Source organism: Oryza sativa, chromosome 3 (assembly GCF_034140825.1).
Source record: "Oryza sativa Japonica Group chromosome 3, ASM3414082v1".
Classification (NCBI taxonomy): Eukaryota; Viridiplantae; Streptophyta; class Magnoliopsida; order Poales; family Poaceae; genus Oryza; species Oryza sativa.
The window spans coordinates 36068873-36174977 of NC_089037.1; the positions used below are offsets into that span (position 1 = coordinate 36068873).

At 42.6% G+C, this 106105-nt stretch overlaps 17 protein-coding genes, 1 long non-coding RNA gene, 1 other non-coding gene and 1 pseudogene across 29 annotated transcripts; 11 read left to right on the forward strand and 9 right to left on the reverse strand.

The window, feature by feature from the left end:
* Nucleotides 1-1926: 1926 nt before the first annotated feature.
* On the reverse strand, nt 1927-2065 carry LOC112938388 (small nucleolar RNA Z247). The gene has a single exon (XR_003241587.1). It is a non-coding gene; the product is annotated as a small nucleolar RNA Z247 (small nucleolar RNA).
* Nucleotides 2066-4011: 1946 nt separating this feature from the next.
* LOC4334698 (electron transfer flavoprotein subunit alpha, mitochondrial-like) lies at nt 4012-7542 on the forward strand. The gene is made up of 8 exons (NM_001402319.1): nt 4012-4574; nt 4747-4932; nt 5089-5300; nt 5918-6075; nt 6372-6530; nt 6678-6730; nt 7022-7162; nt 7270-7542. The coding sequence occupies exons 1-8, from the start codon at nt 4485-4487 to the stop codon at nt 7345-7347; spliced, it is 1077 nt and encodes a 358-aa protein (NP_001389248.1). The 5' UTR covers nt 4012-4484; the 3' UTR covers nt 7348-7542.
* Nucleotides 7543-7607: 65 nt separating this feature from the next.
* LOC107280355 (uncharacterized) lies at nt 7608-8777 on the reverse strand. Its single transcript, XR_001544341.3, has 2 exons — nt 8269-8777; nt 7608-7998 (listed from the first exon to the last, which is right to left on the reverse strand). It is a non-coding gene; the product is annotated as an uncharacterized lncRNA (long non-coding RNA).
* Nucleotides 8778-9085: 308 nt separating this feature from the next.
* Nucleotides 9086-16476, reverse strand: LOC4334699 (acyl-CoA-binding domain-containing protein 6-like). Its single transcript, NM_001418983.1, has 18 exons — nt 16085-16476; nt 15841-15911; nt 15387-15450; nt 15249-15320; nt 14831-15031; nt 14625-14702; nt 13942-14052; nt 13799-13865; nt 13625-13686; nt 12837-12976; nt 12533-12656; nt 12332-12446; nt 11664-11752; nt 11502-11585; nt 11259-11414; nt 10891-11037; nt 10164-10223; nt 9086-9552 (listed from the first exon to the last, which is right to left on the reverse strand). Exons 1-18 carry the CDS (start codon nt 16229-16231, stop codon nt 9370-9372), a joined length of 1971 nt encoding a protein of 656 aa, NP_001405912.1. The 5' UTR covers nt 16232-16476; the 3' UTR covers nt 9086-9369.
* Nucleotides 16477-17476: 1000 nt separating this feature from the next.
* LOC107280347 (26.7 kDa heat shock protein, chloroplastic-like) lies at nt 17477-18243 on the reverse strand (annotated as a pseudogene).
* Nucleotides 18244-19211: 968 nt separating this feature from the next.
* Nucleotides 19212-25312, forward strand: LOC4334700 (serine/threonine-protein phosphatase BSL1). Of its 3 annotated transcripts, none has more exons than NM_001418988.1 (17): nt 19212-19478; nt 19562-19659; nt 19786-19924; nt 20019-20047; nt 20163-20259; nt 20350-20405; nt 20516-20623; nt 20745-20801; nt 21301-21392; nt 22031-22115; nt 23050-23202; nt 23342-23436; nt 23579-23755; nt 23843-23946; nt 24352-24421; nt 24531-24626; nt 24780-25312. In NM_001418988.1, the coding sequence occupies exons 1-16, from the start codon at nt 19393-19395 to the stop codon at nt 24588-24590; spliced, it is 1506 nt and encodes a 501-aa protein (NP_001405917.1). In that variant the 5' UTR covers nt 19212-19392; the 3' UTR covers nt 24591-24626; nt 24780-25312. The 3 variants fall into 3 exon arrangements, 2 of the variants coding, with proteins under 2 accessions (NP_001405917.1, XP_015629759.1); XM_015774273.3 differs by having other exon boundaries at nt 19258-19478; nt 24731-25272; NR_184999.1 differs by having other exon boundaries at nt 23843-24421.
* A 1070-nt stretch (nt 25313-26382) lies between these two features.
* On the forward strand, nt 26383-28288 carry LOC4334701 (ferredoxin-3, chloroplastic). Its single transcript, NM_001418994.1, has 2 exons — nt 26383-26536; nt 27549-28288. The coding sequence occupies exon 2, from the start codon at nt 27557-27559 to the stop codon at nt 28016-28018; it is 462 nt and encodes a 153-aa protein (NP_001405923.1). The 5' UTR covers nt 26383-26536; nt 27549-27556; the 3' UTR covers nt 28019-28288.
* A 1225-nt stretch (nt 28289-29513) lies between these two features.
* LOC4334702 (actin-3-like) lies at nt 29514-33305 on the reverse strand. Its single transcript, NM_001418989.1, has 5 exons — nt 33133-33305; nt 31581-31644; nt 31098-31491; nt 30391-31004; nt 29514-29981 (listed from the first exon to the last, which is right to left on the reverse strand). The coding sequence occupies exons 2-5, from the start codon at nt 31638-31640 to the stop codon at nt 29916-29918; spliced, it is 1134 nt and encodes a 377-aa protein (NP_001405918.1). The 5' UTR covers nt 31641-31644; nt 33133-33305; the 3' UTR covers nt 29514-29915.
* Nucleotides 33306-35505: 2200 nt separating this feature from the next.
* LOC9267503 (abscisic acid 8'-hydroxylase 1-like) lies at nt 35506-39460 on the forward strand. Its single transcript, XM_015774274.3, has 9 exons — nt 35506-35795; nt 35912-36230; nt 36317-36469; nt 36568-36864; nt 37089-37175; nt 37255-37333; nt 37444-37550; nt 37618-37736; nt 37815-39460. Exons 1-9 carry the CDS (start codon nt 35593-35595, stop codon nt 37903-37905), a joined length of 1455 nt encoding a protein of 484 aa, XP_015629760.1. The 5' UTR covers nt 35506-35592; the 3' UTR covers nt 37906-39460.
* Nucleotides 39061-41209, reverse strand: LOC4334703 (glycine-rich RNA-binding protein RZ1A). Of its 2 annotated transcripts, XM_015774278.3 has the most exons (4): nt 41134-41209; nt 40336-40448; nt 39255-39798; nt 39061-39098 (listed from the first exon to the last, which is right to left on the reverse strand). In XM_015774278.3, exons 2-3 carry the CDS (start codon nt 40444-40446, stop codon nt 39292-39294), a joined length of 618 nt encoding a protein of 205 aa, XP_015629764.1. In that variant the 5' UTR covers nt 40447-40448; nt 41134-41209; the 3' UTR covers nt 39061-39098; nt 39255-39291. The 2 variants fall into 2 exon arrangements, with proteins under 2 accessions (XP_015629764.1, XP_015629763.1); XM_015774277.3 differs by having other exon boundaries at nt 39061-39798.
* Nucleotides 41210-44126: 2917 nt separating this feature from the next.
* On the forward strand, nt 44127-45160 carry LOC4334704 (NDR1/HIN1-like protein 3). Its single transcript, XM_015773394.3, has one exon. The coding sequence runs from the start codon at nt 44317-44319 to the stop codon at nt 44953-44955; it is 639 nt and encodes a 212-aa protein (XP_015628880.1). The 5' UTR covers nt 44127-44316; the 3' UTR covers nt 44956-45160.
* A 4422-nt stretch (nt 45161-49582) lies between these two features.
* LOC9272221 (NDR1/HIN1-like protein 3) lies at nt 49583-50706 on the forward strand. Its single transcript, XM_015774712.3, has one exon. The coding sequence runs from the start codon at nt 49770-49772 to the stop codon at nt 50397-50399; it is 630 nt and encodes a 209-aa protein (XP_015630198.1). The 5' UTR covers nt 49583-49769; the 3' UTR covers nt 50400-50706.
* A 495-nt stretch (nt 50707-51201) lies between these two features.
* Nucleotides 51202-53603, reverse strand: LOC4334705 (uncharacterized). Of its 6 annotated transcripts, none has more exons than XM_015772535.3 (4): nt 53462-53603; nt 53082-53104; nt 52650-52832; nt 51202-51689 (listed from the first exon to the last, which is right to left on the reverse strand). In XM_015772535.3, exons 3-4 carry the CDS (start codon nt 52806-52808, stop codon nt 51525-51527), a joined length of 324 nt encoding a protein of 107 aa, XP_015628021.1. In that variant the 5' UTR covers nt 52809-52832; nt 53082-53104; nt 53462-53603; the 3' UTR covers nt 51202-51524. The 6 variants fall into 6 exon arrangements, with proteins under 6 accessions (XP_015628021.1, XP_066164915.1, XP_066164916.1 ...); XM_066308818.1 differs by having other exon boundaries at nt 53017-53104; XM_066308819.1 differs by having other exon boundaries at nt 53445-53603.
* Nucleotides 53604-54280: 677 nt separating this feature from the next.
* Nucleotides 54281-57171, forward strand: LOC9269646 (uncharacterized). Its single transcript, XM_015772983.3, has 3 exons — nt 54281-55589; nt 55669-55822; nt 56007-57171. Exon 3 carries the CDS (start codon nt 56218-56220, stop codon nt 56860-56862), a length of 645 nt encoding a protein of 214 aa, XP_015628469.1. The 5' UTR covers nt 54281-55589; nt 55669-55822; nt 56007-56217; the 3' UTR covers nt 56863-57171.
* Nucleotides 57172-64327: 7156 nt separating this feature from the next.
* Nucleotides 64328-67160, forward strand: LOC4334707 (IAA-amino acid hydrolase ILR1-like 3). The gene is made up of 5 exons (NM_001418995.1): nt 64328-64710; nt 65022-65147; nt 65242-65556; nt 66004-66132; nt 66532-67160. The coding sequence occupies exons 1-5, from the start codon at nt 64423-64425 to the stop codon at nt 66925-66927; spliced, it is 1254 nt and encodes a 417-aa protein (NP_001405924.1). The 5' UTR covers nt 64328-64422; the 3' UTR covers nt 66928-67160.
* Nucleotides 67161-68524: 1364 nt separating this feature from the next.
* On the forward strand, nt 68525-72612 carry LOC4334708 (IAA-amino acid hydrolase ILR1-like 4). Its single transcript, XM_026023625.2, has 5 exons — nt 68525-68925; nt 69999-70124; nt 70465-70776; nt 71763-71891; nt 72017-72612. Exons 1-5 carry the CDS (start codon nt 68650-68652, stop codon nt 72416-72418), a joined length of 1245 nt encoding a protein of 414 aa, XP_025879410.1. The 5' UTR covers nt 68525-68649; the 3' UTR covers nt 72419-72612.
* On the reverse strand, nt 72540-78038 carry LOC4334709 (mRNA-decapping enzyme-like protein). 3 transcript variants are annotated; one of them, XM_026023623.2, is made up of 8 exons: nt 77713-78038; nt 77574-77614; nt 76618-76667; nt 75980-76046; nt 74869-74925; nt 74142-74265; nt 73253-74014; nt 72540-72967 (listed from the first exon to the last, which is right to left on the reverse strand). In XM_026023623.2, the coding sequence occupies exons 1-8, from the start codon at nt 77902-77904 to the stop codon at nt 72911-72913; spliced, it is 1350 nt and encodes a 449-aa protein (XP_025879408.1). In that variant the 5' UTR covers nt 77905-78038; the 3' UTR covers nt 72540-72910. The 3 variants fall into 3 exon arrangements, with proteins under 3 accessions (XP_025879408.1, XP_015629174.1, XP_015629175.1); XM_015773688.3 differs by having other exon boundaries at nt 75980-76124; XM_015773689.3 differs by lacking the exon at nt 77574-77614 and having other exon boundaries at nt 75980-76124.
* Nucleotides 78039-81514: 3476 nt separating this feature from the next.
* LOC4334710 (probable cellulose synthase A catalytic subunit 5 [UDP-forming]) lies at nt 81515-87364 on the forward strand. Its single transcript, NM_001418996.1, has 14 exons — nt 81515-81947; nt 82044-82239; nt 82325-82533; nt 82626-82728; nt 82811-82985; nt 83375-83641; nt 83724-84069; nt 84154-84291; nt 84403-84528; nt 84624-84836; nt 84929-85220; nt 85317-85513; nt 85602-85952; nt 86048-87364. The coding sequence occupies exons 1-14, from the start codon at nt 81867-81869 to the stop codon at nt 86630-86632; spliced, it is 3279 nt and encodes a 1092-aa protein (NP_001405925.1). The 5' UTR covers nt 81515-81866; the 3' UTR covers nt 86633-87364.
* Nucleotides 87365-93365: 6001 nt separating this feature from the next.
* Nucleotides 93366-94490, reverse strand: LOC107276546 (transcription factor MYBS1). Its single transcript, XM_015774191.1, has 2 exons — nt 94081-94490; nt 93366-93594 (listed from the first exon to the last, which is right to left on the reverse strand). The coding sequence occupies exons 1-2, from the start codon at nt 94488-94490 to the stop codon at nt 93366-93368; spliced, it is 639 nt and encodes a 212-aa protein (XP_015629677.1).
* A 277-nt stretch (nt 94491-94767) lies between these two features.
* LOC4334711 (nicotinate phosphoribosyltransferase 1) lies at nt 94768-101386 on the forward strand. The gene is made up of 15 exons (XM_015777423.3): nt 94768-94978; nt 95715-95859; nt 96120-96239; nt 96398-96532; nt 96616-96677; nt 96896-96971; nt 97352-97453; nt 97606-97722; nt 97928-97986; nt 98568-98742; nt 99386-99520; nt 99613-99711; nt 99901-100009; nt 100739-100851; nt 100964-101386. The coding sequence occupies exons 1-15, from the start codon at nt 94821-94823 to the stop codon at nt 101039-101041; spliced, it is 1683 nt and encodes a 560-aa protein (XP_015632909.1). The 5' UTR covers nt 94768-94820; the 3' UTR covers nt 101042-101386.
* The last annotated feature ends 4719 nt before the right edge of the window (nt 101387-106105 follow it).

Consider the following 106105-nt stretch of genomic DNA (forward strand, 5'->3'; position numbering starts at 1 on the left):
TGTGGGGACGCCTGCACCAGGTGCTCCTCCTGGATTGGATTGCCATGCTGCTCAGCTGCCGACGCCATCGCATCATCTGTCACAGGCGAAGAGTGCTCCGGCGACGCATCATATGCCACACCATGCACGTCGTCCTGTGCACCACCATTTGCTGCTGCTGCTGCATTTTCATCTGCTGCTGCTGCTGCATTTTCTTCACCGTTTGCTACAATTTCTTCACCGATTTCTGCATTTTCTTCACCAAACTGATCAGTAACATTAGGCGGATAATTAAGCACATGGTTATTCTGTTCTCCCCCTAATGAAGAAAGATGCGGAACCAAGGATGGTGGAAGGAGAGATATTTCCGCTCTAAGGCGTGCGCCGGCATTTGAGTGGAGTTCGGAGAAAGGAAAAATGCTTTCATCAAAGGTTACATCCCTGGAGACATAGACTCTGCCTGTGGCAATTTCTAGACACTTGAACCCTTTATGTAGGTTACTATAGCCTAGAAAAACACATCTCTTGGAACGGAAAGCTAATTTGTGTTTATTGTAAGGCCGAAGGTTGGGCCAAACAGCACACCCGAATATTCTCAATGCTGTATAGTTTGGTTTTTCCTTGAACAATTGTTCTAAAGGACATGCAAAGTTGATAACCTTGCTAGGAGTGCGGTTAATAAGGTATGCCGCAGCAAGAACGGCTTCGTCCCAAAATTTAATTGGCATAGATGCATGTGCTAGTAATGTGAGTGCAACCTCAATGAGATGTCTATGTTTTCGTTCAGCTGAACCGTTCTGTTGGTGAGCATAAGGACAGGAAACATGATGAGAGATACCTATCTTAGCAAAGAAGGTGTTGAGTTTTTGATACTCTCCCCCCCAATCTGTTTGAACAGCAAGAATTTTGTGACCAAAAAATCTCTCAACAAGAGTTTGAAACTCCTGAAACTTTTGGAATACTTCCGACTTATGCTTAAGAAGGTAAACCCAAGTAAATTTACTATAATCATCAATAAAACTGACATAAAACTTCTTTCCACCAACAGAAATAGGAGCAGGGCCCCAGACATTAGAAAAAATAAGTTCTAGAGGTTGACTTGACACACTTGAAGACTTAGGATAGGGAAGCTGATGACTCTTGCCCTTTTGACAGGCATCACAAATTGAGTCTTTATTTGCTACGGTAGAACAAGGTAAATTATTCTTGCTAAGAACTCTAGTGACTATGGGCACGGCTGGGTGTCCCAAACGACTATGCCATCGGGAGAAGGAAGGAGTTGTGGCGGCATGGACTTGCTTGGCAGGTGATGTAGGAAGGGAGTAGAGGCGACGGCGGCATCTCCCCTTAAGAATCGTGTTCCTCGTGGCTCGATCCTTTATCAAAAAATAATTGGAATGAACCTCAAGGAAAGCAAAATTATCCATAGCTAAACGATGAGCAGAGATAAGGTTCTTTTTCGCTTGAGGAACATGTAAAATATTTTTGAGATGTAATTCACGAGTAGGGGTATGAATGACAGAATCACCAATGTGCTTAATTTCCATACCTGCACCGCTTGCGGTGTGAATCTTGTCTCCTCCCTTGTACTTCTCCCGAACATCTAACTTGTCGAGTTCGTTGGTGATGTGGTCGGTTGCCCCTGTGTCGAGGTACCAATTGGTGTCGATGCCATATGCAGCTGCTGCAGCCGCACTCCTTTCATCAGGGACATAGGTCTCATCGTACCTATGCCAACACTCTGCAGCGACGTGCCCCCTCTTCAGGCACACTTGGCAGATGGGGCGGTCATTACCACCCCGAGTCTGATTTCCTCCAGTGCCGCGCCCACGTCCTGGAGCAGCAGGATTGCTGCGCCCACGTGTGCCACGGCCGCCGCTGCGACCACGCTGAAAACCACCACGGCCGCGTTCGCCGAAGCATGAGCTTGCCGAAGAGCTTGCCTGTTCTCAAAGTTAAGAAGCTGAGAGTACACTTCCGCCATTGTGGTCGACTCATTGCGTGCCACAATAGCAGATACAACAGGTTCAAAATCATCATCTAGCCCATTCAGAACATAAGCGACTAAATCTTCCTCATCAAGGGGTTTCCCTGAACTAGCGATTTCATCTGCTAGTGCTTTCATCTTGCCACAATACTCAGATATACTCATGTTACCTTTCTGGGTATTGGTGAGAGTAAGCCGGACGTTGAGCGACCGGGCTTTGGTTTGTGCAGTGAACATGGCGCACACCTGCTGCCATGCCTGCGCCGCCGTGGATGCCGTCGCCACTTGGGTGAGAATGTCTCTTGACAGCGTGGAGAGAAGGAAGCCTAGGACCTGTTGGTCCGAGGCAAACCACTCCTGGTAGGCGGGGTTGACGATCTTCTCCGTCGTCTTGTCGCTCGCCGTCTTCTCGATCTCCATGGATGGAGCGGCGGTGGCGCCGGTGATGTGGCCATCAAGACGGGCGCCGCGTATCGCGGCCAGGACTTGCGCCGACCAGAGCGCATAGTTTCCTTTGGTCAGTTTCTCTGAAACTTGAACGCCAAAGAGAGGATTGGTGGAGGCAGTGCTTGACGAGGAACCTGCCATCACGCCGGACTTTGAGGCTCTGATACCATATAAAACTCAGGTGTATGCAGGAAAGCGTCACGGTGGACGCAGGGTTTCGTGTTGATTCACTATATGCAAAAACGCGCTGAGTTTACAGATATATATGCGTGCAGATGTGTTGGTTCGGTGATCCTAATTACAAGGGATTAGAGTCCTATCCTCTATCTATCCGAACCAACATGCATCCGTGCATATCCATACAGAGAATGATAAGATATGATAAGATCTAACACTAACCTGGAAATAGTCTAGAGAAAAACGAGGCAATCCATTAGAGAGCTATACATACCCATGTAGACATACTATTGAGATGGTTTACTATTAATCTAGTATATTGCTGAGATGTACATGTTTTATAGAGAGCACTTTACTTTACCATTGTGGGTGCTCTAATGGGTGGCCATCGTTCTCGTGGGCCCCACGGCTGACTAGGATTCCTATTCTTTTTCTCCCCCGTGTGGGCCCCACCCATCACTCTCACTAGCTCAGGTCATCGTCTGTTTCTGCCTGCCTCGTCGTGAGTGTGAGTGTGAGTGTGAGTGCGAGGTCTCACTCTGTCTCTCTGTGTGTGGCCATGTTTTTGTGTTTGGAGGCGTGTAGCCTTCACTGATGATGACGACGATACAAAGCATTCAAACTGTATATTGTGACTTCTGTAAACAAATCGGTCCTGTTTACTAGAGGCTAAGATCAACCACACAGGAAATCATTATAGTCTGATACTCTAATGATCAAGTGATAACATGATTTAGTTTGCAAACTGGCGTAGCTCTAGTTAGATTCTAGTGGAACCCAAGTTCAAGTACCAGACTTAAACATATGCTCATATTTACGGCTAATTATTTTTTAAATAGTAGGCAACTACCCGTCAATAATGAAACACATGTGATAATCTATGTGTCGTCGACTTAATCTCTCAGACATGATTATAGAGATAAAGCATTAAAGCGTGCACATGTATATATAAACATTATTGTTCGCACTATGTTTTATGTTTTAATAAAAAAAAACATGATTTAATTTGGGCATGGGTGGCCGAGTAGATCATTTTGAAATTGGAAACAACAAATCAACAGTTTTGAAATTGGCCAATCTATTGCTATGGCATAGAATATTGGGCCTATTCATATTGAAAGCCCAGCCCAATTATTACAAGTTTCATTTACTGCAACACTTATTAAATCACTATATTTGCTAAATTTATTTTTAAAATATACCCCATCCGTCCAAAAAAAACCCAATCCTAACTATAAACCTGGACATATGCGTATCCAGGTTCGTAGCTAGGGTTTGTCTTTGTTTAGGACGGAGTAGTATTTTTTTTATCCCTAATTTATTAATATTGTTACCTCTGCACGCAATCCGGCCCATTTGTTGAATTGAATACTAGTGTGGCAGAAATATAACATTGAATACATTTTTGATACATTCTCAGTTTTTGTTTTGTATTAGAAATATTATTATATTTTAGTAATAAATTTGACTAACAAAAAATTACACCGATTTTAATAATTTTGGGGGTCAAGATATCTGTATTGTGGTTAAGGGATACAAATCAGACTTGGCCACTAGTTAAGGGAGTCAAAGTGACTTACTCCACTGAAGCTCCTCTGCAACAATCCGGCCCATTTGTATGGCAGAAAAGCTAGGCCCACTTGAATCTGGTAGATTCCTCCTGGTTGGTTGCTGGGCTCGCCGCCGTCTTCCTCTCCCTCGCCGGAGTATAGTAGTACAAGGCCGATGCAACACTGACGTGGCCATCAATTTGATCCCGTCACGTCTCCGCCCTCTTCTCCTCGCTTCTTCTCGCCGCCGCGCCCGCGCGCTGCTGCTCTTCGCTTCTTCTCGGCTTCCCTCCGATCTGAGAGAGCAAGCATAGCAGGAGATCGGGAGACCTGTGTTGCGCGCCATGGCGGCGATGGTGGTGGGAGCGTTGAGGAGGGGAACGGCCACCGCCGGGGGGAGCTCGCGGTCCTTCGCCCGATCGCTCCCTAGACCTGTAAGCTTCTTCTTCCCCTTGTGCATTCGATTCGATTAATAAGCGGTTGGTGGAGGAATGTTTCGAGACGATTTCTCCTTTCGATTTCATCGGATTCGTCGCTTTTGCGCTCCCACGATTGGCTCCGACTGTGCCTAACCGCGTACTTGCTCTCATGCCCTGATGATGCTAGGTGAGCACGCTGGTCGTAGCGGAGCACGAAGGTGGGTTCGTGAAGCCCTCATCTCTGAGCGCATTGGCGGCCGCAGAAGCAATCGGCAAGGATGATAATAGGGTTTCTCTTCTGTTGGGCGGATCCGGGCCGGGGCTTCACAAGGCTGCCGAGCATGCTGCGTCCAGCCATCCATTGGTATCCGAGGTATGGTCATGTGCTACATCTTGTTCCTATGTGTTGTTGTGCTTGAGCGATTGAATTCTAGAAGCCTATTATTGATTCATTTCAGGGATGGAGATGATAATTGATAACCTCTGCTCTTCGATATTGTGCTTATCAGTTGGCTTGCTTTCGCTGCAGGTTCTTGTTGCTGATTCAGATGTCTTTGCGCATCCATTGGCTGAGCCTTGGGCCGAGCTACTTCGTTCTGTTCAGCACAAAGGTGGATACTCACATGTTATAGCGTCATCAACCTCGTTCGGGAAGAATTTGCTTCCACGTGCTGCTGCCCTTCTTGATGTGTCCCCTGTTACGGATGTCACTTCAATATCTGAGCCACGAGTCTTTGTGAGGTTTGTCGTCATACATTCATACTCCTTTCCATGAAGCTTAGCATTTCAAGGAGAATTGCCCGTCTGCCATTCTGTGTAGTGCACACCTTTCGCAGATACCCAAGGTTATAGCACGAGGTTTTGCAACACACGATGCATACATGTTGTGTAGTACATGAAGCATTTTCTATGCATTTCACATGTTTTGCAACTTAGCTACATGCAATCTCCAGACAATCTAACCACTATTTGATACTGAATCTGCTAAATATTATTACACCACTGTTTTTCCCTTTTCTAATGCTGATTAATAGTGGTTTTTCCATTTTCCCTTTTCTTTGGACACTGATCTTATTAATTTATGGTATCCTATGGGCTAAAGATTAATCTTATGAGCCCATTTCCCATGAGTGCATAATGGCATTCTACATTTCTTTCTGCTTGCAACCATGTGTTTCTTTTGTGGGGATCATTTTATCCGTATGAAGAACAATGGTATGCAGGGAACCTTGGGTGGATGAACCATTAGCCTTGTGCGCGCAGCATTGCAATTTGCACCCCCAAGAGTTGTTCTCTCTTCTAATCCATATGTATTGTATACCTTTATGGTATAATAATATTTATGCTTCTGAATTCAGGCCCATTTATGCTGGAAATGCGCTTTGTACTGTGCGATATACTGGAGAGGATCCATGTATGATGAGCATTAGGTCAACATCATTTTCCCCAACTGAGGCTATGTCAGAAGCAAAAGTTGCACCTATCACCCAGGTTGATCTCTCTTTCCTCAGTGAAGGTTTGTTTGGTTTCTTCACTATATTCTTCTATTAAGAAAACAACGTTCTTATCCATTATGTTTTGCTCTTTTTGGATATTGATATTGAACATACTGTTGAGTGTTGAGTTCTGCACTGAACTCTGGAAATCAACAGATAATACTAGATCGATTTTGTTGTCTATGTCCTTATTGTGTTTCTGATGAAGTTGAACCTTGCTGCAGGGAAAATAAACTGTTTTGATCCTTAATATGGACACTTTTCTGACATCAAATATAGGTGTATACATGCTTACTTTTTTCTTGTCAATGTACAGGAAGCTCTGGGAAATCTGCATGGGTGAATCTGAAATCCCAAGATACAGAACGGCCCGATCTTGCAAATGCACCCGTAGTAGTAACTGGAGGCAGAGGTTTAAAAAGTGCTGAGAATTTCAAAGTATTGGAGCAGCTTGCTGAGAAACTTGGAGCAGCAGGTTTGAGCCTTTTTTTTTCCCTTTGTCCATCTATACCTACTAGGTAGCACCCATATTCTTTGCGGTTGGTATTTGAACCTATCAAGGCTCGTGAAATTCATTTCGCTGTGCATTCGTTTTCTGACGGATTATGTTTCTCCTCTGTAGTGGGTGCGACCAGAGCTGCCGTAGATGCAGGATTTGTTCCCAATGAACTTCAGGTAAGCTCTACAAACTGAGCTCTATGCCACGTCAGGAGATAATTAAATAGATATGATTGGATACATGCCATGTCAGAAGATAATTGAATGGATTCAGCTGATATGAAACTGTAGGTTCCAGCATGTGCTACTACAAGCGTAGTGAAGCTTACTGCATTAGCGCCCTAAAAAAAAGGCTTACTGCATCAGTGCATTGCCATCATGATAGCTGCAAATTTACGCGCACTTTTATCTCTTTCCCTTGGTGCTTAATTTATTACTTATGTTGCAATGTGTTCTATCTCCCCTCAGGTTGGTCAGACTGGGAAAATAGTTGCGCCTGAGCTCTATATGGCATTTGGAGTATCCGGAGCAATACAACACTTGGCAGGAATGAGAGATTCCAAGGTTATCGTGGCTGTCAACAAAGATGCAGATGCTCCCATATTTCAGGTAAATCTTGGGTCTACAGAGCTTCATCAAAGATTTTGTTCTTCATGTCCTTTGCCAGTAGGCTTTCAACCTTAGGATTTTAAGATTCTTATAATCATGTTGGCCAGGTTGCGGACTATGGCATTGTTGCTGATCTATTCGAAGTTCTTGACGAACTGTTAAAGAAGCTACCTGACAAGAAATGAGCGTGCTAACATGATGATCCGTGTCCATGTCATATTTGTTCTAGTGTTCTTAATAATATGAAGCGCCCTTGTAATGTGATTCTGCAAAAATAAGTGTCATTTCATATGATCACACAAGCACAAACAATAGACGTGATGTCGCTTCCTGTGCAAATACACTTGGACTAGCAATTAACAATCATCATTTTCACTAGCAGGTGTCGCTGAAAGTACAGTACAGGACAGCGAAACAGGTACAGATAAATCACAGGCTAACAACATACCATGAACATTTCACATGGAATTTGCCAAAAGTTCATAGTTACAGTGGCGGGCCCAGCTTTTTAAACTTGGGTATTCGAAATGGGAAGGGGTAAAAAAATGTCCATACACCAAAAAGCCAAAAAATAGGCTTGTATATTATGATACACTAATAATTATAATTTAGAGCGTATAGAATAAAATTGATCATTAGTTCACACAGTGATAGAATTGATCATCACTAGAAATTGTTTAACTTATAGAAATACTAATACCAAACATATCAAAGTGTCAAAATATGGAATACAAAAATGATAGAGAATAATAAGTTAGGAAGAAAACTTACAATTTAGATATTAACTTTTCGACGCTTGATATTTTGGAAATAATTGATGATGTCCTTGTCCTTAGCTTGCAAAAAGAATTCTCTTTCAATGAATGTAACCAAACAATCATTCAAATACTACAAATTTGCTAATATGGTATGAACTATGAACTACTGTCCAGTGTCCAATATACTCAATTACTCAAATACTCAAATAGGCAACTAGTCAACTACAATCCTACAAACTAAATGTCTAAATCAAGCAAGCAAGCAAGCAAGCAACTACACTAAAATACTAAATGTCTAAATCAATGAATTTTTGTGCTTGTCCCGTTGTCCGGAGTTTAGTCACTCACTGTGCTAATGTGCTTATCCGGAATTTGCAGGTCAGGCAGTCGCCGGCGAGCAGGATGCCGCACGGCCGCAGCGGCAGCGCGCAGCCGCCGGCTGCCTCGGGCCTCGGCGCGGAACGGCGGACGCCGACTTGCAGGCTGCAGCTGTGCAGCGCCTGCTCCTGCTCGGCTGACGGCCTGGAGCAGCCTCCTGCCTGGCTGCCTCCTGGGCCCCTGCAGGCTGCCGCGCCGGCTGCCGCACGCGGCACGCCGTCGCCCGTCGGTCACGGTGCGCCTGCCGGTCACGGGCTTGGCGCCTTGGCCTTGGCGGCTCACCGCCTCACCGGTCGCCGTCGCCGCCGCCGCGCCCGCGCCGTTGCACGCCGCGGCCGCGCCACACGCCGCCACGGCTCCCGCCGCCGGCCGCCGCACGCTGCACGCAGCCCCCGCCGGCCGCCGCACGTCACGCCGCCGCACGCCTCCTCCCGTCGCCGTGCTGTACTGCTGTGTTGTGGTCTAGGGTTTGCAGGTTTGGGTGGCCAAGGCGCCAGGCGGGTGGGGAATTGGGGGAAAATTGCAAATGGGCTGAGATGTGGCCCAATTAGACCACAGGTAGAGAGGAAAGAGGGAGGGGAGTGGAAAATTTTGGCCCAATAGAGAAGAAATGGGGAAACAAGGCCCAATATAAGCAGTTTAAGTTTTCTTTTTATTTTTTTAATACCTATATGAACTATATAGTATATATACCTTTTTTTTTTCCAAAAATCTTGGGTATACATCTGAATACCCATGAATACATAGTGGGCCCGCCCCTGCATAGTTAGATTTGACACGCAAACATAATGTCCAAAGAATGCCCACAAAAAGGTGTATACAAGCTTTTTTACGACCTAATAAGAATTGAATGCGATACAAGGATGAGCTAACAATTTTCTATGAGAATATCAGATAACGCTTGCCAAAACGCCTTATTGTTTTGTCGCCAAATGAACACGAATGCCAGAAAACGATAAAAAGAAAAAGGAAAAGGAAAAGTGTAGAAGACATTCAAAAAGTTTATACATGTTACACGTATATGAATCTGCGCGATCCGTATGAGATTGTCGGGTAAAGATAGATAGGTGATCAAGACTCGGACTTATCAGGTGGGGTTCCCACCAGCCAGCCCCACATGCCACTGGAACTTTGCCTTTGCTTTGCCTCCAACGCTGCTTGCTCAGAGGCAGCCTTCTGTCTTCGAAGCAGCTCAACCTCCCTTTCCAATGCATCCATACTCTGGAGCTTCTGCCGTAGCTCCGCAACATCCACCTAGAAAAGCATTTTGGGGAAACCAAAGTGTGATCAGGATATACTCATCACATGTGCTACACAATAACCAAATTGTTTACTACTACTTGTTGAACTCATTTGTCTGCCACAAAACACACACACAGTGCAATTTCGGAAAGAAAGGACTAGGACCCTGTTTAGATAAGTTTTAGTTCCTATCACATCGGATGTTTGAACACTAATTATAAATATTAAACGTAGACTATTAATAAAATCCATCTATAATCTTGGACTAATTCGCGAGACGAATCTATTGAGCCTAATTAATCAATGATTACCCTATATGTGATGCTACAGTAAACATTCTCTAATTATGGATTAATTAGGCTTAAAAAATTTGTCTCGCGAATTAGCTTTCATTTATGTAATTAGTTTTATAAGTAGTCTATATTTAATACTCTAAATTAGTGTCTAAATACAGAGACTAAAGTGAAGTCCCTGGATACAAACACCACCTAGGTTTATCATGTTCTCCCTTGGGAAGGTCGTTCAGGAGGTTATTTCTTATGCGGGTTAATCCGAGCTATTACTGCTGGCAACGTAGTAAAAATAGCAAATTTTGTTAATTTGTACAATGTAAGACTCCATACCTCAAGTTTGAAACATCTTGACTGTTCAGCAGCAAGTTGGCCACGGACAGTTTGAAGTTCCTACAAAATCCAAACCAACAAAATTGAGGATATATCGTTCCAAAGAAGTGATTCAGATCTCCACATACACCAAAACTCGTGAGGTGTGCATAGCACTATGCACACCATGTAATCCAAATGTACCTTTGCAAGGTCAGGTCACCTACACGGTTCATCTTACGTTCCTTTGTGGACATGTATGCTAGGCAAAATATGTAGTGCAAACCACATCTGTAGTGGAAACCTGAAAACTATTATTGGATCTAAAATGGACAACGGAGATTTGTCCACGTTACCAAGAATAAAAATTTTACTCCTAGATTCAACCATGACTCATGACATGGAGAAATCTCATGCGTCCATTTTTTTATCCAACGGTAGTCTACAGGTTTCCACTACCTATGTGGTTTGCACTTCATATTTTTCCTATATGTCAGGACCAAGACATGTTAGAAACAGCGATAATACATACTGCTAGCAATGAACATCACACACTATTCAGTACAGGGTAAGCTCAATCCTAGTGCATGTGTTAAATAGTGCCATAGGGTGTTGTGTGTAGTACTCAGACTACAGGTTACAAAGCAGATTATAAAACAAATGAAAATGTAATAATAATAAGTTACATGCAGAAGAATTTGTAAAAATAGGTTCATTGCATAATTGAAAGATTATGCAGGAGGCTCACCTTCGTCAGCTCTGCATTTCTAGCCTCTGCTTCAGCAATCTCTTCTTTAAGCTGTATAGTTTGCACTTGCTCCCTGTTAAGTGCTGCTTCTAGTTCCTCTTTCTCAGCTTTAAGAGCTACTAAAAGTTCGTTTGCGTCATCCTTCTTCTGAAAAACAACACAGCATCACCAGACAGAACAGCTGAGTGTCTTAAAGCATCATTCCTCATGGGTAAGACATAATCAGCATGGTAGCAACAAACAATACTGGAATGATTATTCACAGAATTTTATTTTCACAGACACTAATTTTCTACAAAAAACCCATATTTGCAAAAAAGAGTCAACACACTTTCTGTTCAATCGAAGTGTACTGCACAAGAGATTACCAGGTCTGAATCAGCACTGTCCATGGCAATCTCACGGATCTTCCCATCATGAGAAAGTTCAACCTCGGGTTCCAGAACGCTGGATGTACCATCTGATGCATGCTCTTTTGTTTTTGACTGCAAATCTGATTTGAGGGTAAGTTTAAGAGCAAAGACCTGTCCATCAGGAAAAACCTTGTTACAAATTACCTCCACACATAGATACTAAAAATAAATCTAAAATCCTAAAGAAAAGCCAGTTACCTCATTGCTGTATCGTCCATTGTATCCTCCAAAAGAAATGAGATAATCATCTCCATTGTAATTGCTATGCACTAAAGTCATGCCCTAAAAGAATAACAGATCAAAACATTACCAACTGAAACAAAACCATTCTAAGCACTGCGTAATACTCAAGAGTCGTACCTCACTGGCAAGGGGAACACGACCTTCTACAGAGCTAACAACTGACCATGTTAAAGTTGACATATTAAGCACAAGTGTTTCAGAGACACCTGCAAAGAATAAAGTATAAGCTAAATACATTCTAACTGTAAATAAAGTATATATATAATTTAAAATTGATGAACCTACAGCAAGTGTACAAAAAATACAATCAATTTGTTACTATTTAAGAACTCCATGTGGCATTAGAATGAAAGTAACCTTAATCTTCCTAGTTTCAAGGTACAATTTGCATATCAAGATGGCAAGGATAGTTGTACTGGCTTTGTGGGTTTTACTGGATATAGTTTCTAGGTTAAGTGATGCAGATTGTACCAGACAGTGAACATTGATCTAAAAAAGCTTCCTGCATATAAGGCACCAAGTTGACAAGTTGCATAGACAAATAATAAATTCTACCACTATCTAAGTGTTGGATCAGGGCTGAGGTGCTATACACAGACAAGGATTGGCAAAAAAAAAGGTGGCTTCCAAACTCTTTGCAGTGCAGCAATTGACAAGGTACAATAATAAGTGTAGGAATTATCTAAGGAGGTGAAAAAGGCCAGCAGTAGTATGAAGACATCTTTGCATTGCAATTAGTAAGAAAATATTTTTCACACTGCAAGTGTACGCACTAAAAAGCATACCACTTTTGTTATTGCCACCACCAACTATGTACCAGTTTTCCCCAACGGTTGCACCTGCATGGCCAGCTCGTGGGCTTGGAGCCAGACCCTGTTGTTTGGGTCTTGACCACTCCATCTGTAATTCCATCGATAAAATTAGAAATCATGCCACATTGTATAGATGCCAATGTTTGTGAATTCCAGCAAGCTAACAGTTCTTACTGTTTGCAAATCGAGGACATGCAAGTCATTGAAACATGTTGCATGAGACCCTCCACCAAAAATTAAAAGATAGCGATCAGCATGGCAAGCAGCAGCATGATCTGATCTTGGAGGAGGGGTGCCTCTACAAAAAGCCAAAAAATATGATGAGTTCATGGAGATATAGTAACATAAGTTTAGCCCTCAAAATAGGTTGTTCTCCATTCTATCATTGTCCAAGTTTATTCAATATATCATGGTTTCAAGATGCATAAACAGTGCATACTAGAACAGCTGAGCATAAGACAAAGATTCAAGTACTCACATTGCATCCACATCATCCCATGTCATGGTCTCAAGATCAAGAATGTGCAAGTCATTTAAAAGACACCGTTTTGCATCTTCACCACCAAACAAGACTAGAGTTGTTCCAACTAAAGTCACAGACTGACCCCCACGAGAAACCTGCAGCAGATGGAACTTATATAAGAAATTTATTATACTTGAATATACACAGAAGACAAAAGAACATCATTTTTAGTGCAATTATCACTTGTTTCATGCCTGCCAGACGCTTTTCAGTGCAGTGATCACTGGTAGCGACTCTTGGACCATTTGACTATGCATCAGTGACTTAAAAGCATATTACCTAGGAATAAGCATTCCATTCCATAAACTTAACAAGGAGAGAAAAGAAGCAAAATATGATGATTATCCCAAATGCTTAGTTGTATGAAACAACAAGACTTGTAAATCCCTTGCTTCTAAAAAATTAGAATCAAACATAGCAGGTATCCAGTCTCCATACGATTCTGAAGCCCTCATTTTACTGCACACTATACTATCATTAAATAAATCAAACTCTTAGTTCGAACAAAGCATATTTAGCTGAGCCCATTGTGCATAAGCACTCTCCACAAACTTTTAAAGTATTTACGTTACACGTAGCAAACTGTGTTCAAACAAACAAACTCCGCTAAAATCAAGCAAAGTACACAGAATTTTCCTTTTTAAGACGGGTTTACTAATTAAAGCACAGTGAAACAAAGAATAGGTAGTTGATTACATTTAAAGGTCTTTGTTCAGAGCTTGCTAGGTTGAAGAAATAATTACCGGTGGTTTTCCATAAGTCTTGACAATAGACCATGTACAAGTATGCGGATCAAATTCCTTCACTAGCATAAAATACAAGAAGAAAAATAATAGCTTAGAAGAAAAAAAATGACAGCAATGGGGACACAATTGGATCACAGTACTGTGTTAACCAAAAAGTGAGTTTTAGCAAACCTGTAATGTTCTCAGACGGATCTTTTGTGTGCCCAGCAACAGAGAAAAATTTGTTGCCCCAAGATATCTACAAAATAGCATCAGAGGACATCAAGCTAAGCATCATCTGAAACATAGATAGTGACATTTGTTCCAAAATTTACCAACGAATGTCCAGCACAAGAAGAGACTTGTGCTGATTTAGATGAATCAGTGGATCCTGCTTGAAATTTTGCATCAATCTTCGACCAAGTCAAACTCTTCAGATCCAAAGCCTGTGCTCAATATAGATAGTGAAAGAAATATGCATTAGGTCAATGTTACTTAATGATACAAAGTTATTTAAATATAGCGGATGAATTGCCATTTTTTTGGGTAGATTCAAGTTATTTTCATCATACATGTCTTCAAACTACTCTTTCTGAATATTATGCAATATGAGCCTCCCATTCTGCCTAATTGAGTCAACTTCATGCAGGAAATGCTTACATCATAAATCATCCATAGTTTCATTTGTAATCCCTTTTAGGAATATTTGTTGTTATCTTCTCGTTTCAAAACCATCTATGAGTCATACTGTAAATTTTGCATAAGCATGAAAGGCTGGTACAGATTACAAGTTACACATGGTTGAACATCACACCACGATTACAACATATCAGGCTTCTTATCATGAACATAAATGGGCCTTTATCCAGATAGCATATCCAATAAATACAAACACTTCAGGACAATTCTATGACAAACAGCAGAATGGCAACTGCTCATATGTCTCCAAGTCCAAGACAAAAAATACTTAGGAGGTCCACATGCAACCTGCTTGACTGTTATATTTAGCTTCACATACCTGAAGGTCGCTAAGGTAACGCCCATTGTGGTTTCCCCCAAATATATACATCTTATCTTGCACCACAGTTGCGCCATGCTGCAGGAATAAAAGTTCATATTAATGCTATGAACAGAGGAAGGGGAGAACTGGGATAACAGTTCACAACTTAAAAAATAAAAATAAAATAGGCAAGGTAGCCAAGGCCCCAGGTGCATATGGCATACCTCGTAACGAGGTTTGGGCCGCTGCCCATTAACAGATAATGGAGTCCATTCTTCGTGAACACTGACAGCACTAAGACCTTCCAGAATAACAACTTTGTCCTGTGTCTCCACTGAACTTCCATTCTCAGATATGGTTTTAGGTTCTGGAACCGATGTTCCATTTGTTGAAGCCAGAATAACCTTGGGATCTTCCTTTGGTTTCTTGTAAACAGAAATGCAGTAAGCAAAATGTTAAGTTTATTTCACAAACAATTTATTAATCAGGGCATTGAGATGAAACTACAGCTGATAGACCAATACTTTCAAAGATTAGAGTGAATTCTAAATAGATAGGCAAAAAAACATAAGAAATATACTTTTGACAGGAAACAACCCATGCGTACCCACTGCATTTATGAGGTTACAGAATGCAACTTACATGCATTTCAATATCTACAACAGGCTCAGGGTTGAACTCAGGAACCCTTGAGTACCATCCAGGATCTTCCTCCTACCAAAATACCAGCGCATTAAATCGTTGTGCACAGGGTGAAGAATACAATGTAAATAGTCATACCTCTAAGATTTTAACAAACAGCCGCATCGCCTCTGCCGATGGCATACTTCCAAGCCCATGCCAGCTGAAAATACAAATGTGTAAAGAGACGATCATGCTTTAAAGACATGCAGTATCAACATTTGATTGAAGGTCTATGGATATTCCTGCCACCGGTCAGCTCTCTAGCTTATCAGTCCAAAATTTAAATTACACAAGACAGAAATCCTCTTCTAACTTCTGGGCATGTGATAGCATTCCGTTCTAATACTGGCCCAATGATAAGCAATAAAATAAGGCAGCAGCACAAGACAGATAGCGACATCATCTTATATTAACTAATAACTAGCATGTGAAGTTTCAACCTCCAATTCGATCACCAATGTTTCCGTTTCTCCATAAATTTAACCAGAACTATCAAGTTCGCTAATACGGAGACAACTTCATGCAGGATCGCACTGTAGGTGATACTAACCTTGTCCATTTGCTCTGCTCCACAGGGTTCCATGCCCTGGGTTTCGGCACATTGCAAGGCCCCACTGTTGCCTACACCAAAACGAACGCAAAAATTCATTCCGACAGCCAAAGCAAATCCTCCCTCCCAAAAGCCAGTGATCAACAAACTAACGCTATAATTCAACCCTGCGCATCATCAATTCCACCTAGATCCACTCCACGCATTTCCCAACCCCCCATCCAACCGAGACAAATCGCGTCACCTGCTGGTAGAGGCCGTAGAGGAGGAGGGCGACGTCGTTCTGGAAGCGGGAGATGGCGGACGAGGAGGTGGCCCCGCCGGCCCCGAATCCGGCGTAGGCCGCCGCGGCGTAGAAACGGTCGGGGTAGGCGAGTCCGGAGCTCGCCATGGCCGCGCGCCCGCAACGCAAGCCCTAGATCTCTCCCCGCCCACCCACTCGGATGAGATCTCGCGCCCACTGCCCGCGAGGCGGAGAGCACTAGCGTTCGCCCCTCCTCCTCCTCCTCCTCCTCGCCGCGGCGGAAATGGAAATCTGCAGCGATTGGAGACGAGAGAATTCGAGATCTGGGAGGCTTCGCTCGCTCGACCGACGCTCGCTTCGCGGGCGATGAATGATGGATGGCTTTAACGCTCGTTCTCCGAGGTGGCGCGGGGGTGTCCACGTGTCGGTGACATGGTGGGGGCGAGTGACGTGGTAGGAGAGTCGTCGCGGTCGCCACGACGACGGTTAATATGAACCGGGTCTACGGCGCGGGTCACCGTCACCGTGAACCGCGTCTAGTCTACGTAGAGGAGGGTAGGCGCGGGTGCTGGAGTAACGAACGTGTGGGAAGAACTAGGAAGGTTGTCGTGGTGTTGGTGGGAGATCCATCCTCATTCCTCGCACCGCGGTACCACTAGCAAAAAAAGCGCTAGGCGGCTTTATACACTGCAAATACTGTATTCAAATATGCTAAAGGTCTCAAACAAAACAAACTTCTCTGTGTTTGATGATTGCAAGCTGATGTGGGATGGGTTTGGTACAATTTCTATTGAGCACTGTAATAGAAACTCCAATCAGGTGGCTCATGAATTGGCCAGGTTAGCGTTTAGGACAAAAAAATTTTGTACTTGGGTCGATGAATCCCCTGGCTGTGTTCTGAACCATCTGGTAAACGATGTAACAATTTTATCCTATCAATAAAGCTAGCCGAATGGCATTCCCCAAAAAAAAAAACTTCTCACGTACTTCATCCGTCCCAAAATATAAGCATTTTTAGCATAGTGTTAGGTCAAACATTTTTAACTTTAACTATTAATAGAAAAAAAGTTAAAGAGATCAATAATGTAATATTGTTACTAGATTTTTCATTAAACAAATTATCATAATATGCAATTCTTTTTATTTAAAACATCTTATTTTTATATATATTGTTGGTCAAATTAGCATCTCGAAGACTGTGTCGAAGTCTAAAAATGCTTATATTTTCGGCGGGGGAGTATAATTTACACTTTACATTACTCAGGTTTGATAGTGCTAGATTTTTAGGTTAATTAGATCCATGTTATGTCATTGCAAATTTATCTATTCAAAAAAATGTCATTATAATTCATTTATTCGCAGTCATGCTACCAAAAATTTACAAAATTAGGATCATGCCACCGCCATCACATTTTTCATCCATCTCCTTCCCTTTCTGTCTTCTACTTTCTTTCTCCCGTCTTCTTCCCTCCCTTCTCCTCTTTGCTCAGCTCCTTCGATGACCTTATGCTTCACCTCCGTTTTGGGCACTATAACGAATAGCACACCATTCTTTAGCTCGGCGCGGACCTTGCTCTTGTCGCCCACATTGGGGAGCACGAGCCGCATGTTGTAGGAGCTCATGCTGCGCTCCTTCCACCACCCATCGTCGGAGCCCCCCGTTCCTTCTCCTCCTTACTGTGCTCCCCGCGGATGACAAGCATGTTGTCCTCCACCATCACCTTCACATCTTCCCGTGACAGGCCCAGCATGTCGAACCGTATTTCACCTCGTTTGTCATCATCCATGATGTCCCGAAGCATATCCGCACCTTCCCTGTCGCCGGCGATCTCCACAGCGCGACGGGGAACCCCAGCGTGACATTGTTGAACATTCAGTCTATCATGTCCAGCATCTATCGTATCAACCGCATCGGTGATCAGATCCACGAGGGCGAATGGGGATATGTTGTTCAATGCCGAGCGCGCGCTGCACGACATTCCCCTGCTGGTTCCCACCGTTCTATTACCTGACGTGCTCCTCCAGGCGGCGCGGATGGGGAGGCACGCCACAGGTGAGACCCGGGTGACGAGAGCAAATGGACCAACCGTTGCACTACCAAATAGAGAGGAAATCAAAAGCATTGAGATGGAGATCGTTGGAGAGGTCGCGTCCACCATGGCCTTTACTGTGCCAAGCATAGAGGAAAGGAGAGGAAAGAAGATAGGAGAAAGAAGGAAGAAGATGGGAAAAAAGGAGATGGATGGAAAATGTGACGACAGTGACACGATCCTAATTTTATAAAATTCCAACGGCACGGTTACGGATAGTCGAATTGTAATAACATTTTTCTAAATAGACAAATTTACAGTGGCATATATCCAACTAACCCTAGATTTTTAGACATATGTTTGGCTATGACCTCATCAATTTTATTTTCAAATATATAAAAGTATAAGCTATGCTTAAAGTTCCTTTAATGTAAAAGAAATTACAATACAAATAAACAATAGCTATGCAATAAAATAAATTACATATGTTTAAAATATAATGGTGTCATATATTAAAACAGAAAGAGAATAATTTTTCCATAAGGCTTGGTAAGGTTAACTTGCACCTATATGAATTAAAAACATTGTTTTATAGCAATACTAAACGGATGCGAATTAGGTGTGTTTAGTTCGCGAAAAGAAATTTTTTGGGTGTCATATCGGACGTTTGATCGGATGTCGAAAGGGGTTTTCGGACACGAATGAAAAAACTAATTTCATAACTCGCCTGGAAACCGCGCGACGGATTTATTAAGCCTAATTAATCCGTCATAGCACATGTGGGTTACTGTAACACATATGGCTAATCATGGATTAATTAGGCTCAAAAGATTCGTATCGCGATTTTCATACACACTGTGCAATTAGTTTTTTATTTTATTTATATTTAATATATACTTTATACATATGTCCAAAGATTCGATGTGATGTTTTTGGGATTTTTTTTCTTTTTTTTTTACTAAAACATGCTAGGGGGAGTCAGCTAGAGGGCCTTGGGCGGGCAGAAAAACACCAAAAAAGCTGGAGACCGAACAAAACCGAGCGGACCGAACCAAAGTATCGATTTATTCGGTTGTCGGATTATGCTTAACCAAACCGGCTTTACTCTTTGACCAAACCGGCCCACCCCCTCTCGCTCCACCTGACTGCGTGTGCGTGAGGTTGAGGTATCCCCAAATTTCCTTCCGCCGCCGTGCTGCTGGTCACCGCCGTGGCGAGGCGAGGCGATCAAGAGCTGAGCTACCGTGGAGGCGTGGATTGAGAGTCTGAGAGAGAGCAATGACGCCGCAGCTGCAGCCGAAGCAGATGCACTGGGCGAGGGCCGACTCCTCCGACTTCGGAGGCCAAATCCCCGCCCCTCGGAGGTAATCCTCTCGATCCAATCCACCTCAAATCCCCGCCGCCGCTGCCGCCACCTGAAACCATGTGAATTTTCGTGCCTCTGCAGCGGGCACACGGCGGTGAGCATCGGCAAGTCCAAGGTGGTCGTCTTCGGCGGATTCGCCGACAAGCGCTTCCTCTCCGACATCGCCGTCTACGACGTTGGTAATAAGCCCCACCGCTTGCTTCGCCTGATTGCAAGTGCCACGATTCAGACGATTGATTCTGTTTAGATAAGAGCGCTGAACCTTATTAGCTGTGTGAACTTCCGGATGCAACTCGTGTTTGCAGAGAATAGGATTTGGTACACACCTGAATGCAATGGGAGTGGCTCGGATGGACAGGCAGGCCCCAGTCCAAGGGCCTTTCACGTAGCTATCGTCATTGACTGCAACATGTTCATCTTTGGCGGCCGATCAGGCGGCAAGAGGTCTGCGATTCATACGGCTATTTGCTGGGATTTGAAAAGCACCCTATAAAGAATTGCCTTATTTGTTGTTTATAACATGATGTTCATTGCGCAGATTAGGTGACTTTTGGATGCTCGATACTGGTAAACTTCTATACTTTCTCAAGCATTTTAAGACCCCTTCCTTAATTTGTTTGGGCGTATAGTGGAGGTTCCCGTGATTACTAATAACCGTCATGTTGCCTCTTTCATATTCCAGACATATGGCAATGGTCAGAGTTAACCGGCTTTGGTGATCTACCATCACCTCGAGAGTTTGCTGCTGCTTCAGCCATAGGAAACAGAAAAATTGTTATGTAAGCATTCCATCTAATGCAAGTTTCCCTTTCATTTCTGGGTACCATCGCTTATGAGTTATGAAGAACATTTGGTTCATCCTGATTCAGGTATGGCGGTTGGGATGGCAAAAAATGGTTGTCGGATGTATACATCATGGACACAAGTAAGTTAACTTCCTGTTCTTATTCAATCAGGGTTGAGTATTTAATTTATTTTGTTCAGGATGGCAATAAAAAAATCAATCAATTAATAACTACACTCTCTATTGGACAGTGTCACTTGAGTGGACAGAATTATCAGTTACTGGATCAGTGCCACCTCCAAGATGCGGACATTCTGCCACAATGATCGAGAAGAGGTTGCTTGTATTTGGTGGCAGGGGTAACTTACATTTCTTGACTTGACTTGTATTTGCTGATGATTTTTAATTATTAATGAATCAATGCATAACTTTTGGCCATCAACATATATTTCTGATTATTTCATATATTTTTTTCAATAGGTGGAGCTGGGCCCATAATGGGTGATTTATGGGCTTTAAAGGGTGTCACTGAAGAAGGTACATCTTCCTAGTTGCTTGTAAATCTACTTATATTGAGAGGGAAGGAGGGTGGGATACTAACTGCTATTTAAAACTGGAAAACTCAACTATTTGCCTGGGAGGGAGGGGGAGAAGAAGAGGAGTGGCCGAATGGGGAGGTCTCAGGCCATCCTAACTGCTATTTACAACATCTGACACACAATAGTTGGTGGTTTAACCATTTGCCTCTCAATAGAAGCTTACTGTAGTTGATAATATGCCACTTAATAGATGTGCACACTCCATGTATTGCCCACTTTGACCAAATATTTTTGCATGTTTCTCCTGTTGCAATGGTGAGCCCACATTTATTTTTGTTTTAATAAACTTGCCTTTCTTAGTTGATGTTAGCTATTGTTAATTGGAAATGAAAAACCTGGTTATTGCCGACTACTGAGTGTGCTTACATTCTTATTCCTTCAATGAGATTACACAATTTTTTGATTGCCAGCACCTGATGTTTATTTTATTTTGGAAGATAACGAGACACCAGGTTGGACACAATTGAAGCTCCCAGGACAATCTCCATCTCCACGATGTGGTCACTCAGTAACATCTGGTGGACCTTATGTATGCAATTTGGTGTCCTTATATTTGCTTTCATACCATTTCTCTTTCTAGTTGCTTCGTATTTAATTGCTGATATCTCAATTGAGTATTACGTACTGCAAGTTCTCTCAGTTGATCGTTCTGTTATACTAGAATAGGTATCAGAAACTATTGCCCAGGAGTAGAAATGGAATGCTGGTTCACATTTAATACTTGTTGACACAGTACAAACAGCAAACTAGGGATGCTCAGTGTTTTGCCATCACACTATTCAATGTTGATGTTAAGTTTTCTGCTACAATGAATATAATGGTTTTTCAGTATATGACATACTGTAGTTGGTCATACCAAAATTTTTATTTTTTCAAAGCCCGCCTGTCTTATTCTTTACTTGGAGACTCCACAAAGTAATGCTTTTGTTCATACCAGGTAGCTTTGCAAATTTACGCTATCCATCAGTTCTATAGTCACAAAGTAATTCTTTTGTTCTTTACTGGGTAGCTTTAGCAAACTTACGCTATCCATCAGTTCTAGAGCTTATGTAATTGGAAGATGGGTTTCTTCTCCTGGAACTATCCATCAGTTCTAGACATTTTGTTGTCCAAACTTTTAATTCATTGCGCAATAGCATTACTAACAACCATATATCTTTTGGTTAGCTCTTGCTGTTTGGAGGACATGGAACTGGTGGTTGGCTAAGTAGGTATGATGTGTACTACAATGAATGTATTATTTTAGACAGGGGTAAGCACCAGCAAATTTTCTGATTTTTTTTTCATGTTGTTGTGAGCATGCATTGGGATCATTGATATGGAATTAGCATTACATTTTTCTTGATGTCAACACATGCACTTATTTTGACTGTCTTGTTGACACCCATCAGTTACATGGGCAAAATCCCTTATATCATGGGACGGGGGTAGTAGATGGTTTTCATAATCACAAAAGAGTGCAATCAGTGCATGCTGGTAACTAAAAAATAAGATGTGATTCCACAGTGATACAAAATCTACTTCTCATACTAAGACAGAGTAGCTTTGACAAAACATTCTTTGCAATATAACTGCAAACAAATCCCAACATTGATCAAGAAAACTGGAAAAGTAAGCGGGTTAATATGGTACTCTTGATCGTTACTACCCGAACAAGCATTAGGGAAGACAGCTAGCAGGTGGTTGGGGTATCGAGTTATCCTACTACTACCATGGTACTCAACCACATGCTTCATAGCCAGCTTGGGACTTGACACCCATAAGAGTAATTCTGTAACCTCAACAACTTACAGCAGCAATTATTATAGATACACTAACAGAAAGCATATGTGCTCTCCTCCTTAAGTCATGGCTACCTTACATGTCCTGCACTCTTTGAGGCATTCAGCGCACACATCATATGTCTGCTCTGCACCGCTGTGTGAAATTGTGATCACATGCATCCACTTCCCTGATCTTCATGTTCTAGAGTCCAGACAATCCCAAATATCATGTCTTACAGAGCATTCTGTTGCTTATGACCAGCGGATAGAACTTATATCTGTTAGGTTGTTAGCATACCACTTGGCCATCTAATTTAGTTTTGTACTTTTCTTCCATTTTTTTCTTCTCTTGTAGCAACCAGCAGTACTTATAGTTTTTCATCATCACCAACTATATTTGCTGACTAAAATTTGGCATCTCAGTCTCTGTTCAATGGAAGCTCTTAGCAACAAGTAATGAGCCACCCCCTCCTCGAGCATATCATTCTATGACTTGCATAGGGTCTCGATTTCTTTTATTTGGTGGCTTTGATGGGAAAAATACATTCGGGGATCTATGGTGGCTTGTTCCTGAAGGTATGGTCACTGTTCAACTGAAGAAGATTCTTTATTGATATAATGGAGTGCAGTTTTTATTCTTACAGCTTTACTCCATAATGCTTGATGGGAAAATATTTTTCTTCTTTCTGAAAACTCTACCTGATCGAATGCTCAGGTGATCCTATTGCGAAACGAGACTTGGTTCCTAATGTTGATTCAGACAGCAAACCTAGTAATGTGACTGGTGGTGCTCAACATTCCGCATCACAGGTATGTATTTTTGCGTGCTTGTGTGAGTAACGATTGACCTGTGGTTCAGAAGGTTTCCTGGAGAGTAAAAGTGAGAAACCAATCTGGAAACTTGAGATGATGATAAAAAAGGTATAGTTACTAAAAGATGCACTTATCGCAGGAATCACAAGCTGGGGAATCTCCAATGATTGACTTGGCAAAACGATTGGGCATTTCACTTTCTTTAGAAGCTTCAGCAAGTTTTGTTGACGAGATCAATGATAAAGAACTAATTGAATTATCATCTATGCTTTTTGGTGAATCACCCCCTACCGGTGACCAGCATGCATGCATTCAGGTGCTCATGTCTCAGCTATTCTGTAACCAGATCCAGTCGCATTGGTCTATGAAGAAATGTGATGTTTTTTTTTTGTGCATGGTACAGGCACTTCGTGATCATTGGACAAGTATTCCAGCCAACTCAATACAGCTCCAGGAGCTAGGCCCTTTACTGAGGGATTATCAACGCCTCATTCTTCGCCGCTATTTGTACGGTTCCCATTCTTGCGTTTTCCCTCTACTGTCTTTATTTACACTTTCTTAACCATCTGCGTTTATGTACATCATCCCTCTTCCAGAAAATGAATTATTATGTTTTGTCATGGTGATAAATCCGAGATGCTAGCATAATTTGTTTTGTTTTGCACAAGTAATAGTCACAAGCTGTACATTTGTACCCTTTATTGCCAATCTGTTATGCTCAGCGGTAACACATGAGCATGCATAGTAACCTGATGGCCATTATCAGGCTTAGAGTTTTTACAACTCACAAAATGACAACGGTTCTCTTTCTATTCATCAAATCAAGTCCTGAATTTAAGTGAAGAGTATTTGTTAGAAAAATTTTTAATTGATTATGATTTTACTAGTACTTCCTTCTTGCAACGGTTACAGGGAAAATTCATTCACGTCTTTCTATGAGAAGGAAGTTCACCGCTTCTTCCATTTGAAAAATGCTTCCGAGGTATGTATAGTGCATATATGATCATCTCCTATCAGTTAATGCATAGTTGCATAAGGAACTTTCTGCCATTTTCTCCTTAACACTGCCTTGTATCTCTGGTGTACTTCAGTTACGGATGGATGACATCCCCATCTTGTTGATGGAGTATGGAAAGCTGCTTTCCACCTGAGGCTGGGATAGCATCTTAGTTCTGACTCTTTACTTGGTAAGCGTCCCTGAACTCAACCACTGTGTTGGACACAATTTTTTTTTCTACTGCTAGTTTTCTGTAACTATGTTATGCATCACCTTCATCCATGTGCCTTGTAGAAGGCTAGACACTGCTCACATCCGCTGACGAGTACTTCTATGTCATCAGAGAACATTAGAAGGCAAGGAAGCATAGCTGCATACATGGCATGCTTTCACGATCTTCAGAGCTTGGTGGCATCAGAGCTTTGCTCCCTGCTCAAAAACGTTTTCAGCATGGGCACGAACAAAGTTACCGCACTTTCGGGTACAACGTCGATAGAATTTGTGAATCATGGGCGTGTTAAGAACCTACATGCTGCATTATCTTAAAGAAATCGAAAGCGACAACACCTGGCGGCTTGGTGCCGAGAAGCTGGCAGGAAGGCTCTTCACATTTGTTCACCTTGATTGATGTAGTATTCTTTCTTTGCTCACTAACAAAAATAATTATACATTCATTAGTGGAGTCAATTCTCATATTGATTCTTTTTCTTTGATTGATATGGAGTCGTGGCCATCTCGGCGACGGCACATTTGACATGCATGATGCATGCGTTGTACTGGTGCTGTACTCGCTCCATCAAAAAAAAAAAAGACAAACCCTATGTTTTTGTGGCCAACGTTTGACTATCCGTCTTATATGAAATTTTTTTATAATTAGTATTTTCATTGCTGTTAGATGATAAAACATAATTAATACTTTATGCGTGACTTATCTTTTTAAATTTTTTCACAAATTTTTCAAATAAGACAGGACGGTTAAACGATGGACACGGAAACTAGGTTTTTTTTTTTTTTTGAGACGGAGGGAGTATGTGCGGTGGTGGTTGGTGGGGGCAACGACGGAACGGCAACTTCACGTGGTGCAGACTGTGGAGAAAGTTTGGACTTTTGGGGGGTTCCGCCCGTCGTCGAACAAAATTCCCATTAAACGGGGCTTTTGTTTGAAAATTGGGACACACATGGTTTTACCAAGCTCATCACATGTTTTCACGAACTTCATTTTTCTGTACTTGGTTAATGTCGTGTTTGTCAAGGTCGTGTTTTTCATAATTCGACTAAAGAAGCGACTGGCTGAATCATTATTCATAATATGTTTGTTGCTGTTTTTGATGATAGAAATGCATAATATTAGCATGTGGTTGATGTGAAGTAAATGTCGATTGGTAGGCCCAAAGTCCAGTATTGCTAGTACAATATATCAGTGCACGTTTTCCCGATGGATCTGGATCGATTCTAGAAACTTCCATGGAGGTGAACAGTGAGTTTTCAAAACTGGAAACCACCATTCCACCAAGCAGCAGCCGGCAGTAGCACCCGGATTCATGGCCCCTCATCACGGGCGGCGCATCACTTCCCTCTGTCTCCGAGCTTACTATTTTATTTTATTTTATTTTCTTGCTAGATAAAATATAGTACTTCCTCTATCTTAAAATAAGCACAACTATAAGTTCTCACGTCTAATTTTCATCGTCCGTCTTATTTAAAATATTTTTTTAAAAAATAAAAAAACATAAGACACGAACAAAATATTATTCATATTTTATAATCTAATAACAATAAAAATAATAATTATAAAATTACTTAAAATAAGATGGATAATCAAACTTGCACAAGAAAAGTGTGTACTTATTTTGGATGGAGTAGTACGACAAATTTTTTTTTAAAAAAAAAACTCACCCACCACCTTGCACTGCAGGCGGCTGCGAGGGCAAAGCGAAGCGCGCTATAAAAAAGGAGGGGAGGAGCCAGCCGCCGCCGCCTCGGCCGCGCACTCCCAACTCCTCTCCTCTCCTTCCCACTACTCTCGCGAGGAGGAAAGCGAAGCCAAGCGAGAGAGGCTTCCGCCGTCGCCTTCCCCTTCGCCTTCCGATCGGTCGCGAGGTATATCCCCTTGTTCCTGTGGGTGGGTTTGACCTCTTCGGTTCTCCCTGTTCGGTGAGGGTTTGCTTGGGGTTTTGAGGTGGAGGATCTCTCGTCTCGTCTCGTCTCTCGGGTGGATGGGATCTCGTGTTCCTCTTCCTTGGAGAAGAGGAGGAGGAGGAGGATCGTGTGGGGTTGGCGCGTTGCTGTTTGGAACCATGGTTTTGCGCTAGGATGATTAGATTGGATGAAAACGATGCTTAGATTTGGGCCGTTCTCTATGAACATGTCTGTTTTTTTTTCTATTTGGTGGCGAGATTTAGGTTTCCGGGATTCTGTCTTCGCATGAACACCAGAGGAATTCAATCCACATGCACGGTTACATCTAGCTTGTTGATTCGTGTTTTTTTTTTCGATTTTTGTCAACTAGATCGTGAAATCGGGTGTTTAATCTATCAAGTTGGTGAGAAATTTTAGAAAGAAACCGATTGTGTCGTGTCCATGGAGCTTCGAGTGAAGGGTGGGGAGCGCAAGCAATGCCTGCCTTTCTCATACTGCTCCAGATAGTAATTGCGGCCTTCTCATGGAGGAATGGATGGCCCCTTGTGACCCTATTTCCTTCCATTTATTGGTAGAGATACCGTTGGCTTATATATCATCTCCATTCCTCGCTTTTTGGTACTCCGTCTTTTATGCTAGAAAGAATACGGACCGGGACCATACTGTGTTGGTGTTGAATGCAGTAACATGGTTAGCATATGACCCTTTCTCCACATGTTCTGGTGGACAAGGAGCTTTAGTGAGAAACAAATTGTAGTTGCAGTAAGCACCATGTTCTTTTTATTCCACTGTTAAGAGGTGATGTTATCATCAAATTTGTGCCATGGTCCAATCAAATGTTGCTCATCATGTTGTAAATCTGTGCACTGAATATATATGCCTTGTGTGATATCCTAAACTCTGTTCAAGTTAGAGCATGGCTTTTAATGGTGGAGGTACTTACTGTATTCCTTCTGGATTTGAACAATTCTAGGTTTCAAGATGGCGACGTGCACACTTGCAACTTCATGTGTGTCCTTGAGCAATGCTAGAACTCAGGCCTCCAAGGTGGCGGCGGTCAAGAGCCCGGCATCTCTAAGCTTCTTCAGCCAAGGCATGCAGTTTCCAAGCCTGAAGGCCTCCTCCAAGAAGCTTGACGTCTCGGCAATGGCTACCTACAAGGTTAAGCTCATCACACCAGAAGGGCAAGAGCACGAGTTCGAGGCTCCGGATGACACCTACATCCTTGATGCCGCCGAGACCGCTGGAGTAGAGCTTCCCTACTCATGCCGTGCTGGAGCATGCTCTACCTGTGCCGGTAAGATCGAGGCTGGCTCCGTCGACCAGTCGGATGGATCATTCCTTGATGATGCGCAGCAGGAAGAAGGCTATGTGCTGACATGTGTCTCCTACCCTAAGTCCGACTGCGTCATCCATACTCACAAGGAAGGAGACCTTTACTAAGGTGCTTTTTCTTGAAAATTTTCTGCCAAGAGGCAAAAAACTCTCAATGTCGTCGGCAAGGTCCATCGTGTGTACCAGTTGTCTCAACTCTCAATTAAATCGGACTTTGATGGTGGTTTTGAATGTTGTCTTTCGTTAGTATGCGTTTCAAGGTTGGGGCTAAGAGATGGGAACCCAATGGTAATACTAGCTAGTCAATAATAACCAGCTGCTATGGCGTAATACAATTCGTGGTTTTGGATATAATTTGCAATATTATTATCTTCAGTACTTGACTCTGAATGTCTGTGCAACATAATCTGGCTTTGCTTCGTTTTCAAATGGACTAACCATGTGCAGATTTACCCATGAGGCCATGAAGCTGTTCACTACTTGAAGGTGGATGTTGTAATTGCTCTAGAAATGCTCATGCATGTCCGATACAGGTGAGAAAAAACAGAAAAATGTGAGCTCTGAACTAGTCTTGGTTCAAGGAAAAGACATGCTTTGTGTGCCCAGAATCCCAACTTCTCAAGAGGTTGGGAGATGCTGAAGGCAAATGTTGTGGACTACGCAGCCGTTGTCACCAGATAGCGAGTTGTTGCCTTGGAAGCTTGTTTCTTTTGTTTGCTCCGGCAGTTTGGCGTGGTAGTTGATGCGTTTAGTCGTGTTTGGCTTTTGTCCCGGAGCTTAAAGTCTTAATTGAACTGGTGATGCTTTCAGTTGGCTGATGCACCTACCTTGCATTTTTCATTTTCTTTGTCTCTTACGTTGGAGTTGCATTTTTCATTTTCTTTGTCTCTTACGTTGGAGAGGAGAAAAATCTCTCTTGTTTCCGTCAAGAGCGACTAGTGCACGGTATAACATTTTAGAACGGTATAGACTATGGATATACCCACGTGCTTTGTCGATTGAGCTCTTGGTTGGGCCATGTCTGCGCACTGGGTCGGAGCAACGTTCCTACATTATGTAGCCTAGCCAAGGAGAATCGTCAGAGTATTATAGGGATTAACTCAAAATTATTATAATGGCCTTAAGATATCATGTTACTTGTACGATACTTATCGATATTAATATGATGGTATTTGTACTTCCAGATATCATCAATGTCATATTAATGTGTTGTTATTGAGTTTCATGGGTGAATCACCAGTATTATAGTATATTAAGGACTAAGGAGTATCACTAGGGTATCATAAAGATATCATCAATGTCATTAAGGTGTTGTTATTGAGTTTCGTGGAAAATCTCAAGAGTTTCAACTGAAATAGGAGAGAATAAAAACAATCCAAAGAAAAAAAAAATCCAAAATCATCTAAAGCACATCGAGCCGCTTGCCGCTTTCGCTTCGGCAAAGAGATGGAGGAATACAATACTATTGCCGGAGTGGAGAATTGTTGGTATATATATTTTCTGTTCCGAGTTCTATATTTGTGTGCAATTTGCACCAATCTGGCCAGTTAGTAAAATATTGGCGCGCAGCACCAGTGATGTCTAAAGCATTCAAGGACAGACAGAAACACAAAAGTATAATTAGAAACCATTACATCGAACACAAGTACACAACCATAGTAATATAGCCAATACTTAGGCAAATATACATACATAGCTAATGTTCCGCAGTCACAGAACGGCCGAGGCGGCCAAACCGATACAATTCTCACTCACTAATATCAACATATCACTAGAACACACGGCATCTGAAATCACTAAAGCAGGATATATCTCAAACAAACGAGCTTGGATCTACCTTTTCTTCATCCAGTAGTACTAGCATATATGCAAAAAAACGCTCTCAGAAACTTGAAAATATACTGACGACGAAAGTACCGACACACGCCCAACCATGCAAAGCTCACAAGACTGACAGTACAGACAACAGAGAGGCACACCGAAAATACTCAGAGCAAGGCTCGGATTAGAAGCATTTCCTGTGGACGATTGAAGGGCCGGATTCATCATACTCTCCCTTAGATATCCACATCTGCGACAGGAAAAAGAACAGGATAAGTGTCTTTATCTAACATTTTGCATTCAAAATTAATGTGTAATCTAGTTTATTAGGGCATAATCAAATAGCAAATGACTACCTTTTCTTTTTCTTTCATTTCTTCTAATCATAGTTTTGGAATATAAATAAATGTTGATCACATCGTGTATAACCAAACTATAAGATGCCTTCCTATTTACCAGGAATCACAAAAGAAATTTGCTACATAGTTGTTCACTTAAAACTTCAAAGTTGGAAGATGTTAAAGGAGAACATAAAATAAATTTCCTCAGGATGACCGCTAGGTGCCCAAATGCCAGGACTCCCCAGAATTAAATGAATGCTGCAGATAAGTACCAACATGCCATGAACCCCCAGAATTAAAGAGAATGCATGCAAGTACCTGTTGGAATGTGCTGAGGGAGGCAAGGATAGAACCTCCAATCCAGACACTGTATTTTCTCTCAGGAGGTGCCACGACCTTGATCTTCATGCTGCTTGGTGCAAGGGCAGTAATCTCCTTGCTCATCCTGTCAGCAATGCCAGGGAACATGGTAGTTCCTCCACTAAGCACAATGTTACCATAGAGATCCTTCCTGATATCTACATCACACTTCATGATAGAGTTGTAGGTGGTCTCATGGATCCCCGGAGCTTCCATCCCAATCAGCGAGGGCTGGAACAGCACTTCTGGGCACCTGAACCTCTCTGCGCCAATTGTGATGACTTGTCCATCTGGCAACTCATAGCTCTTCTCAACAGAGGAGCTGCTCTTGGCAGTCTCCAGCTCCTGCTCATAATCAAGAGCAATATATGCAAGCTTCTCTTTTATGTCTCTCACAATTTCCCGCTCTGCAGTTGTTGTAAAGGAATAACCTCTTTCTGTAAGGATCTTCATTAGGCAGTCAGTCAGATCACGACCAGCAAGATCCAACCGAAGAATAGCATGAGGAAGTGCATATCCTTCATAGATTGGCACTGTGTGAGTCACACCATCACCAGAATCAAGCACAATACCTGCACAAGCCACAACGCACTGGGGTCATATCACCAATGAAGAGATGTAAGTGTACAAAGACTCATTTTGAATAGTAGAAAATGGACACATGCCTGTTGTACGACCACTGGCATATAGTGAAAGAACAGCTTGAATAGCCACATACATTGCTGGTGCATTGAATGTCTCAAACATGATTTGGGTCATTTTCTCTCTGTTAGCCTTTGGGTTCAGAGGAGCTTCTGTCAGCAAAATTGGATGTTCCTCAGGAGCAACACGCAGCTCATTGTAGAAGGTGTGATGCCAGATTTTCTCCATGTCGTCCCAGTTGTTCACAATACCATGCTCAATAGGGTATTTCAAGGTCAAGATACCTCTTTTTGATTGTGCCTCATCACCCACATAGGCATCTTTTTGGCCCATTCCAACCATGACACCAGTGTGCCGAGGGCGACCAACTATACTAGGGAACACTGCTCTGGGGGCATCATCACCAGCAAAACCAGCCTAGAGAGAGAGTGAGAGTTATTATTATTTTTGAACAACTCATTCCATGAATTAAAAAAAACGAATGGACAATGGTATAAGAATCAAACCTTGACCATTCCAGTGCCATTGTCACATACAAGTGGCTGGATATCCTCACCGTCGGCCATTAATCTGAACAAGGAAATCATAAGCCATCTCCATCATTTACTTGTTACAGAATAAATTTTTACCATATTTCTTGCTAGACTAGTTGCAGGCCAGAACTATGATTGATGAGCACAAAAACAAAGAACAGCTTACAATGTTTTACATAAATTCAGCTATCCAATAAAAACTAAGACAGTTTTATCATAAGCAAATATATGAAAGTCACTGTTGTATTTAGGCATTTAGCACAACTCAGCTCTACTCCTCTAGTCTAGCTTTAGTCATAGTATGTATTTTCATTACAAAATGACTAATAACAGGTTTGAAGATGAAAGCATATAACACTTAAATGGTATTAATGGTCCCTTTATACTCAAGAAACTAAAGAGAAAATAAGCTGTCCTGTCAGGCAGGGACATGCTTACCCATGTGCAACTGTGCCAGTGTGCCTACCAAAGTTGAATAAAACCACAACAGTACTAGATCACAATTATTGCAGTTTCTGAACATCCAGCCTAGTAGTTAGATATCAAGATCTGTCCAGCAAACATACAAATGTGGAGGTTTAAAGTTGAAGTGCCAGCAAGTAGTGGCATTCACGTTCTAGTTCCTAGTGGCAACACGAAATCCTGAACATGACATTTTGTATGTACAAACTTAGTAGTTAGGAAGTAATATGCAATATATAGGTTGTGCTATAACTGACAAGATATTGTGACTAACAAATAGCACATAGATTCTTGCAGTAACGAAAAAAGAAAAGCTCTGCAGTAAAACACAAACCATCCTGCCCGATGCAAACCAGCACACCATAAAAATAAACATTTACTACTACAGACTCTATGCAGAACGGAAAAGTCCCATTTACGTTTTTTTTTTCATTTTCATAACATGTACAGAAGAAGAAGACACACTTGAACTAACATTCATGATCATGAATGTTCCAATGGATTGATTCGGCTGCGATTTGTTTTAAATCTGTACTAAATCCTAGTTAGATCTTTTCCTCCAAACAGATGATCCAAATCCAATTCTGTTTCTATGGACGCAATGATCCAAACGGATACCCTTGCAAGTTGGAACGAAGGGACCTCCCCAGTTTCCTTCCACATATTGCATGGCCGATCCCCCGATCCAACCAACATAAGCAAAGCTGAAGAAGAGAAGTTTAACTGAAAATAGCTTAAAAAACCGCAAATTCGTATTGGTAGTGTTCACAACCAGTGTCTCATCCCCGATCTGAGGTTCAGTAGATCAACCAAAAAAGCTAAGAACACTGACGAAATGGCAGATCCGCACAAAGACGATATCGCAGGGGCGGATCTAATGGGACATGGGGGTTTCAGTTCAACCCAAAAACTTTTTTGGCGAACAAAAAAACTGCTATTAGTTAGATTAAGCAAAATTAAGAGAAAAACTTTCCATGTCTAGAAGAGAAACAAGGGGCTAACGCAAAATTGGAGAAGATGCGTGGGTAGAGAGAGAGAATGAGGAAGAGGATGGGATGCTCACCGGGATGCGACGCGGCGGAAGCAGAAGGGCGGATGAACGGCGGCGCTCGCGCTCGCGCTCCTCCTGCTCTGCTCGCGGGATGGATGGGGATCGGCGGCGGCGGCGGAGTCGGCGGGCGAAGTCAGGAGGAGTCGACGCCGAGGAGAGGGGGGAATATATCCTCGACACCGCACGATTTCCCCCGCTCACTCGCCCTTTGTGTTACAAAGACAATGAGACGTGGGTCAAAGATGGTATATTTTAAATTTTATAAAATATGGTATGGTTATAATTTTTTCTAAAAAGAAAATAGGACTATCTTAGTAGTAGTAATTATGTTGTGAAACTTTCAAATATATATAGTAGTATATTTATATAATTCTACCATAATCATATTAACATGTAATATAACTTGATATAAGTATTAATAAATTAGATAGACTTTACAATAAGTTACAATTATTGTAACAAATCATAACTCATTGCACAAATCTTGACGCAACATTATAAGGTCGAAAATTGAAAAGCTAGAGAAGAAAAAGAAAACCACCACAAGTTTCCTAGCAAACTCGTAGAAAATACTAATATTTATATGTTTGAGAATTAACATTGTGCTAGACCCATACAATTAAAAATGGCTTCATTATAGTATTTTCCACGTTCATATATAGATTCATTAACATAAATATGAATGTGGGAAATGCTAAAATGACTTACATTATGAAATGGAGGGAGTAGATAATAAGTTGAGAATAAAACATGAGATTGTATGGTGGTGATGGAGAGATTAGAGAAGGAGCATGATTTTTGAAACAGATTATCTGCTCCATGTTTCTTAAAAAAACTTTTTCTCGAAAAGCTTTCTTATATTGCGTTTCTTAAACAACATGTTTTAAACCATTTGTTCAGTTTACTTGTTAAACTATTTAATTTTTATAATCGGCTAGATGTATAATCTACGATAATCATTCGTTCAATAATGTGTTGACATTATTTCGAACTCTACCAATATGTTCCAGATTTGCAACAAGAAGAGCAACATTATGGTGTGCATTTTTTTTTAAAAAAAGAATATATTTAGTCTGAAGTTAAGCCATGGCTAAGGTTAGTGATTTTCCATATGATGCTTACGCGCTCTCACAACAAACAACTTTGGGGCAGAGATCAAACGAGTTTAACTATGAATATCATATCATCAACTTTTCCGAATAAAACCAAGAGACGCAGAATATGAATATAGATTCATTAAAAAAAGAGGCTTTTTTTTTCTCTCTCCACGTGGATGGAATGGAGATTGCAACTGCCAAGCCGGCCAGGCCACGTCGCCAAAGCTCAGCATTGCTTCCTAACAGCAGACCGGTGTTGCCCAGGCCATCAGCTGTCGTTGTTCAGGAAAAAAAAAAGGAACTCTCAATTCATGTTGGTTAAATGCATCTAATGGTCCATACATATATATGAACATTAATAATTGCAAAGCCAGCCAGGAAAAAGGATAATTCAGAGAGGAGTTCATGCAATCTAAGACCAATTCAGATCACTGTTTAGTGCTCAATCTCTCCATCTGCATCTAGCATGACACTTTAGATCTGGCATCAATCGTACCTGCTCACTACAAGTGGCAAATATGTACTACCAGCTTGATCGAGTATAATATAATACTCCCTCCTCCTCTAAATGTTTGACGCCGTTGATTTTTTTAAACATGTTTGACCATTCGTCTTATTCAAAAACTTTTGTCAAATATGTAAAACTATATGTATACATAAAAGTATATTTAACAATGAATCAAATGATAGAAAAAGAATTAATAGTTACTTAAATTTTTTGAATAAGACGAACGGTCAAACATGTTTAAAAAAGTCAACGGCGTCAAAGATTTAGGGATGGAGGGAGTAGTAGATACCAGGCTTAGTTCTTGCTCTCTTGTATGACTAACCAGAAATTTGTTGCTTTCAAGAAGTGGTAACAATTACTACTAAGTAATTAATAAGTCATAATCAAAGCCTGTATGATTGGATTGAGGCAGAAAACAAAATTCAGAGGTATCCGCAAATGGCACACTCTCTGCACCCTAATACAAGTCTGCAGCAAGCCAGAAACTACTGCTATCTAATAGAAAAAGAAACATGTTTACTTAGAACTTAGCAGAATAATATGACAAGCAATGACGAAACTGTAGGATACTTCAAGTCTGCAGTAAAGTTCTTCAGAAACAAGACAAAGCGCAAACCGAGAAGATTTCAATGAAACCTGAATTATCCTTTGGCAAGGCACCAAATGGTTACCTCGGATGTAACGACGACAAAACAAGGGAATCAGAGCACAAAGATAACGATGCTTCCGATGAATCATAGATATTATACAATTAACAACAACAAATCTTGAACTAGGCATAGCACGGCCGTATATAAACACCTGACATGCATGGTTATGATGAGTTGTGCAGTTATCTGAACTTTCTGAAGACAGTTTGCCTCTGCCATGGCTGTGTTTGGAGCTGCCGTTCTTGTAGCTTTGGCAGTGACTTGTGGCCTCATCTGGTCGAGGTCAAGAAGGCTATCAAAGGAGATGAGAGACATCCCCGGAACAATGGGCTGGCCTGTCGTCGGCGAGACCTTCTCCTTCATCTCCGGCTTCTCGAGCCCTGCTGGCATTCTGAGCTTCATGCGTGACAGACAGAAGAGGTTTTCTTGATTTCTTCAGACAATCAGTGTGCAGTCATGACGATAGCAACATCAACACGATCAGAAGCTGAAATCCTGAAATACTTGGTGTGATGTTTTTTGATTGATCTTGTCAGGTTCGGCAAGGTGTTCAAGACGTATGTTCTTGGGAGGATGACGGTGTTCATGACGGGGAGGGAGGCGGCCAAGATCCTGCTGTCCGGGAAGGACGGCGTGGTGAGCCTGAACCTGTTCTACACCGGCAAGCAGGTGCTCGGGCCGACCAGCCTCCTCACCACCAACGGCGACGAGCACAAGAAGCTGCGCCGCCTCATCGGCGAGCCGCTCTCCATTGACGCGCTCAAGAAGCACTTCGACTTCATCAACGACCTCGCCGTCCAGACGCTCGACACCTGGCTCGACAGGAGAGTGCTTGTGCTCGAGGAGGCCTCATCTGTAATTATTAAGCTCGTAATCAAATCTCAGTTTCTTGAAAATATTGTTTCTGAAACTGAATTTTTGGTTTTTCTTGATTTTGTCAGTTCACGCTCAAGGTGATCGCCAACATGCTGATAAGCTTGGAGCCAGAGGGAGAGGAGCAGGAGAAGTTTCGCGCCAATTTCAAGATCATATCGTCTTCGTTCGCGTCGCTGCCTCTCAAGATCCCAGGAACTGCATTTCACCGTGGCCTCAAGGTACCAATCGATTCCTCAAATAATCAAAAACACCTGCATGATCAGTGACCAAGAGATGGATGATCTCTGAAATCAAAATTGTTTGATCGGTCGAGAAGGCCAGGAACCGGATGTACGCGATGCTGGACTCGGTGATCGCCAGGAGGAGGGACGGCGGCGAGGTCCGCAACGACTTCCTCCAGACGCTGCTGCGGAAGCACGCCAAGGACGGCACCGCCGCCGACGAGGACGACGGCGGCGGCGGCGGCGATCGAGACGCGGACAAGCTGACGGACGCGCAGCTCAAGGACAACATCCTGACGCTGCTCGTCGCCGGCCACGACACGACGACGGCGGGGCTGACGTGGCTCATCAAGTTCCTCGGCGAGAACCCGGAGGCCCTGCAGAAACTCAGAGTAAGCACCGCCGTTTCCATCGATTCGATTGGGTTCGTTGTTGCAAACTTGAGGTTTGTCAGTGCCAATTGCTGTACATACCTGTGTTCTTGGATTGCGCTCCTCGTAAAGTTAGAGGGATGTGGGTCACTGACGTGCGGACCCAATCTTTGTGGGTCCCACATGTCAGTGATAATGTCCCTCCGACTTTACGTCAGAGGAGACTCATCCATGTTCTTGTGCAGGAAGAGCACATGGAGATCAAGGAGAGGCTGGATGGATCATCACATCTCAGATGGTCAGATGTGAACAGCATGCCTTACACCAACAAGGCAAGATTAATCACCATCAATTGATTCTTTTCAGGTGACACTTCATCTCTGAAGATTAATAACTAATACATTGTTGCAGGTGATGAACGAGACACTGAGGAGAGCGACCATCCTGCCATGGTTCTCACGAAAAGCCGCTCAGGACTTCAGCATTGATGGTAGGTAACACATTTGTGTTTCCAATTCATGTGATATTTAAACCGAATTCATGTGAAATCTTAAGTGAAGCACCACTTTGAAATTTCAATTGTGTTGGCGTGGCTGGCAGGGTACGAGATCAAGAAGGGGACGTCGGTGAACCTGGACGTGGTGTCCATCCACCATGACCCGTCCGTCTTCGCCGACCCCTACAAGTTCGATCCAAACAGATTCGATGTAAGTTTGGCAAAAGCAGGGAGTTGAACCATTGTTTGCTGTTGATGATGCATGTTTGTGTATGCAGGGGACGTTGAAGCCGTACAGCTTCCTGGGATTCGGCAGCGGGCCGCGGATGTGCCCCGGGATGAGCCTGGCGCGCCTCGAGATCTGCGTCTTCATCCACCACCTCGTCTGCAGATACAGGTAAATCTATCTGCTCACTTCACCATGGATTGATCTCGCAAGCTTAAGCTAAGCTCGCTCAATCGAATGGTTTTTCAGCTGGACGCCGCTGGAAGACGACGACTCGGTGCAGCCGACGCTAGTGCGAATGCTCAGGAACAAGTACCCCATCGTCGCCGCTGCCATCTGACAACGGCAACTCGACCTGACATTCAGTTTCATCGACGACGAGAGATGAAACGGAAGGGACACTCGAGAGTAGATAGTGCTAGGCTATTCCATGGTTTTACTCTACTATATAAAAAAAATTACACAAACAACACGACACGAATCATCTTTGCATAAAGCCCATGCATCAAATCGGCTTGCTTAATCTTGGATAAGCAATACCCATGAATTGAATACCACTGCAAAATTGCACTCTTGCAGTATATACTGCATGAGTTAAGGTACATCCTATGTTACAAATGTACAGCCGTGAGTTCAATACGTAATCAAAATTCATCAGAGTTAAAAAAAAATGTTTCTGTAGTTCTGTTGCCGATATATACTATTTTGTTGCTATAAACTAAGTACTCCAGCAGGCAGCCAAGAAATAAAGCAGCAGGAGCTACTCCGTGGCAAAGTGACGAGGAACAGCTACTTCAGTGGCAAATGTGACAAAGAACAGCAACCACGTAGCATCGCTCAGATATTCAGGTCGCTTAAACATGATCACAGCAGGGCAGTAACAAGGAATGGCACAATCCAAGAAGCAACACAACAGCAGCAACTCCGGAAGGGCCAGGGTCAATGGAACAATAACCAGGTAGCAAAGCCAATCAGAGTAACAAAGAAACACTATGCAAGGCAGCAGTGGCCTTCCCACGCTAAACCGCACATGATAGATTGATGCCAACGAACAAGCCGGTCATAAGACTAGAACAAATCGCTGTTAAGACAGTAGTAACCAATCCAGAACAAGAGAACAAAGAACTCAAACAAACCTGCCAAAACAAAACAAACATTTGAGAATGATGGGTTTACACAATCTTGAAGATAAAGAGTTAAAGATTACCAGTTCATTTCCCCTATGAATGGTTCATCACCTGCCTTGAGATGAGTTGATTAAGGACCAAGATTTTTCTTATGGCATTTTCAAGCAAGGTTCAGTAGAATGCTTCCTCTCCCAAGAGAACAGAAACAAAACAATTTACCGGTCCAATCCCACATATCCCGTTTCCAAAGGTGCTATGCCGCATGAGCACAACCAACGTAACAGAGCATCAACAAGTAATGTGACAAAAACCACCTCTCAAGTCTCAACCAAGAAAAGAATCACCCAACAGCATATCAAGCAAATATGTAGGACCAAGCGCCAAGCACTATGAACAAGTCATATGCCTGGCAACAAGCAGGAAACAATAATAAGAATGTCAGTAATACAGTCGATAATAAAGTAGATGCTTTCTCATGGTACACCATAGTTCTCAAACTACATGAACACAAAGTTCCAGACACAAGGAAACACAGCTCACAATAGTAGATAGACTTCCATACCTGGATGGAACATACTTCTTAGAGATTTGATAGGCCATCAATAGGGACCAGACCGGTCACGACTGTAACGGTCACCCCCACCTCCACCGTAGCCACCACCATCTCGACTACGACCAGAATAACGGTCACCACCACGGTCAGATCCATAACGGCCGCCACCGCCACCACCACCACCGTACCTATCATCTCGGCCACCATATCTATCACCTCTACCACCACCATCTCCAGATGGGCACTCTCTAGCAAAGTGGCCAGGTTTTCCACACTTGTAGCAATCCCCACCACCACCTGAGCCACGTGGTGCACGCCCACCACCACCAAAGTCACGGCCACGGTCATAACGAGATCCACGGTCACGATCATAATCACGGTCTCCATTACGGTCTCTACCAGGTCCTTGTGGCTGAGCTTTATCGACAGTGATCGCCCGCCCATCCAAATCCAATCCATTCATTCCTTCAATAGCATCTTCCATGGCTTTCTTCTCATCAAAGGTCACAAAGCCAAAACCACGAGAACGGCCAGAATACTTGTCAAAAACCACCTGCACATTACCAGGAAATTTTACTACACACAAATTTATGCTAAACAATCACTAAAGCATAGAGAAAAATTACAAAAAAAAGGTATACAATTTAGTTGTGAGTTACAAATACTGAATAATTCTATTGAACTATAAGGACAACATATTACCCAATTCCTTTTCAGGTTTCAGGAGTAACACACAGTATTCGGCATCAAACAAGGAAAGATTATAGTGCCTGACCATCCTAAATGGCTAATGCACTTGATACAACATTCAAAGATAATAAATAATCAATAAATTTCAACTATTCAGCATCAAACAAGGGAAGATGACAGTGCCTGACCATCCTAATGACTATTGCACTTCATACAACATTCAAAGATAATAATCAATAAAATTTTGACTACGGACAGGTTAGTACCCAAGACTAAGCATACCCAGACTACAGATTCGCAACCACAGTTATATGCAAGCAATATCAAAGATTTAACACGAGCAAAAAAAGTTCCTTCACAAAATGTATAATGTAAGGATTTCGTATGATCTTGATATCACCTTTGCTTCAGTGAGGTTGCCAAATTTGCCAAAGGCATCCTTGAGGCTTTCATCAGTTGTGGACCATGACAGATTCCCAATGAAGCAACGGTACTCCTCCACGTCCGCCATCTCTAAGCAGATAGAAAGGCAGATGGGCAAGGGACAATTTTAGAACTCACCAACATAAAACAATTCAGATTAACGAATCAACATAAAACAATTCAGATAGAATCCATGGTGATTAACAAAGCATCTCGCCCATAGATCACTGCATATGTATAGTCCTACAAACTAAGCATATCAAAGAATTGCATCCTTCAACTCGTTAACATAACCTGGGGCATGGGGGAATTTTTTTTTTGGGGGAACAAATTATACACTACTGTTATTAGTGCTGAGGGTAAGGCAAATTAAGAGAAAAAAAACTTCAGATCTAGAACCGAAGATAAGGTGCAAAGAGAAAAGGTGTGGGTAGGGAGGGATGACGTGCGTTCCCACAGGCGGCGGCGGCGGCGGAGGCGACGGGCGAAGTCACGAGGAGTTGACGCCGCACCACGATTTCACCCGATCCCTCGCCCGCAAAGGCGACAGTACGGGGGAATCGACTACGGCGCATCAAGCCAGAGGCGAAGAATCGATCAAACAAGCCAAAATCTACTCCTCCTCACGATCATCATGAGCACAACGTATTCATCGGATTCTAAAGAATTAAACTATCGGCTGCAGGAGCAGGACAGTACAGATCGAGCAAACAGGAAGGGAATTCTATCGCGGCGCAGAACACAACACAAGGGGGGGTGAAGATTTGAAGGATACCTGCGAGGAAGACGAAGGCGGCGGCGAATCGGATGCTCTTGCCCTCGGTTTGGTTCGGAGGTCTAGTATATAGATCGAAGGAAAGGAAGAAGAAGACGACGACTTTTTATAGGAGAGGGGGAATTTGGGGATCCTCTAATCCCTAGCAGAACCCTAAAATCCCACGTCAGCGCGAGATATTTCCATTCTAAGCACGGCATGTGGGGCCCGTGCGCCCACGACCCCACCAGGTGGGGCCCACCCCTGCCTGCCTGTTGCAGGCAGGCCATGGTGGAGTTGGGCCGCTTGTGGGCCGAGTACAAAGCCCCTCCGTTTTATACTTTTAACTTTCTTTTCCTAATTAAAACTTTTTATGTTTTTTTTTCGGGGAAATAGGGAATATATTACTCAAAGGAAAGCTTCGTCACAAGCTAGTTGTGCGATAGCAGTACAACTATTGTCTGGCCAGAAATGAGTTAACTCCTCACAACGGCCTTTATTAGCTAAAACATGACTAATACGATTTTGAGATTTATACCCCTTAACAAATTTAATTTCCCTATTCCCCATCGGGAGGTCACGAACCTCCCTGATGATGAACGCCAGCTCCGAGCGAAGCAACTCCTTGGAAGAAACTAGGTCCAGTAACTCCTGACAATCAGATTCGATAACAATTGGCAAGAATGTCCACTGCAGAGCCATGGCTTAACCCTCTCTGCAGGCTAGGAGTTCCGCTTCTAGTACACTTGACGTCCTCTGCAGGAAGCCACACGCAGAGAAAATGATTTCTCCATGGCAGTTCCTGAGCACCACTCCTATTCCTCCATTTCCTGCTTCAGCTTGGAAGGACCCATCTGTATTAAGCTTCATCCAGCCCTGTTCTGGCGGTCTCCATCTGTGAACAAAACCATCTCCCTGGCTCGCCCTAGGCTTTTTCCATTGTTTCGCATCCACAACATGTTTCCCCTTCTCCAGATTTGCATTCGGCCACTGTTTAATTTCCTGCAAAGACGAGACATAGCTCTCTATGAACCTCTTTGACGCCGCGATAGCATGGGCATGCTTACCGTGCGTGATTTCGTTGCGGGTGTGCCAGATACGCCACAGTATCATCATCACCAAAGCCCGATCGCCTGAGGGAGCTGTCTCCACATGGTCAAGTATTCTGTTTGCAGCGTTCGAATCAGGTGGTAGTTGGTAGATCCCTTCCATTGCTCCCCAAAGATTTCTGGCATGATGGCACCTGTACAGTGCATAATCCACATCTTCCTTTTTCTCTTCGACATATGCTGCAGATGTCTGAAACCTCCATCTTCCTTTTTCTTCTTATTCTCCAAAGTTGGTAGGCAGTTTGAACCTGCCCTCCATACAAAGATCTTCACTTTCTGAGGCACATCACACTTCCAGACTAATTTCCAAACCTTGCTCATTGCAATCGACGATGAACTCGAGCTGACCTCTGTCCTTGAAAAATCCAGGGCCAGGGAGTAAGCACTCCTGACAGAGAAGATGCCATGTTTATCTGGATGCCATGCAATAAAATCATTTTCCTGGCGTGAAGAGATGCGTATGCTGCAAATGGTTTCCACATCAATTGGGAGGAATAACCTGGAGATCTTGTCGACATCCCAGGCACCATTCCTGTCCAAGAGCTCTGAAATCCATTTATGTTTGATCAGGTTTACAGAGAAATATAGCAACATTTTTAATATAGAACAAACATATTATTGAAATATATATAATTTTATATTTAATAAAACGAATTTGGTGATATATATATATATATATTGTTAAATTTTTCTGTAAATTTAATTAAATCTAAAGAAGTTTAACTAGGAAAATACCAAAAAGATATTTAGCAATAAGGCAAAGAGTTGATTTGGATGTTGCCGTGCGCGCCTGCGCAATTTCCACGCAAACGACTCTTATCATTTCGTGACAACTGACAACTTGTATTGAAAGACTTGCAATTAAAGTCGAAGACCTGAACTCAACTTTGCTAATAAGAATTACAGAATACTCCTACTCCTATATATATATTCCTATTGAAAGACTTGTAAAACAGGAGAAGACTTGAACATGTCCTGGCCACCAACAAAGTGCCCGGAGGCTCGCAATTATGGGCAAAAACTAATGCGGCCAACTAGGCAACTCCCTGTCACATTGCAAAGCAAGTGCTTAGCACTAGCATCAGAATCTTTTCAAAGCATCTAACTGTACTGTTGCGTTGGCAAAGCTGACAGCAGTAAATTATCCTACCAACCTTACTATACTTTTGAAATTCAGGCTTGCATCGTTGAATAAAACTTTTATATACGTATTCTTAACGATATATAAGAGCAAAGATAGAAAAATAAACTTCGATGAAAAAAAACCCTAAAATCAACTCTAAATTTAAGGATAAAAATTTAAATTTTAGCTGATAAGCATAAGCGAAAAGATGTGGTTGTCAAACTACAACTTACTTTCTCGTTTTCTGTTAATATATTCTTGAAACTGTTAAATAATATTCTTTTTAGAAAAACTTTTTATATAAAATTCTATTCAAGAAACAGATAAAATTATTTTCAAAGCTTATAATATTAATACTTATTATTGATGTAACATTGAATTACCTCGTTTTATGCGTCTAGAAAACAAGTACTACCTCGTACTCTATCCGTCCCATATAAAAAAATAGAACCTAGCCCCATCGTCACTTATAATTTATGAATAAAACTTTTAGATATGTGTTCTTAGCGATCTAAAAGCAAAGTCTGAAAAATAAATTTTGATGAAAAAACCTTAAAATTAACTCCAAATTTAAAGTTAGAAATTTAAATTTTGGCTGATAAGTATAAGTATAAGTGAAAAGGATGTCATGTTTTTTATGGGACGAGAGAGGAGTACATGCTATACATCCCAACGGTAACCTCGTTCTCATCATACAGTAGAGCAATTTTCACTTTCACCATCTCGACTCAGCCAATCCATTTCTAAATTTTATATGACCCCAATGGGCACTGACGAAAAATAAGAAGATGGAGATGGATTCGAGCTGAGGCGAAGACCTGACCCAAACGGAAGTCTTCTCCTCTCCCCTTGCTCAGTTCATTCAGTTGGCCTCCTCGATCCACCTCCAGCCTCTCAATTCAATCGCCATTGACAACAATCCGCGAGGCGAGGTGCTTAGTTTCTCAGCCAAGACTCGAGTCGACGCCGGCCATGGCTTTCTGGGAGGATTGGGGCAAGGGCGACTGCGACTGCGGCTGGAAGAAGTGCCTCATCTGGACGGCGGCCATCGCCGGCGTGGGCGGGCTCATCGTGCTCCTCGTCTTCGCCTTCGCCCTCGTGTTCCCGCCCAAGGCCACCGCCGACGACGCCGTGCTGCTCCGCCTCGCGCTGTCCCCGGGCTCGCCGCCGTCCAACTCCACCGTCTCCTACAACGCCACGGTGACGCTGTCGCTGCGTAACCCGAACCTGTACCGCGGCATCAGCTACGACCCCGTCGCGGTGGCCTTCTCCTTCAACGGCACGCGCTTCGACGAGTCCGCCACCGTGCCGGCGTTCTACCATCGGCCGAGGAAGACGGCGACGTTCCACGTCACGGTGGGCGGCGCGGGCAAGCCCGTCCCCAAGCTCACCGCGGCGGGGGTGGCGGCGTTCAGGGCGGAGAACGCGACGGGGAGGTTCGAGGTGGAGGTGAGGCTGGACACGGTGATGCAGTACAAGGCGAGGAAGGCGCGGTGCCCGCTCGCCGTCATCTGCCCGCTGCAGCTGCAGCTCGTCGACCCGGACGTCGCCGCCACCGCGTTCCAGAGGACCAAGTGCACCGTCCTCCGGGCCAAGAAGTCCGGATGCTAGCTAACCTACCTACCTGCAATTTTCTCGAGATTTCAGTTTTCTTTTGCTTGTTCTTGCTTGCTGGAGATTGTTGCCATGTATGATTGGAAGATTGCATTTTGGATTAGAAATTGTAAGATTGGTTATTGTGTAGTGTGTACTGTGTACTGCTACTCATCTGGAGAAATTCGGGACAATTGGATATCCATATCCTCTCTGGTTGCCACTCTGCTGCTGTGCTCATGAGTGATTAGTTAAGAACTGCATGAGTTGGCTGGCTCTGTCTGTCTGTCTGTCCGACATGTCGAGCCAAAGCAAGTACCATGATGTTTGGTGAAACCTCGACTTTTTCAAGTCCAATTAATTGGAAAAAAAGAGAGGAAAATACACACTGCCGCAGCTTGACCCAAGCCCAACTCAGCCCAAGATCTTGGGCTCTGCGTTGAGTATAACTGCACAAAGAAGCAGCAAGAAACCAATAGCAAGATCATTGAGGAAGAATATAATTGAGGAAGTTTGTCACTGCTTTCAGCTTGCTTTCCTCAAAGCAAAGCATGTGAATCGGTTATTTCTGCAGATGCAGATGCAGGTGTAGCGCGTGTTGCTAACCTTTCTGCAGAAGAAATTAAAGTGCACCACCGCGTTGGCTGCCGTTGTCGATGTGGATGTTAATTCAGATCTAGTCACGGTAAAAGTACTTACTAGTAAACTGGCAGTTGGATCATCGTCTTTAATAAGGGAAAATTAGAACATGCCATTATAATTTTGCAAAATTTGATATATGTCATCCTGAAGACTGCTTGGATCTTGGGTAAATCATATTGCGTCTTTCTTTTGCCTCCAAAATACGATGAACGATGCTCACGGAACGGATAGTACTTGTACAGATCACACTGTCACAGCCTGACGAAAGAAGCTGGCGATCAGCACAGCACAGGAATTATTCGGAGAAAGGCTCAGGCATTATTCGGAGAAAGATGGCGTTGTTCTTTAATTTGTTCTCTAATGGGAAGAACTTTTAGGCAAGGCAAGCAACGCAACGAAAACGGTGGTTAGCTTCCATTTCATTTCGGATTACGTATTGCCTGCTTGCTGCTACCTGGTCCACACGATGTCGTTGTACTACTCACAATGATGGACGAAAGATCGTTCGACATAATTAACGCGGTTTCCTCGCCTTTCTAAATGAATCCATCCAACACACATCAACGCGGCAAACTGCTAATTACCACTGCTATATAAATAGTACGGTTTACTATATTTCTATCGTCAGATTTCTGGCTCTTTGTGACCATATAAGCCATAAACGGTCGGATTTCAGCTTAAACTTCATGCGACACATTTCTTTAAGCCAAAAACAGTCGGATATCAGCCTACGAGATTAACCCTATATGCCATATGGAGTAGTAAAATATTAATTATTAATAAGTTGTTGCATAACTTAGTCAAAATACACAAAAATAATCCCATCTTAGAGAACTTGCAAATACAAAATTTACATTCAAATATAATAAAAATTACAAATGTAACTTACAGTGTAATTCATTTAGACAATGGTATATTTGACCCGGCCTCTACATCCAACTGGATGTATGCAGCCATTTAAAATTAGAAACTTAGCCCATAAAAAAACAAACTTAGGACTTATAGATGCTACATAGGTCACTGTAAGTACACAGTAAAACATGTAGTATGCACAACTCCATTCATGTGCAACCGCCCGCAGTAAATATAGACATGTAAATGTGAAATATGAGGTGTAGTACGTGGATCTAATTGGACACGAATCTCATAGTTGATCCGATGGCCACAAAATTGATTGCTTTGAAGCCAAAACTCTGGCGACAGAAATACAGTACTCCTAAAACTGTTTTTTTAGGGTTGGTTTGGTTTGTGGCCTAGATAGGCCTTACCAAATTTTGTCAATGACAAATTTTGGCAAGTTTTGGCATGATTAATTTTGGTAAGGTAAAGTTATGTTTGGATTGAAGCCAAAATAGCCCAAGTTCACTATTGAAATGACCTATTTTCTTATGCATGCCAAAATTTGGCTTCAAACCAAATAGACACTAAACACTATTGGAATTGCCAAATATTGGTAAGCCTAATTTAGGCCTCAAACCAAACCAGCCCTTAATAATCTAAAACTGTATTTTTGTTGCGACTTGTTTCATTATTAGAGATACTTTTAAATATAACTTATACCTTTTCTTATGCATACTAAGGGGGTGTTTAGATGGGGCTAAAACTTTTTAGCCCATGTCACATCGGATGTTTGGACGCTAATTTGGAGTATTAAACATAGACTAATAAAAAACTAATTTTATAAATGAGAGCTAATCCGCAAGACGAATTTTTTAAGCCTAATTAATCCATAATTATAAAAAGTTTACTGTAGCATCACATTGTCAAAATCATGACGTAATTAGACTCAAAAGATTCGTCTTGCGAATTAGTCCAAGGATATGGAATGGGTTTTGTAATTAGTGTATGTTTAATACTCTAAATTAGTATCCAAACATCCAATGTGACAGGGACTTGGAATAAGTCCCTGGAAACCAAACAGGCCCTAAATATCTATTATATTATTAAGACAGCTCGAAAAGAAGGCACCACGTTCGCCGTGGAGGCTAGAAATTCTCACGTTAATCGAAGAAAAAGAAAAAAGAAGAGTCCAAGTAGAAATACAATCTAAAAATAGCTGAAATTCGGAATTAAAAATATGCAATATGGAAAGAGAAGTCACCACGTTCGCCGTGGAGGCTAGAAATTCTCACGTTAATCGAAGAAAAAGAAAAAAGAAGAGTCCAAATAGAAATACAATCTAAAAATAGCTGAAATTCGGAATTAAAAATATGCAATATGGAAAGAGAAGTCCATATAGGAACCTAATACATGATTAATTAAAATTCGGGATAATAATAAAATAAATATCAAAATTATAAAAAGAAAAAAGAAGAGTTCGAGTAGGAATACAATTTATAAATAACTGAAATTTGGAATTAAAAATAAGAAATATTGAAAGAAGAGTCCATACAAGAATCCAATACGAGATTAATTAAAATTCGGAATAAAAAAATAAAAAAAATCGATATTAGAAAAAGAAAAGAAAATAAGAGTTCAAGTAGGAATATAATTTAAAATTAACTTAAATTCGGAATTAAATATAAATAATATTGAAATAAGAGTACATATAAAAACCCAATAGTAGATTAATTAAAATTTGGAATAATAAATAAATAAATAAATCTGAAATTAGGCAAATTAAAAAGAGAGTTAAAGTAGAAATACAATTTTGAAACAACTGAAATTGAAAATAAAAAATAAAAATATCAAAAGAACATAATAATAAATAAAATAAATTCTGAAATTAGAAAAAGAAAAAAGATTTCAACTAGGAGTACAATTTATAAATAATTAAAATTGGTGATAAAAAAATAAGACTATTGAAAGAAAAGACCATCTAAAACACATGACGAGATTAATTAAGTAACAGTCCTATAGAGGAGCAAAGTGGTGGCGGTTGATGAGACATCTAAAAACTATTAATAAAACACCAAATAGAATCCTAATGACGATTAAAAGGAAGGACGACGTGCAGATCGTGAAGCAATCAGTCAAGTTGGTTGGCGGGGACTTCTAGAAAGTAAAAAAATAAACCCCAATGATAATCATATTTGATTTTTAAAATATCAATTACAATAAAAATGAGATGCAGTGGGCGGGTCGTATAGGAGTACAATGGTAGATCCGCCGATGATTGGTGGGTCTTCTAGAAAGTAAAAAATGAATTCTAACGATAGTTATGTTTGAATTTTACAGTCCCAATGACAATAAAGATTATGTGACGGACACGTCGTAGAGAGGTATAGTGGCAACATTTGACGGGATTTCTAAAAATTATAAAAAACATGAAACCCAACGAGACAATAAAACTCACAATAAAACTCTAAAAACTATAAGGTTCAATTTTTAAAGGTTCAGGCTTCTAAAAGTAAAAAAAACCCCAATAATAATCATGTTTGATTTTAAAATCTCAATGACAATAAAGAAGGGTGGCAACGGACGAGCCGTAGAGAAGTATAGTGATAAAGTCGCCGACGTTTTGGCGGAACTTCAAGAAAGTAAAAAAATGAAACTTCTAGAAAATAAAAAAAATGAACCTAAACGATAATTATGTTCGATTTTTAAAATAGCAATGATAATAAAGAGAAAATGCAGTAGACGGTTGTAGAGGAGTATAATGGCAGCATTTGATGGGACTTTTAGAAATTATAAAAAAGAAACCCAGCAGGACAATAAACTCTATAAGTTTTTAGATCCAATTTTTAAAGGTTCCAAGGAGAATGAACAAAGCTAATAAAAAATAATATGACAGAAGTAAGGGGTAGCAACTGATGTGTCTTTTAAAAACTATAAAATTAGAAATATGAGGATGATAAGGTTTGATCTTTCAAAATCTTAAGACAACGAGATAACTATTTAATAAATTTGAAGTAAAATCATATTAAAAAATATATAATTTTATATTGGTGCTAGCCGCGCAATTGCGCGGGTCACCCAGCTAGTTTAAATTAAATGAATGATCAAAGGGCATTAACGCTATATATTTTAAAACGAGAGGAGTGGCATCGAATTACATAGGCTAACTACGTATCAACGAGGTGAAAGCATACTTCTTGTACTAGCTAGATGCCTTTCAGTACTGCATATGTTATGTAGGTGCATATATATGGTGCCCTGACAAGCTAAGGTTCTCTGCCTAGTTCGTTACGGCTACACCAACTGTCGTAACGGTCAAAGCACCAACGTACGTCATCATCGGCGGCGGCGGCATGTGCTACGAGTCGGAGTGCTGCGGCGGCCGCGGCTCGTACCGGAACCGCAGGTTCGCGCTCGGCTTCTGGTTCGGCCTCGCCATCCTCGCCGCCATCGCCATCATCGTCGTGCTCGCCGTCGGCTACGGCCGCGTCTCCAGCCTCAGGGTCGCCGTCGACGACGCCTCCCTGACGCGCTTCGCGGTGACCGCCACCTCCGTCGCCTACAACCTCACCGTCGCGCTCGTCGTCCGCAACCCCAACTGGGCCATGGGCGTCACCTACCGCTCCCTCGAGGCGTCCTACCTCTTCCACGGCAAGCGCTTCGACGGCGCCGCCGCCGTCGTCTCCTCGGGATACGAGCAGGCGGCGAGGAAGACGGAGGTGTTCCGCCTCTCGTCCGGCTCCGACGCGGCGCCGGCCGCGCTGGGGAGCGGCGGCGAGAGGGAGTACCGGAAGGAGAGCGACAATGGCGGGGTGTTCGACGTCGAGGTGGACCTGTCCGGCGAGGTGAAGTACGCGCTGCACAGCGCGTGGTGCAGGGTGGAGGCCAGGTGCCCGCTCAAGCTGCAGCTCGCCGCCGCCGGCAGCGTCGCCTTCCAGGAGACCACCTGCGACATGCTCCGGTCGTCGCAGAGTGGATGCTGATCTGATCTGATCATCATCCTCCAACATTTCAGCTCTACTAGCTCATTTCATTGCTGCAGAGACCTCTCACTCACTGCTTGTGTTGTGATTGATTTTTTTTTCTTCTTTCTTTTTTTTGGGTGAATACTTGTGTTCATGATTAATTGTGCACGGATGCGTGCGTCTATGTACAGTTGCGTTTTACCTTCTCATTGACTTATTTTTCTGTTTTATAATTTGAATTAATTCTGCTTTATGTGTGTGTGTGTGTGTTTGCTGTCTGCTTTTCTTAATATTAAATTAATTTACAAGGTTTGGACTATGCATACATGCTAGCGTGTTGCATTGAGAAAGCTGAATTAAAGTGACAAATGGCAACATGCAATTCAGATGGTCTCGAGGTATGCCATCCTTTCCATTCAAGAAAGCCTAGTCATACACACGCACGCACGCAGAAACTGGAAGCTATAGTTTTTGGTTCAGACTTCAGAGAAAGCAATGCAGACACAAACAGAAATGCAGAATCAACGAGAGAACAGCTCAAAAGTGTGTGTAATTCAATGCTTTACTTCATGTTAGAGAGTTCTGCTTTAGTGCTTTATCTCTTTCTTGCAGAAGCAGCACTTACTGTTCAAGCTGGTACAAATAGATCCGAAGGTGGTATTCTCTATTTTGATTGCAGAACTTGAATTGCACAAAATGTCCCAGCAAAATTCAAGGGTCTCATAAAACAGAGCATGAAGCTGTCACCACAAAGAACCGATCCACCAAAATATGATCACAGCACATATGTTAAGATTTAAGATGGAAAAAGGACCAAGAATCAGATGAAACATCTGCACTATATATTTGGTAGTTAATCAGGAAAGTAACTTCAATCATTATGATACAACATAAGTAAGAAAAAAATGGTACATAGTACAATCCTGTACAAGATTGTGCAGAAAAAAAAAGGATAATACTGTCAATGATAATGCTAGAAAAAGCTAAGCACGCAGCTTCAATACATAAAACAATATGCCTTACTTCCGTCCTACTGGATGATGACGATAAAGGTATTCATTGCCTCAAAGATGCCTGCTCTTGAGCTGGCTGTATACCATCAAGTTAGCAACCTATTATGCTATTACAAGTACAGCTGAGAGGTTAATCATCAATCATTTTATGTCCCTCCACTGCACTGTTGTTCGTCGACTTATTTGAGGTGGTGTGAGCAGTACTATTACTGAGACGGCAATGTAGTAGCTGCAGCTGAAGGCTTTGAATAAGCCCATTTAGCTGTTGAATGTTTTTCTCCTGTGCCAATATTATCTGTAGATTACACACAAACTTATGACTGTGCATCTTTTCAACTCTTGTAAAAAGACAATGAACAAATGTTCAGAAAGTAGGTTGTCATAGGCTCATAGCTAGTAATGCTCAAACATCACATAACATAAGGTGCTGTTTAATAATCTATAACTTAAGTCACAAGCAGCCAATTGTTATCCTTATCAATAACAAAGCAAACATTGTGTTTTTCCCATCTATCATGAATCAAAGATATCCATAGACAAAGCTTGTAACATAACACAAGCATGTAGCTATTTGCAACAGAAACCACCGTGACAAAGCCATGAGCTAAAGCAATATACTCTGAATATACCAGCAAGTGAATTAATTATCCCAGAGCCTCCAAAGTTTACTTGACTTCTTAGCAAGCAAGACTTGCATATGTTTGGAGGCTTGCATATGTTTTTCAAGCTCAGTGAAGACAAGTGTATAATATGTTGTGCTCGTATGCAGCTGTTAAAGTTAAAATATCAATAGGTATGATACATTTCCAAGACTAGGCACTTAACTCCCATCCCCAACAACTCACCAAGCTATTGGTCTTCAGAGTTGGTGAAGGCTTTAGTCAGTTACAATTTTCATGAAGTAAGCAACTCAAAAATTAACATACAGTTGAGCAATGTTACAGTTGTCTCAGAAAAATTCAGATGGTTAAGTTGACCACCAGGGTATCAGGGGAAATGAAATACGGCTCGTCAAAGTCTTTATCAGTTTGCATAAGGTAGGCTTTTATTGGTGCTGTCAATATGTGTGTTCCAAGTTCTGTTCGACCGCCATATGACAAAACCGGTTTTCTCATAACATGAACACAACACAGACACAGTAATGCAACATATGCGTCTGACCAGAAAAGGCACCTTATTTCAAATGAACTACAATATTGGAAGCCCAAAATAAACCACAAGTGGAGATAGTTTAACAAGAAAGGCGAGTGCTCACTTTCTCTTTAACAGCATCTTCCCTTAGTATTACTTGTTGCCTTCGCCGTGTAGCTGCTGGGTTTGCCTCAGCCTCACCAACCTGCTGCTTCCATTCAAACTGTGATGTGATAATGAGCACAAGCAGGAGGAAGATGAGAACTACTGGTCTCAAATTCATCACTCCAATCCGCAATCAGAAAACCTAAGGAAAGAGATACCATTGTTAGCTGATTAGAATTTCCACGGCATCTACAAATTCAAGAAGAATAAACTTGGCCTCTTCAGGGCACCAAAGAAAAAGGAAAAGGTAGAAGAGTTGAAACTTAGGACTTGAAGAATTGCAAAAGGCCTTCAAAAAACCCTTAGAAATTTGCACTGAATCGTACGAATGGAGGGGGATCTGGAGAAGATGATCGATCATAGAGTCATCAAGTTCTTCATACAATCTAACCTTCTAAGGAGCAACCTCCCGTTCTACAAGAGGGATCAGTCAGGCAGAACTGTTACACTGTATACTGAAAATCCCGGAGTCTAATTAAAATCCTAAAAATGATGAACTTGATGAACAGGATAAAATTGGATAGGGCAACCGAAGCTCTCATAATGCAGCGCACGACTAAAAAAGTCGAGTCTTTCAGCAAGAGAAACCGCGGGGAGACCCTAACTCCACAGCGCAACAACGATACGAACTGAGAAGTAATCATATATCGGCAAACTGAAACGGATTAACGAAGAGGTCCGACGTCTCACCGGAATTTATCTGAACAAAATAGATATAAATGGAACTGAGAAACAAGAACACGAGCAAACTCACAGGGAAGGAAGCCGTACCATCTCAGCCTGGCCGCGGGAGCCAATTTGGGGAATCGACGCTGAATCTGGGGGAACAGAGGTAGTAGGGTTCTTCGATTTCTTCGCACAGATCGCCACAAGAGAAAAAAAAAACAAGTTCCAAGGCGCCGCCGCCCCCACTACCTTTGACGGCTTCTTTCTCTCCTTTTTTATCTTCTTTTTCCCCCTCTTGTGATTTGGGAAGTTTCTGCCTTTCTGTAGGAGCAGACGTCGAAATGGTTGCGTGACTTGCGTCAGATAGGGTTTTTTTTTTTGCACCAGCAAGCAACTAACGTAGTACGAAGTACCTTTTTTTTTTTTTCATTTTCACCATTGTTTGCAAAATCAGAAGTCTAATCCGTGTGTGTTACAGTAACAAAACAGCGATTCACTGTCGAGTTTGGGCCGTTGAACGCGCTGTGTTGGACTGCAAACGAGATGGCAGGCCTGTTGGGCTTTTGGACCCTACACTGGTCCAACGGGTGAGTGCAACCAAAATAAACCCTACCAAATTTTGACAAGATGGCAATATTGTAAAAATTTTGACAAGATTTCTTATGTATTTGCTAAATTTAACAATAAACTAAAAATAGATATTTTTTTTGAGGCATGAGATCGTCGGCGCCGACGTATCTCCCTCCACGTGGCGCCATGCGATTCCAGCATTAGGCTCCCTCCTGCAGCCGTCGGATCGCCGATCTACGGTGAGTAATTGCTGCGGTGGACCTCTTTGTAATATGCTAGAGTTTAGGGTCATTTTTACAAAAACACTCAATACCTAATTCCCTATCTATCCATCTCTCTCCTCTCTCGCTCTCCAACGACGCTGCCGCAGCGCCGCCTCTTCCCGCCCCTCGCCGCCGCCTCCTCCTCCTTGCCATGGCCACCGCCTCCACCTCCTCTTCCATGTCCCCACTGGTGCCGCTCCTCTCCATCTGCACCACTTTGGCGCGCCTCCCTCGATGTCTCAAGTGAGAACACCGCGGGCCCTCTCCTTCCACGCATCGGCGAGCCGCCGTCTCCTCCTCATCGTCGCTGGATAGGGCCGAGGATCTCGATGATGGGGTGAGGAACACGGTGACCACGTGCGGAGATTGGGGAGTAGCTCTCCGGCAGCGACGAGCTCCGCCGCCGCCACCGCCGCCTCTTCCCTCAAGCTTGGTGGCAGCACGGCGATTGAACTCCTCTAGCTGGCTATAGCGCAGGTTTAATTGGCCCACCGACGCTCCCTCTTCCTTGTCGCTGCCTCGTTGGGTGGGGGTGAGGAGATCGATGGTAGCGCAGAGGTATGGGGAGGAGCTGGGCGTCAGTGATGAGCTCCGACGACGGCGAGGCGCTCTCCCTCCTCGGCTCCTCCCTTCAATATGGTTGCAATCAAGGATGTATGTGAGGATGGCCAGGTGGTGCACATTGTGATGGTTCACTATATCGGTCGAAGGTTTTTGATCGGGGGTCACCGAAATTTCGGAAATTTCGGTCCGAAATTTTAAACAAAATTTAGTTGAATTTGAACAAATATTACCCAACTTCATGAAAAAAATTGCAAAATTCAAAAATTTCTGCCGAATTAATATCGTATCGGAGGGGACTGAAATGACCGAAATTTCACCCTGGTTGTTGGTGAGCTCTTGGACAAGATTCAGGATGAGGGGCATTACAATGAGTGAAAGGCTGCAGAGATTAAAGACGATGATCTGTCAATAAAGACGATAGATTTTGGTCTACCCATGTTCTTCAAACCAAACAAGTGTTCTTATATGGCACATTTTAATGCATGTGTAGTGGTTTATTTTTAATTTAGAGAGTAACAGGTCAACATAATATGTATATGTCTGCTTTGCTTTATATTCTGTGGATAGTATTTGCACGCCAACATAATCAAGACCATCCTAACTATATTCTGTTGTTTATCCATCTTCCTTGACAGTTCTTGCACTGTATGTGTCAGCTCATGTGTGAAGTCTTGTGGATTTATAAATTAGTTTATGAATTTTCCATTTTACAATTTGCAGGTCAGGTTTTCACTGAGTTGGTTGGGAGTGCATAGTATGTTGCTCATGAGGTACTGCACAAATGTTATGGACCATAATCTGAGGTACTACAAAAATATTATGGACCATAATCTGAGGTACTACACAAATGTTATGGACCAGAATATTTAATATATTCTGGAATTGCTAAAGTGATCGCATCCTATCCTTTTCCAGAGACACGACAAGGAATATTTGATGCAGTTCTGAAGGGTCTCATCGATTTTCAATCAGTTCTAAAGATATCTAACAGTGAAAAGTATCTTATAGGGAAAATGCTATCTCAATGTCCTTCAGAGCGTTTGAACTTTGAAGGGCCATGAAGTGTTAAGTAAGTATATTTGACCTATTTCTTCACCTAAATTAGTTGCCCTTTTGTTTCGTTGCCTATCCATATAGCTGAGGAGCTCTGCATTGTTCATAACATATTTTGGTACATAATTTTTATGTTCACTAATTATTTTAGAGCCACAAACCTTTTGATTTGCTGAGTGATATATATATGTTAACATCAGGACACCCTTGGATGTGAGAAAGTGGAGTTGCTATTGATCAAGCAAAACCAACAGATACACCGATCAGTTTTGGCGAGATCACTAGACAGCGGCAGGGCGCTTCATCACTATCTACCCAACATTAGCCTCCTACGCTACTAATTTGAACTGCACTGTCTCTTCACAACATACAAATGGCAATTGGACTATAAGCCTGCACCCTGTGCTCTCTATGCAGTCACAAGCAGAACTGCAATCCCTCATGAACACATTGGCAGGACAACAGTTACAGCAGAATATCCTGGATAAAAGATCTACAGTGACTGGCTCCATGGACATCACAACATCAACAAACTACAACCTACTGACATACCATGGTATATTATGGCAGCCAGCATCAATCATCTGGAACAAGGCAACCCCCAACACTTGCCGCATCTTCCTTTGGTTGGCCTTCAGGGACAGACTTAACACCAATGCAAACAGAGTTCACAAAAAATGGGCTATTGATCCACACTGCAGCTCTTGCCCAACTATTGAAACAGCCAACCACATCATTCTTCACTGCAAGCTAGCCGACGAAGTTTGGAAAAAGCTAAACCTTCATATGCAAGCAATGAGCAGTGCCAACATTCAGGCCTTCGTCGAGCTAATCTTGGATAATATGCCGGAACAACAGAAGCTAGGTTGGCCAGCGTGCTTCGCAGCTTGTGCACATGGCCTGTGGAAGGCGCGCAATCAACGGGTGTTCAAACACACTGAGCCTCACTCTGCTACTATCATACAACAAATCAAGGAAAATCTACGCCTGTGGGTCCATCGCCTTAAGCCAAGCCTTCGCATCCACATCAACACTTGGGCAGACAAGCTTAGTTGACATAGCACCCTCCTGTCTTGAGTTGCTTCTTCCTTTTTTCGTTTGTTTCTGTTCCATTTTTTCCATTCTTCTTCTTCTTTCTTTCTTCTTTAATTCTTCTTCCTTTCTTCTTGCTTCTCTGTTATTTGTATTTCTCGCCTATAACTCCCTTGCCAGTTTCTGGCTCGGTCCTTCTTTGACCACCATTAATACAATGGTTATAAGGTAGAGTCTCTCTACCTTTTGCGTCAAAAAAAAGCTCTAGATCCCAGTGTTATCACTTGGCTCAAACATTTCTCTGCAATGAACAAGTAAAAAAGTTGGCTTTAAGAGCGAGTGCTTCATCTACCCTTATGCTTCCATATTGCTGCTATGATATTTGCTATCATATCATCTTAATCAATATCGCCGATTGGCCTTCACTATAATCCCTTTGCATGCCATGCTATATTGTCATTCTTCTTTGGATCCTTCCGATAGTAAAATAAGTTAATTTTGGTACATGTCAACTTTGAGATCTTTACAAGGCTGATAATATGATTTTATTACAATGTCAATCATCACTAAGCTGCCACCTATATTCCAAATCTTTAGTTCCATTACCAACTACCATATTGCAAGATCAAAGAATAAAGATTCAATAGCCAGACTGGCATGGATCATCACTTGGCTTTAACATTAATCTGCAAAAGAGAAATGATCACATGGCTGCCAAAGTCCATTCTGCGTTGAAAGTTCTACAAAATGATAAGAAACGTGCGACTGTTGTTTTTCTTTGGGTGATTCTTAGTTGTACAAAGACATTCATGATTCACTTCATATTCTCCGAAACACTGTCAGGCTGAAGTCAGTGAAGATAAATCCAAAGCCTATAATGTTGCTGATCTTGGAGAGGTGAGATTAAGTGAAGAATTTTTCTTTCTGAATGGCTATCAGGTTGCTCTTGAGTTTCTCTACAAAGAGGATCGTTGTAATGTTACTAATGTTAAGGAAGTTGTGCTTAGTGTTATTGAGAACACACCGGTTCTCCACTTGATTGATCCAAAACGAATCAAGTTCCTGGCAGAAAACCTTGCTGGCAAAGAAAGTGAGACCAACCCAGCCACGGCTCACTTGACCTTGGTTTTGCTTAGTCTGAGACATGCTGATTTGCTATCATGTTAAACATATGTATTTATTGTTCAAAAGCTATATGCATTTCTCAAAGTGCATAATATAGATTCTTTTTTTTCTGACGTAAATCTAACGTACATATTTTAGATCAGAAATCTATTGTTCCAATCACCTGTATTGCCTTAACAAGGTCACATAGCTAGAATGTCTTGAATATTGTTTCTTCTATTACTCCGTATACAAATGAATCATAAAGCTGAATCTCTCGGCGGGGAGCAAGATTCAAAATGATAGAAATTGTTTTCGTTAAAGCATTGAACACCATATGAACATTATCTGAACAATTAGTTCAGTGTTAAGGGATGCTTTTGGGCATGTGTTTAACGGTACTGATTTCATTTCATTTCATTTCATTTCTATAGGCGAAGATGAACTTGATGAAGGAACCTAAACATTCAGTATAGTCCCTTGAATTTTATTGAATAGTTAGTTTATGAAACTTTTGTTACTGAATATATGCCAGGGTGTGCCCCAAGAATCGCGTATTTTTGAAATTTGAAAAGAAAAGGTAACAAACAAATTTGTAGTGTGATGAATCTTTTCTTCTTTAGTGACAATATTGTTTTATGTTTTTGTAAGTGCCATGTTTGTGCTAACTTCCCTAAACTTTACGTATCTCTAGACGTGAAACAATGTTCAAATAACTGATCATCACCGTAAGGCGCGGCAAAGCCGCGGCAAGTTTTCTAGTACAGCCTCAATCTTTCCTTTTTACTTATCATTTATCAGATAATTTAAATTTTAAAATCAATTTAGGTTTTATTTTTTACTTTGTTTTTCATCCTTTGCTTTTAAATCAATAAAAATACAAATATAAAAGTTTTACTTATAAGTTATTTTTAAACCCGCCAGTGTTATGGGTTATATGACCTGTTACAAGCGAAATTAGAGTACTGAGTACATACTACTCTTTTTGTCCCCCAAACATAAAAGATTTTGGATAGATGTGATACATTCTAATACTACGAAACTGATATGATTTTGGGTGGATATGACTAGTATGAATATAAGATAGGAAAAGAGAAGATTAAGAAGATACGCAAAAAAAGGTGAGTCATTAGCATATGATTAATTGAGTATTAACTATTTTTAAATTTTAAAAATAAATTAATATGATTTTAATAACTTTTCTATTGAAAATTTTTATAAAAAACACACCATTTAATAGTTCGGAAAACGTGTGCGTGGAGAAGACAAATCTTCTCACAATCTCCTTAGGGCATCCACAATGTGGTGTAAAAGTAGTTCATAAGCAATAGAATATTCCATTCAGCTACCTATTACCATTGTGCAACTAGTCCATATAGAAAAAATAGCAAAAGATATCCATATGCATATGGACTACCCATATGGAATAAATTATATTATCTATCTCTACTCCTCTCTCTTCTCCTAATGATACCTTGTATCTATACATTGTGGACATTGCCATAGGGATAAACTATTTATGTGGGTCCCATCTATATGGATCACTTTGCTATATACATTGGTGATGCCCTTAGGCTGGGTCCTTTTGGATGGGTTGGGAACCCCTCCCCTCCACACGGAAAATAGAGCAATAGATTAACACGTGATTAATTAAGTATTAGCTATAAAAAACTTAAAAAATGGATTAATAAGATTTTTTAAAACAACTTTCCTATATAAACTTTTTGTAAACGCGTACCGTTTAGTCCTTTAAAAAGCGTGCACGCGAAAAACGATGGAGATGGGTTGGGAACCCATGGGAAACACAGCCAAATCTTTTTTTTTCTTGTAGTTTTTTGAGAGCTGTATTGAATGCAACAGATTCCAAGGATGGGGAGAATGTCCTAGCATTAAACTGTGTGGATCTGTGTCTGTGCATCTGTGAGCAGGGTGGTGTGGTTCCTCTGCACCATCTCCTTTCCTGGCTGGTTCCTCCTCAGCATCAGTGTTCATTGTATTGGAAATTTGGAATGGATTGATTAGTGGTGCCAACTGTCAAAGCATTTTTACAAGAATAACCAACTTTTTATAACACTTCTGTTTACCTTGGATTGAACATCACTTAAAGTCTAGGCTTTCAATAGTATGCTTATTAACATATCATGCACAAGAGTTTAATTTTTTTTTTGAGGGAACAAAGAGCTTTATTGATTATGTAATAGGAATACAATCTTGCTGCAAAGTTTGCATAATACAGGACGGGGCACTATCACGCCAAACCGCGCTATGCCCCGACTGTTTAGCAAATTGAGCAAGTTCATGAGCTACCCTATTACAGTCTCTGTTACAGTGCGCCAGCTTCACTTCTTGGATGAACGTCATCATAGCTTTCGTCTCACGCAGAAGGAAGGTCCATCGTGATCTTTCTTCACCCTTGGCTTGAAGTCTCGCGATGACTGTGGCACAATCTGACTCTAGGATTACTGGCATTGGCAACCATTCAGCAACAATTTTCAGTCCCTCACTGCAGGCCAGAAGTTCAGCCTCTTCTGCTGCCGCACATTTCCTCAGAAATCTCCAGGATGTGAGGAGGACCTGCCCTGTGGAGTTTCTAACCACAATCCCGATGGAACCGCATCCATCCTGTGGAGAAAAAGCGCCGTCCACATTGAGTTTTGCCCAGCCACTCGGAGGTGGATTCCAGGTTCTTTGTCCCATAGTACGAGGGTTAGCTAGAGGCTTTGCAGAAGGGAAGTTGCTCCAACTACCCCTTTACCTTTCGGGTCATCAGATTTTTGTCGGGTGATGAGCAGTACCTCGGCATAGTTCTGAAGAAAAATCACAGACCCTTTTACAGTAGCTTGTCCATTACCATGCACAACATTGTTTCGTAGATACCAGGCTCTCCAAAGCATTAACAGGATGGCTGCTCTGGTGGAGGCATCTTATTGCTGCAGCAGCAGGAGTAACCAATCAGGTCCGTTTTGGACAAACTCCTTTTCTGGGGGAAGAATCCAGTGTTTGCGTAATTCAGTCCGCAGAGCTAGCGCTTTAGTGCAGGCCACCGTCGCGTGGAAGCTATCTTCTTTGCAGTTCCCGCAAATCTCACACACCGGGGAGCTGACAATGTTCCTGCGTTGTTTCTTTGATTGTACTGGCCAGACAATCCCGTGCTAGCCTCCACGCGAAGACACGAACTTTCTGCGGGACTTGGGCATTCCAAATATTCTTCCATAAACTTCTTTCTCCATTCGCCGCTATTTTCAGAACACAATTCTGCCTTCGAGGCTAGCTTGTAGGCACTTCTGACAGTGAAAATGCCCATTTTGTCATAGTGCCAGGCCACAATATCATCCCCAGGGCTGTGCGGGAGTTGTATCCGGAGGATTTCCTCTGCATCCGGGGGGGTAGAAGATGTTTCGCACTAGCTCTTCGTTCCACTGTTGGCGGTCCGGCAAAAACAAGTCAGAGACCCACTTCAGTCTGGATCGGGTTCTTCGACCAATTACTTTCAGGTTGTGTTCCCTAGGAATCCAATTGTCTCTCCAAATTTTCACTTTACTGCCATCGCCAATTCGCCAAATTAGTAAAGCTTACTGTAGAATTTTTTTAATATTTTGTAACATTATATTTTAAACTGCTAGTAACACAAATTTAAAAATTTTATCTATAAATTATTTTTCACTGTTTTGTTCATTTTCTACGGCTTATCAACCGTAGCTGGAACAGTCAAAGCCTATATGATTATAATACTTACTCCTAGATAACAAAAGGTATCAGTATCAACACAGTGATGTAACTAAAGGTAAACTATTTTGTGTGAGAGAGGATTTGTTCCTTGAAAGGTGAAAAAAAAATCAGCTTTTTTTGTGTGTGAAACTTGTAGTGTAATCCCTGTGTAGTGCATGACACTACTACTCCAATCTTTTCAAAGATAATCATAACATCATGCACAAAAACACTTTTTTTTGTAGAAGGATCATCGCATGTGGAGATTGCTGTTTACTATTCTTCCCTGGCAAAGGAGAAATTTGGGATTATACCATTGCAAAAGAGTGGTTCTGCTGGAATGTCATCGCTTCAAACTGATTCACTGTAATGCCATTCTAAACTTAGTGGTGTTCATCAAAATACCATTTTCGTTGTTTTCTGTGAATAGAAATGTTTTTGCTCAATTTTATATTTTTCCTACACCAAAATACCCCTAACGCGTCCCCACCTGTCATACTCTCTCCCCTCTCTCTTTCTCCTCTTCCTCTCTTTCGAGGACGCCGTCAGCTAGCAGGCGTGGCGGGAATGGTTGGCGGCTGGGAGGCGGGCAGTGGCCGGTGGCCGGCGGCAGGCGTGGCGGGAAGGCAGGCGTCCAGCGGTGGCGACGGCCACAGCATGCCCCCTCGCAGACTACGCTACGGCCGCCGCGGGTGGGGGTGGCGTCGCCTCCTTCCTCTCCTCCCACCATAACTGCTCCTTCGGCCGCGTCCACTCGTCGCCCTCCGCTCTGTGACGCTCGCCTCCTCCTCCTCCTCCTCCTTGTCCTCGTCCTCCCCGCCATGCCCGCGCCCTCACCACGCCCGTCGTCGGGGCGCTCGCTCGACGCCTGCCTCCCCGCCACGCCCCCCACGCGCCCACGCCCACCGGCCACCTGCGCTTGTCCAGCTCCAATTCTGCCGGAGTAGCTGGATTATGCGCGGTGGGTATGGCTGTCGCTGCCACTGGATGCCCACCTCTCCACCACGCCCGCCGCCGGCCACTTGCCACTGCTCGCCTCCCGGCCGCTGGCCACTACCCGCCAACCGATGGCGTCCTGGAGAGAGAAAGGAAGAGGGGAAAGAGAGAGAGGGGAGGGAGTATGACAGGTAGGGCCGCGTCAAGGGTATTTGGTCTGGCAAAAATATAAAATTGAGCAAAAACATTTCTATTAACATAAAAAAACAAAAATGGTATTTTGGTGAACACCTCTCAGTTTACAATGGCATTATATAGTGAATCAGTTTAAAGCGATGGTATTCCAACGAAACCAGATGGTATAATCCTAATTTTTGGTACTACTACTGGTACTATACTCTGTTGACGACTTGCGCTGCATACTTTACTGTTTAGAGAAAAGGTTTTTGCTTGATTGACACACAAAAAATAATGGCACCGTTATAGACTGATGAAAAAAAAACTGTGTTTGTCAGGATCCCATGATCCTGGCACTACATTTGCTCACAAATCACTTTGATTATGAACTTCCTTCTTTAATTAATGTTACACTTTGGTTAATGATTAGGGAGACCTAACCTTGTGGTGTACAGATCACATGATGAGGGTGTGTTTAGTTATTTGAGTGTAAATTTTTTGAAGTATACGAACACACATTTGAAGTATTAAACGTAGACTAATAACAAAACAAATTACATGTTCCACCTGTAAACTACAAGACGAATTTATTAAGCCTAATTAATCCGTCATTAGCAAATGTTTACTGTAGCATCACGTTGTCAAATCATGACGTAATTATGCTCAAAAGATTCGTCTCGCAATTTACATACAAATCGTGCAATTGGTTTTATTTTTTTCCCCATTTAATATCCCATGTATGCGTCCAAACATTTAATGTTTTTAACCAATTTTTTTTATCTAAACAAGACCGAGTTGTGAAAATTTGGCCTATATGCTATGGAATGAAGCAGATGAAGAGGCAAAAAGTACAGCTGCTAGCACAGCAGACAGACTGGCGTGCTCATATAGATTTTAACTTTTTTTTCAAACTTCTAACTTTTCCGTCACATCAAACTTTCCTACACACATAAACTTTTAACTTTTTCATCACATCGTTTCAATTTCTTTAAACTTTTAATTTTAACGTGGAACTAAACACAGCCTCAAGCTGTTGGGCAGATGAGTTCACTGGTTAGAGTTCACTGCTCATATAATGCGCTTGCTAGCTAGCACCATTATTCATCTATCGATCTATCATGATATACTATTATATTATATATTACTTCCTCCGTTTCATAATGTAAGACTTTCTAGTATTACCCATATACATATAGATGTTAATGAATCTAACATCATGTTTAGATTCATTAACATCTAAATGAATATGAACAATGCTATAAAGTCTTACAATGTGAAACGTATGATGTATACGGTATTAGTACACTGTACGTGAGATACCATGCACGTTATTAGAAGATCATCGTGGATTAAATTATAACAATCATAGGTATAGAACAAAAAGATAACAGTATTACATATAAAGGAATACTCAATCAATCAATAGAAAATTAGCCACGCTGGTCTCGCCCAGACTTATTATTATTATTATTCGTGATACCAATCTTTTTTAAAAAAGCCAGCACGCTATTTTCTCGGCCATCGCGTACTCATATATAAATCGTACGTACTCAGGGTGTTGGGCAGATCAGTTCACTTGGTTAGCGAGCGCGTGCGGCGGCAGGCATTGAACCCTGTGATCGAGCGATCGAGCTAGCTAGACTTCCAGCACGAGCGGCGATGTCGACGACGGCGGCGACGACGCTGGGGCGCGAGCTCCTGGAGGCGGCGAGGGCGCCGGAGTTCGCGGGGTGGCTGCGCGGCCTGCGCCGCCGCATCCACCAGCACCCGGAGCTCGCGTTCCAGGAGCACCGCACCAGCGCGCTCGTGCGCGCGGAGCTGGACGCGCTCGGCGTCGCGTACGTGTGGCCCGTCGCGCAGACCGGCGTCGTTGCCACCGTCGTCGGCGCCGCCGGCCCCGGCCCCGTGTTCGGGCTCCGCGCCGACATGGACGCGCTCCCCATCCAGGTCAATTAATGCGCCGGTGTCGCATGGGTATTCGTGTATAAAAAAAACTAATTACAAAATCCGCAAGTAAATCGTGAGGCGAATTTATTAAGCCTAATTAATTCATCATTAGCAAATGTTTACTGTAGCAACATATTGTTAAATTATGGAGCAATTATGCTTAAAAGATTTGTCTCGCAAATTGGTCGCAATCTATGCAATTAGTTATTTTTAGTCTATATTAAATACTTTATGCAGGTGTTCAAATGTTCGATGTGACAGGGTGAAAAATTTTAGAGAGAACTAAACCGGGCTTGGCATTTAATTGGCAGGAAATGGTAGAATGGGAATTCAAGAGCTTGGAAGATGGAAAGATGCATGCGTGTGGGCACGATGTTCATGTCGCAATGCTGCTGGGAGCTGCTAAGCTGCTGCAATCACGCAGGGATCATTTCAATGTATAATACTAGCTAAGTTTAATTAATTTCAAAATGCAAGCTGATCAACATGAAAATTAGAGAATAAAAACAGTGTCACTGCAAAATAATTTAGGGGAAGGTGAAGCTCGTGTTCCAGCCGGCGGAGGAGGGGTACGCCGGCGGGTACTATGTGCTCGAGGAAGGCGCTGTGGACGATGTGCAGGGCATCTTCGGCATGCACGTCGATGCGGGTTTGCCGGCGGGCGTAGTCGCGTCCAGGCCGGGGCCGTTCCTCGCCGGCTCGGCTCGCTTCACGGCGACCATCAACGGTAAAGGCGGCCACGCGGCGGCGCCCCACCACGCCGTCGATCCGATCGTGGCTGTCTCTTCCGCCGTCCTCAGCCTCCAGCAGATTGTTGCTCGCGAGACCGATCCCCTCCAAGGCGCGGTACGTATGTACGGTACATTAATTAACTCGCTCTTACTACTTTTTACTCCATTCGTCCTAAAATATAAGGGACCATAACCCTTCTCATGTATATGATTTCTTCATTTCAATAAAAGTTCAGGCTGGTGTCTAACACTCGCCGTAGTTTTCCTAAAAAAAATATAAGAGACCCAAAAACCCTTATATTTTACAAGGAAGGAAATATTATTATAATCCTCTCCTATGTTTCAAAATAGATACTACTTTAGGATTAAAAAATTATCAAAAAGTGATCATGCATATAATGCAATAATGAATGATAAACAATTATACTACCTCCGTCCCAAAATGTAATAACTTTTGGCTATAAATCTGGACACACAGTTATACAGATTTATAACTAAAAATACTTATATTTTTTTGACAGATGAGTAACAAACAGTGATAATTGATGGGCCATGCATGCAGGTGGTGTCTGTGACCACCATCAAAGGAGGTGAAGCTTTCAATGTCATTCCGGAATCTGTCACTCTGGGCGGCACCTTGAGGAGCATGACAACCGATGGCATGTCTTACCTCATGAAGAGAATCAGAGAGGTACTACCTTCGTCCTAAAATAAATGTAGCCGTGGGAATCCGTGTCCAACGTTTGACCGTTCGTCTTATTTGAAAAATTTATGAGAAAATTAAAAAAAGTTAGTCACACATAAAATACTATTCATGTTTTATCATCTAATAACAATAAAAATATTAATCGTAAAAAAATTTTCAAATAAGACGAACGGTCAAACGTTAGACATGAACAGTGCAAAACGGAGGGAGTAGTAAAATTATGCTGATAAATGAGCCAGTATATATCTAGTACTAGTACATGCATATAATATAGGAGTTTTTTTTTTTAGAAATTTTATAATATAGGAGTATCCTTGTATTTTTTTTTTCTTCTTGGGGAAAACATATTTTTTTTGTTGAACTTACATACTGGAATATATGAAGGTGATAGAGGGGCAAGCAGCCGTGAACCGGTGCACGGCGGCGGTGGACTTCATGGAGGATAAGCTCCCGCCATACCCAGCGACGGTGAACGACGAGGAGATGTACGCGCACGCCAAGGCGGTGGCGGAGAGCATGCTCGGGGAGGCCAACGTGAAGCTGTCCCCACAGGGCATGGGGGCGGAGGATTTCGGGTTCTACGCGCAGAGGATCCCGGCCGCCTTCTTCGGCATAGGGGTCGGCAACGATGGCGGCGGGATGGCGGAGACGACGACGAAGAATCAGCTGCACTCGCCGCACTTTGTCGTCGACGAGGAAGCGCTCCCCGTCGGAGCCGCCTTCCACGCCGCCGTCGCCATCGAGTACCTCAACAAGAACGCCTCTGGCCCTTCAGCCTGATGCGTCCCGTCAAGGAGCTTAAATCGCCTATGCATGGCTTGGTAATGGGGTTATCTAAGACTATAATAATATCCAAAAATAATGGTCCTACTAGCTACTAGCTGCCCAAGAACAGGCCGTTACAAAAACGTGTAAAAACTATTCCAGTTGGTCAGCACAAGCAGTGATAATAAATTCCCGGATTGTTTTCTTTTACTTCGTCTGCCATGGCCTCATGGGTACGACGAGCGAAACCAGCCGCTCCATTTTCCAAACTAGTCTCACTACATTACTTCTCGAGACTATACATATTCTCCTCGTTGGCAAACACACAGGATAGGGAAAAAAAAGTAGAGTAGGCGAAATTATAGATGGCCAAAAGGTCCAAGGCCCAACGGTTCGGTCCACGGCACGGTATTTTGACTCGGCCCAAGCACGACACGGCCCGACGAGGGTCAGGCCTATGCCGGCCTGGCCCGACCACCGGGCCATGCCTGGGCTCCTCCACCAGCACGTTGGGCCAGCCTGGCACGATGGGCTACAGGCTAGGCCCGACACACAAACAATAGGGAGTAACAATAGATATATTATATGCCACGATCGAAAGAATAGAGATATAAAATAGACTTATTTAGTTATATATATGTCAGTCTAAAGAGAAGGGAAGAAAAATAGACTTATTTTAACTATATATGTCACAGCTCAAAGAGGAGGGAGAAAAAATAGACTTATTTATTTAAAAATAGGCACGATAGGCCACCCGTGCCTTCGGGCCGGCCCAACTACTGGTGGGCCGTGCCTGGGCCAAAGGTGCAGTCTATGGGCCAGCACGGCCTGGCACGAAGTACGGCCCGATGGCTGGTAGACCGTACCTGGGCTGGGTCATGCCGTACGGGCCTTTTGGCCATCTATAGACGAAATGCAAGGTTTCTGCCTTTCTGGTATTTGGAGCAAAACTTTTTCTGCTCCGAGAATACTGCTCAAAACTAGTTGACAGTTGGACCTAAACTATGCTAACCTCTTGTATGTCAAATGCACGTATGTTAGTCTACAGGCTTTGAAAAAAAATGGCCCTACCTAAAACACAATTACACAAACTAAAGCCTGTGGTAGTGATACAGTATCCTCAAGTAACGGTTCAAACATTTGATGTGATATTTTTGGCTAAATTTTTTTAAATCTAAACACACCCATAAACAAGCTAGCATTTTCTGACAAACAAGTTTAAGCCAGCACTCTAAGGCTGTGTTTAGTTTGTGGTCCAAAATTTTTTTAAGTATACGGACATACATTTGAAGTATTAAATGTAGACTAATAACAAAACAAATTATAGATTCCACCTATAAATTGCGAGACGAATCTATAATTCTAATTAATATGTCATTAGCAAATGTTTACTGTACCACCATATTGTCAAATCATGGCGTAATTAGGCTCAAAAGATTCGTCTCACGATTTACATGCAAACTGTGCAATTTATTTTTTTTTGTCCACATTTAATACTCTATGCATGTGTCCAAACATTTAATGTGACGAAAAAATTACAACTTTAAAGAAAAATGTTTGAATCTAAACACGGCCTAATTTCTCGGCCATCGCGTACTCATATATAAATCGTACGTACTCAAGCTGTTGGGCAGATCATCAGTTCACTGGTTAGCTAGCGCGCGCGCGGCGCCAGGCAGTGAACCCTGTGATCGAGCGATCGAGCTAGCTAGACTTCCAGTTCCAGCACGAGCAGCGATGTCGACGACGCTGGGGCGCGAGCTCCTGGAGGCGGCGAGGGCGCCGGAGTTTGCGGGGTGGCTGCGCGGCCTGCGCCGCCGCATCCACCAGCACCCGGAGCTCGCGTTCCAGGAGCACCGCACCAGCGCGCTCGTGCGCGCGGAGCTGGACGCGCTCGGCGTCGCGTACGTGTGGCCCATCGCGCAAACCGGCGTCGTCGCCACCGTCGCCGGCGCTGCCGGCCCTGGCCCCGTGTTCGCGCTCCGCGCCGACATGGACGCGCTCCCCATCCAGGTCAATTAATGCGCTAGCTCTAGCACCATTATATCTTATGTAAATCGTACCTCTAAATTGTTTTATTAAGGTTCAAGAAGAAAGAATATGATACCTCTTACTAAATGGTGTATAGGTAATAGTAGAAGGTACTAAATGGTGTATAGGTAATAGTAGAAGGATACTTGATGGTAAAATATAGAGAAATTTAAATGATACTCCCTCCGTTTCACAATGTAAGACTTTCTAGTATTGCCCACATATATATAGATGTTAATGAATACAAACACATACATATGTCTAGAATCATTAGCATCTAAATGAATGTGGGCAATGCTAGAAAGTCTTACATTGTGAAACGGAGGAAGTAGGTGATTAGTGTGAGTATTACTATTCTTTTGTGACAATTATTTTAGGATAAATTTAAATATTAAAAATACAATTATTATATATGGGATATATATAGTATTATTATACTACACTGTACGAGAGCTACCACATTATTCGAAGATCATAGTGGACCAAATTATAACGATGTAATTTAATTGCAATAGTTGTACATATATACAATCATGTACTCCATCCGTCCCAAAATAAGTGCAGCCATGGTTTTCCGCACTCAACTTTGACAACTCGTCTTATTTAAAAAAAATTTAAAAAAAAAATAAAAACATAATTCATGAGTAAAGTAGTATTCATGTTTTATCATCTTATAACTACAAAATTGCTAATTATAAAAAAAATCAAATAAGACGGATGATCAAAGTTAGGCGCTGAAACTCATGGCTGCACTTATTTTGGGACGGAGGTAGTATATAGAAAAAGAAGATAATATTTGTATATTAAATTTAATCATACTTTAATGCATATTATTATTATTATTATTATTATTATTATTATTTAACAAATGTAATTAAATTTATTAGTTCTCAATCAATCAATAGAAAATTAGCCACGCTGGTCTCACCCGGCCTTTTTTTATTATTTTTTTCGTGATACCAACCTATTTTTTTAAAAAAAAAATCGTGATGTTGCTAGGCTAGCTAGCTACCTGTGAATTATGATGGCTAAGTTTATTGGCATTTAATTGGCAGGAAATGGTAGAATGGGAATTCAAGAGCTTGGAAGATGGAAAGATGCATGCGTGTGGGCACGATGCTCATGTCGCAATGCTGCTGGTAGCTGCTAAGCTGCTGCAATCACGCAGGGATCATTTCAATGTACATACATACAACACCACCTAGTTTTTTTTAATTTAAAAAAGACCAATGTATAATACTCCCTCCGCTTCATTTTAAGCGCTCCATCTTATTTGGAATTTTGTATGATTAGTATTTTTATTATTGTTGTTAGATAATAAAATATGAATAGGAACTTTATACATGACTAATGTTTTTAATTTTTTTTTAAAAAATTAAATAAAACGAATAATTTAAGTTGAACACCATGACTGCGCTTAATTGGGACAGAGGAAGTAGTACTAGTTTAATTTCAAAATGCAAGCTGATCACTATGGAGATTAGAGAAATAAAAACAGTCCTGTCACTACAAAATAATTAGGGGAAGGTGAAGCTTGTGTTCCAACCGGCGGAGGGGGGCGCCGGCGGGTACCATGTGCTCAAGGAAGGCGTTCTGGACGACACGCAGACCATCTTCGCCGTGCACGTCGCCACGGATTTGCCGGCGGGCGTAGTGGGCTCCAGGCCAGGTCCGTTCCTCGCCGGCTCGGCTCGCTTCACGGCGACCATCACCGGTAAAGGCGGCCACGCGGCGGAGCCCCACCTCGCCGTTGATCCCATCGTGGCTGCCTCTTCCGCCGTCCTCAGCCTCCAGCAGATTGTTGCTCGCGAGACCAATCCACTCCAAGGCGCGGTATGTGCGGTACATTAATTCATTAATTAACTCGCTCTTCTATACTACAGTGTTATAACCCTCCCCTATACTTTCCACTTCTACATTGTTACTTCAACCCATTAAACTCTATAAATTAACATGCAAATGTGATACACTATCATTCATTAACAATTATCACATCTTAAAACTCGTACAAATACATCACATCATCTACTCCCTCCATCTAATATAAGCTCACATAATATTAGATGTTGTACTATGAAATATCATATTTGATCCTAATGTATTTATATTAGAATGGAGAGAGTACAATTTATTACTCCCTCCGTTCCAAAATATAGCTATTTTTAGCTATGAATCTGGACACACATGTATCCAGATGTGTGTCTAGATTCATAGCTAAAAATAGCTATATTTTAGGACAGAGGTAGTATATATTAGAGCTTAACATATGCTAGCATGATACGTGAATCATTCTTTCGATGTCATTTTCATAATGTTTCAACATATATCAATAGATCATTTTCATAACATTTAATGTACATATTTCACGGGAAAGCACGAACACCATCTAGTAAAAAAAGAAATCATCAAGTTAGTTGCGTGCAGTGTGTTCAACTGTATCCCGTTATTTATTTATACTAAAATAAGGCTGTGTTTGAGGGAGAGGAGATTGAGAGAATTGGGAAGATACGCAAAACGAGATGAGCCATTAGCGCATGATTAATTAAGTATTAACTATTTTAAATTTTAAAAATGGACTAATATGATTTTTTAAAACAATTTCATATAGAATTTTTTTTTGCAAAAAATACATCGTTTAGTAGTTTGGAAAGCGTGCGCGCGGAAAACGAGTGACAATCTACCCAATCTCTCCCCAATCTCTTTTGAAAGAACGCAGGCTAAGTGTGTTTCACGTGTCTGAACAATGCATGTAATGCAATAATTAATGATGAACAATTAACAAACAGTGATGCACATGCATTGTTGGGTCTTGCATGCAGGTGGTGTCTGTGACCACCATCAAAGGAGGTGAAGCTTTCAATGTCATTCCGGAATCTGTCACTCTGGGCGGCACCTTGAGGAGCATGACAACCGATGGCTTGTCTTACCTCATGAACAGAATCAGAGAGGTAGTAAAATTGTGCTGATAATCAGAGAAGTACTAGTACATGCATATAATGTCTTTTTTAGTTTTTTTTTCTTCTTGGGGAAAACAGAAATTTTTTGTTGAACTTACATACTGGAATATATGAAGGTGATAGAGGGGCAAGCAGCCGTGAACCGGTGCACGGCGGCGGTCGACTTCATGGAGGATAAGCTCCGGCCATACCCGGCGACGGTGAACGACGAGGGGATGTACGCGCACGCCAAGGCGGTGGCGGAGAGCATGCTCGGGGAGGCCAACGTGACGGTGTCCCCAATGTGCATGGGGGCGGAGGATTTCGGGTTCTATGCGCAGAGGATCCCGGCGGCCTTCTTCGGCATAGGGGTCGGCAGCAACGGCAACGATGGCGGCGGGATGGCGGAGACGACAAAGAATCAGCTGCACTCGCCGCACTTTGTCGTCGACGAGGAAGCGCTCCCCGTCGGAGCCGCCTTCCACGCCGCCGTCGCCATCGAGTACCTCAACAAGAACGCCTCTGGCCGTTCAGCCTGATGCGTCGCGTCAAGGAGCTTAAATCGCCTATGCATGGCTTGGTAATGGGGTTATCTAAGACTAATACTTTCTCTGTTTCACGATATAAATCATTATAGCATTTCCTACATTCATTTAGATATTAATGAATCTAAACATATATAACATCTATATATATATATATGGACAATGCTAGAAAGTCTTACATTGTGAAACGGGGGGAGTAATATCCAAAAATAATGGTACTAGCTGCCCAAAAACAGGCCGTTACAAAAACGTGCAAAAACTATTCCAGTTGGTATTAGGCGAAATGCAAGGTTTCTGCCTTTCTGGTATTTGGAGCAAGACTTTTTCTGCTCCGAGAATACTGCTCAAAACTAGTCGATAGTTGGACCTAAACTATGCTAACCTTTGGTATGTCAAATGCACGTACGTTAGTCTACAGGCTTTGAAAAAAATGGCCTACCTAAAACACAATTACACAAACTAAAGCCTGTGGTAGTGACAGTCTCCTCAAGGTAACTGTCTCTTCACGAACTCCCGATATATCATATCGATGAATTCATCATTCTGCCAGAAGCAAATTTCACCCGTGAGTAAAATTTCTTAGTTAAGAATGGAGTGTGAGCAAAATTTTGGATACATAAGCGTTTTTGAGGAAATGCATTGGAAAAACAAACCATGTTAGAGAAGTCTAACGCAAAACTATGCAAGCAAAAAACTATGGTTGACACTTGACACCATAAAATCATTTAGAGGATAAAGCACACCAGAATCATGTGGACCCAGTAAAGGTTGAGCGAAAATCGGCGCCAATTTACACGGCTAAATAAACAAAAGGATTCAAGAACATACCTGACAAAGACTCAGTAGCACATCCTTCAGTTGGTCTCTTGTGATCACTGGGCGGCCATAAGACACTCCCGAGGTAAGAAATGGGGAAGGGTTGGGCGGTGGAAATGGCTGCAGTAATGGCATGCCATATGGTGGTTGAATGGACGATGCAGTCGGTAGGGAGAAGGGCTGGTGCAAGGGAGCACTTTGAAGCTGCTGAACGGTAATGGGAGGATGAAGAGGAGCAGCAGAACACAATGACGAAGCAGCATGAGAAGCTGTCTGCAAAGATGGCATCGGAGGAAAGAACAACGGATTTGCTAGACTTGTAGGCTGGATGGTAGAAGTGCTACTAGATCTATGAGCATCATGGGGCATCACAGGAACTGCTGAAATTTGAGAAGGATGCAGACCATGCAAAGCAGGAGATTGTGGTGGAATAGCAAGATGCGATGCATGAGTAAGTGAATGAATCATCCCAACAGATTTATTTGACTGTACTGCAGGAGATTGTGGTGGGATATCAAAAGGTGATGCATGAGTAGATGAATGAATCATCCCAACAGATTTGTTTGACCGTATTGCAGGAGATTGTGGTGGAATAGCAAGAGGTGCCTGAGTAGATGAATGAACCATCCCGAAAGATTTATTTGACTGTATTGCAGGAGATTGTGGTGGAATAGCATGAGGTGACGCATGAGTAGATGAATGAACCATCCCAACAGATTTGTTTGACTGTACTGCACTTGCTTCGTCCATGGTAGCACCAACACATGCAGCACCCTGATCAAAGAGTTTTCAATATTCACACATAAAATCTATTTTCTCAGGAAAATTGCAAAATGATCCTAGATTGCTAAGCATCAGATAAATACGAACAAGGTCAATAAGAGATGTCAATTTTCCTCACCTTTAGCAAAGCCGACAAGAAATCATACTTCGCATTATCCAGCAACATGATAGATGACGTTGGCTGTTTTAGAGTATCCTCATTCGAAGGAACAGCAGGCACTACTTCCGGCTTTTCATACTCACTGAAAGGAGCAAAACAAAAGAGAATTTCACTATAATTGACAGCCTCAGTTCCTCATTGATTTTGGGTAACATTGTTCTGAATCGAAGGGATCAATTCGACCCAACTAGATACCACAGTGAATCTGCATTTCCTTCTTGTTCCCTACAATTTACTGAACTAACTCATTTTTCCTTTGAATCATCCAGTAGCAGTTCACATGGAGCATCACCTGCTCAAAATTTTATTCCTGCAATTTTTAAGCTTGTGATCTAAAAAGGCCCTCATATTGCAAACTAGGAAAAAACTCTTTTCAACTAGGATATTGGTAAATAACACTCTTCAACGATTTTTTTTTCTTTTAGGAATGAATTTTGTTCAGGTTAGAATTACATTAGATGAGAAAACAACTATAATAGGTACGTACAACATTGATCTGTGAGCAATGACCATATACGAAATAGATATTTAATCTTAATAAGGAAGTGATTTCTAAATAACAAATAATATAATGTCTGAAGCAAATAACAATAATTCATTATCACCTCATGTCTAAGCAATTGGTACAAGTTACATCCACTTGCAAAGGTGAACAGGAAAGAAAATGCATGACAGTTTCAAATACCTTTCAGTTACAGAAACCTTGGCCTTTGGGGACACCCTGGAAAATGCCTTCTGTATCCTGTACCATTGCAAATGAGGTGTATAGTTCAGCAGGCATGGGGGGAGAACACACAGAAGAGTTACAAAAAAATGATGCCTTGCCCTTCATAATGTTTTGTATTGCCAAGCCAGTGGACGCAAGCAACAAACTACCAGTCAGTCAGTAGAGTAAGATTTTATATAGAAATATTATGAATATTGACTAAACTACTGTGTGACTTACTACAGCCACAATTTTAAATAACAAAACAGCTTGTTCAAACTTCAAAGCCAAAAACAAAGACAGCTGAAAGTATGAGCCGGTAGTGGTTTATCTTGCTACACATTTTGTTATATTAGAAATCATGTTTTACATATTTGGCACCAAGGCACCAAATTTAGTTGTGATGTGACAAGTGAGACAACTCCTAAGAGAAATTCTTTCGGAGCAGACCTCCAGTAGTACTGAGATGCATGCTTACAGAGAATTGGAGAGTTAAAACTTGAAAAACTGAATAACATTATATACGGAAACTGCACAAGATAGCATGTACTAAAGGCCTAAAGTGGTGCAGTAATAGGGTGGATAGAACAGCAGGCCATTGCATGATCAGAGAAAACAACACAGTTCTTATGGATGCCAGATACACGGGAAGTATCATGCAGCCCAGCAGGCTTACAACTTGATGGTTTGGCAGCATTGCTTTCCTGAAAGATACCATGACTCACAGAGCACTGAAAACCTCAACACGTCTCCTAAAAACCACATTGCTACACTAGGCTTTAGTGGGCTTTACAGTGAATGATAATAGAGAAGGGCCATATCAGTGTGCACATAATTGTAATTTAGCGGGTCATATCAGTGTATTGATAATTGCAATATATTAGTTCAGTAACTCCAGTTTTCGACAGGCAGATACCTTATCAAACATGGAATGCCAAATAGACCAATATAAAATCAGTTCTCTTGTTTATGTTGAAAAAACGCCTACCCTGAGAAGCAAGACATCTGAAACAAGCCTACTAATGATCTCCACAGATCAAAACAATGCTATTGATGAAATTTAGTGACATATGAAAGAGAAAATGATTACCTACTGAAAAGATATCCAACTTGTTCACATTCCTGAGGATCATAGAACCAAATTCCTGTGATTTCGTCTGCAGCATTGTGGTACATGATGTAAGGGACTTGTACTTGATATTCAAAACCCCCCAAGAGATCTTCGGTCAGATTTTCTGTTCATAGGAGGAAATGGGGAGGACAGCATAATCTACATAATCAATCTCCATACTAGCATACAAAGTAAGCAGAAATCGGAAACCACAAAATCACTTAACTAGGATATGGAAGTTAGTGTTTTGAGACCAAAAGCATGATTCCGTAAGATGAAAGTGAGTGAGCTAGCTTTGTACTGATGTTACGGCCTTACAGGATGCACCAATTTTTAACAATTTATTCAAGTCCATACAAGTGTTTTCTATCATGGATATGTGCTTCAAAACAATACATAGTTTAGTCGTCCAAGGGACTACAAGCAAAAACATTTGATTACACACTGATATGGCATAACAGAAATGAACAGGAAGCATTAGTTTCATCATTTTACATTGTAATTAGAGTAGACAGTGATTCAAAGAACAGATAGCTTCGATTTTAGGATGCCTTAGGTTCGGGACTTAAGGTTATATCAGATGATACTGCCGGAGCATGCCGATGTAGATATATTACCTGTATTTTTACGATTCATGACAATAAACTGGAATCTGGGTTGGGTGTTCCTGAAAGAAGAAAATTTTGGTGTTAAAAAAGCAATGAGCAATTTTAGACAACCAGCAGATGCAAACACGTCAGGGTTCACAGACCCAAAAGTTAAGGGACTTCTGGCCTTAAGTATTACTTATTAAACATAGAGTGTCAATAGTAGTGGGTGACAAAAATTGTCAGCACGATACTTGCATAAAAATTGGATCCTTCTGTGTTGAATATTGATATTTATAAGAAAAATGTTTTCCTGAACCTGCTGTCCAATTCCAAAGTATTCTATATTAGCTGTATGTTATGAATAGGCACTCCCTCTGATTCAGAAACATGCATCACTGTATCTACAGGTAATCAGCAGAAAGAAATGATCCAATGTAGGCATGTACTATTCAGATCGACTAGAAATTCGTAAAAGCATCTAAAACCACCAATACTAATCAGCTTGTGAATATAAACACCAAAATAAAACCTACCCCCAAAACTCAGTGAATGGTACTGCAAATGCCACATCAATATGCACATCAACATTTAACAATGCAATGTCCCATCTTATAGTTACTTGATTCAATTCTTTAGGAATGGCACGTGTATCAGAAACAACAATAAGTAACGACAGTTCACACTACCCCTGGCAATCAGATTCTAATACTCTTTGTTATGCAGGAAATTGCTGAATCACACAACAAAACACAATATAAGAACCGAACCATGATGCCGTTATTTTCCAGAAGTTCATTACGATGCCCTTTTCAGAAATTCCAAAAACATCGGCATTATTGATCAGATCGGCAGTGAGCAACTAGTTCATGGGAATCATGCAAAGCGTGTCCGCAGAAAAAAAAAATCCCAACCACGCTAATCCACAACAGCAACAGACCATAATCAGCTAGAACCAAATCCACCAGCTAGGGTGAGCGCGAAACCTCTTGACGACGAAGAGCGACCCCTCCACAGGCCTCCGGCTCTGCAGAAAACGCGCGCGCGTGCGCCGAGAGCCACAAAAACGAATCAGAGTCGGGGCTTTGGCGCGGGGGGAACGTAGGGTTAGCACCAGAGTTATACCCATTGGTGGATGTTGTCGTCGAAGCTGTAGAGGACGACGTGCGCGGCGATGATGAGGATGTCGGCGACGGCGGGGTCGAGGCGACGCAGCACCGTGAGGTTGAGCGTCCGCGTGCCCTCCTGGTCGCTCGCCAGGTCGGGCCTCACATTCAGTCTCCTCCACCTCCCGCCTCCGCTCCCGCCGCGCGCCATGGCCGCGCCCGCCCCCCTCGACCTCCTCGCCGGAAACCCTAGCGGCCGCGCGGCGCGGGATTTTTTTTTCCTTCTTTCCGTGCTGGATTATGGAGCCAGGAGGGGAGGTTTTGATCACTGAAGTGCGGTGTTCTGGAAGGGGAAGAGCTCTCGCTCGCCTCCGCTTTGCCGCGCGCACTGATGGTCCGTGGGGCCAGCTGTCCTAGTGACGTGGCATATAAGTTGGGCCAGCCCATCACACTTGCAGGCCGCGATCTCGTCCAGCAGTAAGGCCAATTGAGCCAGTCCAGCAGTCCTGACATTTGGGCCCAACCCAAATGCGAGCTATAAGGCCTACATAGGAGAGGAATTGGGCCTAAGGCCCGTTCGTTCTGTCGATTTGGAGAGATATTTAATGCACGTAAAACTAAACTCGTTAGCATATAATTAATGAAATATTAATTATTATAAAATTTAAAAAATAGATTTATTTGATTTTTTAAACAATTTCTACATAGAAATTTTTTTTTGTCAAATACACACTACTTAGCCGTTCGAAAAACGTGCTAACGGAAAATAATAAAGTTGAGTTTTGGAGTTGAGAAAAATAACTAGGCCAAGGCTACTAAGGATCGAGTTCCAGGCTTCCAGCCTGATGGGCTTTTAGTAAGCCAGTGAGATGCGCGCAGTCAAACCAAGTTTTTTTTTTTTTAACCATCCGTTTAGCTTGATCACCAACCACAATGTTGAAAGGAAGCAATCAAATTGTAAAAGGGAACAGAAGCATATGATCATGTAAGATAATAAGTTCCGTAAAAAATGTAAGGTGATAAGTATTTCATTTTATTTTCAAGCAAAAAAAGAGCTGATTAAGTAGTCATCGTCAAAAGAATCTTGTCTGCAAGTGCTGGAGCAAGCTGTCCTCTACTCCTACTTTGTGTATTCATGGGACATGTTGACTTGGAAGAAGAAGAAGAGATCAAGACGCATGGACTATCAGTTGCCCAGTTGTCACTAGTAAACCAATTTGCTGGTCAAATGTTCATGTGATCCATGCATATTTCTGTAGTTCAGTATGCATAGAGAGGAGATGGGCTCATATACCCAGGATTATATTTCCCGGGAAGCAACAACGGAGTCTCCTAGCCCTATGTTCTACTGCTGCAGGTAAACAAAGCAATGATGCGATTACATGCCACGAAATCACATCGATTTCAGGGGCAAAAAGTTTTGAAGTAAGGTGATGAGTTGATGATTGATGGTATAGAATTATGATTTGAGTTCACTTACTGCCCAAGAAACCGTTCAAGTCTGCAACCATCTTCTCTAAAGTACTTATGAAAACAGTTGTCACTCGTAGAAACCCTTCATTTAACACGTGAATTTGTTAAAAAAAAACAGCTTGATAAATTCAAAAGAATTGTGAACGAATGCCGAATACCAATCACGACGCTTTTGCTATAATTATGAGTACATAGTAGCTCTGAAATCTGAATAGTTCTTTTTGCTCGTGAATCCACGAGGCTCGAGACTTGAGAATAAGATCGACGAAGCAAGCAAGCAAGGAGGGGTCCATGTCCATGGCGACCTGGACCGAGGCGGCTACTGTCTACGGGCCAACTTAATTTAGTTTAGTGGCCCTAGGCCCACTCCCCACTAAACACGGCGTTTTACTTTGTAAACGACGATGATTAAGAGTGAGAAGGGTGATAGCGTCGGCGGTCACCACGAATCTAGAGAGAGAAAAGGTGTGTGGGAAGCGTGCGATCCTCGTTCCAGCTCGAGCATGTGAGACTGAGGCTGAATTTCGTTGAATTTTCTACGAATTTCAACTGGATTTATTCTCACTCAGTGGTTTCTGAATTTTCCATCAATGCGCTCGTAATTTCAGTTACGGCATGGTGCATTGCACTGCAGTAACTGTAGCTAATATCGAAATTAAAACCATCACTGTAGCTGTAACCTGCAACCCGTGCAAAGTGCAGCATCAAACGTCGCCGGAGGCTTGGATTGATGGACTCAGTGGAGAGCGTCAGAAGTGAATTCAGCCACGTTCGTGCTGAACTGGATTGGCGATCGATCGATCGACGACGACGACGACTAATTGTTTTCAATGCGAAACTAATTGCAAACACATGGATGTAACGACTCGTGGAGACTCATTAATGCAGCAATATAAGTACTAATTCTTGTCTGTATAGTGTCAGCACTTACACTAACACTGTACTGTACCTTACAGCAACAACTCCTATAGCTAGTAGTATAGTGTACAAATTAACCTTCAGGCAAGTGGCTGTATATATATATATACTTGTATAAATAAACAGCTCACTACACTACATCTTCATGCTTAGCAAGTTGTAGTATAGTAATAGTGGTTACTGAAACTCTGAAGTCTGAAGCCATCTTCTACAGTGGGGGCTCTAACGTCTCTGAAGAATATAATAGCAGATGCTCCACAAGAAAGCAGGTAGTAGTGGCAAAAAATGCGACTATTAAAAACTAATCGAGCCGGTCAGCAGCAAGCATCGTGCAATAATCCTTTTTCGGCTCGTTCCCTTCCATCCCTTAATGCCTGTCACGGGCCCACCGACAGCGACACCTGCCGCTCACAGCATAAAAAACTAATCCAACTATAGTGTGCTAGAGTATTATAGTATATTTTATTAGGGCAGCAACTATGTTAAAACAAATACTAATATTAAAGATGATGAGCAGGAGTGATGTTCTGTTGTCAGTTGTCACAGAGATTAGTGAGAAAGAGAAAGATGAGAAAAAGGTTGGTGCAAAAAGGGGAGGAGGATAATCAGTTAAACACGCCTTGTGTGCTGCTAATAACACTCCTCCACCTACCGACTTTTTGCTCCCTCCTCTGAATAAAATTTCTTGTTTTGTTAGTTAGTGGGTTCCTTTCTTTCCCTTTTTCTTTTCTTTTGGTTGTGTTCCTTTTCGTTCCAGCTAAAAAATCTAATCGATTTCCACTCTGAACAAGATAACATAAATCAAAATCTTGTGAGGTACGTAGACCTTGATTAATCATTTGTTGGCACTCACTGAAACTCTGAAATGGCAAATAGTATCACGAGGGAGATGTTTTTTTTCTTTTTCTTCTCAGCAGCAGTAAGCAATGGATCTCTTTTCCTTTTTGACGAAAGACCGTAATTCTTAGATAAGGCGATGCTCTACTAAAACTGTTTGAAAATCTATTTAATTCTCCATCCTAGGGAAAACGAGAAGTACAACATAAAACTCTCGTGACACATACATCCGTGAATCATTCTGTCACTAGTATTTACATCACCTGAAACTCTTGATGAAATGCCAAATACTCTCCTACCATGAAACAGACAATTTCCCCAGTAGTAATGCATATATTTTATTTTCCAGTGATGCCTGATTGCCTGTCAGTGCAAAATATTTTGCTCACTATGAACAGTTCCCTACTGACTCTGAACCTAACATAAGAACAGCTGGTTAAGCAGACATCCTAACCACCTTACTCACAGTCTCACTCCGTCACTCTAATCAAGTCAACAGTCCACCCGCCCCGTGTCACCGACACTTTTCATCCCATCTCATCTCTCGTTTTCTTCCCTTCCTAGAAAAAGAAAAGAAAACCTCGTGGTTAGAAGCAAGGTATTCACCCACGGAGGAGGAAGAAACAAGGGGAGGGGGACGAAGCAAGCGTGCATGTGAGGTGGGACGAAAGAAACAGCAGCGAGAGGTGGTGGCGATGAGCTGTGTCTAGCCGAGCAAGCAGTAGACAGTAGAAGCACTAGCACAAACACAAACGCACGCGCATACACCCACCCTCACCGCACAAGGAAGGAAACAAGCCGAAGAATCCACAGCATTCTCTCTTCCTCTCTCTTCTTCCCCCATTTTGCTCTCGCCGCCGCCCACGCCGTTGCTGCTCCGTCGTTGGTAGCCTCTGCTGCTACGAGGGCGTTGGGATCTGGAGATCTGGTAGGGAGGATTGCGGGATGGAGGCCAGCGCCGGGCTGGTCGCCGGCTCCCACAACCGGAACGAGCTCGTCGTCATCCGCCGCGACGGGGAGCCCGGGGTACGCGCGCGGCGCTACTGATTTCCGGTGTCTCGCTCTGCTTGGTTGCCTACTTGCTGCTGATTTTTTTGTTCCTCTCTCTGTGTGTTTGTGCAGCCGAAGCCGGTGAAGCATACGAATGGGCAGGTGTGCCAGATTTGCGGCGACGACGTCGGCCTCACCCCCGACGGCGAGCCCTTCGTCGCCTGCAACGAGTGCGCCTTCCCCGTCTGCCGCGACTGCTACGAGTACGAGCGCCGCGAGGGCACGCAGAACTGCCCCCAGTGCAAGACCCGCTTCAAACGCCTCAAGGGTAACCTCGCCGCCCGCAATGCCCGCCGGATTTACCGCCCTCCGTCGGTTGCTCACGCCTCCCCCCGGTGGTTCTGGTTTCTCAGGTTGCGCCCGCGTCCCCGGCGATGAGGAGGAGGAGGACGTCGACGACCTGGAGAACGAGTTCAACTGGAGGGACAAGACCGACTCGCAGTATGTCGCCGAGTCCATGCTCCACGGCCACATGAGCTATGGCCGCGGCGGTGACCTCGACGGCGTGCCGCAGCATTTCCAGCCAATCCCCAATGTTCCCCTCCTCACCAACGGGGAGATGGTACCTGCCAAATCTCACGCTGTTTTTTTGCATTGCGGTTGTCTCAGCTTTCAATTGGGGTTCTCAATTTGGTTGTTCTGATGTGCCTGTAGGCTGATGACATCCCGCCGGAGCAGCACGCCCTTGTGCCGTCTTTCATGGGCGGCGGAGGAAAGAGGATCCACCCTCTTCCTTATGCGGATCCAAACCTTCCTGGTTTGTATTTGGATCATCGCAAGGCTAGCTTCTAGTTGTATTTTGGTGCTTCGGATTGACTCAATTGGTGGCTGTTGTGCAGTGCAACCAAGATCCATGGACCCGTCCAAGGATCTCGCCGCGTATGGGTATGGGAGTGTCGCGTGGAAAGAAAGAATGGAAAGCTGGAAGCAGAAGCAGGAGAGGTTACACCAGATGAGGAATGATGGCGGTGGTAAAGATTGGGACGGCGATGGCGATGATGCAGATCTACCACTGTATGACACTGGAAACTCGTTTGACTTTTAATTTGTTTGGTGCTTCTCTGATAGGCTATTTTTGGTGTCCTTGCATTGGTCAAACCTTAAATTGGGCATGATTATGACCGAATAACGACAGAAAATCCAATAAACTGTGTCAGTGTGATAGAATTTGGAATCATACTGGCTGCTTCAAATTAGTCACATAGTTCAACCATCATGTATGTTTTGCTGGATGAAGGGAATCTCATCATCAGCCATTTTAGTATGTGGCCTAGAAAATTTGTGGTGGTTGCTACTGCTAGTAATAATTTCTATCCGGTATTTCCTTAAGTAGACATGTGTTGCCCTGTTGCTATATGTGTTTAGAGACTCAACCATCGATTCTTTCTTGATTCTTTTAACAGAATGGATGAAGCTAGACAGCCATTGTCCAGAAAGATTCCGATTTCTTCAAGCCTGGTCAATCCTTATAGGATGATTATCATAATTCGGCTGGTGGTTCTGGGCTTCTTCTTCCACTATCGAGTGATGCATCCAGTGCCTGATGCATTTGCATTATGGCTCATATCCGTCATCTGTGAAATCTGGTTCGCCATGTCTTGGATTCTTGATCAGTTCCCAAAGTGGTTTCCTATTGAGAGGGAAACTTACCTTGACCGGTTGACATTGAGGTTTGTTACTCTTGCCACCTTGTATCACTTGCCTTCTATTCTTTCCGACGTTCTGTGACTTACTATTATTTTTCCTGGATAGGTTTGACAAGGAAGGCCAGCAATCTCAACTCGCCCCAGTTGATTTTTTTGTCAGTACGGTTGATCCCATGAAGGAGCCTCCCTTGGTCACAGCAAATACTGTTCTGTCTATCCTTGCGGTAGATTATCCGGTCGACAAGGTCTCTTGCTATGTTTCTGATGATGGGGCTGCCATGCTGACATTTGAAGCACTGTCTGAAACATCTGAATTTGCAAAGAAGTGGGTTCCTTTCTGCAAAAGGTACAGTCTCGAGCCTCGTGCCCCAGAATGGTACTTCCAACAGAAGATAGACTACCTGAAAGATAAGGTGGCACCAAACTTTGTCAGGGAGAGGAGAGCAATGAAGGTACATTGCATTTCTGTTGTGTTTTGCTATGATATGTAGCTCATAAAATTAATGCTAATTTTGACCTCAATTCCTTTCTCTCAGAGGGAATATGAGGAATTCAAGGTCAGAATCAATGCATTGGTTGCTAAAGCCCAGAAAGTTCCTGAGGAAGGATGGACAATGCAGGATGGAACTCCCTGGCCTGGAAACAACGTTCGTGATCATCCTGGAATGATTCAGGTATGCTTTTACAGTTCATGGTGCTGTTTAATTATCTGCTGACATGATGTGATGGCTACTTTCCCCTTCTCTTGCTTTACCATGACAAATCTCAAACTTTTGCAACCATAGGTCTTCCTTGGCCAAAGTGGTGGCCATGATGTGGAAGGAAATGAACTGCCTCGATTGGTTTATGTTTCAAGAGAAAAACGGCCAGGCTATAACCATCATAAGAAGGCTGGTGCTATGAACGCATTGGTAAAGACAACACGTTCAAGGCATTTGTCAGTCTTCTATAGCCTGTAGCAGCATCCAGTGGATATTGATGTCCTTTCTGTTTGTCTGTTTTTCAGGTCCGAGTCTCCGCTGTACTAACTAATGCTCCATATATGTTGAACTTGGATTGTGATCACTACATCAACAACAGCAAGGCTATAAAGGAAGCAATGTGTTTTATGATGGATCCCTTGGTAGGAAAGAAAGTTTGTTATGTGCAGTTCCCACAAAGATTCGATGGCATTGACCGTCATGATCGATATGCTAATAGGAATGTCGTCTTTTTCGATGTAAGATTTATCTCCAATATTTCTGATTCTGTTCATCGTGTATGTTGAGCCATCAAACTTGATGCTGTTTCCCTATTATTTATTTCTTGCAGATCAACATGAAAGGTTTGGATGGTATTCAAGGCCCCATCTATGTCGGTACTGGATGTGTCTTTAGAAGACAGGCGCTGTATGGTTATGATGCCCCCAAATCAAAGAAACCACCATCAAGGACTTGCAACTGCTGGCCAAAGTGGTGCATTTGCTGTTGCTGCTTTGGTAACAGGACAAACAAGAAGAAGACTGCTAAACCTAAAACAGAGAAGAAAAAGAGGTTGTTTTTCAAGAGAGCAGAGAATCAGTCGCCTGCATATGCTCTTGGTGAGATTGACGAAGGTGCTCCAGGTATCACTTTAACTTCCAAGAAAACCCTGTCGTTATTCTAGATGCTTCCTCATCTTCATTGTATTAGCACACCTAATCTTGGAATGGTTTCTGCAGGAGCTGAAAATGAAAAGGCTGGTATTGTAAATCAACAGAAGTTAGAAAAGAAATTTGGTCAATCTTCCGTTTTTGTTGCGTCCACACTTCTTGAGAATGGTGGAACCCTGAAGAGTGCAAGCCCAGCATCACTCTTAAAGGAAGCTATACATGTCATCAGTTGTGGTTACGAGGACAAGACAGACTGGGGAAAAGAGGTAAAATTTGGAGCATGGTTGTGTGTTAGTTGGCAGGTCGAATATCTTCCGTTACCTTGTAAACCATAACTTCTTTGTCTTTTTGTAGATTGGCTGGATCTACGGATCCGTTACAGAGGATATTCTTACTGGGTTTAAGATGCACTGCCATGGTTGGCGGTCGATTTACTGCATACCTAAGCGGGCTGCATTCAAAGGTTCTGCACCTCTCAATCTTTCTGACCGTCTTCACCAGGTTCTTCGGTGGGCGCTTGGATCTATTGAAATTTTCTTCAGCAACCATTGCCCTCTTTGGTATGGCTATGGAGGTGGATTGAAATGTTTGGAAAGATTTTCCTACATTAATTCCATCGTGTATCCTTGGACATCCATTCCACTATTGGCTTACTGTACATTGCCTGCCATCTGTTTGCTGACAGGAAAATTTATCACTCCAGAGGTAACGCTTATTCTGCTCGTAATTCTGTGTGGTGTGAAATTGTAGAAGACCAATGACCTGAACCTTACTTTTCCTCCTTTTGTTCCATTCTGCAGCTTACTAATATCGCCAGCCTTTGGTTCATGTCACTATTTATCTGCATTTTTGCTACGGGCATTCTGGAAATGAGATGGAGTGGTGTAGGCATCGATGATTGGTGGAGGAACGAGCAGTTTTGGGTCATTGGAGGTGTCTCTTCACATCTCTTTGCTGTGTTCCAAGGACTTCTCAAGGTCATAGCTGGTATCGATACAAGCTTCACTGTGACATCAAAGGGTGGAGATGATGAAGAGTTCTCAGAGCTGTATACCTTCAAATGGACAACCTTGTTAATACCCCCTACCACTTTGCTCCTATTGAACTTCATCGGGGTAGTGGCTGGCGTTTCCAACGCAATCAATAACGGATATGAATCATGGGGGCCGCTCTTTGGGAAGCTGTTCTTTGCATTTTGGGTGATTGTCCATCTGTATCCGTTCTTGAAGGGTTTGGTTGGAAGGCAAAACAGGACACCAACAATTGTCATTGTCTGGTCCATTCTGCTGGCTTCAATCTTCTCGCTCCTCTGGGTCCGGATTGATCCTTTCCTGGCAAAGAATGACGGCCCTCTTCTGGAGGAGTGTGGTTTGGATTGCAACTAGAAGGTCAGCATGTGAACTTCCCCAATCAAGTGTGTGCTTGAAGAAGTATTTTTGCAGGTGTTTGTGCCCATATTTTTTTTTCATTTTTTCCTCTGTAGATAGAAACACGAAAAAAAAACTTGCATTTCTTTTGTTCCATGGTGGTAGCTCAGCCTCATATCTGCAATATTGAGCAAACGGGAGGCTGCGACAACCTTGTGCAGTTCGGCCACGAAAAATACAGTGAATGCCAGTGTTTGATTGTTCAGCATTCTTTATTAGTTTGGTGGAAATTTGATCGGGTGAGCCGAACAGAAAGTTGCTTGATTCTGCATTGCTCTCCACCATCTACAAAAACTCGGTACTTGTTTCTCAATAAGGCAGGAATGGATCTGCCGTCTGGAATAGAGGAAGATGCACATTATTTATGTAGCGAGTTAAAATATGCCTGAAGGGCTTGTTCATTCCTTGTTCCTCTTTCTATTTCATTTTTTTGTCCTTGTTAGAACAAATAGATCTCTAGTTTTAGTGATTTAGCCCATCCGGTGTTGTAATTTGTAAAGGTGCCCCTTTGTTCAATACTTCAATTGCGTAATGTCCCTGATAACTGTGGGTGTGCTTGCCGTTTGTTGTTCCCCTTCATATCTATACACAGTTTCAGAAAAGAAAGGCTTCAACACTGGAGATGAGTGGGTGACTACAGAAAATGTCGGCAGGCAATGCCCGAGGGACATGCGATGCAATGCTTGCAGCTCATCACTCCATCTGCTATTCTGATGTGATACTGTGACACTATAGTAGTACATCTACATTTGCTTTCTCTTGCAAATATAATGGGTGTAGGGCAACGTGGTACTTGACCATTGAAAGAGCCAGCTTTGCCTGGGAAGAAAGAAAGAAAGGTTGAAGACATCTCACTCACATCTATCTTGGCTTGGGTGGGATTGTGAGGACGAAACGTTGGCCCCCGCGTGCAATCACTGCGATTAAGCAATCTGCGAGAAATGAATGAATGCCACCCTCTGTGCACCACATGATGCTGGATTCGCTCCCTGGACCCCAACTCTTGGCTGTAATCATATTCATGGGGGTAGATCAGCTTTCTGGTCCTTAACCGGCAAGTCTCTCCACTGTTTGTTACTGCTGCTGCTGATTCCATCCAGGCTTCCAAAATGGAAATTTGGACTTGCTGACCATTTTGAAACACATGGAAAATTTGATTGTTTCTTTTTTTTCCCTTTTCAGAAAGCAGTATAATCATGCATTCCAAAACAGCACAGGACATTTTTGAGTGCTGGAGGGACACAGAGTGGCAGCTGCTGCAGGCACAGAAATCACAACAGATTCACAGGGGTAAGGAAAGCTCAACATTCCACATAGTTGTTGACAAATAAGACCGGACACATGCCACGCCCACTGCCAGCCTGCCATCTCTCTCACCCACCCACAAGCCACAAGCACAACAAGCTGAAGCCCCCATACTGATCTGAGCTAGTGCGAGCTATAGTGAGCTAGCTGCATATGCTCTGCATCCAAAACATCATATAAAGTTCGTTGTTAACAACAACAACAACACCAACAGGCAGGCACCAACCTATCCAATTCTGCCTACCATAATTCCATGTACTCGCAAAAGGGCCACATGTTTGTAGTACCATTTTTCCTTTAGCCACTTTAATTTGCTTGCAAATCTATTCTTGCCAAACCAATGTTAGCTATCCACTCATATCAAAAATAAAGAAAATTCTAACTAACTAGTAGTACTAGGTTAGACAAGGTCACTGGGTTCCCTACCTTCATTTCCAGCTCTTAAATCTCAAGCATGCCATGTGGCGAAGAAAAGAACATATTTTAGCAGTGGTATGTTTTTAGCTTTCAGGTCACCCTTTACCTACAAAGGGGACTTCAGATTTGGACAGCTCATACGAGTCCTTGTCGTGCATGGCGTTCATGAATCATTGAAACGTGCATGGTTGTGTTACTAAACTACAGATGTGACGTCCTAACGAACCGAAGAAAAAAGGCAATCTAGCATACGTCATACGTGTGCAATTCGCCAATACTTTCAATTATCGTTAATTATCAGTATTCAATAGGGCCAGCTGCTGCTTGCTAATACTCTCTCCATTGTAAAATATAAATATTTGTATATATTTATCTAAACAGATAATGTTCAAGTACATAGCTAGAAATACTTATATTTTAATTTAATGAAATAAACCCTACTGAATTATTCTATTTTTATTTAATAAAAGTATATTACAGACAGATATCTACCAGAACAACAGCTAAACTGAGAAAGACTTGTGGGGGCAGGTACCATGGATGCATCGGACGGCAGATCGATCGAGCAGGCGAATTGATGCTTCGACGGCCAGGATGGAATCTACAGTACATGTGCGGCAGGAGATTACACATGGGTGCATATACATGATTAATTAATGGAAGTGAAAGCCACAGCTTAATTCATCCATTCGGATTCACTCACTGTACTATCACCTGGTTGAAAACAGTATATTTAGTAGTAAGAGTATTTGGCACTGTTCATTGGTTGCTCTGTGGCCAATGTCCATTAACTCCAGCTGGACCGATCGTAATCGGATCACATGTGCCATTAACTTGCTTAGAGCATCTCCAGCAGTAGTCCCTATTTTAGAGTCCTCAAAGGTTGAATGAGGGCTGTCCCCATTTCCTAAGAATTCAAAAATTACCTCCAACTCTACCAGCAGACCCTATTTCTTAGCCCCCATTTCTTTTTCTCTTGTATTTCTGATTATACTCTATGCTTACACCTAGTTTAACATAGTAATAATTCAAATACAAATATTTCTAATGCATAGAATTCAATTGTATTCAAATCCATAATTTTAAATACCATAATTCAAATTCAAAATTCTCAAACATGGGAGTGAAATCCTACCGGCAAGTATTCAAGACACTACGTAGTTCAATTAAATAAGAACTATAATCAATAGATAAAATTAACTCTATACCTTTTCCAATCTAATCTATCTGAGAAACTTCAGAAAGAGCTTAAATCCTCCTAGAAAAAAAAACCTTGAAGTTAAACTTCAACTCACAACTGACACAAAAGAACAACACTGCAGAATAATCTTTGAAGGAACTACTGCATTATTGCAAGCAGCCTAATTGTCTCAACCTACCAAGCACCACAAACTTTAAAGGAACAGAACAATAATTTTTATGCCATGATCATTTAGAACCACAGTTAGCCATAAACCAATCGAGAGCAGGATTGTTTAGAACATGTTTCTAATGGTCATGAATTTCAGAACATTCTTGTCTACCATATAGTGCATCAGTGTGCGAACTGATCAAGGACCATGAAAAAACAAGCAAGTGGGCATGTGGACGACAAGCAGTGGCCGGTGGAGGTACTGGATGGTCGCACCGTCGGCCACGAGCGGCGAAACCAGCGAGCTGGCGAAGATCGGCGCCGTGGCAGCGATTCCGCGGGAGGGATGACAGACACCACACGCCAGGAAATTTCCTCCCGCGTAGAAAAACGGCGATAGGGCCTCGGTCTACAGCCCCCAGGCCTAGGGGCTGCGGAGGGGTATTTGAGGTCCTTCCTATTTTAGGGCATATAGTAAGGGTTTTGCTGGAGTTTATTTTTTGTCCTTAGCACCTAAAAACTGTTTAAGAATTGTATTTAGGGTCTCTGCTGGAGATGCTCTTAGCTTCGCAACAGGTTACAGCTAGTACACTTTGCTTAACTAGGAGTAATTAAGCATGCATCCATCCACGGTGGGCCACTCGACATGGGAACAGTTAAAAAAAAAAGGAGTACCGAGTACGTATGTACCCTTCGATTCTCTTTGATCAGAATCTAACTGAGATCGAGCGACCCACTGTTTTTTTTTACTAATTTTTTTGAGGTAATTTTTTTTTACTAATTACTACTCCCACCGTTCCATATCGCAAGTTATTTTAGTTTTAGTCAAAGTTTAATTTTAACTTTTTATCAAGTTTACAGAAAATTAAAGATATACCAATATTTTTAATAACATATAAACAAACTATCACGATATATATTTTCTGGATTTTACGAAACTAATTTTATGTCACAGTGGTTGGTGTATTTTTTTTATATAAATCTAGCCAAAGTTAGGATGGTTTAACCTAAGAATACTACGGTAGCTAATATACGTGTCAAGGCGGCTGGAGGCTTGGGATACACATCCTCTATATATTGACGGAGCCATCGTTCGCTTATTGGCGGAATAAGCGAAACGGCATATTTGTAAATAAAAATTAAATTATGATGTGTTTTTAGCGATATAAAAGTAAAGGCTGAAAAAATAAACTTCGATGAAAAAACCTTAAAATTGGCTATAAATTTAAAGTTGAAAATTTAAATTTTGACTGATAAGTATAAGTATAAGCGAAAAGATGAGTCCCTCGGACTTTACCATGTGTTTTAGGTGCAGTCTTCCGAACGGCTGGTTGGAAATTGCATGCAGAAAACAACTCCAGAGATTTCTACTATACAATTCTGAGTATTTTGTAGATAAAAGGAAGCAACTTGTTAGGGCATGAGAATTTGACGCATCATCCTTGACAGGCAGGTTTATGTATACAGACAGCTAGCTGTAGCTGTAGCCTGTATTTATAAGAGTACTTACAAGTTACATGTGCCCGTCAGTCCACATGCCGTCCATAAACACGGGCTTGTGTATTATTTTTCTCTCTCTCTTAATAGCAGTATATACAATGTATTGTTTCCACTCCCTGTGCATGATACTTTTCAAGATTTTTAACATTACACAAGGACCCAAAGGATCAGACAATGTTTTGAAGCAATTGTGTCCATTTTGATCCTTTATAAAATAAAGATGTTTAATGTTTGTGTTCATTAAACTATCATAAATCACAGAAAACATTAAAAATGTGGTCCAACAGCTACCTCGTGGGAAATGGAATATTTCCAAATCCAAGTTTCTGAACAAGCTGCAGTACAGTACAGTGTGCCACCTCTTTATTTCACTCTTGTCTGAATAATTTAACAGATAATTAGCATGACATCAGATTCTCCCTCTGTCTCTGAAAGTTGGCCATCATGCATGTTCCAACCATCACGCCCACTAACCAACTAAACAAATCTATCACTACAATGATCGCGCTCTGAATACGTAAAGAACCGAACCTTCTGATCTCTGACAGAGCAAGCAACGCCTCATCACTTGGTTCTTCTGCTACTTCTACTTACTACTTTAGTCAAAGCAAAGAAGGGCTAGAGATCATAGAGTAATCGAGTATTCGAGTGGCAGCAAAATGGCTTTGCGTTTCAGTAAAGAACGCAAGAAATGGCGCACGATGGCAACCTGTCAGCTCGCCAAAAAAAAGTTGCACATTCGTCTTCTTCCTGTAGCTTCTGCTGCCCCCTTCCTTTGTCTCCTGTCAGAAAAATTCAGATCTGCCAGGCCAGCTGATGAACACAAGCCAATCTCTCTTTCACCCACTATGCCATTGTGTGTGTAATAAGAGAGAGAGGAAAAGAAAGTGAGGAAGAGGAGGATCACATGCTTGATGTTTGTTTGTTTGGTTGTCAAGCTACTCAGCGGGCGTGCATGTGGCTGGCTAGTGTCTGCAGTGGTGTCAAACGTTCGGTGACAAAGGAAACGACAGCGAAATGGCTTTGGCTTCAGATTCAGCCTGCATCTGTTCCCAGCTTGCCTCACTACTTCTTGGAGTGTGGCGAAAGAACCTACCGTTGGGGTAATCTCGTCTCATTCAGGTGCCCCAGAAAACAACGATGTGCAGATATATTATTAGTACATGGCTAATTAAATCCTAATGAAGCCAATGAAGCAGAGGTCAGAGTAGAGATTATTAGACGCAGTTTCCCATTTTTTTGGTCTGATGAGATGCTGTATAATTTGGTGGTTGTTCATAGTTGCTGGGCAGTATTGGAGAGTGTTACATATGGAGGAGTTGTTCAGATCAGTGTGGAATATGGATGGACTGAAAAATGCATATACAAATGGAATGCAGCTTGTTCTGACTGGAATCAATCTGAAGAATTTTCTTTCTGTAATATTACTGATCTGGGGACTGAATGCAGCATGTGACACTGAAATGAGCTGCTCCATTCATAACGTATTGACATATGCAGGACATGCAGATGGAATGATGTCAGTGTTGCAATTTGATACCTGAATCATTTCGTGGTTTGGCCGGCTGGAAACTGAATCTGATGAGAATCTGGTGATGTGAACAACAAAGGAGCTTAAACCTACAATCTTGATCAAAATGGCCTACACAAGCCAGGCGACAAAGACAAACTGTTGCCAACAAAAAAAAATTGGTCCCCGTCTGTTGAGTGCTCACTCACCCGTTGGCTGTTGCTTGTCTGTTCAACATGTGGGCCGTGTGCAGTTTTGGGCTACAGTAATCTCTCCTTGTGATAACAGTGAGCTTTTCTGGGCCACACTGGCCCAGATCCCTCTTGGTCGGCCCAGTCGCATAGTGAAGCCTTGTGTGACTTGTGTCTGTGTACCCAATCAAAAGATTCAAACCTTATTAAGCCTAAAGAAACCATAATTAATTTTTGGTCTGATACATAACTGTTGGCCAATTAAGCAGCAAATAATACAACCATTAGTAACTACTGTTTGTAGCTAGACTCATGCATGCAATGCAAACAAAACACCAATGCTGCATGCATGTAAAGATCACTAGTAGTTAACGGCTAGTATCAACTAACGGGATGATCACTAACTGGAGCTTCTTGTTATTGTTGTTGTTGGTGAGCGTGAGCATCAGCAGCATTAGGCAGATGAAGATGATAGGGGGTGTCGTGTATGCTCTTCCTCTTGCGATCCTCCTTGGGCTTGGCCATCCGGAGAAAATACTTCTGGGTATGGCTGGCAATTTGTATCGGTGTCCTTGATGGAACATACTCTATCGATATCTGTGTCCAACGACCGTGCCCGATCTCTTCAATCCCTCGTAGGCACTGCCTGCCAAATGCCAATATATATGTTATAACATTTACTCCTTCGTATTCCAAAATATACGTTGTTTTGTAGAGTTTAAATTTCAAAACAAATTGAATTATTTTTACCATCTTACCTATTACTGTTTCTTAATGAAGAAGTTTTATATCTCTTTAATTAACATATCTTATCCACCTACCAACAAATACTTTGGTCATTTTCCCTATTAAAAGCTGTATCAGGATGAGACAGAAAGTTGATTCTAATTAAGGCACATATGCTGTGTTAATGAATATGGCTAGCCAACGTGTATTTTTATAATTCCTTTTGTAGAAGAAAATAAAATAAAACGAGGGAAGCGGGTGTACTGTGTACGTATATATATGATAATGCATTCATGTGTGCGATCCGTCCCACAGGGGATCGGTTTTCTAGAAACGACCACTTATGGCCCGTCTGAAACCTATGGCACTTTGTGTACAAGGAAAAATGTTTTTTTATAGTGCGTACCGGTGCTCTTCCTCACTCCATATCCCTGACTTCTTCTCCACGACCACCTTCCCCTCCTCGCCGCCGCCATCGCTCCCCGGCCCCGCCGCTGCATGCTTCACCGGCGCCGCCGGCACGGCGGCGGCTGCTGCTGCAATTGCAGGGTCTTCCGCATCCCAGGGCTCCTCCATGACGCGTCTCACCTCCGCGGCTATCTCCCCGTACCGCTGCTCCACCTGCGCCGCCGTCCTGTCGTCCCCGAAGGCGGCGGCGATGGCGTCCCAGCCGCCCACGCACTGCCGGTTCATGGCGCATCGCGCCACCAGCGTCTCCAGTAACTTGTCCTTCTGCCTCGTCCATCTACAAGCTGCCGCTGCCGGTGCTGGCTCCGCCGCCGCCGGCGCGGCCCCGTCGCCGACGAGGTCACCCATGCCGCATACGCAAAGACATCGACAAGTAAACAAAATCAATTAATTCATTTAGGATCTAAACTTAGGTTACGGATATTCCTTTTTTGGGATAATGACACTGAAATTTAAATAACGCAGTGTATACTGTCGCTTCTAGAAAGCCCAATTTAACTTCGGCCCATTTACGAGGAAGTCTTGGCCCATCAAAACGGGTGCCACGTGTCGCGCATCCAACGGTAGGCGAATGTTGGCCCCTCGCACCTCCTACCTCTCCAGTGTGAGTCTCCACCTACCACTCGAGTGCTCCGGCGCACGAGCGGCACGCGCGCACCGCCACCACCACCGAGAATAATGGCGGCGGCGGCGGCAGCGGCGGCGAACGGGGCGGGGGGCGGAGGAGGGGTGCCGCGGCCGACGAACCCGATGGTGACGCCGCTGCTCACCGACCTCTACCAGTTCACCATGGCCTACGCCTACTGGAAGGCCGGCAAGCACCTCGACCGCGCCGTGTCAGGATCCCTCATTCCCTTCCCCTCCTCGATCCCCTCTCCATGAATCCATCCTTTTTTTTAGACGCGTGTTTCCGCTGCTATCCGATCCGTCGTGCTCGTCAGCTCTTAAGCTCATGCGACGGGGTGGTGATTTAGGGACAGTGGAGGAGGAGAGGGACGATCGGTTTTGGTGAATGCTCGGATATGGCGTGGAAGAGGCCCAATTGGTTATTGGTCCTGAGTTTTCGATCTGTGTTATGTGAATTCATGTGCGGTGCGGATTCGAGATTTCCAACTAGCTTTTTTCTCAATTTGATGATCCACTTAACTGTAACCACGGGTATTTCGATTCGAGATTTTTCTGTATGCAGATGTTGTTTGAACAACATGTATGTAAAGTGGTAGATATATGTCATCATAGCTGATGTAATAAAGTGAACATAGTGTCCTTTTTAACCTTGTTTAAGAACTCATATAGAACACTATCACCTGTCATGTACTGTGACGTGTGAACAGATAGAGGAGAAATTGAGAAATCCATGTGCATTAAAAAGTCAACCACCATAAGGTTTTGCAAAGGTTATAACTAATCTAATTATCCAATACGGAGTATGAGATTGTATGTCACCACATCACTTCTTCAGTTTGTCAATCTTCAGATTGAATATATCAAATACAATACTCTTGTACCCGCTGATATATTGTCTTGAAAGAAATACCTGCTAATATTTACTGTCACCTTTAATATTTTCAGCTTTGATCTTTACTTCCGGAAAAATCCCTTTGGTGGTGAATTCACCATCTTCGGTGGCCTTGAGGAGTGTATAAGATTCATTGCTAACTTCAAGTTAACAGATACGGAAATAACATTCCTGCGATCTGCCATGCCTACATGCGAGGTAGGAATTCCAAACTTGTAGAGAAAATTGATGTGACATTCTGCATTCTATAAATCTTATGCTCATCAAATTCATGCATGAATGGGCAAATCATTTTGAGTGTTCATACAACTGAAGGGAAGAGGGGGTCCATCCTCCCAAGTGCTCAGGAGCAGACGAAATACACAAAATGTTATAGTTGTCACTAACATGTTTGGTGTTTTGGTAATTCTATTAATATCTTTTGGCAGCTTTTAATGAATATTTATTTATTCTGATAGGACGGCTTCTTTGAGTACCTTAGTTCAATTGACTGCTCAGATGTTGAGGTTTATGCCATCCCTGAGGGTTCTGTTGTATTCCCTAAAGTTCCACTGATGATAATTGAAGGACCTGTTGCGGTAAGTATCAGGAGTGAGTTAGCAGCTAGAATCCATAGCAGTAGTTGTCACAGATTGACTTGTCCAACATATGTCTCTATCCAGCACTCCTAAACGTTGATGTCACAGATTGATCTTTTTTCCTTCAAAAAAATGTCTTGAATTTTCTTTTGTCCTAGGTTATTCAACTTCTTGAAACACCATTTTTAAGTCTGGTCAACTATGCATCCTTGGTTACTACAAACGCGGCAAGACACAGACTTGTAGCAGGGAAGTCAAAGAATTTACTTGAATTTGGACTTAGAAGGGCCCAGGTGAGTCTTACTTTTGACCTTTTGTCTTGCTATGTTTGTCATCCATTAACCTTCACATGAACTTATAGCCACACATCTATCAGGGGCCTGATGGAGGAATCAGTGCATCAAGATATTGTTATATGGGAGGATTTGATGCAACAAGGTCTGGTTTACAAAATGAACAAATCTCTCTGGCTATACAGTTCTGTGTGTCCTGATATCTATCTGGCCGTCATCAGTTTTTTCTTTTGTAGATATTAAATATTCTTACACAATATATTTATCCTTGGACGACTTTGACGTGAAAGCTGAAATCCTACAATGCTTATACAAAAAAGCTTACTGCAATAATACTCTGACACGCTTTTACAACATGAGCAGCAATGTTGCAGCAGGATGGTTATTTGGGATACCAATACGTGGGACTCATTCTCATGCATTCGTGAGCTCTTTCATGGTTAGTGGTAATATTTCTGATACTCGGGAGTTATTTGGATTTTTGCTTTGCACCAATTTAGAAGTATCATTCATGAGGAAGGATGTTTACATCCAGATAGACACTTAGTCAGGTCAAAAATCAAAACCTTCTGGTCAGCAATGTTTTGACTGCCTAGATGAACATATTTCACTTACCAAAACAGATGGCCATCCCTTCTCATTGATATTCAAATGCCCTAGTGTTAGAGGCAGCCAGGTATCAAGTTCATAGTCGTGACTAATGAAATGTTTTACATCATGAGCCATTGAGCCTTGCATCTATATCATTACTTGTTCTTGCCAAGAAATTGGACATATTTTGTAACAGTATTTTTTCTCTAATATATTATATGTCTGTAGGGTCTTGATGACATCATTGACAGGACACTCGCTAGTTCTGATGGTTCAAACAAATGCGAAGACTTTGTCTCTCTGGTGCAGAATTGGCTTGCCAGGATTAAGGTGTACAGATGAACATTGTCTTGCTTAACAAGTGGAGATGATATCTTCTGTAATTTTTAGTTATACAATTTACTATACGTTGTAGAACTTCTAGTTAGTAACACCATATGTTGAACTATCACAACTAAAGATCGTCATTATGATATTCTCAGGATGCTGGTTCATTGCGTGGTACCTTTCGTGAAACAAATCTAAGTGAGTTGGCTGCATTCACGTCATATGCGCTGGCATTTCCAAATTCCTTCCTGGCTTTGGTGGACACATATGATGTATGTCAATCTTTCTCTGCAGTTGTATATTGAAACTTTCAATGGCGTGGCCAAATTTCCAATTGTTTAATGATTGCTTTACTGTATCTGCCTAGGCTGTAAACCTTGTGCATGCTCAAAATGATGTGTGACCTTGACAGAACTAATGTGACAAATCGATTTCTATCAGAACGCAGCTGATATTTAAATATGTGTGGTTTGCTAGGTCATGAGAAGTGGAGTGCCAAACTTCTGTGCTGTTGCTTTAGCCCTCAATGATATGGGGTAATTTAGCCTCAACTCTTCTCGGTAATACTTGTGTTTGCACAACTTGCTTCTATTACATGGGAAGTTATAGCCAATGAATAACACAACTAAAAAAGGAGGGTTCTCACTCTGGGTGTCACCTTGCTATTAAATTCTACTACGTAGTTTCCTTCACTGTTGTCAAAAAAAAGGGTTTGCATGGGTGAATGTGTACACTTTCAATATATTTCTTTTACTCCAATGGTTCGTTGGTGCCTAAGTAGTTACTCTTAGGACTCATTTATTAGTACCAATGATGTGATATAGTGTACAAAGTAGTTCAAACAAGCATCTTGAGCACAATCTCCCAAAACATCACATGGTTAGTCAGCTCCCTGTTTTAGAAATTGTTTTCCTTAATGACATTTTTTTTTATATACTGTACAAATATAGATTCTGTGTATTGCTGGAGGCGCATGTCGAATGCTAGTTGCTTTGATGTTTTAACAAATGAACCTACGAATGGATGGATTTTCTTGTTATGCTGTTGCTTTTCCTGTCATGATTAAAAGGGAAAGGTAATGTCTCGCTTTTATTGACTCTGAAAATTTTCATTTCAGGTATAAGGCGGCTGGAATTAGATTAGACTCTGGTGACTTAGCATACTTATCCGTTGAAACTCGTAAGTTCTTCCGTGCAATTGAAGAAGAATTTGGGTTTATTGGCTTTGGAAAAATGAATATCACAGCGAGCAATGACCTAAATGAGGAAACAATTGATGCCTTGAACAAGCAGGTATGCTGTACTTCAGAGTAGCTGTGAAGAATTGGTTTGTGATGCCATACCATCCAGTCTTTCAATCTAACTGTGTTCTGAAGTTACTCCCTCCATCCTACAATATAAGGGATTTTGCCCCTTCTAGTTGTCCCACAATATAAGGGATTTTGATGTACTACTTGTCACATCCATCAACTCCAATTCAAATTTTTACCTATTTTAACCCTCAACTACCCACTCACCTATAATCAAATATCATTTAATAGGGGCATTCTAGTATTTTCTTGATATCCTTAAACTTACCCAAAAGGGAATAATCCCTTATATTATGGGATGGAGGGAGTAACTGATATATTCTGATTTGCACAACGATTTATGTCGATATTAACTACAGATTGGACCCAGCTATCCTGGCTGGTCCTGCTAACTATATATAATATAAAAAATTGCTTAAAAATACTTCTTATCAGCTAGGGTGATGGTGTCATGGTGGCATTGAAATCTGCTACTGACTACTGTAAACCCTTTGTTTCTTGGTATTTATTGACAACAGAGTTGCAGAAACAGTCTCAAAAGCCTGTGTTGGATATTCGCATGCTCAGTGTATCCCTTTTATAACCTTGCTATGATGTGGGACGTGATTATTGATAATTTTATGTAGGGTCACGAGGTAGATGCATTTGGCATTGGTACCTACCTTGTTACATGCTATGCACAAGCAGCGCTTGGTTGTGTGTTCAAATTAGTTGAGATTAACAAACAACCTCGCATTAAACTGTCTGAAGATGTGACAAAGGTATATATGCCTTCACTGAGCAAAAGTACTTCTACCTGTTCATGAGACTATGATGCATCAGAAAGACCTAAAACTGCAGTTCTGTGCTCCAGGTATCCATACCATGTAAAAAACGATGCTACAGGTTGTTTGGAAAAGAAGGTTATCCTTTGGTTGACATAATGACTGGAGAAGATGAGCCAGCCCCAAAGGTAAACAACATCCACGTTATAATCATTAAACTTGTCATTCGGAAAAGAATATATATATTTTTTCTACTTCAAAACGCTACGTGCTTCCAGTTAGCAACTAGTATCTTTTATTGCTTGCTCTAGTTCTCCAAACTCCTGTAGCACATCTGATATATCTGTTGATTTTGTCATTTCTGGAACCCTTGATAGGTTGGTGAGAGGCTCCTGTGTCGGCATCCTTTCAATGAATCAAAGAGGGCATATGTTGTTCCACAGCATGTTGAGGAGTTATTGAAGTGCTACTGGCCTGGAACTACATGTGAGTATCCACCTGGATTACTTTACTTATATGTCTAGTAACTAGATCCGGATATACGCTTCACTTGCCATGTTGATTCCATTTTGTGAAGTATATATTCACAGAAATTTGGTTGCCATAGGCCTGCACTAATATGATCTTTTGCCTTTGGCTGGATATTTACAGTTTCTAAAAATAAAGAGGTCTCTAGAAATAATGATGTCTATCAGCACTGGACTACCATACTAAATATGTATTAACAGGCAACATGATAACTTGATATATTGAATTCACCAAAGTAACTAGCTATCGTTGCAATAATGACACTGACAAACAAACCAATATTGTGGGGTTTTATAGGCACATTTATTAATTTTAAGATAAAAGTGTGGATCTATTGCAACAACAGTTTACCGTTAGTTGAGAAGTACTCCCTCCTTTCAAAAATCTGATACCTATTTCTTTTTGCATCAAAACCAAGAAGCAATTAACTCACTCACCATGTAGCAAAACCAATGAACATGTAACAAGTATTAGAATGACTTCTTGGTTTCCGATCAACAATTTAATTTAGCACATAGCGACTATAGATAGGACTTAGATTTTTGGAAAAACCAAAGAATGAAATAGGTCTCAGATTTTTGGAAGGAGGGAGTACTAAATTGATGAGTTCAAAGTGCGTTGTACTCTATTTCTCCTATTTGATGCTACTTGAAAAGCCCATTGATAGATACTGTTCTTGTTCTGAAGCCGAACCACGGGAAGAGCTACCATCCATCAACGAAATAAGGAGTCGGTGCATGGGCTATCTGGACCGTATGAGGCCAGACCACATGAGGAGGCTGAATCCAACACCGTACAAGGTCCTGCTCCTCCTTTAGCTATAGCCTATATATGGATTTTTTGGATTATAATTGATCTGACTACCTGACGTTTCAAACTTACGTGACACTCCCACTGCTTATTCCTTCACAGGTTAGCGTGAGTGCTAAGCTGTACGATTTCATCCACTTCTTGTGGCTCAACGAAGCTCCGGTAGGCGAACTGCAATGAAGGAAGAAAAAATGCCGGCGTGGTCATCACTGAATCAAAGTTTACTATCTTATTATGAGAATAATGTGCGCAAAATCGTGTACCATATGGGTTTCTTTCAAAGGCAATTTGACACTGCATCAGCAGAGCCCCAAAGATCAGTACGCACGCTATGCAGTGCAGACTGCAGAGAAAATAGCGTTGAGAATTAAACATGCTGTTCGGCTACAGGAATTAAATTTTCAGGCACGGCCTTTTGTCTAGTATGTAAAGCCCATATCCGGGGGATGGACCGGTGTATTCGGCCTTGCTAAAGAAGGCCTACATAAACACTTTAACCTAGTGATGGTTTTTTCCTTGGAATAAGTTCCTCTGAGGTCCCTCAACTTGTTAACAAATCCGATTTTCGTTCTTGAACTGAAAAGCAACTTGTTAACAAATCCGATTTTCGCTCTTGAACTGAAAAGCCAGATACAACGGGTCATTCAACTGTTAAAACTCTAAGCAGTTTGGGTAGCTGTTTTAGCTGATGTGGTGTTTACGTGGCTAATTATTCAGGATGTGTCTCGATAATTAGCTCGGTATTTTTCATCTGTTCTTTGCCACTTTAGTTCCTTTTTCAGGGGACGGTAGATCGATCAGTAACTGAAGTGTAACTAGTGACATTGAAGTGACTGTGTTCCTTCGCGTTTGTTACTCTCTTGACACGTATAATAAGTTTTTTTTTTACCTCACATTATATTCTAACATGTATTGATCCATCACTAGTTGTGGGAGATACTAGGTTTATATATCGACTTTGATTGTGGAGGCTGTTCTACTTGTGTAATCTGTCTCTCATGTTCGCTTGGCTGGCGATGGAACATCGGCCGATTGTATTGATGCCTATACTTTTCTAATTAAGATATAGATTCTCGTTAGTATGTTTTTCAAACTGCTTAATGCTACGTCTTGTATAAAAACTTTGTATGTAGAAGTTGTTTTAAAATATCAAATAAATCAATTTTAAATTTATAATAATTAAAACTCAATTAATCATCGCTTTTTGCCTTTACTTAATCAGCTGCTAACACCACCAAATAATGAAGATTAGCGATGAAAAGCGAAGTAATTGTATCTTAACTGGTTAGGTTTCTCATGGTGGAAGTAGTTCATCCGGATTTAACTTCTATAGTTGACACATGTGCTCATATTTAAAGATAATTAATAGGGAGAGAGATTGTGGTGAAAAAATATGTTTAACCCTAATGTGGAATGGATTTTCCCACATTACAAATTTTGCTATATGGGTTTCTGCCAAACGATTTGACCCTGCATTACTCAAAGAACAGCGCGGAGAAGATGGTGTTCACAATTAATTCAGAGAAAATCTAAGAAACATGCCGTGTACCTTTGCACTGGCTCTAATTAGCTACAGATTAATCCATCTAAAAATAAGCTAATACAGATTAATTTTATTTTCAGGCACGGGCCTTTCGTAAACCGATTCGATTCAGTTTTTTGTCGGAGACTCGGAGGCGGACTCCCTCTGCTCGATATATTTGGCGCGCTCGCTCTGCAGCAATGCATCTCGTCTAGTTCGCGCGCGCTTCCAACCTCGTCTGCCATGGCGACCACTCACGGCGAGGAGGCGGCCGGGAAGGCTTACAAGCTCGCGGAGGATCGCTTCCTCGTCAAGGACATCGCCGGAGCTCTCCGCGCGGCGCGGGAGGCGCGGCGCCTCTTCCGATCTCTCCCCGGCCTCGCCAACGCCATCACCGCCTACGAGGTCCACGCCCCCGCCGCCACCACCCGCGCAGGCGGCAGGAACTGGTACGCCGTCCTCGCCGTCGGCGACCGATCGGCGAAGACCTCGAGCGGCGGCGGCGGCGTCACGCACGAGTCCCTCAAGCGGCAGTACCACCGCCTCTGCCTCGTCGTGCACCCGGACAAGAACCGCTCCGCCGCCGCCGCCGGCGCGTTCAGGCTGCTCCAGAAGGCGTGGGACGAGCTCTCCCTTCGCCACCCGCCGCGCGCCGCCGGCGCCGCCGCGGCGCCCGGGCAGGCAAGGCCATCAGGTACCCGAACCGTGCAATGCCCGCACTGCGGCTGCTCTTTCGTTGCGTTGTTCGGCGACCTGCTCCTCTCCGGCGTGCAATGCGTCCACTGCAAGCAGCAGGCGACCACGCCGTTGTGGAGGAGGCCGGCCACCGCAGGCCGAGCTCCACCGCCTCCGCCTCCGCCTCCGCCACCGCCTCAGTCATCACCGCCGCCGCCTCGTCAGACGGAGAGGGATGCGCCTCCGCCACCGCCTCAGCCATCGCCGCCGCCGCCTCATCAGAGGGAGAGGGATACACCTCCGGCTTCGCCGCCGCAGCCGGCGGCGCCGCGGACTGGGTCGTCGGAGAGGTGGAAGTTCTCGTGGCTCGACAAGTGCGTAATGTGCGGCGCGAGGTTCACGGCGTGGACGTGGCACAGCAAGTGCGACGAATGCCGTGCCTACCGTTGGACAGTAGGAGAGAGAATAATTAGGGATAATGTGTGTATTGAAATATTGTATTAAGCCTCGGGAGCCTGATATATAGAAGTATATAGAGGGGAGATAAGAAATGATTACAAATAAGAAAAACGTCACACACAAATCAATCCTATCATAATATGACTCTAACTATAATATACGCTAACATCCCCGCTGTCTAAGCGTGAGCAACGTGGACACTTGAACTAGACAAGTAACCGGCAAGAGTGCTCAATATCATAATGATAACCCTTTGTTCCATAGTTGATCTAGCCAAAGGCCTAAAGCGAAGGAGTCAAGAGAGCCGTGGTCGATGATAGCCTGGGCGGACGGCAGGAGGAGGGGCCCTGTTGGCTAGGCCGGCGGCACACCATGGCAGAGGGGTGAGGACAGCGACGGAGGAGGTGCGGTGGCCGGTGGTGGAGCCGTGGAGGTCCCTGGGGTCGTCGGGCGCCGGGGAGGACTTCGTCCCGGCCCCCGACGGCAGTAGAGGCGGATGGGGACGCTAGGTAAGAGGTGGTGAAGCAGCAGCGGCGGCCTCGGATCCTGGCGGGGCCGGCACGCGCGCACTACCGCCGCCACCACCACCACCGGCGAGAATAATAAACGGTGTCGAGAATTATGAAAATAAGAATAGACAATGTAAGAGGTAAAGAAAAACCTCCTGAAATAAGCATGCACACTATGCAGCAAAACGGTGTCGAGAATTAAACATGCTATGTGCTCTTGAAGAAGAAAATTATGCAAGATCTCACTCGAACAGGCTTATCTACACATGAATTAAATTTCAGGCACTGGGCCTTTAATCCAACTCGGTTTAGCCCTAATCGCGACCCACCAGATCATCAGAGCCCCCGGTTTATTTGGCAACAGCCAACAGTGCAATTCTCGTCTAGTTCGCGTCTACCTTGCAACTTCTTCGTCTCCCATGGCGACCGGTCGCGACGCCGAGGAGGCTTACGAGCTCGCGGAGAATCGCTTCCTCGCCAACGACATCGCCGGAGCTCTCCGCGTGGCACGGGAGGCGCAGCGGCTGATCTACCCGGCGGCACTCCCTGCTGGCCTCGCCAACGCCGTCGCCGCCTACGAGGTCCACCACGCCGCCTCCCGCTCAGACGGCGGCAGGTGGTACGCCGTCCTCGCCGTCGGCGACCCATCTGCGCCGACGACCTCGAGCGGCATTAATGGCGCCGTCATCACGCACAAATCCCTCAAGCAGCAGTACCGCCGGCTCTGCCTCGTCTTGCACCCGGACAAGAACTCCTCCGCCGCCGCCGATGGCGCCTTCAAGCTGCTCCAGGAGGCGTGGGGTGAGCTCTCCCTTCTCCACCCGCCGGGCTCCGGCGCGACGCCGGTAAGCTGGTCGTCGCCGCCGCCGCCGCCGGCCGCCGCCGAAGCGCCTGAGTGGAAGGCGCCCCGGCAGGCAAAGCCACGTCGCCGAGCAATGCGCTGCCCGCACTGCGGCTGTTCGTTCGTCGCGGTGGTGAGCGATGCCGTCTCCGGCGTGAACTGCCTCGACTGCAACCGGTGGGTGAGCACGTCGTCGCAGAGCGGGCCCGCACCTCCGCCTCCGCCTCAGCCACCGCCGCCGCCGCCGCCGCCGCCTCATCAGAGGGAGACACCGTCGCCGTCGCCGCCGCCGCAGCCGCAGTTCCCGTGCCCCGGGAACTGCTCGAGGTGTGGTGCGAAGTTCACGGCCACCGTGTCCATTGGCACGCGTTTCGTCCCGTGCGGCGTCTGCAAAGCCTTCTCCATGGTGTCCGTGAAGAGCCCCAGCGTCGCCACCACCTGGATCCTCGGATAGCCAAACCTCCGTATCTTCCTAACAAACATTCTTTTTTTCTAATATATTAACGTATAATTTTAGCCGTTCGTAAAAAACAGACATACCGCACGCTTAATTCTCAAATGATTCTAATCCCTCAAGCGACATCGTCTCGTTCTTGTTTGTCATCCAGTTAGTTAAATATATTTTTTAAAGTAAATTAAAAAGATAGATTATTATGTGATAGATCACTGTACCAACATGTAAACATTCACAGGTTGAAAAAAAAACAAATTTAACCTAGCTAGTATACGTGTGCTGGGATGCTCACTCGTGGTTATATTTGTTTATTTAATTACTATAGAAATTTATCTCTATGCAGCCAAAGGGCAAAATAAAAAAAAAGTTTGCATTGTGATTTGTATAGTGCCATATATTTGTGAAAGGAAATGTTGGTTACAATACTTAGAAAATGTTAGGGGTACCTCTCAACAGTTGATATTTCTTTTAGTGAAAGAGTAGTGAAATGGAACAAAATATTTTTTTTCCTCTCTCCATAATAGCCCAGGCCGATTTTTGTTCCTCAATATTAGAATCATATACGAAGGTTCACTCAATGGCCATGTTCTTTTCTCCAACAAAACTTGGATGAAAATAAAGATTTTCGTGGCACGCTTTTCAAACTGCTAAACGGTATGTTTCGTGCGAAAATTTTCTATATGAAAGTTGCTCTAAAATGTCAGATTAATCTATTTTCCAAATTTGTAATAATTTAAACTCAATCAATCATACGTTAATACCACCTCATTTTACGTAAAAAAAC

What these genes read in the sequence shown, in the direction of transcription:
- LOC4334698 (NM_001402319.1), top strand. Translation starts at nt 4,485, where the DNA reads ATGGCGGCGATGGTGGTGGGAGCGTTGAGGAGGGGAACGGCCACCGCC. An exon ending in GAGCCACGAGTCTTTGTGAG is followed by an intron (nt 5,301 to 5,917) that starts GTTTGTCGTCAT and finishes TTCTGAATTCAG; the next exon opens with GCCCATTTATGCTGGAAATG. An exon ending in CAGATGCTCCCATATTTCAG is followed by an intron (nt 7,163 to 7,269) that starts GTAAATCTTGGG and finishes CATGTTGGCCAG; the next exon opens with GTTGCGGACTATGGCATTGT.
- LOC4334699 (NM_001418983.1), bottom strand. Translation starts at nt 16,231, where the DNA reads ATGGCGAGCTCCGGACTCGCCTACCCCGACCGTTTCTACGCCGCGGCG. An exon ending in TGTTTGTTAAAATCTTAGAG is followed by an intron (nt 15,321 to 15,386) that starts GTATGACTATTT and finishes GTATTTTGGTAG; the next exon opens with GAGGAAGATCCTGGATGGTA. An exon ending in GGCCCAAACCTCGTTACGAG is followed by an intron (nt 14,703 to 14,830) that starts GTATGCCATATG and finishes TTATTCCTGCAG; the next exon opens with CATGGCGCAACTGTGGTGCA.
- LOC4334700 (NM_001418988.1), top strand. Translation starts at nt 19,393, where the DNA reads ATGACGCCGCAGCTGCAGCCGAAGCAGATGCACTGGGCGAGGGCCGAC. An exon ending in ATGGTGGCTTGTTCCTGAAG is followed by an intron (nt 23,203 to 23,341) that starts GTATGGTCACTG and finishes TCGAATGCTCAG; the next exon opens with GTGATCCTATTGCGAAACGA. An exon ending in ACCAGCATGCATGCATTCAG is followed by an intron (nt 23,756 to 23,842) that starts GTGCTCATGTCT and finishes TGCATGGTACAG; the next exon opens with GCACTTCGTGATCATTGGAC.
- LOC4334701 (NM_001418994.1), top strand. Translation starts at nt 27,557, where the DNA reads ATGGCGACGTGCACACTTGCAACTTCATGTGTGTCCTTGAGCAATGCT.
- LOC4334702 (NM_001418989.1), bottom strand. Translation starts at nt 31,640, where the DNA reads ATGGCCGACGGTGAGGATATCCAGCCACTTGTATGTGACAATGGCACT. An exon ending in ATGGCACTGGAATGGTCAAG is followed by an intron (nt 31,492 to 31,580) that starts GTTTGATTCTTA and finishes CTCTCTCTCTAG; the next exon opens with GCTGGTTTTGCTGGTGATGA. An exon ending in TGCCAGTGGTCGTACAACAG is followed by an intron (nt 31,005 to 31,097) that starts GCATGTGTCCAT and finishes TGGCTTGTGCAG; the next exon opens with GTATTGTGCTTGATTCTGGT.
- LOC9267503 (XM_015774274.3), top strand. Translation starts at nt 35,593, where the DNA reads ATGGCTGTGTTTGGAGCTGCCGTTCTTGTAGCTTTGGCAGTGACTTGT. An exon ending in CATTTCACCGTGGCCTCAAG is followed by an intron (nt 36,470 to 36,567) that starts GTACCAATCGAT and finishes TCGGTCGAGAAG; the next exon opens with GCCAGGAACCGGATGTACGC. An exon ending in CACCTCGTCTGCAGATACAG is followed by an intron (nt 37,737 to 37,814) that starts GTAAATCTATCT and finishes ATGGTTTTTCAG; the next exon opens with CTGGACGCCGCTGGAAGACG.
- LOC4334703 (XM_015774278.3), bottom strand. Translation starts at nt 40,446, where the DNA reads ATGGCGGACGTGGAGGAGTACCGTTGCTTCATTGGGAATCTGTCATGG. An exon ending in GCAACCTCACTGAAGCAAAG is followed by an intron (nt 39,799 to 40,335) that starts GTGATATCAAGA and finishes GGTAATGTGCAG; the next exon opens with GTGGTTTTTGACAAGTATTC.
- LOC4334704 (XM_015773394.3), top strand. Translation starts at nt 44,317, where the DNA reads ATGGCTTTCTGGGAGGATTGGGGCAAGGGCGACTGCGACTGCGGCTGG.
- LOC9272221 (XM_015774712.3), top strand. Translation starts at nt 49,770, where the DNA reads ATGTGCTACGAGTCGGAGTGCTGCGGCGGCCGCGGCTCGTACCGGAAC.
- LOC4334705 (XM_015772530.3), bottom strand. Translation starts at nt 52,808, where the DNA reads ATGAATTTGAGACCAGTAGTTCTCATCTTCCTCCTGCTTGTGCTCATT. An exon ending in AAGATGCTGTTAAAGAGAAA is followed by an intron (nt 51,690 to 52,649) that starts GTGAGCACTCGC and finishes TGTAATCTACAG; the next exon opens with ATAATATTGGCACAGGAGAA.
- LOC9269646 (XM_015772983.3), top strand. Translation starts at nt 56,218, where the DNA reads ATGCAGTCACAAGCAGAACTGCAATCCCTCATGAACACATTGGCAGGA.
- LOC4334707 (NM_001418995.1), top strand. Translation starts at nt 64,423, where the DNA reads ATGTCGACGACGGCGGCGACGACGCTGGGGCGCGAGCTCCTGGAGGCG. An exon ending in TGGACGCGCTCCCCATCCAG is followed by an intron (nt 64,711 to 65,021) that starts GTCAATTAATGC and finishes TTTAATTGGCAG; the next exon opens with GAAATGGTAGAATGGGAATT. An exon ending in CACGCAGGGATCATTTCAAT is followed by an intron (nt 65,148 to 65,241) that starts GTATAATACTAG and finishes AAAATAATTTAG; the next exon opens with GGGAAGGTGAAGCTCGTGTT.
- LOC4334708 (XM_026023625.2), top strand. Translation starts at nt 68,650, where the DNA reads ATGTCGACGACGCTGGGGCGCGAGCTCCTGGAGGCGGCGAGGGCGCCG. An exon ending in CCAATCCACTCCAAGGCGCG is followed by an intron (nt 70,777 to 71,762) that starts GTATGTGCGGTA and finishes TCTTGCATGCAG; the next exon opens with GTGGTGTCTGTGACCACCAT. An exon ending in TCATGAACAGAATCAGAGAG is followed by an intron (nt 71,892 to 72,016) that starts GTAGTAAAATTG and finishes GAATATATGAAG; the next exon opens with GTGATAGAGGGGCAAGCAGC.
- LOC4334709 (XM_015773688.3), bottom strand. Translation starts at nt 77,904, where the DNA reads ATGGCGCGCGGCGGGAGCGGAGGCGGGAGGTGGAGGAGACTGAATGTG. An exon ending in CATGAATCGTAAAAATACAG is followed by an intron (nt 76,125 to 76,617) that starts GTAATATATCTA and finishes TCCTATGAACAG; the next exon opens with AAAATCTGACCGAAGATCTC. An exon ending in GTTGGATATCTTTTCAGTAG is followed by an intron (nt 74,926 to 75,979) that starts GTAATCATTTTC and finishes GCAATGGTACAG; the next exon opens with GATACAGAAGGCATTTTCCA.
- LOC4334710 (NM_001418996.1), top strand. Translation starts at nt 81,867, where the DNA reads ATGGAGGCCAGCGCCGGGCTGGTCGCCGGCTCCCACAACCGGAACGAG. An exon ending in GCCGCGACGGGGAGCCCGGG is followed by an intron (nt 81,948 to 82,043) that starts GTACGCGCGCGG and finishes GTGTTTGTGCAG; the next exon opens with CCGAAGCCGGTGAAGCATAC. An exon ending in CTTGACCGGTTGACATTGAG is followed by an intron (nt 83,642 to 83,723) that starts GTTTGTTACTCT and finishes TTTCCTGGATAG; the next exon opens with GTTTGACAAGGAAGGCCAGC.
- LOC107276546 (XM_015774191.1), bottom strand. Translation starts at nt 94,490, where the DNA reads ATGGGTGACCTCGTCGGCGACGGGGCCGCGCCGGCGGCGGCGGAGCCA. An exon ending in TGGAGTGAGGAAGAGCACCG is followed by an intron (nt 93,595 to 94,080) that starts GTACGCACTATA and finishes GGCATTTGGCAG; the next exon opens with GCAGTGCCTACGAGGGATTG.
- LOC4334711 (XM_015777423.3), top strand. Translation starts at nt 94,821, where the DNA reads ATGGCGGCGGCGGCGGCAGCGGCGGCGAACGGGGCGGGGGGCGGAGGA. An exon ending in AAGCACCTCGACCGCGCCGT is followed by an intron (nt 94,979 to 95,714) that starts GTCAGGATCCCT and finishes TAATATTTTCAG; the next exon opens with CTTTGATCTTTACTTCCGGA. An exon ending in TGAATCCAACACCGTACAAG is followed by an intron (nt 100,852 to 100,963) that starts GTCCTGCTCCTC and finishes ATTCCTTCACAG; the next exon opens with GTTAGCGTGAGTGCTAAGCT.